The sequence below is a fragment of the Diadema antillarum genome, unplaced genomic scaffold, assembly GCF_040938485.1.
Source record: "Diadema antillarum isolate AM-2024a unplaced genomic scaffold, OU_Dant_1.0 scf00000136, whole genome shotgun sequence".
NCBI lineage: Eukaryota > Metazoa > Echinodermata > Echinoidea > Diadematoida > Diadematidae > Diadema > Diadema antillarum.
The window spans coordinates 1,848,323-1,990,603 of record NW_027271025.1 but is presented as its reverse complement, the minus strand read 5'-3'; the positions used below and the strand labels follow the sequence as shown (position 1 = coordinate 1,990,603).

The 142,281-nt window shown below is 37.9% G+C and overlaps 1 protein-coding gene across 1 annotated transcript; it reads right to left on the bottom strand.

The window, feature by feature from the left end:
* Nucleotides 1-51,751: 51,751 nt before the first annotated feature.
* On the bottom strand, nucleotides 51,752-117,740 carry LOC139720985 (uncharacterized). The gene is made up of 2 exons (XM_071632317.1): nucleotides 117,382-117,740; nucleotides 51,752-54,002 (listed from the first exon to the last, which is right to left on the bottom strand). The coding sequence occupies exons 1-2, from the start codon at nucleotides 117,454-117,456 to the stop codon at nucleotides 53,502-53,504; spliced, it is 576 nt and encodes a 191-aa protein (XP_071488418.1). The 5' UTR covers nucleotides 117,457-117,740; the 3' UTR covers nucleotides 51,752-53,501.
* Nucleotides 117,741-142,281: the final 24,541 nt, after the last annotated feature.

Below are 142,281 nucleotides of genomic sequence, written 5' to 3'. Positions count from 1 at the left end.
TGGGTAGACCATGGAGCTACTAACAGAGCAAACTGTTAGTAGCTCCATGGGTAGACCTTGCATGTACATTGTATAGGATAACGTTTATCGTACATCAGTTTACAATAAAAATGTGAATTTTATTCAGAAAATATTTCTATACAAGCTTCTTTCGAACACCAGGTATCTTTTCTGAGATAGTCCTGCTTCATTGCAACTATAACTCCAATTAACTATCAAAAGTATAAATATTTGATTCATATATTACAGAAGTTAAAACACTAATTCTCAGCTAACATGCATCAAAGAAAAACAAATAACAAAATGAAACTTCCGCATGTCCGATTTTGCTGAATATCTTCTATTTTGTTCGTCTAATCTTTCCTGAAATGATGAAAGTCAACTGGAATACTTTGTGTTATGGCATGTTTAATAACATTTGAGTTAATGCAATTGTTACCTATCAGAGCTCCAGTATACTATATACTAGCTACCAACCAAAGTAGTTTTCCACAGTGCGAGGTTCTGTCCATCTCCGAATGACTGTAGTTGTTTTTTATGACTTGCTTTGTCTGCTTTACATATTTTTGCGATCAATAAATTCTTTTGTTACAGACGAATATTTTAGCGGGTTGTCGTTTTACATAAGTTTGGTGTCAAGTAAGTCAGAATCATTTCCACTCTAGCTATATAGACCTATATAAGTCATTTTCTTTTGTGAATTAGAATTGATATAAGAGAGGAAAAAAAATAGGACTCTTAAAGCCTTTATACGTGACTCTCCTAGCCAAATGGGTGACTGATCCTAATACTGACATTGGCAGACGAACAGCTTGGCATACATAAAAAAAAAAGTTACGAGAAACAAGGAAATTACATGAAGATACAAGCGAAAAAAAATAAAAGAAATTAAAATATAGAAGGATGCACTGAGAACGCCAGAGAGGAAGAGAGGCCGGGTACGGAAAGGGATAAGGGAAAAAAAAAAGAATCGAGACTAATTTCAACAAACTGTTTTGAAAGGGTCGAATAAGCCGAAATAATCGACTTAAAAATAGGCCTAACACACCAAACGAAAAACAGAACGGCAAAGAAGAACATCACAGTGACATGAAGTGAATGTGTAAATCATTTGCCAGGTGATATGTATTGCTTATGACATGCAAGGAATGACCATTTTCTTCGTATTTTATTTTGTAGGTATATTTAGAGAATACGCTGGCGTGAAAAGCGCATGCCAGAGCAAGCATAGTGGACAAGAAATCTGAAGAAACATCGCGACATGAGACTGTAGGTGGCGCTGTTTCATGTCTCAAACTGATCACCATTGAATATCTGACTGCTTCACTTTCCCCTCTCATTTTCTCTGTTCAAAGTGTTAATTGCCGACATGGATATCATTGCACATCCCAGCTAACACTTTGACGTTTTATGAACGTTCTTGAAACGTTTCAAGTTCGTTATTTGGAAGTTTCGTCAAAACGTTTTCAGAACGTCTTTTTGTGGAAGGTTTTCGATGTATTTAAAACGTTTCAAATGGACGTTTTAAAAACGTTTTTTAAACGTTAAAAAAACCAATAAACTAACCTTTCGGAATTTTTCAGGACCTGCAGAAAACCTTTTGGACGTTATAGACGTCAGTAAAACCTTTTAAGAATATTCAAAACATTCTGTGGACGTTCTGCGGACGTCCAGAAAACCTTTGAAAACAGTCAAGAACGTTCAAAAACGTTTTAAGAACGTCTAAAAAGTCTTATGACCAGTTCCAGAACGTTTAGAGAACATTTTATATCCATCTCGAACGTCCAGAAACCTTTTTAAGAACGTCTAATGTTTATTTTTTATTGGGTATTTTAAAAAATATACATTGTTATGAGATTATACAGACACAATCTGATATTAATGTACCCTAATCCTAATCCTATATAATCCTAACCTAACCTGTTCCTAATGTCCTACCACCTATACCTATACTACATCCTATTTCCAATTGATGAATCTGTATCACATTTTTTTTTATATACCAGCAAATGCTGTAATGCATGAAGACATGGAAATATCTCTTTATAACACAATTTGAATTTGTTAACAACTGAACAATAACGTATATAGGTAAGTTTGTTTTTAACACAGAAAGTTTGAACCCAGCATAAATCTTTAGATTTCAATGTCTTTTATCTATTTCCACTAGTTGTCAAATCTTATAGTTTCTTATTTGAATATTCATAAATAGACATGAATATTCATGAAAAAAGAAACAACTAGAGAGGGGCCGTCAAAGGCGGCAGACCCACGCCTAAGTACAAAGTCGGGGTAAACATAATGTGCATTCGGTCATCTACCAGAATTCGGCCACTTAATTGCCAGTGTGCTTTATCACCAGCCAGTGAGTTCTACCAAAGATCGTACACTGAAGTGTACGATCTTTGGTTCTACAGTCACATCACACGCAAATCACATCATTACACATACGGTATTAACACTCATTCACGTACAGGAAAGTCCTTAAGTCTCCTCCAAAAATCCATCGAAAATCCCAAATTCCACCGTCAAAAGTGCAGAATCGGAACTTTTCCAAGCGCGCGCGAATTAAGTCCAGTTTTAAGAGTATTGTCTACGCGACGGGTCGCGGAAAAAGCGCTAAAAATCGAGAAATACGCCGTTTTCTTGCGGGATATTTTGATTATAGCAAGCCGAGAGTGTGATGATATCAAGGGTCGTATGAGTGTACGATCTTTGATGGTATCCACAAAAGCAAAAAAGAAAAACAAAATTTACGTACCCCCTAGGCAATTACCCCTATGATTAGTGTCTACGGGAATTATTCAATGCAAGGGTTGAATGCAAATGTCTACTGCACCAGTATTCGGCCACCAACGAGCGCCGCAACGTCCGCGGTGCAATTTTGCACCAACAGTGTAGAGCGCGATGCATTTTCAGCGGCCTTGCACACGCATTGACATTGAGCACGCATATCGTGCAGTGTGACTGCGACCGAGCAAAATGCTCCTCCAACGAAAAAAACAATCAATGTTAATTTGAAAAATCATCAAATATCAAAGGTCGTATGAGTGTACGATCTTTGATGGTATCCACAAAAGCAAAAAAGAAAAACAAAATCTACGTACCCCCTAGGCAATTACCCCTATGATTAGTGTCTACGGGAATTATTCAATGCAAGGGTTGAATGCAAATGTCTACTGCACCAGTATTCGGCCACCAACGAGCGCCGCAACGTCCCCGGTGCAATTTTGCACCAACAGTGTAGAGCGCGATGCATTTTCAGCGGCCTTGCACACGCATTGACATTGAGCACGCATATCGTGCAGTGTGACTGCGACCGAGCAAAATGCTCCTCCAACGAAAAAAACAATCAATGTTAATTTGAAAAATCATCAAAATACGGGCCAGTTTGTGATGACGGAGAACGAACTTTCATAAATCTAGAAGGACATAGTCCCTCAAATAGGCCTAAACGTAAATTTCGGAATTCTTACGAACATTTGAGCAGCGAAGTCGGATCGTTGGGGAGTTTATGTTTTCGTATGGTAGCGGAAAATCGCAAAGTGAGAAACGGGAAATTTTCGGAATGGTCACTATACCATGGGGTCAAAACTTCAAGGTCACACAGAATTTGCAAGGGTCAACCGATTATCACCAAAATCTAATCGATTCTTTCCTGTCATTATCCAAACATTCCCTGAACATTTCGTGCAAATCCGTTTACCCGTTCTCTTGTTATCTTGTACACAAACAAACAAACAAACAAACAAACAAACAAACAAACATACAAACAAACAAACAAACAAACAAACAAACAAACAAACAAACAAACAAACAAACAAACAAACAAACAAACATACGGAACCCTTTACATAACCCCCTGCCGATTTTCATCGGCGCGGGTAATGACGAACACGTAGCGGCTCGACCAAATAGAAACATTTTTTAAACGTTCATCAAAGACGAAGTCGACGTAGCAGACCTAATAAAACGTTTTGTGGGCGTTTATAAAGGATTAAGACGTAGCAGACATAATAAAAACGTTTTGTAAAGTCCATTGACGTTTTTAAAACGTTTTCCAAAACACACCTGTGCTTTGCAGTAAATGCGAAGTCCCAACTTTGACGTTGTATGTACGTTTTAGAAACGTACATTTTATACGAAGACGTACGGAACCTCAAAAAAAAAAAACGTTTAGGAAACGTTCTGAAAACGTTATGTGTTTACTGGGATGTACCACAAGACGAAAGCTGCACTTTTACTACCATGGCATAGACATTACATAATACAGGCTACTACACAGGAACATTTATCACTCGTTCATTAATTCATGTACCTGTTTCTGTCAAAAACGTCACAATCACATTTAAAACATACTTTCCTACTTTGATCTTATCATCACCTCCAACAGCCAGCCTGAATAAACACAGGACGACGGCTTGAAAAATCTATAGACTACACATGCAGAACTGAGATGATGTTGTCTCTCTTAAATCAAGAAAAATGCATGTGTAGTTGTGGTGTATGCTGCATGGGAAATCATCGCTTAAAGGTATAATTTACCATTTGCAAATGAAACAAAAACCTAACATTAGTGCTTCAAAATAATCATAAAATGTGAGTTAGGGATAGAAACAACCAATGTAAAAATTTGAACCAGTATAATCTATGTTAAGTATTGTTAAATATACAAAATGTGAACAATAATTATGATAAGATATTTCCAGACTAAACTGTCTACAGTTATGGTTGAATGAGAAAAATAGAGATATCTCCTTATATTTTAGGCTTTATGGCAATTTTTTTTAATGGTAGGATGTTTTGTGATACGACTGACCTACACATATGCATCAAAAGTGATATCTTGAACATTTTTTAAATCACTGCTTCCAAAGGTAAACAGGACCTTTAAGGAATTTCATTTGCAAAATGCACGTAGTTTTCAAAAGAAAGAAAACATTTTGGCTGATTGATTATAATTTGTAATCTAATTTTCACATTTTTTTGCACTTTGTTTCAGAGTAAACATGGACAGTAACGACAGACGACATGACTGTATAGGGGCCTGATACATTTCTACCATTAAGACAAGTGACAGGCGTGTCCACAAGTGTTCACTTCAGTAATCACCCACTCCGTTTTGTCACACAAACTCGATTGTCATGTTTTGAGATTTCGTTGCTCCCTGTCGTTGTGGCAGCAATTGGTGTTTATTCAATGGCATTGAGTGTGAAAAGGCACTTCAGCCAAAGACAGAAGTGAGGGATACGGTTCTTTCGTCAGTGACGATGAACGATTAAACAACCGTCACTGCCCAAACATCTGAATGTACTCACGAAGATGCCTGTAATCAGGTGGAATCAAAGAAAGACCTCGGTTCATAGTCCATGATTGTATGTCCATGCTTCAACAAACTTAAAACACACGGGACTATGAAAGCTTGTACATGTACTAAGAGAATCAGGCCCTATTTGCTTACAGGATGTAATCTGAATTAATGAAATACTTCCTCGCAGTCCTATCATGTTGCCATCAATGATTTAATGACTGTGATAAAACCAACGGCTATTTCAGATTCTGCTTCTACTCCATTCTAAAACGAGTGCTTTTTATGTCCTTGATAAGTGATAAATTAAGTTATTGTTGTTGTTGTATGATATACGTGTGTTTGTGTGTGTGTACTGAATAGCTTCGGTGGTGTAATAATTTTGATCAACCTATATGTAACTTGACTTGAGGTACAGTAATGCAAGTGATTATTGTAATATTTTATCTTTTCCTCTTTTTACCTCCCTGCTTACTGAATATTAAAGCAGAATACTTTTGTTGGATTATTCCCCCATTTCAAGCATAGAGCATGTTATCTTAGGCGATGAAAAACCAAAAAGAAATAAAGAATGGTAGCAGCTGTCAAAGGACTCTTAAAATATCTAAACTTGCAGTTCAACAATGACAAGTTATAATCCTGAACAATATCCCAGTAAAACGTATCTTTGGTCCCATAGAATTAAAGAAGTTGGTCACAAACGAGCTGACTTCCTTTTTGTTAATTCGAAATATTTGAGATTAAAGCTGCCTTAAACAACGAAACTAAAAATGAAATACTGCATAATTTGATTTGATTTGATTTGATTTGATTTGATTTATTGGTTTCTGTATCATCATTGTACATATACACATTCATGTACAAACATAAATATCACAATATATATAAGTATTTTCTTGTTCATTGCCTGTGTACAATGTACAGCAAAAGTACAAAAAAACATACTACAATGAATAATACAGAGGGGCTACAGCATAAGCGTAGCTTGATTTGCGTGCAGCCCCCGTAGCATAACATAATATATAATTTACATCGGAAGGAGAATAGGATGGAGGGATGACTTGCATAGAGATAGGATAGTTGAAAGGAGAAAAGGAAGGGAGAGGCTTGTCTGCTTTCACTAAAGGTTTATACAAAATAAAATCACCTGTATCACTGATTTAGCAAGACATGACAAAATATTTCTTCAACGAGGTACAGGTGGACAGTTGATACAGGTCATGGTCGGTTACATAATCATTATTACATAATAGATTAATTGTGTCGATATTTGTACGAAAGAATTTCGTGTATATAACAATGACAATGGAATTACTGATATTCAGATAACAACATCGTTTTTACAGCCTTCCTAAAAGAATACGTGGACTTTAAACTTCGAATTTCAGAAGGAAGAGAATTCCAAACATCGGGTCCGGTATGTCTGACAGATTTCAGAGCCATCACTGTTTTGGGATTGTACAAGTGAAACTTATCAGATTGTCTTGTTGGATAAGAATGTATTTCCTTATTTAATTGAAATAATGAGTAAAAAGAAGATGGCAACTGACCATTATGTAAGCGAAACATAAAGAGTGAGTTTTGCAAAAAGTTAATGTCATTTACCTTAAGTGTTCTTAATTCTGCGAATAAAGGATCTGAATGGTCTCGATAACCTGAGTTGGTGCATATACGTATTGCTTTCTTTTGCAAAAGTAATATACTATCAATGTGGCTTTTTGATGTTGCCCATACAATGTTGCAATAAGAAATATGCGATAATATCAGTGAATTATATAACATAAATAAAATATTCTGAGGGACATAATACTTTAACTTTTGAAGTATACCAACATTACGAGATACTTTATCAGAGATATATTGTACATGAACATTCCATTTCATATTTTCATTTATATATATTCCGAGGAATTTAATACTCTGTTTTTGTTCCAATAATACACCATCCACTATAATATTTAAATGTTGAATTTCATTGTTGTGCTTCTTGTTATAGAAATACATAAAATTTGTCTTTTTCAGATTAAGTGATAATCTATTACTCTTAAACCACATAGATAATTTCGGTAATTCAGTGTTAAGAGTTCTTAGTAGCGAATGAAAATCAGAATTGGAACAAAATACATTGGTGTCATCAGCAAACATAATATATTGCAGTGACTTAGATGAGTTTGAAATATCATTTACATACACTAGAAATAATAACGGTCCCAATATGGATCCTTGTGGGACTCCACATTGTATAGGTAATACTTCAGAGTTAACAGATTCATAGTACACATATTGCTTTCTATTTAACAAGTAGTCTTTAAACCATTCAAGTGGAATGCCACGAACACCATAAGACTGCAATTTACGTATGAGGATAGTGTGGTCAAGAGTGTCGAATGCCTTGCTTAGGTCCATGAAAACACCGATGACATGTTTTTGTTCAGCTAAGGCAGTCGACACTCTATCGTATAATTCGGCTAGTGCCATATCTGTTGAATGAAATTTCCTGAAACCATACTGGTCTTGGTTAAATATATCATATTGTGTCAAAAAATCATACAATCTGTTATATACAAGCCTTTCTATTACCTTAGATATACTAGGAAGAATAGAAATAGGACGATAATTTGATACAAAAGAAGAGTCATCTTTTTTATATACTGGAATAACTTTAGCAATTTTACATGCATTCGGAAATATGCCAGTTGAGAGTGACAAATTACAAATGTACACTAAGGGTGTCAGTATACTACCAATAATCTGTTTTAAAAAATACGTACTCATTTCATCATGACCAGTTGCATAACTTGATTTTAATGAGTGAACAATGTCAAGAATCTCACCATAATCTGTTGGTTTAAAAAATAGTGAATTATCATTTGACGCACCTAAATACTGCGAAAAATCAGTTTGTGTGGGATCTATTTTTGAAGCTTGACTTGGACCTATAGCAACAAAATACTCATTGAAACAACATGCTACATCCCTAGGGTTACAGAGTGTTTGACCGTCACGCATAATTTGAAATGTTGACATATTCTTTTGCTTACCAATAACATTATTAATAACTTTCCAAGTGGCTGACATATTTCCAGTAGCATTTTGAAAAGCTTCTGTATAAAACATCCTACGGGAAAGCCTTATAATTTGTGTCAATTTATTTCTATATAATTTATATCGATTAACATTATCATTATTAGGATACCGTAAACTGCATTTATATAACATATTTCTTTTCTTTATTGATCGGAAAATTCCTTTTGTTATCCATGGATTTTTAATTTTTCTATTACTTTTCCTTTCAATTGCGGGGATATGTTTGTTAAAATAAGAAAGAAATATATTCCAAAACGTATCATAAGCAATATTTGGGTCTGCGCAAAGCAATACATCATCCCATGTCTCCGAGATTAAATCGTCGTTGAGTAATGATATATTTTCTGATGTGAATTTGCGCTTCTTCTTACTTTCTGTTTGCTTGACATGGGAATGTTGTATCTCGTCACAGATAAAAAATATAGGTAAATGATCAGATATATCACTATACAAAAGACCAGATTTCGAATGATCTGTGTCAATATTAGTAACAATATTATCAATCAATGTTGATGAGTTAACCGTCATTCTCGAGGGCTTATCTATAGTGACATTACAGAAATTTGCTTGCAAAATATTGCAAAACTTATTCTTAGCATTACTTCCTTGATTCAAAAGATCAATATTGAAATCACCCATCAAGTAAACATCTTTGTTTTCTTGATTGATCAGCTCTAATAAAACATCCAAATTTTCCAAAAATAAATTACTGTCTGTATGAGGGGGCCTGTATACAACACAAAGTATTATATTTCTTCTATTACATATATTGATTTCAACACACATGCAATCAAATTCATTTCCGTTATATATCAAATCAGGTCTTACTTTAAACGATAACGAGTGTGATAAGAACAAAGCAACTCCGCCCCCTCGTCCGCATTTTCTATCAGACCGGACAACAGAATATCCATCAATGTTATATAAAGGGGGAGATTTGTCGTTAAGCCATGTTTCTGTAACACCAATAACTGAAAATTTCATATTTATCGCAGACAACAATAATTGCATATTTTCAAAATTTCTTTGAAGACTGCGAGCATTAACGTGTAATATACTGAGAGAATGTTCGTTACTAGAAAATTCTGAATTAAACTCGTCAGGTAAATAATACCGACATTGGACATTTTTATGTGTACATAGATTTAATTCATCCATATTTTATATAGGAACAACATATTGACCATAACATGATCATAAATACTTGCTTACAAATTACTGAAAGCAGACAAGAAGGGAAGGAAGGAATAGGGCAAGTCATACAGAATGTGCGTGTGAAGGTATGTGTGCTGATAGATGAGTGCGAGGTGCGACATGGTATATCATCATGACACCTCATTAAATTACGAACTACAAAATTAGCGATTGTTTTGCACATCTCAACTGAATTACAAAGTATTTCCAATGAAACATAAGGACGCTCCACAGCGATCAAAAGTACATACTAAAAAAAAAAAGCTCAATTTCGAATCGAGCTCTGTTTGTCGAAAAGACTATAACAAACAAAGTCATTATTATTATGGTGTAACAAACTTGTCATTATAGCTGACAACTCGCAGCAGCAATGACAGCAAAATATCAATTACTTAATATCGTTTAACATTTATCCAATCTCAACAGATTCATTTAATTTTTTAATTATTCATATTGTTTATATTCATCCAATCTCACCAATGATCTTTTAATTGTATAAAAACATTCAGAATATATTTATTTTTATGTAGGTATATGAAATTCATATCAAATACGGAAAAAGAAGAAAAACAACAAGAAAAATCACAACCTCAAGAATATTCCTTGTAACGTAACAAATGAAATATAGCTGGAAATGTTTCATTTTGCTCTAGAAACCTATCTAATAATGGACTTACTTCCAAATGTTTAAAAATGGCGCCTTAACCCGTCTTACGATCAAACTGTTCTATTCTTTCGCAATTACAAGGAGTAATGTTAACGGATTAGATCAACTATAGGCCTACGAATGGACAAGACAGTTACACATAAGAAAAAACAAGAATGAAAAGCACATTCTGGTGTTTAAAAAAAAAAATAAGACAGGACCAAAATTAGTCTGCATACCGCCAGCACCATGAATATTATTTCCATATAGATGTTTTCATACAACTGATTGACAAAATGCCAAATTGCCCTACATCGACGTTTATGTCGTTGGGCAATTTGTCTATCAGTTGCATGAAAACATCTCGACGGAAGAATTTCATGAATTTGAATAATTGCGCAGTACCCGCTGCATACTATAAGGATTAGAAATAACACTTACTGTCGGGCAGAAGCTCGGTGGTCTAGTGGAGATGCCTGTCCGGAGATAAGGAGGTCGTAGGTTCGAATCCTGCTCGAGTATGTATACGCCCATGACTTTTTACCGTGGCTATACCTACTGATCAGTTCAATGCGTATGTACGTCGATGTAGGGTAACGATTATTTGTCAGTCAGTTACCACAAATTTTGTTTTAAAAAAGGCCAATAGCAACAACTCTCACCCAATATCATTCGCTGTATAGTTACGACGACGTATAATGATACTCAGTGTTGTCATCACAGGCCAGAAGCGACAAGTAGAATGCTGCCATCTATTGACCACTCGCGCACCTACCTTCATCTGTTTCGCTCTCCTATAGTAGACTTGCTAAGGGGGTAAACGCTGCATTTTTTAGTACAAATGTCCTACTTGGCACAGATGTTCCCTAGGGCAAATTAAAAATTTTCATCTAAAGAGACAATCTGTATCTATGCAAATAAGCCTTAATTTGCATAATTTATGCAAAAATACATATAAAAATTATTAAAAAATATATGTGCATTCAGCAAAAATACCTAATTTGGTAGAAGTATTTTATAGAGTTGTGGAAACATTCCTGCAAGAAGTATTTCATACCTATGTAAATTAACATAAAATTTGCATAATTATGCAAGTTAATGTGCAAAAATTTGCATTTTTGAAAGAATTTCTTATCTATTAAGCACTGGATCTCGTAGGTACAAAGTTTGAACCTGATGGGATGGATGTTCCTTGGGTCAAAAGCAAATGATTCATCTAAAGAGACAAACTGTCTCTATGCAAACAACCTGTAATTTGCAAAATATGCATATTGATACCTATACATAGATAATCGGAACAAACAAAAAGCAATCATGTGACAATGTCTTAAATCGGTTGAACTTGATATCCCCAAAGCTAATAGAATAAGACAATAATATTCTCTCAACAACACACTTCTGTTGCTTGAATTGTTTCCATATTATTTAATTAACCTAGGCATTTTATGCATAAATTATGTAAATAAGTATACAAGACGTAAAGTTTCGGAATATATTGATCTTTAAAATCATTTTACTATCAATATTACCTCATTGCATAAATACTTTGCAGGTTGGGAAAAGTAGCACTCAATAGTGACACTCTTTAGATATGATTATAACTATAAATATAACAGTAGGTCCTACATAGGAATAGCACTGATATCATGAAAATCGGAACAATATTGCTTACAAAAGGAACTTTTTTTTTCTTCAAACAGTACACCACTGAGGTTATTGTCAGAAAATGATTACGAAAAAACCCTACCATAGTGAAAGTGTGAATTCTGATTTTAATTGTATTTTGTAGGCAACCAAGCGAATAAGAGGCTTTTTTTTTACATCAAACTAATTATAAACTTGTGCAAACTATGTGGATGCAAGGGTATCTGCACACATTGAGAACTTAGAAGCTTGAGTTAGAAACAAAGTATGTTTCTGAAAAAAAATCCCTCTGGCCTCAGTATACTAGAGCTGCTATGGCATGGAAACTGTTCTAGGAAATTTATATACAATAACATTGTGATAAAGCAATAATGTATGCAACAATTGTCATGTGAACAATATAGGAGATGTTTCAGTTCAGTTTCAGTTTAGTTTATTTTGCACCAAGCATTAAAAATATACAGAACAAACAATAAAAACATGAATGTACAAAATGAGATACATAAGAGAAAAATTCATAAGACATAGGACATACAATTAGAAATAATGTGGCGGTATGACTACATACAAAGACAATGCCATTGGTGGGGGAAGCAGCAAGAAAGGAAAAGCCCTTGTGAGTAGCTGACCCATTGTACTGTAACATACATATACCTTAGACAGATCTAAGGAAAAGAAATGTCAGTTAAGTTGACAAAACAGAACAAGTCAAAACAATGCAATCATTACAAAAGAAAACTACGGAGATATGGACGATAACAACACAGAAAAACAGCAACAACAAAAATAAAAATACGCCTTGAATTAACTACGTTTGTAATCTTCCAGTAAAAAGTGTTTATAGTTAATTTTGAAATTATTTATAAATTTTGATGCTTTAATTTCTCTAGGGATAGAATACCATATATGAGGGCCCTGATATATAACTGAATTTTTGAAAAATGAGGTGCACATAATGATAGTTTGCAGAATTTCTTGTTCCGTTATACTTTAAGTCATATAATCTTAGTCTCCGACTTAAAATCAGTCAATTTCAACAATAAATCAAAGGAAAATAATATGTTCATAGCCATGAAAGAGTAGATGGCCTCTACCATTACTAGGATGTGATTTATCAAGAGATTGTCACATGCTACTGTTTGCAAGGATCGTAAATGTCATATTCTCCCTGGTTGTGATTGTTTTCCCTTGGGATAATGTAACTCCCTGGCGGTCCTACAAACATTATATTCCACCACATACCAGCTGATGCATGTATAGATGATCATGACCTACATGATCTTGAAGCTTTTAAAAAAAGTAATTATGTTAACTGGTTTTGTGTAAAGACGTCAGAGGTTAAAAAAACACCACACAGTTAAAAATGTAAAAGGTAAGAATGTCAGAGGTTATTGCGTGCATCAAGATTAACTGTCATGCGACCCATACTAAATGCAATGAAATTGATGACTATACTATGTCATTGAATGCCATGTCCTTTCCTACTTATCAAGAGGAAATAAAAACACTTGAGAGGGAAGGGCTTAACATTTTTTCGATAATCAACAAGGGAATCACTGTCAGGTAGAACATGCACAAATATGTACTAAGTTTCATGATACCTTGATTCACAAGAAAAAGTGATATACATGTATAGCACTTTCATTAGAGCTTTGACCTTTTGCCAGGAAATTTCCGTGAGAATCTCCATTAGGTATAGCTAATACATGTATGTACATATTAAGTTTCATAAAAAAATCCTACAAGCATTGCATATAATATGAGGAAATAGTGAAATTTTAAGGGCCCAATTGACCTTGATCTTTGACCCCTGACCTTTGACAAATGACCCCTTAATCCCTAGAATATTCCTGCCCGTACCAAGTTCCATGAAGATACCTTGAACCATTTGCGAGATACGGAGAAAAAAGTGAAATTTTAACATTTTCACCTGACCTTTGACCTTTGATCTCTTGATCTAAAACTCTCTTGAGAATGTTACTTTGGTAGCGTATGCAGTCACTATAGTTTCAAGAAATTACCTTCAGACGTTGCATAGATATGGGGGAAATAATGAAATTTTGAGCATTTACCTTGAACTTTTTGACCTTTGACCTCTTTGCCGATTTTACTTAAAAACTGCTTAATTAATTGCCCCATCATACGTCATCCTTGGCCCAAGTTTGGTGAAATTTGCTTAATCCAGTCTGAGTTATCTCATAAACTGATACAATTTGTTAAGTCGACCTTCACCATTAACATCTGGTACATTCGCTTATTAATATGCGTAATATGCTAATTAGGTGGTATTTGCATAGAGAAATAGTGTTTTGATATTACAAACCATTTCCTTTTGACTAAAGGATATGCATGCTACTTTGGTGGTTTTATCATAAAATGCAGTTCTTAGACTGTGAGAAAAACGTTAAAAGTAATGTTTTTACTTTATTTTCTTCAGTAATTATGTAAATTAGGTGGTAATGATAGTTAAATTATTCAAATTCTTATCTCATTTTGTTTCACAGAGTGTTTACAACGGATAAGATATATCTATAGGAAGAGATTTAAGGGATTTTTAATTGTTTACAAATCAATTTGCATTTATCTTGCATAATTATGCAAATTTTATGTTTATTTACATAGGTATGAAATCAACTTTTGCAGGAATTGTTTCCACATACTCTATAGAATACTTCTACCAAATTAGGTATTTCTGCTGGATGCACATATATTTTTTGATAATTTTTATATGTATGTTGCATAAATTATGCAAATTAAGGCTAATTTGCATAGATACAGATTGTCTCTTTAGATGAAAATTTTTCATTTGCCCTAGGGAACATCTGTGCCAAGTAAGACATTTGTACTAAAAAATGCAGCGATCGCCCCTTTTTTCGCCCTTAGCAAGCCTACTACTATGCAACATGCACAAGCTATAGCTGTCTCCATTGGTTGCTATTCTGACCCAACTTCGCTGTTACCAGTTACGACAAAATTTGACGGAAAAGAGCCGTGCATTCTGAAGGTACTACTGATATTAGGTACAAGGAGCCCTTAGCTGCTCAGTGTCCACTAAAGTTGAGGGCTAATATCCGGCGACTTTTTCCCCCTGTTTATTTGCTTAACATCAATTACTCATCGTCCTTTTGAAATAGATGACAGACAGATATTATTGTTACAAGAAGGATGTATCGGGATCGCCTAACATTCGAGCATGTTACCTTCGGTATGTTACGTGGATAGATTAATGTCGTATATCTTCTGTCTGTTAATTAGTAATCTGTTTTATGTCCGTCGCCACGTAAGTCAAGGCCTTCAGCGATGATTAATCACTGTTTTGCTGCTGTTCTTGTCAGATGTCGACAAGGTATGAGAGGATGGGAGACTTCAATGAGATGGTTATAAATCAATCAACCAGAGATGGTATTACTAGATTAATGATTCCGAGTAAACGCACTCACTGGCAAAAAAAAAGGATCAGGAAAAATCAGATTGGACAATGACACTATACAATAGTATATCTGTCCATCGTCTAGTTTGATATTCTTTTTCCGTTGATGACCTTATTATTGACTGTGCATGTAGGATTAATTCCTGCAAACTAAGATGAATAGGTAGATACTATACGATAAGGAAACATATACATGGAAGACAATGTAATGTAATGCATCGTATATAAGTGGACTGCATGATGCAAGTTCGCTTCCGAGCTGCCTCTAAATTTTCATTTCCAGTTTCTAATGAAACAAGACGTGTTTCTATATGCAATGCTATGTTACATGAAATGTACTATTATTCTGACGTTTGTAATATTTATGTATACAGTTTAGAAATGAAAATAAAAAAGAATGTATGAATGAAAAGACATCACTATAATCATAAGATAATGTTTCAATAACACGACTCTCCCCTCTATCATATTATTTTCTGACGAAGTACCAAGAATATTAGTTTAACTTTCGAGCAACCCAATAAGTCAGTTTTCAAATTATGTTCTTCGCCGGTCTTGTTGTGAGTGCGGTTCGTCTCCTGTGTTTGGTAGTTTGTCTGCTGTTACAAACTCAAGAAAGAGAGGGTGGCAACCAGCAGCATAGACGTCACTATTCTGTGACGCTCAGAATAATAATCAAGATACACGATTAGAAAGCAGCGACAAGAACTGACTTTATTCCTCGAACGCCATATTAATGTGTCTTCTATGTCTCTCCATTAACTTTTCATCGGCGTGGTTTTTCTCGCATGTATCAATTTGAATATACATATTCATGACACCGCTGAGACTGAGTATATGGTACAGTCTAGCCTCATTCTGTCGGTAAGCACTATTTGGGCACCCGTCCCGCTTCATCATGAATATTCATTATCTACATGTATCCGTAATACCGTGGAAATACATGATTTTTACATTTCCCGGCAGCGTTTTTACATTTCCCGGCAAAATTGAGCATTTTTTTTCCATCTCCCGGCGAGACGTTTTAACATTCCCCGTTGATGCAATTTTTCGAGATTTTTATATTTGCCGGCGATACGGTTTTACATTCTATGGCACGTATCCAGCGTTCTGCCATTTACTAGTATAGTATCTTACTGCCTGATGAATATTCATGATGAAGCGGGACGGGTGCCCAAATAGTGCTTACCCATTCTGTCTTGTCTCTTAGTCTCCCTTTAATGTTCGTTTAATGTTCATTCGCGTGTGTAAGTGTGTCTGTTATATAGTTACTCTGTCTTTTTAGTGGGCTTCCAGACTTTTTCCCAGTCATTTTTTTTTCTTTGTGCAATCACTTATTTTTCTATTTGACATTCTGTACCTGAGGAACCCACATTCTACAAGTTTTTTCTTTTTAGTGGGTCCTTCTATTTTTCGAAGTTTGCGTTTCTTATTTCATCTTTATCACTACCATTTCTCATGACAATGTACTAATACTACACGGTACTCTTGCTTATATATATATAACCTTATTCTCTGTTACCAAGAAAAGTGAAATGTCTATGTTCTTTTCGCAAAATGAAATACAATTTGAAATTGAAATTGAACAGTTAAACATTCGTCAGCAGGTGAGTAAACCTATACAGTATACATGCCGCAAAGGGAATGAATATACATCAATGTCGATAGCATCACTTTTACGCGCCAACGAAGTGTCATCCAGGATCAATATTATACTTGGACAGCCGGCGTGTGATCCCACGTGACAGGGGGCTTGTACGTTGATCTTCAGGCATTGGAAATCGTCACTTGGTTGTCAGTCGATTGTAATTTAAGTTTTGACTCTTTTTATGCCCCTCTCTGTATACACGTGGGGTTAATCTCGTTTAAGTGTTTTTCAAGGATCCGCGTCATTAATACCGTCAGAAACTTACATTCATAATGCTTCACTTACGGTCGACGTGAATTTTAGATTAATGGCATAATGTGCCCTGCTGATAATCGTCCTCTTAGTGGTATCTCTCACTTTGTGAGACCAAACAATGGAGTAATTTATTGATACATTCGCTCATGTTTTAGGTGAGATGGTGGAAAGCGATAGTCTGCATATACAGTATAATTGATAGAATTTACAAAGAAAATGGGGAGGGACAAAAACAATAAGAATCAACAATCGTAATTCAGAAGGATGTAGTCCTCTCTTTCAAGCACGTGAAATTTCTCAAAGCTGTCATTATATTTTATTCATGATTTATGATTATCCTTGTATAGCATGTGTCACTTTGTTTGACGTGATCGACCTATATGGATTACACAGTATTCTTGGATTGCTATCTCAATTTCTGTTAATTGCTAAAGCGATATCACGTCGTATTATGTAGCAAATATTACATAATGGATGTGGATTTAACGCATGCTTTAAAATATTTTTGAATTCACAGTAAGACAATTTCTTTTCCGTTGCTGTTAAGATAATGGAACTGAGAGCTTCAACCTTTAAGTGGAAACAACGTAATTGAAATGAATATTTCATTCATAGAGGTGTATGATACACACTTTTTCAAAGTGATAATTATATTCGAATTCGAGTTCTGTCCATTGCGCTCACACCTTACAAAATGCCAAGAGTATCCAAGTTGCTCAACTTGGAAGAACAGACCCGTAACATGCCTTACAACAATCCACATCTTCCACTTTATGGCATATCAGATCCACCAAAACAACAACACCAAAAACATCAACTTATACGACAACAACAACAACAACAACAACAATAACAACAACTTATACAGCAGCAGCAACAACAACAACTTATTAACAACAACAACATCTACTTATACAGCAACAACAACTTATACAGTAACAACAACTGACAACAACTTATACAACACATAGCCGTGAGAACTCTTTGGAGTTACGATACGAACAAAACAGTGAGCAATAGTACTGACGAAAGATTCGTACTAGCGTCGCACACTTTTTGTATTGCATCAGCATGAATAGATAATAACATAATTATGATATAAAAAAAACTTACACGAATTCAGTATGATTGTGAGATGAAAACACGTATAAGAGCATATGGCTTATACCAAGGGAGAGATTCATAGACATTTAAATCAATGGAAAACTTGTCAGTCATGATAGAACGATATTCAAATGTCTGCCCGATTTCACAAGTGGAAAAAAAAATCATGCAGAATTTCATAACGATTTTTTCATGGTTACTTGAATCTGTTTCGAGTGTCGATGTCTTTTTACGTATGCGTCAACGATATTTCTTATTCTAAACGTAATTTTCAATAGCGAAGAAAACCAATGAACAAATTACATTCTATTGTCATATCTTTTTTTAAATTTTCGCTTTACGCGCTCGACTTCTGCGCTCGATTATTTTTTTACTGCAAGTATTCTATATATACTCCCTTTGCGAATAGAAATAGACTGATGGAACTATTTCACGCAATCTTTATAGATTTCCTTCATTTCTTGTTAAAGCATGATCTCCATCGTATCTTTTTCCTATTTAATAGGACACCAGGGTTGATCGAAACAATCGTCACTTTTATTTTCGACTCAATGCAACAAGGACAACTATCAAAACTATTTTTTTCTTTACACGCTGATCGTTATAAAGTTCCCTTTATGATCAAAGACGTGATTAAAAAGAGGACCAGTCATAATTCATATCAGCACATAACAATCTGCACGTTTGCCCTTTCTAAGAAACCACATTGCAGTATTGAATGTCTCAAGGGTGATACACAGATCTTAAATCAATGACATTGCCAAAACCTTGACACCCTGGTGTGTGTGAGATTGTGTGTGAGAGTGTGTGCCTCATTTTTTTTTTTTTTGGACGTCTTAACTGGGCCGACAGTTTGACGTGTGGAATTGCGGGACAAAAGGGGGAAAAAGTGTCGGAGCTGTTAATATTTCAGTGTGGCGTATCGCACTCAAACCGCGACGAATAGATGTATGGGAAGCCATAAATTTAATTCCGTACTTGGGTTGCTCGCTCGTGGGGTGGGGTGCAATGCAGGGGAGAGGGTGGGGCATGAGTGAGGATGTGCGTCAAGATTACTTCGCATTCCAGCGCGTCCTGGATGTGTTGGTATTAATCGAATCAATTCGACGGTGTCGAAGATGAGGCTTTTATGCTGATAGTCCGGCGGTGTGCTTTTACCCACGTTTCGGTGAGCAGTCAAATACTTAATGCCATATTGTGACATTTGAACGTTTAATGAGTCGGCTTTTCTATCAAGAAGCAATATAAATCTCTGAAGTAGTTCGAGAGGAAGATAGAGAAAGCAAAACGAAGGAGGAAGGGGTAGAAAAAAGGGAAATACAGCTGTATGTCGAGGGAGGGGTAAGAGTAGTTTCTTTAACTAAGAGAATATGATGCTTTTTAGTTGTACATTATTTCAATGAATGATTCAGGTGTTCATCTAATTTAAGAGAGAAATATCATAACATTCCAGGTATACGGAAAATACACCGAGAGCTTGCCTCATTTTTCGTTTTCTAACATTTCCCTTGTATTCTCAAATGGAAACCGGTAATGATAAACTCATGTTGCAAATCACAATTATCATACCTCTGTCAAAACTCTGACGTCATAATAGCAACCGCTAACCTGTGTGCAGCATGTGGTTGTTTGTTCTCCTTTGTTTGTATTTGAGAAGAAACTTCCGTATCCCAAGTATTATTGGTCTTTTTTTGCTTAGTTTGGTCTTTAGTTGTACCCGTGCTCCTTATCCTGTTCTTCACACTATAGGCTTCTGTTGGGACCCACGCTCAACTAGCTTGCTTTCAAGTATAGGTCCTATCGTATTTCTCTAAAGCATTCCTTACTTTGATTAGAAACTGATACATCAACCCCTTTGTCCTATGTTTGTATTTTCTTCTTGTATATCCAAGCTGGAAATTATGAATTATCATATTTTCTTAAGCTTTATGTATTTTCCATCGAAAAATACGAAAATAAGTAACAAATGAAACTGAAGTGCAGTGTGTTTTATACAACTTTGCGTCTTTCGGGCTAACAGAGGGACTCGTTTTGTAAACGTGTTGTGAAACGTGTCTCATGTTAATAAATTCTTTATCAAGTTGATTTCATTTTGTAGGTCTGCCTGCAAACTTGAAATACATTTCTCCAAAACATGCAAAATTACGGTCTAGAACGATGCTTTCATCAAAGCTGGCATGGTATCTGAGGTGTTTTACCGGATATAAGCTCTGAAACGTTAGATTGTCCTTGTATTTACATCACAACAAGCTTTACGTGTGTAACACAAAACACAGTCATAGATGCACACACCTACACACACTCTTGTCAAAGTACATCTTAGGGAGATAAGAGAGACGGAAGAGGGAGTTGAGAGATGAGAGAGAGAGAGAGGGGGGGGGGGAGATGGAGAGAATAAGATGAGAGGTAGAGGAGTTAGAAGGGAAATGCTGATCGACTCATGAACCTTTCTCTTTTGTCACCAGTGATCATTTCTCTTGCCCCTGTCCGATACTGAATCCAATCCAATTTGTTAGTGCAAATTCAAAACATGGCCAACATCCTTTGTTGTCAGGGTAACGGTCCTCAGCGATGTGGAGCACCGTCCAAAATAGGGTTAATCGTGAACCTGTAAATGTGCAGGTGGAACAATGTAATGGCCCAATCACCACTTTTTCGAAGATTAGCACTTATCCCTCAATGGACTCTCCTCAGCCATCTTAAGCGCAACATTAACATCTCCAGGTCTCTCGAGAGATTGGTGCTCTTTTCCCCACAAACACTTTCAAATATCAACAAGGTGTCTTCTGAAGATGGCGTTTTTATTTCAGCTTCTTGTCGTCGTTGTAGTTGTAGTTTTGTGTGGGGGGAGGGGGGAAGGAAGGGGAGTTATTTACTGGATTACCTCAAAATATTAAGGGGGTGTCAGTTAGCCAAATTTGCTTCGAATGCTTGAATCGTTTGTACTTGTCGCATAAAGACAACAAGGCCTAGTGCCGAGATCACATAACTCCTATAGTCAAGAAGTGAATGGGCTGAACTACTACTAATTTTAACGGAAGAGAGAGGGGAGTCAGCAACACAGACACATGATGATGCAAGCATGATAGTAATGAGTATCGCAGTTCATCCATATTTCGGTATCCATTGCGTATTTTGTGCATTAATCTATATGAAAACAGAAGAAATGAAAATCGATATAAAAGGAGTTTCGTAAGAAAAATAGATTGACGACTACATGGCTTGACAATAAGATTATATGGCATTCTTTAAAGAGTTCATTAATTTGAAGATTACATCGAGTAAACAAAAGCAGATATGCATTAAAAAAAAAAACAATCCATGCTCTTTACTTCTCTGGTTTGATCTCCAATAGTAAATGAAAAAAAAGCACTTGGTAAGTGCGGGTAAGCTATGATCCTGCATCGAGCGCAAGAATTCATGAAATGAATACGTCTTCCTCTAATTGTCTTTCGCACGAGGCGATCTTGCTATATCGAGCCCGCGATGTTGGAGCCCTACTTTGATTTATGGAACCTATCACAAGGTGGCATCCTTTATAGAAAATGTCAGGGTAGGTCACTCGTCGGACACTTTGGAAACACGTGACTTATAGCTGCTGCTGCCAAAAAAAAAAAGAAAAGAAAAGAAAAAAGAAAGAAACAAAGGAAAAGCGTCCTTCGACGCAAACTAGAGTGTCGATGACGAAATGTACAAACATGCAATTTAGTGGCAGGCATTATACATGAAAAGAAAGATGAGATTGACTCTCGAAATGACGTCACAATAACGTCATCACTTAAATAGCCCATATGCCATCATCAGCTTCCGTCAGGACACCTTGCTGACTGAATTAAATGACATTAAAATGGTCATAATTCTTCTTGTCTGTCGAACAGCGCACTTGTCTTCCCTGATCTACCAACTTACTCTATTGATTTTAGTGAAGTAAGTTTGGAGTATACTAGGGAAAAGATTCTCTCACAAAGAACTAATATCCTTTTTAAGATGGATAATCATTTTTATAAGAAACCTGTCACTGTTACATAATAACAAGGATGTTCATGTTCATGGTTATGTTCATGTTCAGGAACTGATGGTATTTCACGTATGGTCAGTACGGTTACTGTAGTTACCCGCCATAACTTCTCTGTCCAAAGGCACCGCAAGATTGCACTTCAATAGATCGAATAATAGTTTGTGTTGGTAAAAAATAACTTGAATAAATTTTGAAAAGTGCTCTTGAGAAAGCAAGTGACCTCGTCATGTAAGATGTTTTCACCTGGGGGAAATTTTATTCTACTCAACACATGCTCAAGTACAGTCATGTGGCATCTCCTTTAACCGATAATGCTGGCTATGCGTTACCTTTTCCTTAATGGAAAGGCTTATGCAAGTCGATCGTCTTTATTGAACTTTGAAGAAGATCAACGCAACCGAATTTATTCAGGCATCGCATGCAAGGTGTCATTTCGTACCATAGAGTACCTATACGTTATGTGGAAAATGGACGTTAACTAAAATCGCTTCACACTTCCCTACTTCCGGCCGTGTGTCCTTCCTCCTGTTTTTTTATCTACTCTGTTTTCTCCTCGAATCTATCCTTTCCTTAGTCTTAGATTTCTTCTTCTTCATTTTCCATTGCTACTATTGCTAGTACTCTACTCCTGTTTCCCTCTTTTTCTGACTTTCCCGTGCACCTTCTCGTCCTTCGCTTCTTTCTTTCTTCTCTTTCTGTCCTTTTCATCTTCCTTCTTGCTTCTTACTATCTTAGTTTGATTCTTCCTCTTTCCTCTTTATTCACTTCTTTTCCTTCTTCTTTTTTGTTTGAGTTTCGTCTTTTTCAATTACCACCACCACCACCACTACCAATACAGTTACTGCTTAATAGTACATACTGCTACATTTAACCATTAACTACCAGGGCCTGATCCAGGAGTTTCGTAAAGGGGAGGCGGCCTTACAAAATTAAAAAGGGGCGCCAACGCCCCCCCCCCCCCCCCCATTTTTGCTTTTTATTTCTTTTGGTTAAACAAAAAATAAAGAGGGGGCGCTCGCTAGTGCGCCCCTCTGGATCAACCACTGACTACTATACTGCTACCACCACCACCACCACTACTACTACTACTACCATTAATATATACTGCTAGTACTTATCCTACTGCTGCTGCTACTAAAACTATCACTACTATCATACGACTACTTACTACTGCCGCAGTGCTGCTGCTGCTGCTGCTGCTCAAACTATACTTCTACTACTATAACTACTACTATAACTACTACTTCTGCTATTACTACTACTACTACTACTACTACTACTACTACTACTACTACTACTACTACTACTATACTACTGCTACTGCTACTACAACTACAACTACAACTACTACTATTACTACTTCTACAACGTTTGGTTCGTTATTCTCTCTTGCACAATTTCTTCACTTGTTTTGTTCATTATTCCTCCAGATTCTTGAATTATGGATATTCATTATCATACATCTCACGCTACACACCGACGATACTCATAATAATGCCACGGGTATTAGAGGTTTTCTTTTTTTAAAACTCGAGTTCAAGAGAGGGATTTTGAGGTGCTTAGGGCTCGCGCACTGCGGGGTGCTTAGCCTTCATAACTCCACTCTCTCTGAGTGGAGATCCATACATTTTGAATGAGGCAGGAACAGGATTTTAAGGCCAGATTTATAACGGCGGTATAGGGAGAGCAGAACACCCGTTTTCCACTGGCGTCCCGGCCGTCTCGCCTATATGTGGTTGTACCATCATCAGAGTTTGTTTCTGCAGTTGCGCAACTCGCAAGTTCGTGTCACCCAACTCTTTCGCTGTTGTAGATGGGTACGGTGTTATGATTACTTAAAATCTGAATGTGAAACAATTTCGTTTTTTATAACATTAAAAAAATCTACTGATTTATTTATTGTAAAAGCATTCCGAAAGTTCGTTAATGCACACCAGTTCATTTTCGGATCAAATATCCTCATTTCATATTGAATATTACTATAATTTTCTTTACTACTAGATCAATATTCTATGGATTGCCATGGCAAAGATGATATTCGTCATCTTCCTCTTCATGTCCCTCTCATCCTCCTAGCTTATCTCAATGTCATTTTTAGGATCCTCGTCCAGCACGTGATGGCCTTCCATGTGCACACTTGTTGATTTGTCTTCTCAGTAACTGTCTGTGGCGCCAACGCGACAACCACCCAATCATGGCTTCTAGCAATTACTATCATTACTCTGTACGACCTTCGACTTTGTACCGCCGAGACGCCTGCACATTCATGATGCTCCGTGATTGACAAATCTATCGCATTCTACGCTCATGGAAAGTACAGATGCACATTTACCCGAAGGAGGAAATATCAGTAGAAAAAGAAAAGAGGTGGTAATTCATCAGTCCCTTCGCCTATATTTGAAAGTGGTTCGTAAACTACAGATTGTCTGCAGACGGCTTTCAAATCACCAACTCAAGTCAGCTCTTGAAGTCGGCTCCCCTTGTTTGGCTGTAGACCCCACATTTTCGTTATAACTCACATCGCGCGAGCTATTCAATGCAGTATAATCAATCTCTCGTCTTTAATTATTTGCTTAAGCTTTCTGTCACAGTATAATACAATCTTGCACGATCAGCCTAGAACTCCGACAAATGTTATTTCATTTTTGCTTTCTTATATTTGTAGAGAGCAGCTGGTTGGCGGGGATCATCAGAAATGAATGGTTCGAACTGACTCTTTGATAATTTAAGCACACGACGAATGTTGCTTTTACAGCATTGTTCAAGACAAACTGAATTGGCGCGTGCAGGTTCCTGTTTGCCGATGTTATATGACAAACACTCTGTAGATTCGAGGGTTTCGTCATCATGCATTATGAATTTGTTCGGGAAAGTTTTATTTAATTTTAATAAACCGGATGTGCTTTTGACGTCCTCGAGTGTAGGAAATAATCCTTGCCCTGCAATCAAGAAGAGTCAGTCTGCCTAAATATCAAATTTTGTTGGTATGAAAGCAGCGAAATGATTTTGCTTCAAATTGCTAGGAGTTTTCCTTCAATTTGCTTTCAGTTGTATGCTCTCATCATCTATCATATGTCGTTGTTGTTGTTCATCAATCTCTTCCTTAATTCATAAGCATCTTTGTAAAGCTGAATATAAAAGAATCTAAAATGAAAATGAATCGTAAGAAAAATCTGATTTCTGAGGTTCTTGGGCGCATTTTAAGAATACGTGCGCATAATCATTTCTTTCGCTCCGCTCTCTCTTTCTCTCACTGTCTTTAGATGAATAATATAGGCTCTGAATATATGACTCCATATATTTTCAGTTTATTAACACACACACACACACACACACACAAAGATATACGTCTTTCATGTATAACACACTGTACATGCATATATAAGAAATTAACACACTTGCACGCATATTATATATATGAATTTCATGATAATATGAATAAATGGGATCGCAGGCGAACACGAGCGTTTGTGAATATTTACGTGTGTGTTCATGTCAAATGCTTGTACGTGTCTCTGTTTTTACACCGATAAAACGCCCGAAAATCAAAAGCAGAGATATTTTTGTACATACTTTTTGTAAAAATTAACGGGCATGAATTGAGAGAGGCCTTGAGTGGTATGCGAAGTGATTGGAAAACTGCAAATTGGCTACCTAGAAACCCGAAAACCTAATTACTCTTTTCATCAGCGGTAGAATCTCGCAATTGTTTGGCGAACGCAAGTCGAAAGGAAAAGCTATATATACGAACACTATACACGAAAAGCAAAGCAATTATACAGCGAACTGACGCGAGAGTGTCTTGGGAAGTAAATCAGTAATACTTGAGTTTCTATGTCACTGATTTCTTGCAACATCCCTTGGAGTTATATCAGCTGGGTTGATGGAGTTTACTTTAGAATCATTTGACTATGCGCTGTTATACGCTGGCGTCATTAACATAATTGTCAAAATATTGTGACGCAAATGTCCCCATCTACACATTACGACATACTTTTATGTATACTCTGAACTGGAAAAACCCTGATGCATATAATGCTTAAAGAACTGTAACTCAAAATAATAAGCATTTTTGCTTTGCAATTATACTCCGTGTAAAATACCTGAGGCCAATTCCATGACACCGTCTCCTTTCTCTTTTTTTTGGGGGGGGGGGGGGGGGGGAGGAGGAGTCGAATAGGTGGGGAGTTGTTACCCTTTCCTTCTATGTGTTCTTTTTCTCGCAGATGACAGGAAAAGCTCCATAATGAGTACCAGTAGTCCCTTAGGAAAATCAGACTAAGCCGATCCTTGTTCTTTGTCGTTGTTTTTTTTTTTTTTGCTGGAAAACTCGGGGATCTTGTCAATATGTAAATCTTTTGGAAAATACGAATCGAACCGTCGACACCTCGAGTTCTTATCAAAGACCCTTACCTATGCCGCGATGGGTGGCTTGAACTTATCAATATTTTCCAAGGCGAGCTTGTGCTAAAATAAATGATTACAGAATGAAGCACAGTATGTGTGTGTTTCTCAGTTACCATTAACACCCCTTCACTCCCATTTGTTAGGACTAACTTGCTTTAAGATCGCTTGAGTTCGTTAAATGAGGCAGTAATCACGGGTGCACGTCACGAGACCGACACCCACGAGTCATACAGCCCACGAGTCATAGAGTTCACGAGTCATACAGCCAATGAGTTCGACACTGAGCTATTAAACAAGGCCCACGAGAACGACACATTAAGCCCCGTGTTGTATCTGTCGAACCCATGGACTGTTTTTACCTAGTGTCGAACTCATGGGCTTTATTTGCCTAGTGTCAAATTCATGGGCTGTATGACTCTTGGACCTCTTTTCAGTGTCGAACTCGTGAGCTGTAAGACTCGTGGGTGTCGGTCTTGTGGGATGGTCGCAACGGACGCGCACACCCCCTTTAATTTTTCTAAAAATAACAGAAATAAAAAGAACAAAAAAATCAAAGGGGGCGCGTGCGCCTCCTTTAATGTTGATTGTAGTGGCACCAGAAAATTTGCTCTGAAGCAACTTTTTGTTGCTTGTCAGCTGGTTAAACCCCGAAATGGCACAAGTTTTTTTTTTTTTTTTTACAGTAATTGCTGGATCCGCCCTGAAATAGTGACAAAACATTAAAACAAAACTGAAAAAAACCGAGCAAACAAACAAGAAAACCAACAGCGATCAATAAAAAAAAAAAATCCTCCCCGAGCTATAGTGTAGGAAGACACCTCCCCTAAATTTAACAGAGCCATGAGCACAGAAAGACAGTAAGGGACAGTGATGTGAAGGAGCAAGAAAGTGGTCTCATTTTGAAAGACAGGAAAAGGAAAACAAGCAACTAAATAAACCCGAGTTGGACGACACATTCTGTGTTAAATGAGGGAAAAGCACGAGCCACCTTGGCTAAGTGCATAACTTGCGTGATCTTCCGCCATATTTATCTCTGTCAGAGCGATGTGTAGGAAGAGGAAGAACAGACCCATGGCTGCAGGCAATCAAGTCCCTCGGAAAGAATACACACCTAATGCGAGCTGTCACGTGATCTATTTCATTCACGTGACAAGTTTAGTCAGGATCTGTTAAAGCAGATAGTCAGATTTCGCGATCCCGTCCAACGTGCATGTGCGACACCAAAACATAACTCGATTAATTTGTTGTTGCTCAAGCTGTTGCTGGCATAAAATCCTTTATTTATTCTATATGTATGCCTAGCTTCCATGATTAATAGTATGACCCTTGACACTAGAAAGCTAGTCCCACACTCATAGAAGTGTTATAATAGAAATGTTATAATCACGCCTCTCTAATTCTGTAGCTGTACAACGCCAATTTTCAAGTACGTTCAATCTTGCATCTCTTGCTTTCACTTGATTTGAAACGACATGATATTGGCAAATCACCATTGTAATTATGCCTATTTGTTTATCTTTCTCTTCATGTTTAACCATAATCATTACTGTGTATGCGCAATGTATCAATTCATCGCAAAATCATTTGGGTTGAACACAATATGGCATACAATGTACAGTATATTGAATTGGATATCTACAAGTGGACGTATACAAAATGATTAATTCCACTTGTTCAGCTGTTAAAACGCTTCTTGTAAATGGGTGGGGACTGACTTTCAAGGAAACCAAAACCAAAATATGAATATGAATTGAGTGAAGGCAGCAATATTAGCAGAAAACACCAGCGAAATTTTGAGGAAATCGGCAATCGATTCAAAAGTTATGAATTTCTATAAAGATCCGTTGCGGTCATCCCTGAATGGGAAGACTACTACTCTTCATGACGTTATTATATGGACAGCAAATATCAAGAGAATTCGACATATTTTCACACTCTACCATAATGAAAGAGCACTTGACTTACACCTCTTTCAGAAAAGAGGGGAAGTAATATTACCCTTAACATAATATGTCAGTAACAAGTCGATAGAGTGTATACTTTCATGAAAAATGATATTTTGTGGATTTTATTATATTTTTCTTTATATTGTCCATAATGTCGTCATTACTGCAGTAGTCTTCTCATACAATAATGATGGCACCGAATCACTGAATAATTTTTGAATCGAATGTCCAATTTTTCTCACAATTTCACAGATGTGTTCTTCTAATTTGGCTGTTTTCACTCAATCCACATTTTGAGACTCATTATCCTTTAATCTCGATTAGATGTGAACTTGTAGCTCTTTCGTTTTGAGAGGGAAAACCGTACCAACTCAGCTAGGTCTTACGTCCAAATTTCATCAGTTTTCTGACGTTGGTTAAGACGAATTATGACGCCTATAGCGCGCCTTTCAAATCACTCGATGGTTCATTTGATACATTCCTTGGAATTTTGACTGCTTCAACTGATCAAAACATTATGGACGTCGGGAAGTGGGGTCGATATCCATTTTTACATCGTGTATTCATAAATCACATAACAGAGAAGGAAATAAAAGCATTTTGTAAGTGAGCAACCCCTGGAGTAGAATGTGCTGCCTACGCAAAAAGAAGGTGATAAACATGCACACCTATTTATTTGAAGGCAAAGATTGATTATCACGCCATTTTAACATAATGTGATTACGCAGTCGATTGAGAAATACAGTATAACAAAGCGAATGTAGATTTCCCTCCCAATTCCTCCTCAGATGTTTACTATGGCATGCATGGGAAACGTAGACGTAAATATGTTTCTGCTAAGATGAGTTTATTTCTACCTCGAAGGAATAAAAAAGAGAGTTCTTTGACATTACAAGCTAGCACGATGCAATTCCTGAGAGATCACTTAGCGAATAGTCTTCTTACATTATTTCTAACAGTGTCTAAGGCTATACGAGGAAGAATGGTCTGGAAGACTCTAGGGTCGTCTTAGCTGTCGACGTCAGACGAAGAAACTTTTTTTTGTTTTAATTCTTTTTCCCTTTTTTCGTGATTTACAAGGAGCTATCGATTGGTATCGGCTTACAACCTTCATGAGACGTGGCACTTTCTCGTTTGGAATGGTATCGAGTCCTTTTCTCGTGCGACTCCCTCGGTCGAATTGGGCGACTTCGTCCGTATCGAATTGCACTCTCGCCGTATCTGAGGTTTGACCTTAGACAGGCTTGACAGATGTTGATATTTCACTTTCATTTTCTCTCGCTCTTTCTTTCTCCTTCTCCCCTCTCTCACCTTCTATCTCTTTCTTTTTCTCTCCTTCCTCCCGTTCAGCCTTCAACAGTCTTTCACCTTCAGCCGCCAATCAATACCACCCCTATCTTATGAGTCAACTGCGCATTTTCGATTTTATGCCACTCTCGCACATCCATTATATACATACAAATCACATTCGACCTCGAACACACAAAATATATACAAACGTGTTTGGATGTAAAAGCCTAAGAGTGGTGTGGGAAAATAACGTTTTTCTTTTCTTCCATTTATTTTAGTTTAATCATAAGATATTACGATGTCTTGATTTGACCAATTCACTTTCGATGCACATGATCTCTAGATGCACACTTCGTATAGCCGATTTGCTCATTCGATTCGATTGAAAGAATTTTAGAGGAACATATATGTATGTAAATATATATATATATATATATATATATATATATATATATATATATGTGTGTGTGTGTGTGTGTGTGTGTGTGTGTATGTGTGTGTGTGTGTGTGTGTGAGTGAGTGTGTGTACGTCTGTGTCTGCGTCTGTGTCAGTACGTGTGTCACATTTATTTCCACATTCCTCATATGTGGAACGGAAGGAATTCATGCTGCTTTGAGACCTACCAAGCAACGAATATATTTCAACATACTTGCCAACAAGAGACACAATTAGCAACTAGCAGGGAGCACCGGTCGTGAGGTGAGCTAAAATTAAAACGTAATTGATACAGTTTGCAAGGTCATGACGTCAAATTAAGAGAAGTTGGGGATAATATAAAGCAAATTGAAGTATTCTTACACAGAATTTACAGGGACATTGTCAGGGGTACTCATCTTAAATCTGACATCATGTATAAAATAGATCTCTCAGGAGAGAAAATAAATAGATAGGAGAAGGCGGAATTGTGAGGAAGTACAATGAATATATATGTATAAAGAAAATGGCATAAATTTCCTCTACAATGTTTGTTAGTTTAGGACAAACACATGCACCGTATACATATTCAGGCGTCCAAATGAATATTTATGTATTTCTCATCTAAAATGGATGTTCTTAACCCATCGAAATCAAAGAGGAGGAAATTTCATCCTCTATACGGATGATAGGAAATTTACAGTGAGCAATGCTGCTTTGAATTAGTGGTGTATGATATGCCGTGGAATACTTCTTTTGTGCGGGGACAAAAATACAATTAAAAAACTGTAGCAGCCGCTATGTCATGTATATGAAGGATTGTGAGCTTATCGAACATTCGGCAAATTCGTTAGTCAAATTTCATTTTTTTTTTTTTGGATCATTTCAAAGCGTTTGCCAATCCTTTGTGCTATTAGGATTGGAGTTTTTGAAGGTTTTTCGTTCACACTGTGATGCGCAACATGGGTATCTATAGATAAGTTTTTTATACTAGATGTTATAATGAGAACAGAAACCAACATTTACAAGAAATAGAGGCTACGGCTTTGAGTCCAAACCTACAATTAGCTTGATATCATTTAGATCATTTTAATCGATCATTACTGCTGTTGTCTTTATAGATCAGTCTTATATTCCGAACACTAAATTTCCGCCTGACAGTATATGCAGTCATCAAGATGATTGTTATAAAGAAATCAAAAGCTCAAAAAAATTCATACCTACCTTTCTTAAACCTTCTAAAACCTATTAGAAATAAATGGTTCCGAAAACAGTAACATTCGCTTTTGTTTCTCGTTTCATTGTGTATCTTCCTCATTCAAGTCATAGAACATGTTTTAGACTTTCATCATATTGACGTACAGTTGATAAATGTTGAGTTTTATTGAAATAGAACTGAAGAAGCACACCAATTCCATATCCATGCATCGAATACTGATTATCTTGAGGCCATTGTAGGATGTCTTATACATCTTTAAAGCTTGAATTGATTGTGTTGTTGTTGATGTTGTTTCAAAATCAAGAAGTTGCCTCTAATTTGACTGTTTTTCTATGCGTCAACTTCCGTACATCTGCCTTATATTCCACGGTGTCGCCACGGAGCCGCCCAGCAGGTCAAGAGCCTTAAGATGTGTTATGTATATCACTAACACCTCCTCCCTTTGCCCATAGGAGGATCATGTGGAATGTCGGAGTCGTGGGTTTTCGAGGCACCGGACTGGGTGAAGTTTACGACAGTATCACGTGTATGGGAGAAGGAAGCGATTATGTCGTCACAACGAATCGATTTCTTCATCTTTTTGCTAGAGATGAGCAGCAGTCCTCTGAGGTAATGTCAGTCAAACCGCTGAAAACCTACGAAGAAGCTATACTTCGAAAGACGGGTCCTCTCTGGTACGCCTCCCCGAGGTGTTCCATATTAATCCAGTTGACAACAGAAATAGCCATACGGAAATCGACTTGATGCATTTTGGATGCATTCCAGCAAACATGAGGGACACGGTCTTTTACATTTTCTTTCTCTCTCCTACTCAACAGCAATCACATGAGAGTCAGATACAGACATATTATAGTTGCAGCTAGCGGTGCATGGAAGCTTTAATGTTGTGTTGTTTTTACTTGTGTCTTGTTCTCTAAATGGATGCGCTAACAAGAAAATACAGATGTCTTCCTGACGCGATTTAAACAAGAGTACATACGATTATAGTACGTAAAATCATTAACTTCCTCATACTTTTGCATTTTACGTACTCTATAATCATAATAATTATGTACTCTTGTTCAAGTGGAGTCAGGGAGACATCTTATAACAAAGTGCAACATGAATGAATGGAACATACGTGAATTTATCTAGAAAGACAAAGTTTCAGGTTTATAAGTAAACAACTTAAGTAAATAGCTTGAATTTGCAGTGGCCCGTTAGGTCCACCCGAAGTTCTTAACATGCTTGATAACATTGTTTGACAAATGAAGGCTGTGTAAAACAGTTTATGAAAATAAAAGCCAGAAGAATCAACCATAAACTCCAGCTTACAGCTTCTTCGTTTGATTGTTTAGACAATTTAGTGTTGGAGAAAATAATCTGAACATAAAGTAGTTCCGCACAAAAAAAAAAATACTGACTACATGAGAACAACCAACTTGAAAAAAATTACCGTTCTTGTCTTATAGATAACGATTTACACATTGTAACGAAGCCTAACGTAACTATATGCTATGTCACGTTTCCAGACAGAAATGATTCCATCATTAATACATTTATGTTCAAATCAACGAGAATCTATTTTCAAATACCCTCCAAGACAGAGTGAAAATCGTTTATTTTCTTGAGGAAATTCACAACTTCGATTTTCTCGGTATGAAACAGATGCACAGCTCTTACGTAAGCAACTCCTCTGTCTCGTGAGCAAGGCGCCTACCTTGAGGTGCCCCTGCGGCCCGCAGTAGCTTGCTCATTGATATTCCAGCGTCATCGTGCCTAGCAGCAGGGGGGTTCTGTTGAAACTTTTCTTCATATGGCGTTATATCTTTAAGTATTTATGTATGTATCATGGATAAAGTATGGATAAAGCATGTTCTTCCTTTCTGCACACCCTGGTCCCTAAATTCTTAGGTCTGGAATCTATAGGAGTGATAATCTTCTCTTAAGGCGCGAAGAACACTCTCAGTCGTAATGGTGATGCAATGTTTGGTTACAAGAAAAAAATAGAAGAAAGTAAAATGGTTTCAATTAAAACATGAATAGGGTTACAACGTGTATTTCTGTGCAGTGAAGACGTGTTTGGAAAGACGTTGAGGTTCGCGTGTCCCTTTTGCAAACCTGAAAATAAGATTCCTTCCATAAGCTGGCATATATTGCAGCGATAGATAATTCAGACCTTTCAAAGGAATAATAAAACTGGAAACTATGATAGGGAGGGAATACATTTTACAGATTTCAAATGAATATCTTCCGACCTCAAAGAAAATCCAACAACAAACAACAAAATTCTTTGTACAAAAGGGGACATTTTCTCGAGTGACAAAGGGTTAGCTTTCATTTATTTTTCTTTTTAAACTCTGAGGTCTATTATCGCAAGATTTCATACACCATTTTGGAAGACACTATTATCATTTTAAACCATGCAAAAGTTCGTGATGTTTAACAATAGGGATATACGACCTTTAAAAGATGCATGGTGACCTTGAACTGCACTGTGTTGATGAACAAGGGGCTGCCAGCATTGTACTTTCTTTCCACTGGGCGCGCCTGGTTTGGTAATTGGGGATTCCCCCGAATGACATACCCACCTGATGGCCCGTGAGTGCAGGCTAACGAGCTCATCCGCCGATTTCGCTCATCCACTGTTGTCGGGGGATGTGTGTGTGTGTGTGTGTGTGTGTGTGTGTGTGTGTGTGTGTGTGTGTGTGTGTGTGTGTGTGTGTGTGTGTGTGTGTGTGTGTGTGTGTGTGTGTGTGTGTTGGGTGCGCAAAGAGGCCAGACCGGACGCCTGATAGGCAAGGCGTTTACGGTAATGGACTCTGCAATGACAGTAGCATGTGAACGACATTTTTGGCGGGAATTAGCCATTGACATGACGCCCCTTTGCTCTAATTATATTTGATCATCTTGACATGGGTGGGTAAATGATTATATTGGGCTCTGTTAGCTTCCCTACTTTTCTCGCCGTTTTCCTTTTTTTTTTGTCTCAGTAAAAAGGCGAAAATGAGCAGATGAAGGCGGTCGGCTGCCGCAAATGTGTGAATGCCGTGATAACAGAAAGACTGAATGTGATATGATCGATCCGTTTATTGCCTAATATTGAAAGCAGGTGTTCTTTCCTGTTTATTGAAAACATAATGTTTGTTTGTGTTTGTGTTTTCTTTTTGTTTCGTTTTGTTTTTTGCTTAGCGGTAATGTAAAGATCTTATCCTCTTTCTAATATTCTTTGTTAGCCTGTTTAATGCGGTGTGACAGCGGCGTATTCATGCTGTCGTCATTAAACTAGTTCTCTAGAAAACCATTTAGGCTTCATTAGACGTGTTATAGCTTTAAAAAGGAACAAACAACTTTTTGGAGACAAGTCCTCGCACAGAATATGTTCATCTGGATAGATTTTAATGATTCAGGATCTTTAAGAATATTTGCTTTCCCGTTCTCATCCCACTTTAAGGCTGCGCCTGCTTAAGGATAAATACAGCATCCACACGACTGTATGATGTGTGCTTTGCCGTGTAAAATGTAGTAGTAAGTGGATCTACGGACAGCATGTACAGTGAGATAACCAATTCAGTAAGCCATTCTACAGAGCTAGTGGCCTTTCTAGCACAGCTAGTTAAGCTTTGCTCGTTGCAGAGAATTACATTTTATTTTCAGGGCAGTTGAAGTATTTCTTCAATCTCAATTCTCGTTTTTGGTGGTTATCATCTCAAAAACTCCGACAATTTCTCCGTTACAGAACACCCTGTCACTCTGTCTAAACTAAACCTCCTACATTCGTGTCTGTGCATCATACTAATGACAACTCTTTGGATATACTACAGTCATTCACTCGAATGACCGCTAGGAAAAGAGTCTTACCGAAAATGGACTTTTGGGCCTTGACCAAATACATCGTACATAATTATCATGTAAAGAGTTCATCTGATGTAAAAACTGCCTATCAGTAGGCAGTTTGAACTTAACTGCATAGAATACAGATAGCCGATTAAATCCGAATTGGATGAACATTGTTTAAACCAAACGAACTTACGCTTTGCACTGTTCAGCGTTTTGCTACAGTGTAAAAAATCAGTGTCAAAACTTTTCGTCATCTTCCAATGTTCAGGATCATTATGAACAGGAATAAATTGTGGATGATAATTTTGTATTTACATTTTTTTTTAATTTTGGACCAGATGCAAACTAAAAGTATTCGAACGTTTACACGCAATATGTTTTTGTTTGAATTCTTTCTATTTTTGATAGCAGGCATGACTATACCTCTGAACAAAAGGGAAGAGAAAATAATGACAGCTGTTCATATCATACATACCCAGTGGCGGATCCAGAGGGGGGCGCACCGGGTGCGCGCCAGCTCTTTATTTGTTGTTAAAACAAAAGAAAAAAAGAGAGATAAAACCCGGAAGTAGCACCAGAAAGATTGTTTGCGCCCCCCTTTACGGAATTCCTGGATCCGTCCCTGCGTACCCACTCACAAAAACGCATTTATGCCTACCTAATGTAGATGACGTGTGCTGTCATAACTCGTATAATGTCGTAAATGAAATTTGGGGAGCATATTCGACGTGTTCGAAGACATGGAGTAGCAAGATTTTGAGATTTATGACCTCAGGTTCAGCTATCATTCAATGGAAATCCACAGGCCCTTTTCTAACACTCCCTACAGTAAATGATGTCAGCAGACTTAATTGAGAGAAATAACATTCTTTATGTTCATTTCTTTTCTTTCACCAAAATGGAAGACAGATGTCTTATGCAAGGAGCGATTGATCATGCAAAATAGTCCGTGAATGTAACAAAATTTGAGGTACGCTACGTCACTACTGTGCTGACGTAAGAAACGATATTTACCGTTCCTTGTTTAATTCATATTGATGCTTGATCGAATCACGTCACTAGTAATTGATCTACCAGTAGTTATAATTCATGTTTTTTGCTTTCTTTCTAGTCGTATTTCATATTTTGTATCGTCTTTAAATGTTTTCCATGCTTTACATCGACCGCGTATATAGTATATCTAGGAAAATTTGATGCTTGCCTGAGAAGTCGTAAAGATTTCTGCAAAATTTAAGTGGTATACAAAAAAACCTGACTTTTGAGTTACATTCGACTTGAAGTGTCGGCATAAAAAGACATCTATCGATAACAAACTATAATGGTTTTTTTTTATATCTCATCACGTTTTGCATTATGTAATCATTATGAAGAATTCTGAAGACTGACAGACTGCCAATTATCACGATTGACATGAATCGTTTTAATGTTTGATCAAATCATCCCATTTTCTTTGTTTTTTCTCACTTCCCAGTCACAGTGTGTTGTATTTGAAGCCATCTACACGCGTGCCAATTTTCACATGATTACCATAAGTTTAATTGATTTGAATATTCATTGAATATTATGTTTAATGTTTGTCTCTTACATTTTCGGGCCACTGCATTTCATTGTTGGGCCACCAAAAAGAAAAAAAAAAGATATTTGTGGCCCGAACGGGGAACCAAGAAAAGATGCTATAATGCCAAGTCTTGTACATATATAAATAACACAATTTGGACGCATCCTTGTTAGAATACTTTGTATGTGCATAGAAAGGCAGCTTAATGTAGATCGTGACAATTACTTGCGAGTTGTGTTCATCCAACCTATTTGACTGAATTAGAATTTACACCCTTTGATCCATGCGAAATGTGGTCAACAAAATGAGATACTTTTTTCCCCCTTCAGAGACTTCCAAACAGAAAGAGGTCAAAGATCTGGCACAAAATGATGACATTTAACAGACTACTTCGTGTAGAGGTATATACACTGAAGTCAAGGCGTGTATAGAAAGGTTGATGTGTTCTTATACTATGTTCTTTCTAATGAATGGTTAACTCTATAAATAAGCAAGCTCAAATTGAGCTCAAGTTAAATAAGGCGATACAGTTATGGCACATCTCTTTTTTCTTTTTTTAACTAGGACTCAATTTTGTCTCAATTCATACATATAATTTGAAAATACGGTAATATAAGTATACATTTGATATGTAGTTAATTAGACGTAAAAATAGACATGATATGCATGTATATAATAAACAATGGGTCTGCAACCTAAAGATAATAGAGAAGAATATTAATCTAGACATACTACCACAACATGTACATCGCTTTAGTTTTGTCTTCTATCAGTTCATTTTGTCTTTCGATGTTGTTTTGTCACCCTCAGATATACATATTTGCTTGCAAATTTAATGGCCGAATCGTTTGAACAATTTCCCCGCTCATGTGTCACCAATTATTTCAAATGTCTTGAAGACTCGTATAAAAAACTTGGTAATTTTCATTTATACTAGTGTATCTAATTTCAATTGTTACTCTTGTTCTTGCTTTACATTGAAGTTGTACTTGATGTATCTTCAAACACACTTCGTACATCAAACTGTGTGATAAATACTGTTACTGTAAAAGTTGTCGAAGGTATTCATCTTGTGCATTGTACATTGATTCGTACGCAAGGCCTTTAGTATATTTAGCGGCTCTTTGACAGCGCAGAATACCCTGCTGAAATAAAACGAAAATAAGTTAAATGAATTAAAATCTGGTGACTGACACATAAACGCTAATACGAATCTACACACAGAAGTCGTTGCCCCTGGCGACATCATGGGGGCCCCGCCTAAAATTGGATTCCACCTAGCCACCCCGGAGTTTGTCACACACGTGCTTGTTCTTTATGTCACAATGTGGTCATGTCATATACTTCATCTATTCAATCGATATATTCCTCTAAAGGATTGAGAAATTATCCTTCCGTACCAGCCGGATATTGCGATGATATGATATCCGCGTCTTTTAATATCCGCTGTCAAATACGGCCTCTTCTTTTGTCCTCGACAGAACAAAATAAGACAAAGAAGAATAAACAGGACAGGAAAAACGATTGAAACATCAGTCTAAACCGGAGGTGTAACTAAATCCATTCGTCATGTGCACGCATAGACATTCGACACAGTCGACATATCACAATTCTTTCGAATTCTTCTTCTTTTTAATGTCACGTCCGCAACCATTGTTTTTCAGTTGGCGTGGTTGGTAAACATCATGGATATCTCTGATATTATATCAAATAAGGGAATCGATCAAAGTTAATTACAATCTTTCACACACACATTTTTTTTCTGTATACATATATTTATAATATAGATATCTTTATCTGTTTTTCTATCTGTATGTCAAAACAATCTATAAAAATAATCTTTCTATTTTTTGGATTATGTATACATATATATATATATATCACCATACGCAAATCTTCGAACATAAGTGAGGTGTCAGAGCTAGATAGTGGTGTACAAACTAGTTATACTTTTGCATTCACTTGCTAAGTTTCATTGCTAGGTGGTCAAGACTGGTCAATACTGGGACCTTTCCATTGTCCCGTGATGTCTGGTCAAGCAGAAATGTGCTCATTATACTTCAAATCACCAAATTTGCCGATTTCCAAATCTCAGTAGACCCAATTACAAGATTTTGAGGATTCGTTCGATGGTGTCCTCGAAATTCACAGGAGATCGTACTTCATCTAGATTGTGTTGCAAATGCTCACAGTGGCTAGAATCTCCAGTTTCTCCTCAAAACGCGACTTTTGTCCATTTGGTGGACTAGTGATTATCATACTTGCCAGTTATTATTAACGTGTTTCCAAACTCCATGTTCCTGTGGCAAAATATCTGGTGGGATATTCACAGCGTGAGATCTATAACTTTCGTTTTATGTTCTGATCTAGCAGAAATGATTTCGAAACCGTTTTGTTCTTCATCTCTCTCTGTCTGCTCCACTGCAAAAAGTCCGGTACTAAATACGAAACACCGTGCTGGTGTTAAATTTTCGGTGCTCATTTATGGTGTTAGATTAATACCTCCGGGTGTCATTTCAAAATACAAAATTGTTTTTTGAAGAGTTTCTTAGTAACTGCCTTGTTGATTTTGAACTTCAACAAGACGATCAAGAATTTTCCGATAAAGTACTTGATTTTTGAAAAAAAAAATATGTTAACACATTTACACCACAGTAACACCAGTTGGTGTGGTCTCCTATTGAAGCTGGACGGGTGTTATACCATTGACATTAACACCAGCAATATCAAATCAACACCATGCGGTGTCATTATTGAATTAACACCAGCACAGTGTCAAAAATATCACCAGATACAGTGTCAAATTAACACCACGAAGTGCCAGGTGAACATTTTTCAACACCATCACAGTGCATTTTCTACACCCGTGGGTGTGGTCCTCTATTAACACTTGATCGGTGTTAGATTTAACACCCATGGTATTAAATCTAACACCGATGTTTTTACAGTGTCGTATCAAAAATAGAGCAGACACCAATTTATATGAAGGTTGGGAACTCATAAAAATATCCAATATGATTTCGCATAAGCCAGTTTGGAGTTCCACTTTGCACATGAGCAGAAAAAAGATCATGATTACCATCAGCCATGTTGTTGTTTTTTTAGATTCACTGAGATAAGCATCTGTGATATAATGATTATTCAAGGAATCCTTATAAAAGGCGCTTGCAAGCACATATCTAACCTAACGGCAAGACTGGTATTTGTTAATATGCAGAATGATGACATGTACGCCACCCCAAATGAAGTTGACGACCCATTCTAATCATGAGTTTATCCTTCGTTCATGTGGTTGATTGATGGATTCCATACATTGTACGTCAGGCAAGCTTACACATTGCCATGTTCAAAACGAATGAATTACCTAACCAACTGGAAAATAAGAAAGCTCATTCGTACCAATGTGTACATAGGCAAAGTCCTAACTTGCTTATTGTCTACGAACCATTTGGTATATGAAAGAATCCCCTCATTAGCATGATTGACACGACTTTGATATTTAATTGTTTTCTCCTTCAAAAAAAGAAAGAAGAAAGAAAGAAAGAAGACATTCAATCTCATTCTGGGAAAAAGTCGAACCCAGACGATTTTCACGTACCTATTATGTTGCTGTCGTGGCAGTTTTCAAAATACAATCCGCTTTGTCCTTAATCTAGATCAGTCAGGGAGTGTTGTGACATGTGGCTCGTGGTGTGACACCTTCTCCCTGATTACGCAATGCCGTCACATCTTGTCAGGCACGCTGTATGTTCTGTGTCCTTCCTTCGTCTTATTGATGACGCAAGAGTAACTAGGCCTCGTGAGCACGTCAATCTATCTGTTTTGATCTGTCGAGAACATGCATAACACTCTAATGTGCCACATTCACACACACACACACACACACACACACACACACATACACACACACACACACACACACACACACACACACACAAGCACAAGCACACACACACACTATATGAACATTTCATAATAACATACAATTTTCTGTAAGCCCTACTTCTTTTCATCATCTATACGACAACGTGTTAAAACCATACATTGCGAGTTTATTATTACTTTTTTTTTGGGGGGGGGGGTGGGGGAATTGTGAGACCCGTAGACTAGCCAACCAACTTGAGGACGCATTGTAAGTGGTTCTGGAGAGTCGCTCGGCGAGATATCGTTATAATCATAACAAAACAGGGCCTATACAGTGTCTGTGGACACGCATGAATGTGGAGGAGTGGTCTGGCTTCCAGACCCTCTGCCCGTATCATTTCGCTATTCAGGATGTTGACGCCCTCAACGTCGAAAAACTAGTATAGTTTAAGGTGGTTTTGTCCTTCGGCAATGGCGACGAAGTCGCCGCAGAGTCCAGTTGGCAAAGGGTCTGCAAACCATACTAGTGGAGGAGGTGACCTAGTTATTAATTTGTTTGATGTTTCTCTTGACTACTTCAAACTGATGCGGATCCAGTCACTCGAAACGAGTTTCAAGCGTCTCTTTTGACAGAGAAGGAAAACAAATGACTTGGTTCGTGATCAACGAATCACTTTCCTGGGGAGGTCTCAGGAATTAACTCCTCCCCGTAATTTCTAAGGAGGAGGACACTGTCTTGGTTTAGCCATAATAACCCTTCACGACATTCTCTCCAATTCAAAGACAATCATTCAAGGAATGAGTCATGCGTCATAGCCCATTACAGCCCACAAGTTACACAGCCTGCATGCAAGTCATATAGCCCATGAGTTAGACACTAAGCAAACAAGGCCCAAGACGAGACAAACACATTCAGCCCCGTGTTGTCATGTCGAACTCGTGAGCTGGGTTTTTTTTTTTTTTTTTTTGGTTTTTTTTTTTTTTGGTTTTTTACCCAGTGTCGAACTCATGGACCTTCTTTGCCTATGAGTATCAAACTCATGTGCTTTGTGATTCCTGGGCTGTATAACTCGTGGGCTGTATGACTTATGGGCTGTATGACTCGTGGGCTGCATGACTCGTGGGTGTCGGTCTCGTGACGTGCACCCGCCCAAATGCTGGATGAACAACATCAAGGAATGGAAACGACTTGACAGCCCTACAATGAGAAGCAGCGCATAGGACGAGAACCGGTTGGAGACGACTGATCAAAGTAAGTTACATTATAATGTATGCTTATTCCTCTCTTCGTAATGTGATTTGGGGCGAAAATAATATCTCAAAGGGTTCATTGGAGAATGACTAGTGGTGGGAAAGGGATATTAATGTCTTAAAGCAGATAATCAGGCATGGAAAGTGTCCTACTGAGCAAGATGAGCTCCTCTCGTCAATAGTTTTTTTTTTTTATTTGAGGTGTCCATTAGATCTCAAACTTCAAGTACTGAATTCAAGGGATACGCAATTTCAACCGTGCTTTGGTGTATGGATGAGGTGTGACTCTTGTATTCTTTCAAAGCCAGTTCACAGTTCCAATCCGAGCATGTGCAGATAAAGGTCATTGCAGACCTTGTCTTGAAATGTATTTGCAACTGAGGTATTCAAAATCTAGATATGCCTTCATAGGGCTGTGTTATAGATGAACCAGGTGCAGGTGTGAATGTGCATACTTTTCATAAACAAAATTAACATTAACAAAACCATTCATGCAACACTTGCATGCAAACTACATCTTCCTGCATAGCTGTTTTCAACTGCTCTTCTTGAAGACTATTCCATGTTTTGTAAAAATCTATGGTTGGAGAGGTCATTGCAGACTAGTGGTAACTGTGAATTGGCTTATTGCGCCTATGCCAGCCCTGCCAAAGCGGAGCGAATGATTGCGTGAAGAAAGCCTCGACACCATAGTCTGAGTATTCTTAATCCGTATTGAAAACCAGGCTTATACTGTCCATTGTCCATGCCAGTCTTTTGAACTTCAGTCCTCGACTGAATATACCAAGAATACTTGGTATCAAAGTTCCTTTTCAGCTATAAAGTCTACTAACACGGTGTATTGAAACTGTCTGCACTATTCACAACCTGTCTTTATACAGAATCCTTGGATCTTTTGAAGCTACATCATGGACACTTGAGGATAATAAGGGTTTGGCCTTTTGGTCATTAGTCTTTTTCATGCACATCACTCTAGATAAAGTGATTGTGCTGTTGGACGCTGTCCTCTTTAGATTTTAGAGAAACGGCTGGCAAGAAAAGACTAGGTTACTCGAGCTTTTGTTTATTGTCCTCTTTGGGTTTAGAAGAAAGCGGCTGGTAAGAAAAGACTAGGCCACTTGAGAATCATTCATGCAGAACCCTGGGAGTCAATAAAAGAGATGCACCCCGGATGCATCTACTATAGAACAAACCAATTTAAATTGTTACGAATTTATGAACTCAATACATATCGCTACATCCCTCATTTCACCTAACAAACCATCCATCCTCATTAACAACTCATGATTTTATATAAAGAATACCCACATTGTGGGGAAAATTATCGATAGATAGGTCCCCATTAAATACAACAATAGAATAAAATAGAATAGAATACATGGTCGGGTGGAATTCTCCCTGGTGGCCGTCATGAACGGACGCGCATCACAAGCCCTCCACGCAATCGGCCATACACGCCACCACCATCCACGCCCAGCAACCACACGCCACCACTGAGCAAAACCAACAGGACGATAGGAAAACCACGCCCATCAACCACACATCCTTGAAGTGCAGAAACGTGCAAGAATATTCGTTGTAGACCCTATACCTATCACCACCAGTACCACGATTCATAACAGTCACTATCCTGACCAAAACCAACATCTAGCAACCCATAGCCAAAAGATAACGAAAATCATCAGTGTAGCCCCAAGAAGTAGGCCTCCAACAGACATACTCATAATACTCATTGTGGGCCCTATCCACCACGACCACGACCACTCGATCACTCATCACTTTTCATACACCCACCGCACATTCATCTCCATAAATAAAACTCTCCTCCAAATCCGAATTTTCGGGGGCCTCACCCTTCGTCAGGGATGAAAGTGGTAATTAGCACTTTTATCCCTGACGAAGGAACAAAAGGGAGGGAGCCCCCGAAAATTCGGATTTTCAATTAAAATCAAGGCAATTGGCATTTAATGCATTGATCTATTGTGACATTATTATTGCTATTATATATGTCTATATACATATATGTATATATATATATATATATGCTATTATATATATGTATATGTATATATATATATATATATATATATATATATATACATATTTATATATATATTTATGTATATATACAATATATAAATATGAGATTAAAACCTAAAATGGCATTAAAACGCTTTATCCTGGCGAGGAAAGCGCATGTTTTAGAAACGAGACACCAAACAGTTTAGTCATCGCATTCTTCATCAGCGACCAGGATGCGATGTGATGTTAGATTAAAAATCCGTTTCTGAAGCAGAACATACACACAAGGGTATACGTCTGCTCCTGGTCGAATTATATATATATATATATATATATATATATATATATATATATATATATATATATATATATATCATGTATTATTAGGCCATTCACTATGACAGCCTGATAAAGTCACCGGCCATCACTGGTCTCTGAATTTGTTTTATTTTTGCTTTTGTTTTTACATTTTGTAAACTCTCGATGTTTCCCGATGTTCCATGTTTGCTGAAAAACAAAGACGAACAAGCTAAAAGAAAGGTCGACACGATAGACCAAACAACTGAGCCTAAAATTTGAAAATGTCTTTACAGTTTAAAATTTTGTCACATGAAGGCTGATATCTAAACGCACGTAGTGTCCTTGAATAATGTAACAGCGTGTTTAAACTCAACGAGCCCAAAATGTGAGATGAATTTGTGGTTTAAAAAATTACATTTTTTTGTTTTTATACTTTTTTCGTGGCCAGAGTCTTTCTTTCAATATTATCGTGTTGAATGGTCGTATGATTTTTCAAGACCTATCTAGTGCCGATTTTCCCAAACCCAGACGCTTCCGTCTGTGAAGGCGAAATGGCGTCACGTGACTACATGAGGTCTCAGTATCAGTGCTGATTGGCTGATGCTTCTTGACCCTTCTTGACCTTTGCCATACGCATGCGTAACAACAATCAGTTAACTTTTCCTTAGTTTCCTTTGGATGTCCACCTTTTGATTGGTAATCCCTGAGAATTTAGGGGTTTTGGGACGAATACTGAACTAGGGCTTTCTATAGCTCAGTTTGTAGAGCACCGGGCTAGCTCCAGAGATCTCGGGTTCGAATCCCGATGGAATCCCATTTTCTTTGCACATTTCTCCACTCACAAATGATACTGATAACACTGTGTGTGGGTTATCCATTTTACTAAAGGGAACATGGTGCAGCGTGCATTACACATTGGATCAATAACCATATCTTGCGAGGTAAAGGTTGATTTTGACAATACATCTCTCCGATTTGTCTTCTTAGGATTATGGTTTTCAAAAAAAAAAATAAATAAATACTGACATTTGCTCCCTCCGTCACGTGTGAGGGTGTGTCACAAAGAATTTAAGTCGATCTTAACCCATTCTATGCTGAATTCTGAAATTCTGAAATCCCCATAGACTTTTACACAGGCCACCAGGTTCTCGTATGGAATGGGTTAAATCATAAGATCAACTTAAGGCTATGGTAGGCTGTGTGCGTCTTCAATAATATTCCTAAAGAATGACAATTTTGGAGACTCTTCACCCATGCATTAATTAACAAAGCAAAGTGAGCAACCAATGTTTTCTTTTCAGTATTTAATAATTATAACAATCTGAAGTGGATTCTGAAAACAGAGAGATGAAAAAACAAACCAACGGTATACCATAATTTGAAGTCGATCGCAACTTTTAATTTCGATTTTTAAACTCTTCGTGAAACACCCCCGGGTCTGTTATTGCCGCTGTTCTTGATCTTCTTGTGCTTTTTCTTTGTTTCTTATTGTTGTGTATGTACCCGCTGCTTGACAAGTCATTGTCAGTCAAGACTCTCCCGCCATTCAGAAGATGAAGACGCCATTGTACTTTCTCCCTGACCTGACTCAAGACTGCACTCAAGATACAACAGTGGCGGATCCAGGGGGAGGGGGTGCACCGGGTGAGCGCCCCCTTTAATTTTTCTAAAAATAAAAGAAATACAAAAGAAAACAAAAATCTGTTGTAGTGGCACCAGAAAATTGCGTTGAAGTTTTTTTTTTTCCTGCTTGTCAGCTGATTACAGTGGCACCAGAAATATTTTTGCGCCCCCCTCCCTTTTAGAAATTTCTGGATCCGCCCTGTACAATCTACGTGGTTTGACTTCGAGTTTTTGAGCTAAATCATCATGCCTCTTCGTCAAATGCAAAGAAATCACAGGGGATTTTCCGGTTAGTAAGAAAATCTACCCCGAAGAAACGAACTGGATCATTTTCTTATCATTATAGTCTCGCAAACCCATTGCGTATTTGATTCATACAATCTGAGAAATGGAAAAGATACGATACAGTAGACAGTGGTAGAACGTGACAGTATTGCAGTATTAGGATAATGTAAATTGAGCATCTCTTTATACTTCAAGGGATCGTACAGGTTTGGTTCAGACCTGTCTTCAGGTTTCAAACATTTTTCGTGAGATAATGAGAAACCTCTTATGAAATTTGAAAGAGCATGTAATTCCAAAAGGAATTCAACATTTCTTTAACGAAAATTGGTTTTGAAATGGCTGAGATATCCGAAGCAGAGCGATCCCAATAAAAGGTGGGACCAACCTTTTATTACGATTGCCTTCTTGTAATTTGCTTTTGGATGTCTCAGCTATAGCAAAACCGATTTTCGTCAAATAACCTTTGAATTCCCCTAAGAATGGATGCTCTGTACTATTTCACAAGTGGTTTCTTGGTATCTCACAAAAAATTAAAGACCCAATCCTCATCTCCACCAATACTATACCATCCCTTTAAAGTGAAAGAAACATCACCTACAGAACAATACTGACCTAACATATAATAATGGACTCTTTTTGATCTTCACAGGCAACATCAAAAGATGATTTTCGAATTTCGTATCTCACAAAAAATTAAAAACCCAATCCTCATCTCCACCAATACTATACCATCCCTTTAAAGTGAAAGAAACATCACCTAGAGAACAATACTGATCTAACATGTAATAATGGACTTTTTTTGGTCTTCACAGGCAACATCAAAAGATGATTTTCGAATTTAATCGTCTTCGGCGAATTTCATGTTTGAGAACGCTTGATGTCCTGACGCTCTCATGACTTCCAAATTAAATGAATACTTCTCGTATTTCAAGTACTTCTCGGTTTTCTACTTTAAAAAAGTGCATCGCAGTCTCATGACAAGGAAGGTCAAATTGATCGTCATCGGACTTATAATCAAACGTTATATAAATACCAAAACGTTCCTATGGTTTCTATAGTTGATTATTGGGGCATACATTTTTTTATTATGTTCTCTGGTTCTTGAAGTGTTTTCTCAATAAGTTAGTAGTAGTAGAAGTAGTAATAGTAGTAGTAGTTGTTGTTGATGTTGCAGCTGCTGCTGCTGCTGCTGTTGTTGTTGTTGTTGTTGTTGTTGTTGTTGTTGTTGTTGTTGTAGTTGTTGGAAATGTTAACTCTGAGGAAAAAAAGGATTTTATTATATAAAAAAAAACCAAAGAAAATAAAATCCACCACCAAAACAACAATATCAGTGGATCGTTGACAAAGTAATGGCAATTGATTATTGGTCATTTATATTACTAGAAAAGTGGATATCATGATTGGCCGCATGATGAAGGTGTTATGATTAAGAACTCGTACACTGTAACGTGATTTACTCTCATTTCAATGAAAGACGAAATTTTCCCCAGGGATGTACTGAAGACAGGTCAAGAATTCCATGTTTGTTCACGTCCTGTGAGATAAGTGACGTCAATGATTCTATGGAAAGTGATTCAAGGTCACTTGGATGACACTTGAAAGAAGATCTTTGTAAGAGAATAATAATAGGGGAATAATTATATACAAAACCACTTATCTGCATCATCCCAAGCCGTCATCATTCTAATTCCTCTCAAGTTCTTCTTCAAACTTCCCCGATTTTTCATCTTCATAGTTTAATGGGAATTTATTAATGTCCTTTAATGCAATTTCGTCGTTGCAGTAAAAATACCTTATGATAGGCTTACACCGAGGAAGGGAACTCAACTAGATGACAATGACAACGGGGTTTCGGAGATTATACCAGAGTGCAATGTACTTGCGCTTTGTACCTGTCTTAGGGTAGGAGGATGAGTATCGTGATTTTGTATTCTGCGAGAGAAATTCATAACCAATGTCTGGCCATCTCTCGTAGGTGTAAGTCCCTAATGTGCTTGTTAGTAAAACACGACGAATATGAGCCATGCTTTTCTTCGTGACAGGAATCGCCGTCAGCATTGGAGTTTGTGTGATTCTTTTTTCCCCTCCCTCTCTCTCTCTCATGCCTGCAGGAACAGACTTAGAGCGGGGATGTCGAAATCTTCTCAGTTGCCGGGGTTACAAGTCATCTCAGGGAAAGGGACCCCATGGGCAGCTTCCGTTCGACAGCGGGTGTTGCTGAGAATCAAACGGGCATCTTTTCCTCTACTCATTTCCCGCCTTTTTACTTTTCGCCACTGATAATTCTCACTAATACACGCGGTAAGAAGGTTGCCCTATAAAATGCCAACGGATACCGCAGGCTTTCATCCCTTGCTCCACGACATTCTGACATCCGGTGAAATACCTGGATTGCAAATGTTCAAAGAGGGCATGCACTTTCCCTTACGTTATAGCACACTCTATTTGTTATTGTCAATGACCATCCATGCACCCAGCTTCCCTTCACGTTAAACCTCTGCCGCATATTTCTGCGCCTGTGGTTAGAATTTAGAATTCATGTCAACTATACACGTACAAGTTTTTGTAGCCCAGGAGGGCACTTCATGAAGCATGTTGTCCGACAAAGCTGTCAGATAAATTTGCTCTCAGCCAATCAGATGCAAGGATTTCAGTAGCTTGTAACAGTTTGTCAGAAAAATATCCGACCAAAACGCTTCATGAAATGCCCCCCCCCCCCCCGAGTTTTTGATGTTCACCCTGTTATACTGAGGATATCCCCTAACTATTAATATTGTGTAACCAAACCATTAGGCCTGTGAGATGTACAGTGCGTGCGTGCGCGCGCGCGCATGTGTGTGTGTGTGTGTGTGTGTGTGTGTGTGTGTGTGTGTGTGTGTGTGTGAATGCGTGTGAGTGTGCGTGTGTGTAAGTTTGTGGGAGCGGCATGACATAAAGAATAATGACATGTCAAGGCGATGCATCTCTCTCAGTCTTTGCAAACATTTCAGTATCACACATATTTTTAACCGGGTGGTGTTCGTTATTCCGAAAATGAAATAAGTTTCGTTAATCATATTAATCCGAAAATGTTAAGACGGTGCGTACTAACGAATCTTCGGGACAATGGACCTCATTTTGTTTTCAGACTTACGAACCTTCGGAATAGCTGACTCTTTTCAGCTTCGGATCATGAACCTTCGGTATAAGGATCCTTATTTCATTTTCGAATCAACAAACTTTCGGATAAACGAACTTTTGGAAAAACAAACCTTCGGAATAAGGAACTTTCCGAATAACGAACCTTCCGAATAACGAAATACAATCTTTTTAACCACAAGACCGTCTCTGCCTGTGAGTCAATATTACTCTATAGACTATATCTTGGATTTTCTTTTTCTATATTAAAGTGTAGCAAGATCGCCACAGGTAATGATGTATTTTTTTAGAACCAAAACTCTATGAACTCAACAGGTTATCATGTGTATTTGCAATGCAACTGCAACAACAGAATAAATGCTTCATCAATATGCAGTCCAGTAACGGTATAATCAAATCATTTCGTGTTGTTTTATTTTGTTACTGTGTGTATTATGTACTTTTCTATCATCAATGTTCATCTTTCTTCTTTACGAATCTACGCTTCTTAATAATGCATTATAACATGTCCTATCTTAAAGGGATGGTACAGTATTGGTGGAGATGAGAATTGGGCTTTTAACTTTTTGCGAGATACCAAGAAAACACTTATGATATAGTACAGAGCATACGATTTTAAGAGGAATTCAAAGTTTATTTGATTAAAATCGGGTTTGGAATGACTGAAACATCCCAAAACAAAGTAAAACAAAGCAATCGTAATAAAGTGTGGGTCCCACACTTTATTAGAATCGCTCTTTTTTGGATATCTCAGCCATTTCAAAACCAATTTTCATCAAACAAACGTTCAATTCCTCATAGAATTACATGCTCTTTCATATTTCAGAAGAGGTTTCTCATTATTTGACCAAAAAAATGTTAGAAACCTGAAATTAGGTCTCAACCAAAACTGTACGATCTCTTTAAAGGCAAACTGCTAGTATCTCAATATGTGTTATGAGAGCCTCAGCAAGATGTACATATTAGCTTTAAAATAAAGCTTTTGTCAAGCTTAGAACAGTATAGAAATAATCAAGGAAATCGCCGAAAGTAAGCAAAAATATTTGCGTTTTTCAAGTAGCCAATATATATATATACATATATATATATATATATATATATATATATATATATTACCTCTGAAAATAACTTTCTGATATCATCTGCAAAGACATGAATTAATATCCTCTTAAGTATATGCTGACTTTTTTATTTGAAAGGAATCAAACAATCTTTCATGATTCTCATTTGAACGATCAGCCCTTTTGGAATGTGTATTTTATTTGTGTGTTTTTTTTTTTCATTTGGACAGGAAGTCAAGTAGTTTTACATTAAAACTATGGATTTTTCGTCATTACTTCGTATGATTTCACGGTTGCAGTGATTGCAACTTATATATCATGTCAATGTACGTGGAGACAAGTCACACACACACACACACACACACACACACACACACACACACATTCACACATGTCTGTCCGTTATCATATGTACATAAACATACACATTTCAATATAATGTATAAATATCATAAAATTATATGCTTATATATATAAATATAATATAAACATAATTCATATATATTTAAGGATAAATGTACATAGATATATAGAAAGATAGATAGATAACAGGCATAAGTTCAATGTATGCAGCTTTGTGCAAGGGCGTTAGTCTGTTTCATGGGATGATAGTGGTATTTATGGTGTAGGCCTTATATGGAAGAATTTTATTGAATTAATTATTTTCTTGCATTTACTGAAATGTAACTAACTTTATTCGTATTCCTGTGTTGTTGTCCCCGTTGGGAACTCGTGTAAAAAAAACCGATTGTTTCAGTTTCAATTTTTTGTTTGCAGTACCCACCGCAAACTTACCATTTCCATCATAATTGTGTTTGAAAGTTCAAAACAATTAATTTTGTAGTATATTCCTGAAATTTCTGTAAAAAAACTTTGAACAAAGAAGACACAAATATCATGTGTCATGTGTCCATTATGATCCCCAATCATGCTAATATGTATAGTGAATGAGGTCCACAATTTGAATGTATCTGTCCAAAAAATAAAAACAAATCTATTTACCATAACTTCACTAAGGTGAAGGCACCTCTCAACGTGCTCAATGCCGGTTTGAAGATAATCATGATAACCCCCCCCCCCCCCCCCCCCAACAGCAGATAAAGCTGCTTCCCTGGATTTATGATCAGGCCGTGATTATTGCTTTAGATGTTGTGGAAACACGAGTGCAACTGTAGAATGCAATGATCGTAGATAGACACAGTGAAGATGTGAACTGAAAACGATTGCTTGATTTATTCCGATATGACAAACAATGCAAACATGAGTACACAAAGCGTCGATTCTTTTGACCTGGTGCCGAAAAGTGGTAGCTAACCCTGGACAAGGATCATCTCTCATCCTAGCTGCAGGGCGTGCCCCCCTTGAACAGAAAACCTGAATGTGCCGCTCCTGATGTGGTTAAACCAGAATAAACTCTCCTACCTGGTGTTGATGCATGCATGATATACGGAAACTAGCCAGAGTTTGTCTACTACCAAATGTTTTAAGATTGCCTGACTTACCAAGAAAACACAATCTTCTTTTTCTCTATTTACTCTATAACAGTGTTCTGTGCTTCCCCAAGCTGGTTTCTAGATCAGTAAAACAATTCGCAGTCGCCTCACGCTCTTCGCCCGGTGGGGAAATACAACTTAAGAAAATAGACCTTTCGTGATAAAACGTCTAAGTTGTTTAAGAGCAAAGCAAAAGAATGATAAAGATATCAATGAAAATATAACATATATATTTTTTATCTGCGATTAGGTATTTACATTTGGTGCCGCAGTGGACGTTCCTAAAAGTAGCTATTTACTCTAGCATTAGGGAGCACTAGAAATAAGTGAGCGTTACTTTTTTTGTCACCTCTCACGTGAAATTGAAAATAAAGAATCGATTCAAGTTACCCGGATAGCAAGAACGAACCTGAAGCACCGCACCTGACAACCATAAACAATGTCCTCTTTGAACGCAATAATTTCTAATACCGATGAGGATTCGCTAATTTTGGCATTATTTCGTTGAGGAATTGTCTTTCAAGTCAATTCCTTTTTTGTGTGTATGTGTTTTGTTTTAAGAACTCTGTTCTGGGAAAGATTAATGACGAAATCTAGAATAGCCGTCAACATGGCGTCTGGACCCAGTTTGTTCCTCTTTCATACCCCGCCTGGACAGATACCTCTTCAAGACTAGAACTGCTACAAAGTCCTCAAACATGGCATTTGTTTCTCTCTTAATCTATCTCTCTCTCCCTCTATGCCTTTATCAAGAGAGGCTTCAATAACCCCCATAGGAAATAACAAGTCTTGTTTCTTTCGAGTGGTGGAGCACCCCCACCTAACCATACTTCACAGTACTACGAAAGTTTCTATGCTGAAGCCTAATTCATGTTGACGGATGGAGAAAGACTAAGAAAGAATAGGAAAGAGAGAAACACATGCGTACCGTAGGTGGCAGTATTGGTATAGACAGATAAAATGGACACGAAATTTACATTCGGAATAACACATTTAACTCGTTATTCGTTATCCCAGTCTAATTTGTATTTGGTCACATAAATACGCCCCCTGTCCCTGTCATCGTTTCCTCCTAATCATAGGTGTGATTCGTATTTTTGTAAGAAACAGGGCATCCCATCATGAAGCGATCTGCTTCGAGAAACCACCATTGATGTTTAGAATAATCCAGCAGTATTATCTTCTGGGGATTTTGTCGTCCCAAGAATCAGAAGATACTACTCCTGGATCCTTATACACCACATGACAAAAAGGAATACTATTGATTCCACCAGTGTTGTGAACACGAATGTCTTGCTCTGTTTTATTTTTTATACGTCAATTTATTTGAATTTTAAGATCTCTCCGACAAGAGCTTCTTAAAAATAGGATTAGAATTCAATTAGGACAAATTCCAGTCGGGTGAATAGGGGGAAATTGCACGGACAAGAGTTATTGTTTGAATTATATCTTTGTAGTGAAGTATGCGGTTATTATTCAGTCTGATTCGTCAGCTTGCCTCTTGAAAAATCCGCTTTGCATTGGTTCCATGTTCATGCTTGCTCCGAACCGCTTGAAGAATCCGCTCTGCATTGGTTCCATATTCGCGCTTGCTCCGAACCGCTTGAAGAATCCGCTCTGCATTGGCTCCATGTTCATGCTTCCTCCGAACCGCTTGAAGAATCCGCTCTGCATTGGTTCCATGTTCGCACTTGCTCCGAATCGCTTGAAGAATCCGCTCTGCATTGGTTCCATGTTCGCGCTAGCTCCGAATCGCTTGAAGAATCCGCTCTGCATGGGTTCCATGTTTGCGCTTGCACCGAACCTCTTGAAGAATCCGCTCTGCATGGGTTCCATGTTCGCGCTGGCTCCGAACCGCTTGAAGAATCCGCTCTGCATCGGTTCCATGTTCATGCTTCCTCCGAATCGTTTGAGAAGTCCGGATGAGAGCGGTCTGAAGTCTAGAGCCTCACCCCCCTCTTCTTGATCTACAGCATCCTATAAGGGAACAAGAAAAGGAAAAATAACACAACGACTTTGTTAGACACAATGGAAACAACGATTGCACGTGTATCAAGGAAAGAACCTGCCCCAAATGGAATACTGAATAATTGGATATTGGAAATGACATGATTGAAAAGACTAAAGTGCTTGAAGTTTATTTTGAAGCACAATAACGTTGATTGTACGTGACTGCTAAAACGTGAAAGGACTGCTACGCAGTAGTTCACAGACAAGGTGGCACGTGCACAAAAAGAGAAGACAAAAACAAAATCTGAACAACAGGCACTGAGGGATAATTCGTTAGTATGTATCTTATCCCTCCGACAACATTATGAGACCAAAGTGTGCTTCGGGACTCGTGAGAACGCCATTAGCTCAATTACATTTTGTGCAGACAAACACAGAGATTTCTGCTGTCTCGGGAGCCTGAACCCAGATTGAAGATTGGGATCACGTTCCAAATTAGCTTCGACTCTCGTGCGTCAAGGATGGAGCACGTCCTTTCGACTGGGGGAGCCTCCTGCGTCGCTAAAGCTAAAACACAGTAAGACCTGTACTCGGAAAAGCTCATCTTCCACCATTTGGCATTCGCAATAATATCGAAAGGCTTTACCGTGAAACCTCTCTGGCCGATGCGATTTGCTGGGATAACGAGTTGTTTCGAAGTATTTAGAGATCAAAAGTGTGAAATGATAAAACCTTGAGCGTCCTCCCCGTTCAGTAGTAGGTATGTAGAGAGCTGCTAAAGCTAACAAGTGATGATGGAATCGTGCCCAAACATTATTAAATGTGAAACGAGCTACATGCATTTCACTCGCGCAATGGGTAACACAAAGGCCCGATATATTGCAATCGGTGTAATCGAACATAAAACATGACGTAGCAACCACGATCGGGTAAGCTCTGAGATAGTAGTACTTCAGGTGAAGCTTTTTGGCTGATATTTCTCATTTTCGTCGTTACCCAACTGAAATCGTGTTACTACGGCGTAGTTTCACACATTTCTTATGCAATTTGTGTACATTTTAGAGCAACTGAAATCGACAGTTCTGCAAGCATGATTATGAAAATGCACGGCCATCGGGCGATGCCGGGCGAAGGGCGCCACCAATTACTAGAATCAGTTAGCCCTTCTAGTTCAAAGGCCACCAAACTTTTTTTCAAAACCTCTCTATTGAAAGTGATTTGAAGAATCTTTCTTAACGGCGAGTATTGATAGGAATATATGCATTTCACTCTGCAGTATATATACCCGACTTATCTTTACAAATTATATCAATTTTCCTTGTTTGACTGATATCGTTCTTATCTCTTGTTGAAGCTTTAACCAGATAAAGCTGAGGGTACAACCTCGAATCTTGTCATTTCTTGATATACCTACAGAAAATGAAAACTTCAAGATAGAATAAAGAATCGGCGTGACTCTTATGGTTTCTTTCTCTCTTTTGTTTTGTTTTCGTCAATCGCTGATTTTATTGTGGCATATAGGTTCTTCGAAATCGAAGATTTTCGAATTCATAAAGATTGACAATCGCGCGGATCAAAACTGTCATCAATTTGCGACGAATCTAGCGGCCTTGATGTCGCATTTATGGACGAAACAATCAAAACAAGATGAGCAATGGAAAAAGCTCCGCGTCTGCGAAAAGGAGAACGTAGACAAAACAAAACAAACAAACAAACAAAGAAACAAATCAAACTGGCAAAATGTTGTTGTTGTTCCTCGAGAATGGAAACCATGATAGAATGTTTTGTTTTGTTTTGTTTTTTGTCCATATTCAGCACCATTCTTCAAGATTTACTTCCGAAAAACCGGCCGTTCCCGGTTACAATCTGTTATATAAAGGCTGTCCACTCGAAAGCCTCTCCCAGGGTGACACAACGTTCGGAGAGACTAAAAGTGCCATGAGGGCACGCAGAGATTATTCTTTATATCGAAATCACCAAACAGGCAAAGTGCAATTTCCTCTTTTTTTTCCAACTGCGTGATCTGCGGGTAAACTTCAGCAGAGAGAGAAAAAAAAAGAAGCTCTTCTGCCGATTAGAGCACACAGCCGCGGCCGACTGCGCGTTGATGAATGTCACAGAAACGTTTTGCCAGAATGAATGAACATTCCGTGGATGTGACAGGCGCCTGATTGAACCTCTAAATTTGAGGTGCAGATGATGCGGAAAAAAAAAGCAAAGATCGTGACTATCGTCAGACTGACATTACACAGTTGGCAAATGAGAAATGACTAATATGCCTACTCGTATTTCTTTTCTCTCTCTCTCTCTCTTTTTTATTTTTTTTTTTTGGGGGGGGGGTATATCAACATGAGAAATGATTGAATATCACAGTCGTTCAATCAATATTGAAGTACATTCCGTGGCTACTTTGTGTACCTTTATGTTTTCATTCACACTTTTTGTGCAACTTCGTCATGGCAGATGATAAACGTGTATGTTGTTTTTTTTTTACAACGGTCGATTTTCATTTTATTTATTAAGCATTCGTTACATGCACCTACATATCAAACGATAATAATATACATTTGAAAACCTCGTTTATGCAGAATGAACTTACAGGTTACAAAGTACTGGTACATTAGACATCAGTCTAGAATCTGTCGCCTGAAAAAACATTAAATTTGCCGATGAAGAGATAACGCAACTTTACAAAACGCCTGATGTGAAGTATAGACCAGGTGTACAAATATTTGCAAGAAGCCTGACATCGCGCTTAAGCCCTTATTCACTCCTCCACTGTATTCTTGTCTTATAATACTTGGGGTTTACGGTCCTATCTATAGATCCCCAGTCCCCACCCCTCCCAGTATCCCCGTTTCCTTACCGCGACCCATTTTCAAGTCGAGACCGCACGCTCTCTAGCCAGTCTTTGCAACATGATACGAAATCGATCACCACCTTAACACCCTACATTCTGGCGGTGATACGCCGCCGTTGAGCGCGTCGTCGATATCCGCTGGGTCCATTTGTCGCTCTCTCAACGGCCGACGCTCTTCAAGTGGACGGAAGGCGGGTGAGATCATTCTACTAACCACCCCCTTTCAATATTCTCAACCATGCCCATCAGATGGCATACTACCCGACTCTAAGTGGTCATTCCCATTTTCTACCTCTCTTTTTCGTTCTTTAGTGCAATTTCATTCTCATTTGTTTCCCTGTCCTAGCTGACCGTTCGAAAGAAGGTTGTTTGACCTGCAGGTTCATGACAGGCGTTCATGACAGACATGGACGTCTTACGGGGTCCCGTCATCATTCTGTAATGAGCTGACAGAGCTAATGAAAAAGGAAAAATGGGGGGAAAAAACTCAGAAAGACAGGTCGTCAAGTTACATAAACCTATATTATAATGCAAACTCAGAATAAAACAACTTGCAGCGCAGGGGAAAAATTGAAGATTGACATTACATAAGGGATAAGATTTAATATCAAGACAAAATGCATGCATTATCACAGCCAAAGGGAATAAAAACTAGACTCAATTTCCTGGCAAGATATCATGAGCAAACGGCGGGACAGTGTTCAATCATTGTTTTATTCAGTCAGATACTTTTTATGGATTTACATAATCATGGTGATACAAAGGTTCCAGCAAGTCAGCTACTCCCATTAAAATGTAGAAAATTATCCCTGCATCATCAGCAAACTGAGCTTCAGAACGAAAACAATAACAAATCATAGCGCACTCTTACTGATTGTTTATTGGCGGCATATAGTTATTTTTTTTTTTTATCAAAGCGGGTACAGTGTTAATCCTAATCATGGCTCGAGGTTATGACTCGATGTGAGGAAAATAAATATCCTTGAATCTATCTTTCCTCTTTTCTCTCTATTCAGGTGTGTTTTCAGAGTTACAAATCTCCCACGAGAAAAATTGTGTTCCATATACATGTTAATCCCAGATTCAGAGTATGGTTTTATTCATGGCAAATTTATCACTTTCTTGTCTTTGCGTAAACGCAGTAACATTCCTTCCTCCACATCTCTTCAATATTTCATGGATATATTGTTCTTTTTTCTTACTAGAGAAAACGCTGATATCATATATTTTCGAAGTGATAATTAAAAAAACAGTAACACCGTAGTAATAACACAGATACGATTCTGCAAATCCAACTGCATGCCATGATTTATGTTTTTACTAACTTGGCAGAAGAGTTCATTATTTTCCCCAACTCTATTCAGTTGGTAAAACTACTTGAAGTATCGACACTCCTTTGTCCCTTACCAGGAAGTTTGAACCTTTAAAAAGTTAGGTGTTGTGTCTGATCGGGACGACGCTCAAAGAAAAATTTAGCGCCCCCAAACTGATAAATGAAATCGCGCACACAAAAAAAAAATAATCAGCGAGTACATGAAAAGGTTAAGAGGTATTATAAAGACTACGGACGATTTCCGAGAAATATCCGGGAAAGAGGGATGATACAAGAGACAAGTCCAGGGACTTTGAGAGAGGAGGCGAATAAATGATAGCAGTTTAGTTTTAAAAGATCCATTCTTTAAATCATGGGCATCTACTTGCAGTACCTAGGTGCACCAAACCTTGTAAAATAAAGAAAAATTAAGCAAACATACAGCTGAAAGATGAAAATGCTGCTCGACAATTTTCTTTCCCCGATCCCTGGCAGCCCATCAAACCTCCACCTCGTATAGCCGGTGATATTTTTTTTTTAGTGAAGTCTGTATCTGTTGACATGCAATGTGGATTCTATGTATTTTGTGACACTGCATGCAATGTGGTCATCAAAGAAATGAACACATTTAGAATGCTCACAGGATGAGGTAACGCGTCCTCAAAGAGAAAAAAAAAATCAAACCTCCGCATTTGATGGGATTGGGGAGAATTTGTTCGCGAGGTCCAAATCAAAACGTATTTACTTTCCGGGTTTGACATGGAGGGCTTTAAGGCATGATTTTCCTTACATCAAGTCATTTTTTGAAAGATGAGGGAGTGAGTATGAGTGTGTGTGAGAGATTGGGAGAAAAAAAGGAGATAAAAAGTTGAAGTTTCTGAAGTGCAAATGTGTTTAAGGTCAATATTGACTCCTATGGCAAGCATGTCAATGTTACCTTACCAATTTTGTATACTTCGACGTCGGTAATAAAATGTGGAGAGTCTCTTAAGAGCAGTGAGAATTTTTGCTGTGTTGACGGAGACGTTGGTATCTTCAGCAGCATTCAGTCATCACTTACAAGTATGCAATCTCTCGAATCATCCTCAAAAGAGGATCAACTGCAATGAACTACCAGAATGATAATAATAACAAAATCCAACAATTTCATTCATTCCGCATCTTGTGTCACAGTTACGCAACTTGGGTCTAGTTCAACACGGTACAACGATCAATTCATATAAGAATATGTATTTTTTTCCCTATCTTTACAGTTGCAACAATGATTCGTAACAACTAAAAGTTATTTATCGAAATACGTTTAAGCACCTCATCGCAATGCGTGACACTTTTATTTTGCCCCGTTCAGAACGATCTCGGTAAAAGTATAACAAAGTAGACCAAGCGTTGGTTTATTCTTGTGACGTCACTTCCGATCGTCACTCATGTCTGCAATAGCACGTACCTGGCTCTCGGTAATTACACTGACCAGAGTGGTATCTGGATGGATAAGGGGAAGCATGCGTGACTTAACCTGTTGACTCCGAAACAGGTCAATTCTCCCTAGAGTAAGAGCATCGGTAGATCCTATAGCCGTAAACAATGGCTTAACTCGATCTTACGCTCGGTCACGATGTCAATTTTTTCGTTGCACTTGTCACGTCTACTAAATGCAGCATAGAGGAAACGAGAGGAGGACAGAGTGCCTTTTTCATGTTTGTTTTGGGTTTGCTCTACTCGATCCTTGAAGAGTAAGGAGGGAAAAAACCCGAGTGAGAATGGTAAGTGCTTCGAAGTGATTGTTTTGCTGGAAAGACACGTTGGTGACATTTTGGTTAATGGTTCGTTCCTTTTTCAGATTATTGTGTATCAGTTGTTTTTTTTTTTTTTTTTTTGTCAGTCTGTTCGTAAAAATTGATTGTGTAACACGGTTTCCACATCCGACGCTTTCCTTCTTTTCTCAAAGAATTAAACAGAATACCCGCTTTTGCGCGCGCGCGAGTGTGTGTGAATATTGGTAGATATGTGCAGAATCGTTCACGAAAACTGGAAAAAAAATACGCTTGTTTGTTTGCTTTTTTTTTCCCCAGGAACTTTTGAAACCACTTGTCAAGGAACATGACAGCATCACAAATGTTCGTTCCTGACTCCCCGGGCAGCTAAACATAAAGCACGTAACAATATCTTGCACCAAAATCCCAACGTTTGTCTGAACTATACCCAAAACATTACGCTGCTATAAAACGCATTAAGGAAGCACAATGTCTGCTATTGCCACTTATAACGGGGAATGTATATCTCTCAGCTCCATTAGTCATAGTACGATCAAACATTAGTTCACTCTTTTTCACTTTTCATTTTCACGTCTTGAAAAGGAATTAGGAAAGGCAATTGCCATCATAATGGTCGTTTGTATGCTTTATAATCCATATAGAGGGTATTCCGTAACGCAATATTTTTTATGTAACGGAAGGTAGTGAGGCGTCAAATGGCTTTGATTCCTCTTAATGATCGACCAACTCTGAGAACTCAACGTGTATAATATTCATCACTCCGAAACATTACGGTATTTTATTCCTCTGTCAAAACATTTTTCATCATCCATTTAATTCTCGACATTGCCAGTCATTGAACACACACATACACACGCCATCCACCTCCCCCCCCCAAAAAAAAAAAAACAAAAAACAAAAAAAAAAAAGAGAAAACAAAGAAACCAATCAAAAACTCTAGAAGATGCCAATGAGAAGCAAGTTTTCACATGGTTTCAGCTATATATATCAAACAAAATTGCAAAGAACTCTTTATGAGTATTTTTTGAGATACCGTCTGTAAGTATTGATCAGCCCCCCTCTTTACAACAACAGTAAAAAGATACAAGGTCGGGTCGACACATGAATCGCCAAATAGATTTTCCCCATCACTCCAAAAGTGTGTCTGAAGGCATAGATATCCTACATCATTTACCGCAAGTCCACAGCCTTGACCTGTGTCGATACACCATACAGATAATGGTGGTCATTATTATACGAGACGATCTCGACCCGTTCGCCTCATGCATACAAAAGTGGTAGATCAAAGCGCTTGAGAGCCGCTGTGGTGTGTCTCGTCGCGATGTTGGAACTCGCGCAGAATGGCTAACAACTTGTGAGTATATGTGATCCCTTCGCTTCCATTATCCAAGAAAATGTACAAAACTTTACTGGTTGGGAATACACAAAATTTATGATCGTGTTATTTTCTTTTTCTCGATCTCAAGGTCGTTCCCTTCTGTTACCGTTTTTTTTTTCCGATGGAAGTGTCTAATTAAACTTCCTAAATCTTTTATCAGATTTGTAAGCATACCTTTAAGTTATACCCTGAAGTTTTGTTGTTGTTTTTGGTTTTTCAGGTTATTACTTATTACCTACCTTACCTATATCCTTTTGTTTTTTTGTTTTTTGTTTTTTTGATAGGATTCCTCCTCAGGCTCTGTCACCTTAAAGGTACAGTTTACCATTGGGAGCAGTGATTTAAAAATGTTCGAAATATCACATTTGATGCAAATGTGTACACAGATCAGTTGTACCACAAAACATCCTATTATACCATGTAAACATTTTGCAGTAAAGCCAAAAATATAAGGAGATATCACTATTTTTTTCAATAAACCATAACTGTATACGGTTTAGTCTAGAAACATTGTTATTATGACTATGTTCACATTGTGTATATTTAACAATACTCAACGTTAATTATACTGATTCAAATTTTTACATTGGTTGTTTCTATCCCTAACTCACATTTTAAAACTATTTCCAAGCACTATAAAGCTGCTTTTTTTTTTCATCTGCAAATGGCAAATTACGTCTTTAAAGTATCCCCCTCTATATACAGCCCCTCAGTCCACACCCGCTTGCGTGGAATTTAGGTAAGGAAAATATAATTGCTGACAATATTGGCAAAATGATATTGCACGACACAGCAATATCATTCAGTGTTTTCCCCCTTAAATTATTATGATATGGTTATTAGTCATTAGGGCTTCTGAAAAAGGAGGCAAGAGAAAACAAATATAACAGCGCTTGCGATTGATGTCCATGTGCCCCCGAAACCGACAAAAGGCCGCAGAGATTTAATTTCAAAAATTAAGATTTGAAAATTTGGGGTCAAGAACTTTCTTCAAAGCAACCATCAAAGTTGTTGAATAATAAATGCGAAATTGCAAGTTTCTGAAGAGGCCACTAATATACCATCTAAAGCTAAAGTTTTGAAGCATTACATTGCGTAAAAGTAACGGTTCTAGCTTTTGACATATAAACTAATGTGTTTTCGGCCTGACATTAATTTTTCTCCTCCATTTTCCATCGATGAGGCCCATAAAAGTCACCAGCGACATTGATACTTTGCATTATCATGGATAGAACGTCCTGAATGTGGCATTAATTTTCTGGATAAACATGATTATAGCAAAGTGGCTGCTAGGGAGCATTAAATTGCTTTATTGCGTGCACAAAGTATAAAGTAGACCTAAGCTTACCTTTTGCGTATGTGTGTTTGCGTGTGTGTGTGTGTGTGTGTGTGTGTGTTGAAAGAGATGTTGTTATAGAGTATGTAGAGGGATATAGTGTTTTCAAGGAACGTCCAATTCAAATAAATCATATATCATATCAAAATTGAGAATCTTATCACTTACAATCTGACCCGAACATATAAAAAGATACACTTATCTGGTAATTTTTCGTGCACTTTGTGATGCTCCATCTATAATATAATTCTTGAGTAGGGGGAAAAACGAAGATCTTTCCCGAGCTGCCATGCTCTTCGGTGAACCTTCCGGTATGAGTCATAACGACCTTTTAACATGCTTAATATGTTTATTTCTCTTCCAGCTTGTTCATGCTAGACACGCGTCGATGCATACGCGTCGTTTGCAAGCAAACTTAATAGATCGTTTAGCGCAGTGGTTGTGACGTAACAATATTAATTGTCCAAAAAAAAGTGAGCCTTAATTGTTTTTCATGGAAAGAGTTATTACCAAGGATGCGCCTTCAAATAAGAAGGAACGTCTACCCTTAATGTACTCTTCGAGAATTACCAGAATTAAAACGAGTCATAAATCGGTGCCCCAAAAGAGATGTGCATTTCGTCTTTAAGCAAATTTAATGTCACGTGACGTCAAAGGCTTTTCAGTGGACATGTTGTCAAACAAAATCGCATTTCCCCCAATATTTTGACCTGCACTTTATTATTCTTTTTTCTTTGGTATGACGGCCCTCGTGTTTGGTCTACTGCCCTCACAGGACTTACAGCAACCAATCCCAAACCCGGATATTCATGGGCAGTTGCAGATATCTTAATGACTTTCTAACTCTGATACTTTTGCTAAACTGTTTGGCCGACATTTCACATTTTCGTCGTTACCCAACTGAAATCGTTTTATTTCTTTCAAGTCATTACAGCGTTGCAATTATCACACATTTCTTATGCAATAAGCGTACATTTTGGAGCAAAAATCGACAGTTCTGAAGAGATAGGAGAACTCGGTTTTCACTTTAATGTACTTCCTCCTTTCATGGGCCGACATGTTGACCGATTTCCGAGCAGAAGCCGTATAGAGGTAAATGCAAAGATGGTGAACTTGCTTCCCTGCAGAACGTACACCAAGCCTGTTTTCTTTCGCACAAACCAAACCGAGCCAGTATTTTCGCCTCGGTGAAAGTGTATCCATTTTTCTCGGACAAGGAGGCGTCGCTAAAGAGGAAGGGATAGTAAGGAAATCTGCTATAGATGCTGCCTGGCCACTTGAGTTCGCCAGAGATGCCCTTCTCGGAAGGCTATCGCGCACTATTACCTGCGACTGCGATTCGACAATAGAAAGAAGAAATCCACCTTTTGGACCAGGTCAGGTAGACTTTAATATTAGCCTAAAATTGAATGAACGGAGCAATAGCTGTTTCCTTACAAAAGCAAAAGAAAGTAATATAGATATAAAAATGATGGAAATTTGAATCTTTCTTATGTTTTCATTAAATAGCAGTTTAGCGATCACAGTCACATACGTTTTCTACATAAGAAGACTATATATCTCATAGCTTCACAATGCGATTACCTATTTTGAAAACTGCACTAAATTTGCTACTCGTTAAAACAGGATTGTTCTAATATTTTCATCGATGCCAAATGAAAGGGTTATTAGGTGCTGATTCATTGACAGAAAGAGTCTGATTGTGTTATGATACGTTTACGTTTACAAAATTAATCCAAGTTTGAAGCTGTGATAAAATCTCTTATTTTTGTAAAATGGTGTTTTGCGTACATCAATCATGTTAATTCCCGTATCCATATGAGTGTGTAATGGCTGTATTTAAATACCGTTTCACGAAAGCATGTTAAACTTCGATATTTCCCCGCTTTCAGGCTAAACTTAATGTAGCTCTAAAGCTGGTATCTCACTGAGCGGCGAACGTTTGCCAACGTAGCGAATTTGAGATTCGCCAACTTTTCTGACGAATGTTTGCGAAAAATCAAGGTTCACTTCTGCCATTAGCGACAGTTAGCGACTTCTATCGATGTTTAGCGACAATTAGCAACACTTGAGCGAATGTTTGCGAAAGTGTTTGCGAAACACAGGTGGCGACTATTAGCGACTGTTGGCAAATGCTAGCGACACTTTTGAAAATGTTAGCGACACTTTCTCAAATATTAGCAACTGTTTGCAAATTCCTTGCGACAATTTGCGAATGTTTTGGGACCTGGAAAAGTACCCGGCAATTATGTAAAGTTAGAACCATAAAACGAACGTACAACCTTCCACTGCATTCAGATCTCTTGTAACCACCGTTCAAGATGGATTTCCAAAATATGGAAATGAATTTCTTCCAAGAAGAGGCTCAACGTGCTACAATCCTTGAAGAGTTGCTTTGCCTGGCTGCTGCTACAGCTATCGTGCAGCTTAAGAGAAAGAAGATGAAGAAAAACAAGAAAGGAAGAAGAAAAGAAAGACTGTTTGGGTCAGAGAGTGGTTGTTGAGGACAGACTTTGGTCAATATGAAAAGCTTTCGCAGCAATTATATGATGGAGATGTCAAGAACTTCAAGAACTCTCTTAGAGTGGAACCTTTCCTATTTCAGGAACTTTTATATACACGTAGGCACTCTATGGTTACTTATTCGCTAGCAGTGGCGAATCAAATAAATATGTTAGCGACACCGTATTACGACCGTTTGCGAATTCTTACGAGTGTATTGCGAATATTTGCCACTGTTAGCGAAAATAGAAATTCGCAAAGAAATTTTGAACATGTTCAAAATTTCTTTGAGACAAGAAAAACTGCTTGCGACAATAAAAACCGTTTGCGAATATTCTTGCAACTGTTAACGAACCTTTTGCAACCCTTTACTAACCCTGGCGAAATCTCAAATTCGCTACGTTCGCAAACGTTCGCCGCTCAGTGCGATACCCCTTTAACTGTTTCGATTGTTTGAGTTTACTCTTATTCATCAGGCTCTTCTTGGCAATGTCGTGAATCTACAGATAGCATTTCTATCCAATCATCAGGGCGAGCCAATAAGATGGGTTAGCAAACCCACGAACAAAGAGAAAAGAGGATCGTAAAATCGAAGTCGGGTTGAACAGTGAGCGGCTATAATATCGCCTTGACATTCTTGGTAGCCTCTGGTGTGAATAGCTGTCCCCGTTGCTGCACGCCCGCAGGGCCTGGCAGATTGGAAATCGGGGTGATTAAAATGTGTAGCCTTCTCAAAGTCAGTTGAAAAAAAAAAGGATACAAAAGTTGATTCCGGGAAAGGGTATCGGCGGGTTCGGATGGGAACAGGTTGTCGAAAACAACAACAACAACAACAACAGACCCAATACAAAAAATAAGAAAACTAAAGAAAGCAGCTCTTACTTGCATTTTCCCACTTTTCTTCTTTTTGCTCGGTGTCTGCAGGGGGAGGGGGAAGGGGGACGGGGTTGGGCTGGGCTCACGTTCGCTTCAAACATAGGACCGGACCGTTCCAGAGGTTGAGTCGAAGGTAACTTTCATCACAGCAATATTTCCTAGGCTCTGATAGAGCTGAAAGATGCTACTTGTACAATCATTCAGTGGACATTAAAATGAACTCAGTGAATACTTTCAATTTCAGCGGGAAGTTATTGTGAGATAAAGATTTGGATTGCCAAAGTATCGTGCCACAAGTCATCTGCAACGGTAACAGGGCACCTTTCAGTGATGAAAAGTTCCAGCAAATTATTCATTTTTGTTAATTGATATACTCGACGTTTTCAAGAGACTATTTTTCCCAGAAAATAGTGACCGTATGCCCCACTGAAGACCGCCCTTTAGATCTGTGACGAACCAGGAGAGTCATCGTATGCTTTGCTCAATTACTCACGTGGAACATCGAGAAAAAACAAATGAAGATGAGCATGAGGGTGAAGACTTCATCTCCCTGTTGTCAAGCGCGTTTTGGACAGAGAATGCTGATATTGACCATTAAGAAATATACCAACACTAGAGGACTAATCTACACGAATCTACACAGATTTATCTCGAGAGTATCATTGGATATGAATGATATTCTCGAGATAAATCTGTAACAGGCTCTCTCTCTATTATTCTCACTCTCTCTTTCTCTATTCATCTATCTATCTATCTGTATGTCTATCTATCTATCTATCTATCTATCTATCTATCTATCTATCTATCTATCTATCTATCTTTAAAGATCAAAATTGACGTCATGAATACGAATCAACCCGTTAGATTATCGCGGATAGGACACACTACCATCTCTCTTCCATTCTTAATCTACGTGTATATACCTGTCTCTTTCTCTTCTCATATTCTCTTTTCAACATTGACTCCATTGATTGCAGAGATTCGTATATTCCCAGTGAATCATATCAGAGAGAGAGAAAAAAAAAAAGAGAGAAAGAGAGAGAATGGGGATGGACAGCAGCGCGCTCAAACATGCCAAATCAACGGGCAGTGACGGACGAGCAGCGCCGACGTTAAGTAACGCAATCCGTCAAGCGGCTAACTAACCTCAATGAACTGACGCTTTTTAATTTCACAATTTTCACGGCTTATCGCCTGGTTGCAGTGCATTTTTCTTCATTTCCTTTTCCATCTCTCTCTCTCTCTCTCTCTCTCTCTCTTTGCTTATCCTCCGGGCATATAATTCCATTTGTTTAGCTAACGCAATTATACGTTCTGAGGAGGGAACATCACCTGCTGTCCTGTACTATTAATGGAAACTTATAACCCTCATGGTAGAATATGGATACGTGAGTAGTATAACTAGAACAGAATTTCATAAAATAATGTATTCAGTTTATGGTCTTTCTTTACTAAAATACACACAAAAAATATATCATGCTCTAATTATCTCCACAATCAGCACAAATAGACGTGTTTCGCATGCTGAGTATCATGAATGTTTTTTCATGAACCTTTTCTCTCTCTTAAAAGCGATCCTTGAGTTCAGGTTCGGTGTTCTCCTGCACGAGGGCCGAAAAACGCGTCGGAACGTCGAGTCATGATGAATCTGGGTCTACGCATGATTGACGTCGGGAAATGATTAACAGTACAGGAAGGCTTTTGCGTGACATATCATGCGAGACTAATATTCGAAATTCAATCTTCCAGAGCTCCTGGGAGACAAGAGAGAGAGAGAGAGTCAAGAGCTGGATCTCACACAACTTTGCTACTTTAAACTATGAGAGTTGAAAAGAGAGGAAGAGGGAGAAAGATAGGGAGATTCCACTGCACGTGGTTCGCTTGTTCGCTATTCAAGTGTGGGGGCAAAAAGACCAGAGAAAGAAAGAAAAATAGGTAGAAAAAACACCTATGTATCGTTGCATTTAATTCAGAGTCAAATAATTCTCTGTGATCTATGCCGACCGCGGTTGAGGGCGTGCTTTGTCGAGGTGGCAACGATGGTGACGAGTAAAAATCTAAACTATGAAAACTGAGCTTACACAAATTATTACTACACGTGAGCTTATATAGCGCGGATTCTCGCAGTCGGCATTGAGAAAAATAAGGAGCGGATTCTCGGTTTTATTTTTGTTTGTTTCTTCTTCTTTTTTTCTCGCGAGTAAATCCGCAATTCCGACCTGAGTTTATGGCGGGTTGCTAGCACTTAGAAGAGAGTAAAGAAATCGGCTCCCGAGATGCGAATATGCGACTCGATTTGAGGTTAACAACGGCATCTGACTCGCATCTGCACCCGCTCTCTCTCCCCCTCTCTTTCGGAACGTGTTGAAATCAGAACACGAACGATAATGAGATTTTGCGACAGACATTTCTCCATTACTACCTGATGGAGGCAAACTATAAATTGAAGATGAACCGCTTTGATTTTCTCTCATCCTTGATTGTCGCTAATTCAACTCTAACCTGATAGTGCTTAACAACATCCAAGTGTCAATTCGTGACCTTCTTCTATGCATGCGGGGTATTTTTCTGTCTTATGCTGTCCTACAAAAATAAATTATTTTCTGAGTTTACAAGTGAAATCAATTACTACGTCAACTTAGAATTTGTCATTTGATTATCATTATCATATGAGAAAGTTAACTTTAAGATTACCCAAAATGTTCTCGTCCAATTATAAAAGTCATCTCTCGTTGCATTGTGCTAGGTTTATGGGGGAGTGAATGTAACATGAAAAAAGGTTTCTTTTTCACAAAGTTCACACTGTCATATAAAAGGATACAAATCTTAATTCAGTGGCAGAAGTGATCATGTAACCAAGTTCTTTTCGGCGTTATCTTTCGGTATTCGGCATCGTGAGGCTTTATATGCAGAAATTTGTAAATGTATTTTGTTCGTTTTGATCTATTTGGACTCGTTTTGGTTTTCTTATAATGGATTTGAATCTGTTCTCCTACGCTGGGATTTAACAGCAAAAATTGCCATGAAAGTAACTAATGAGCAGTTAAGCGCATTCAATATCAAAAGCTCTTTTTATGGGGAAGATACTAGTACAAAAGAAGTATTATCATAGTCCTTTGCAGACGGACAAAGACAACAGCATTATAGTGGGGAAAGCCTTATGCAAATATTAAACATGAACGTGTATACTGATTGTAATAGACGAAAGGATGTATGGGTATGATCACAGAAGGGGCATGTATTGTAGGGACTTTAAGTTTCCTCCTAATCGTGATCACATGCAAAATGAACGTACCGCTTCGTTTTTATTAAAAAAAATCCAGTGGCAAGTAATTTTTTGTTTCCCGTAGACGTTTATTTCACATGGTACTTCGTACGGGATCATCCCACTAGACCGACACCCACGAGTCATATAGCCCACGAGTCCGACATTAAAAACAGGTCCATGAGTCATACAGCTCACGAGTCATACGGCCCATGAGTTCGACACTATAGGCAAATAAAGCCGATGAGACCGACACTAAGTGAAAACAGCCCATGAGTTCGACAGATACAACACGGCGCGTAATGTGTCGGTCTCGTGGGCCTTGTTGGCTTAGTGTCGAACTGATGGGCTGTATGACTCGTGAGCTGTATAACTCATGGACTGTACTAACACTTGTGAGCTGTATGACTCGTGGGCTGTATGACTCGTGGGTGTCGGTCTCGTGACGTGCACCCCTTCGTACGCGTAAAGAATCGCACACGTTTGTGTAGGCGTTCGCTGGTGGCACATGAATACAGGACTCGGATGTTTGGTAATCTCGTCATGTGCTTTGGGTGATTAGCAAGAGGTATGGGATGTGGCACACGACAATTTAGTTGTTAGTTCGGCCACAGAATATGGATGCGCTGCCGGGGAGTTCTCGTCAAAACTCTGATTACGGCTCTTTACAAACGTGAAATGCAAATGCTGTATATACACCTTTTGGAATTAAGATACTGCATGGCTGAACGACATTGACAATTGACTCACTTAATATGCAGAGTAACCAATCATGGTAAATGGTAAAATAACATGCTATACAATGAAATGAGCACGGGCACTGTGCTATATTGTAATTAAAAGGGCATGTATGCATGAATAAAAAAAACTTTGATGACAAAAGACTAGTATATGTCAGACTATTGAATGACATATTGGCTGCCATTTCCATTGTCGAAATTTTCTTAAGGCATCCATGCATGACTAGACTATTAACCTAACACATACTTGTAGTAGTTGTACTTAATAATGTGGAAAGCCAGTATAATTATCATGTCGTGTTTGCTGACAGAGTTAAACGTTTTATGTCATGCATATACGTTGTACACATAATATCAAAAATGGCGCCATGTGGGCCATTTACCTCCCTATACGATATACGTTGGAAAAAAAACTTTTACGGCTAACACATTTCCGGGGTCTGCACATTTTTCCACTATCCTAGAAATAATATGATATACATTTCACTCAAAAAAAGAATTCTGTAGACAACGTCAAACAAAGATTTCATCAAATTTTACAAGTCTAGGGCACAAGTCTGACCCTTGCTCCCTCTGCTGGTGTTGTTGGTATCGCTGCCATTGCTCTTCTTGTTTTGTCGCCGTTTCCATGGTAACAGCGGCATAGGGGCTTGACTGGATGCAGCGATACGCTATCGAAACGCTAACTGCATTACCAAGCGTTGAGCACCCTCGGCGAGCTCTCCCCTCGCATCTCGAGTGGCCGGCGGTGTAAATACACACCGCCACCTAAGTGGGGGCATTTCGCCTCGATGGCATTGATTGAAAAACAGGAAAGAAAGAGGCAGAGAGAGAGAAAGAGAAAGAGAGAGAGAGAGAGAGAGAGAGAGAGAGAGGGTGAGAGGGACAGAAGTGGGACAGTTTATTTCGTCTCGTACAGGAACGGACGCAACTTTCAGGACCTTTCGTGGGTTCACGTAGACTGAAATGACTGATGTGCGTCCGTGTGAACTTGTAGGCATTCTTGTTAAACATCTAGAAAGTTCTTTGACTAGCCACTGCACATCAATTTATATGAATTCATGAAGAAGCTATTTATAATGACTGCAAATGGAACGATAAGGTTAGTCTGTATATAACGTGTTAAACACATTACGTAATTTAGGCATATGGCCTTTTCCAGAATGTAACGAGCACATTAGCATATTGGAAACGATTTCTACCTCTTTAAACAAAAATAAATCTCGAGTTCGAATTCTTGTAAAAATCGTCAAGTCTACTTTGCGAGAATTTTGTATTATTTGGATATGGAAATAGATGAAATAAACTGAAAATGAAAATGAAAATGTTTTTATTCATATTATCCTCTTAACCCAGGTGAATCAATGGTTATTTTGTCAATATTGAAATAGCATTAATTGAAACAAAAATCTCTGGGAAAACAGTAATACAAGAACTGGAGATAGAGTTACTTACAATAGTATTGATAGAAGCCAAAATAGTCTTCTTTAAATCTTAACAGGATATCATTCCGCAAAGTAAGCACGTACAATGTACATCAAACATATGAAACTGCATATTATCGATTAGGAATTTTACATTTTTTGAGTATATTATACTTTAGCAGCCCTCGCAATAGTTTCCTAATAGTATTGGTACGGTATCACGCTTGTTCAATATTGCTTGCCAACTCACAATTCAGGTCTTGAAAGGGTGTCATAATAGCATGTATATAAAGACTTTTTTCTCGATATTTTGTTGGCGTAATTCTCTTTAACACTTAATGAGCACGTTCTATCAAAAAGTGCGCTCGTAAATCCATAACATCAAAGTGTTTCAGTGTTTCAGGACAACAATTTTGTTGAGTTTTGTTTGTCCAATCCTCTTTTATTTACCTCGTCTTGATTTACTCTACTTATATTACTTTTTTTCAACAATTATTATGTCAAGAACACTTCACCACGAAACATATACCTATGATCTTATTACTTTGCTTTTATCAATATTTTATGGCTGCATTTGACACTTCGTCACACTGTACCTTTTTAGTTGTGATTGCCTTAGTGTTGTCTGTCAACTGGCAAATGCTGTACACGTTACAATATCAATAAGAAAGCTCTTTATGAGGAACTTGTTCTTCATGAGCATTTCATTAAAACATTGTCTATTTTTATGTGTACCACTGGTACTGTTTTGATTTGGTTAAACAGAAAAGAAAAAAAATCAGTCGAGCTTGACTGTAATGTGGAACGAATGAAGTGTCGTACAGTACTACGTAATTACCGCACATTATACGACGTTAATAAGCGGCGCGATTTAGACTGATTTTTGTGCACTTCTGTTCCAGGACTAGTCTCTTCTGTTCTTTCTTTCTTAACATTTAACTTTAGAGTGTGTGAGTGGTTTTGTTGTTGTTGCTGTTTTTGTTGTCTTTGTTTTTGTTTGTTTGTTTGTTTGCTTTTTGCTTTTCGTTGCCATGAGTGCAATTGCTGTTTAAGGTTTAAGGGAACCAGCAAGCAGATTTAGACCATGCTTTCCTCTAAGACGCATCCTTCTAAGTATTCCCCGCCGGATCTCTGGCCGCAAGAAATGTGTCTTCAGCATACCACTTCGGCAGATCTTCCGAGAGACCGAGTTCTTTATTCTTTAAATTAATTTTTACGATATGAAATCTCAACTTATAGTTGGTGTTCAGTTTCAAACTGGAAAAAGAGCCATTCCTCGATAATATGATTGTCACCGTCTCTACAATGGTATTCACACCACCTTAAGGGGGGGGGGGGGGGGGGGGTGGCGGCACCCTCTGGTCCGGCAGGGGAATTTCATCGAGACAATCTGATTTTATTTGATTGTATTTCCCACTTCTTTTTCTTCTCCTCCTTCGCAGCACAGGGGATCACTTCACACCAATCTGCGACAATTCTCGATGAGGATTTGCTTTCCACACTTTTTCGCTTGTTTGTTTGTTTGTTTGTTTATTTACACTGTTTTTCGGGATTCCATATTCATACCTAAATTTCACCATTCTATCACAGGGATCGCTTGTCTTTCTGCCAAGCAGGAGACTATATTGCCTGGCATCCTCTCAGGCCAACCTCATTACGTTACACCCGAGCAGACGATCAGTAATCGTTGTAATTAATTGTGGTGGGTTTCCCGCGGCTGTGCGCTACTCTGCAGTGATGTTTGCTCTTATGACGCTTCTCTGTTACCCACAGGATTACAGAATAATAGCAAAAAAAAAAGAAGAAAACCCAAAGTCGATCAGAGTCTGTCTCAAATGCAAAAGAAGAAGAAAAAGAAAAAGAAAAAAAAAACAAATTCACAACTTCGGTTTTCCCTGATTCATTCGAACGAAGATCATATACCTTGCACAGGTTACCAAGATTTGCATTCGATTCCCATGACAAAGCCGCAGAGCACTTTAAGTCTCTTCTATAGTTGATATCATTAGTCTTTGTCAACAACATCCTCTCATTCACGTTATTCATTATATTTGACAAAAGGCTGTAATCCATACGGCCATTAGAAATAGCCCACGACATTTTCTGCCCATTGAACTTCCTCGAGTATTGCTTTTTTTTTACTTTTTTTATATTTGTGGAAGCAAGTTCTCGTCATCCCTGTATGAGGTTGTTATCACCATGAATTGGAAAAGAGAAATCAGTAATTCCTCCGCTCAAACAGACTTTTACAGCGTAGGTGGAGGCATATGATCGCCAAGATGTCCTCGTTCTATTGAAATAAGTGAGATGTACATCGTGAATATATATGTGGAAATTGACTCATTATGTCTTTAAGTATAAAGTTGGTTGCTCTTTATTGGGAACTGAAGCAAAGTTTTGCTGTATTCCACAGTTTCATAGTACTCTTCCAGTGCAAAAGGTATTGGTGATTTTTTTTCATCAAGATGGTAACCAGGGCATCAACACAAACATGATAGATAAAGAACTGGATTCTTGCTTGGAATAGTCACGTTTTTTTTTAATATAGATCCACTGGTCCGCCATATCCTTTGATACACAGTGAGAAAGAAGTTAAAATGTCACGGAAAATGTTCTAAAGCTGCCAAGTTCAAGTTCAAGTTCAAGTTCAAGTTCAAGTTATCAGTTATCATTGCATCATCATCAATGTTGTTTCGTCTCATCATCATCATCATTTAATCTGAAAAGGACGCTTAGTCTAAGGAGACAAAAACCTTATAGTCTTAATAGTCTTGTACATAGTAACGTTGGTGTAAAGGCCACGATTACATTCTAAACACTATAAGTACCGCAATGTGGTAAAACGAAAATAGATGGGGGAAACGGGTATGGATCATAGACTATTTCCAATTTACCTTTACTAATTTACTCAGCAAACGTATGCCTTTGTCAAAATAATGTTCCTCGATCAGTGATTTTTTTTTTCTTCACTTGCATGGGTGATTTTCATCTCCGATTTCACAGCTCGCCTGGCCGCCATTGCTACACTGCTCCTGATTAGGCACGTACAGATCATCCCTAATTTCTATGAGGCGAGAATTTGGTCCATCGTACAGACAAACAAAGATCAAACTCTTACTCCTTCACTTTTTTGTTTTGGTTTTGTGTATACGGCTGGAAATATACCGTTGTATGAAAAGCAGAAATTGAAAAGTCGCATCGCCTCTCACGGAAAGCCGTGCTTCCCGGCTGATCGGACACGGCGATTGCACAATCACACACGACATTCTCATTAAACAAATTTCGCAGCGCAAGACTCGTTAATAGACAACGTCGATATCTCAGGTGCACGTTGTGCACGTTGTTTGAAATGGACGATTCTCACGTATGAGTATAGGACAGTTCCTTATTGCACCTAGATGCGGTGGTGTGTAAGTGAATTAAGCGTGTGTTACATCAGAAAGGAATAATATTACAGTCGCACATGAGAAGACGATGTTACGCTCATGGTTGTGTTTACTCCTAGCAAACAGGGACGCACACTAATTCTAAGCACAAGTTCCGTTGAGAGATATCGAATCAAATTCAATGATCAGAAATGCTATATTTTTGACGTGCTGATATACAATGTTAGTAATACCAAATGCATATACTTATATTAATTCAAACATGTCTCTCATCGCTGTCGTTATAAACGTGCGAAGAGAAGAAGAGTTGGAGAGTGTTTGATTCTGACAAACTCGTCTTTCCTGCAAGAAGGCTCTTCTCCAAACAAGTTTCGAATTAAAAAGTATAAGTGTAGCTGCAATCTTGTATCACTAAAAATTCTCAAGGTTTGTGCACTTGAGTTTCCAACAAGGGTACCAAGGGTCAGATATGTTGCACAACTGTCCGTTTACCGACACACTTGCTATATTTGGAATGAAACGAGCAAAAGTATATTCTTTCTGTAATGCCTATACGAAATATTGAACCACATATAGTATGAATGGAGGCTGCGAAATTTCTAACAATTTCAATCAATCAATTTTTCCTTCCTTGACTTGCTTTTTAACAGGTCATCACGCTACGTTTGTTTCTTCAAGGTGATGCACAGTAATTTTGTCTGCATGAAGGAAATGTATAGCAAAATATTTCGTCGTCGCGTGGTAGAAGTGATATGTTCACGTTTTATTGCACACCGTCAAGAGGTCTTTTTTTTTCATCTTTCTCTCCCCTTTGTAATTGATGGGGTGTTTTTGGACGACCTGCGTCAATAGTTTCGTGTTGAATCATGGTTTTGAGGCAGAAGCTTTGGCGAGTACAGTGGGAACATCGCCTGCTGCCTCACATTAAAATATTTGATTAGTCATTTCCCACAATTGTTCTAGGGAACCATCAAGGGCGAATGTAGGACAAATTGTTTCGATAAGGCGCGCTGGAAGCAGCATATAGTTGTAAAAACTGATGTTTTTACACTTCATTGATATTTTACTTTTAAAAATGAAAATCCGTTACTTTACGAAAGAAATGCTTTCAAGTCCATCATTCTGAATACAAATATTAGAGAAGGAATAGTCAAAGGAGAATTCCAGCTCAGTTTTAAGTTAGTCTGAATAGAGATATTAGAGTTTCATAAGAACAGCAGAGAAAATTTGATCAAAGTAATGGAAGACTGAAATTGTGAAGTGTAGCTTCTTTCTAGAGTTCTCTAAGAGTTGATATGAAAATGCATAGGCGTGAGCTGATGATGTCTTCATCATTGATCATGTGCATACAATTGACAAAAATTCAATTTTTCTGTTACAAAAGTGTAAAACGCAATATTTTTCCTTGTTGAATAACTTCAGAATAATGATTAGTCAGATATTACTAGGATTTGGGACCAGAGCAAAAGTAAATGCATTTGAACAAAAAATTTCAAATTCCAAGAGTTTGTATACGAACTATATGGTAATATGTTGTAAGGGGATGACATCAGCAATTCACCCATTAGCATACTTATACTGCGTGTTCGACAAATGTTTATGAACATGAGCGAAACATCACAATTTCATAACTTCCTTAATTCTTGTACAAATTTTGATCAAATTTTCACATTTGTGCTTTTCAATTTTACTCTATCTTAACTTTTAACAGGAAGGGAATCTCCCTTAAACAAATCAAGTTCGAGAAACTACTCTTTCGTTGCTTCATGATGTATATGTCTTTATTATATTTCTGCTATTCATTTTTGTGTGGTCTGCAACCTTTCAAATATTATTACTTGGCTTAGTTGCAGAATTTTCAAAAGACTTTAATTGCTAAATTCATAAAGCAAACGTTAATTGGAATCCTTTTGTTTCCATAGGTTTTTGTGATGTTAACTTTGACCTCTTCTATGGAATCGTCCTATAATAAAAGATATGAAGTAGAATTCCGAGGTGCCAATTAAATGATTATGATATACCTTCTGCCGCAAAATCTTCCCCCAGGACTCTAAAAAATAACGGGTTCATGTTGAAGAGAGGATGGTCACTTAGATTTAAGTGTGCTTGTCCACATGAATTCACATCCATCGGGCGGGTAGACTGTGAGCGCCTAGTACATTCATATCTACCTGAGATAACAATATTGAACAACAGTGGCAGTAGATGTTACTAGTGATAACTTAACACTATGGATACAGATTCCTCAATTTAAACATATACTTCAACACACACACACACACACACACACACACACACACACATATATATATATATATATATATATATATATATATGATACACACACACACACACCCACCTACCTACATAAATTAATGTATATATTATACATATCTTATACATTGTTATATGTATCATACACATATTTTATATGTATATCATCGAAACACGATGATTCATCTTTAATTAATCACTGTTTTTAATTTTGAATGTTTCATTTTTCCTAACAAAGATGAAATGTGATTTAAAATTCGTCTTCATGTGTATATAAATTTGGCGCGCGAAGCACTACAGAAACAATACTTACTGGAGCTTTGCTTGAGGGCTGATAGTTATGATCAACAGGGGCAGCCACTTGCTCATACAAATTCAAAGGCGTGCCGATTTGGAAGCTGTATACAACTCTCCGTAAAATCACTTTACACCCCCACTTCGCCGTACTTGCAGTGGGAAAACGGCGCGTCCCCCCGTGGCTATTTTGGCAGTCATTCTTCGCGGCTCACATTTCTCGTCTCGTTGGCAGTGAGTCGTTTTCAAGAGGAGAGCGGCAAAAAAAAAAAAGTTCCGGGAGGGAAGAGTGCAGTGGAGTTGTTTGCGCCCACGGCACTCAGCCGGAGCGATCCGTGCGCCATCTTCACTTTTCTCCCGAAACACCGGTAGCAGCACAGCGCTTCAAACAGGTTGGAATTATCCCACCATAATACACAATACAATGCCTTCCTGATAGAAATCTTTTCAATGTTGTATGCTACTCTCTCCACCCCCACACCTGCTGACGACTATAGGACTTCAATGTACGGTGAGGTTTCATTCCTAAAATTTATGAACTGCGCGCCAATCCATAGACACCAGAGCCTTGCTACAAAATTGCCCTCAGCAAAACATGATAATGGTATTACAGTTAAGAGACACTACCATTCGGCGTGCTCGTTATGTCTTAGAATGAGCGTTCCAGTAAATCCGTGGTCGTATACTATATTTACACTATCCAGGCAAAGATGTCCTACCGTCTGATACATGCATAATCATGATCACAGTGTATACTTCAAGCAACAACTAAGATTGTGCATCACTGGAAAATGATGAGTGCTTTAGTGGTAAAAGTGAAAAGGCTACCCTGGTTATTCTTAGAAGACCATATTGCTATTGTATATCCTTATCATCATCACTCATATACCTTCGTACTGCTTAGACCTGATTTTGACCCGATTTTGGCGATTTTGCGTTATAGTATCTCATCGAATGCGAAATCCCCAGAGCTCTGTAGAACGCGGGCCCGTTGCTGTAGCCGGGCATTGTGGCTTAGTGGATAGGATTTTGACTCTCTATCGGCGGTCCTGGGTTCGAATTCCGTCAAATGCCTACGTCCTTGGAAAAGATGTTTTACCCACCGTGTCCTTGTCGACTCATGTGGCTACCTGGCAACACTGGATGGCTATTGGCAGGGCCCTCTGGTAGAGCCGTAGCATCACTTATGAGTCTTCCCTGGATAATTATGAGACCATAATTGTACAACTATCATTTGTTATTCCTCCACAAGGCTTGGACCTGATTCTGACAAATGCACTTTAGTTCCTTGTCGGATGTAAAATGCATAGAACCTCATAAAATGCGGGGTCGTAGCTCCATGCCGCAGTTAATTAATCTAAACACGACGTTCGTCTATATTAAGTATTTTATCTATTAAATCACTCTCTATGTGTTTTTATTTCCTCACGCTAAGACTTTTTCTATCGCTCATTTGTTTCTCTTGTTCTCCCAGCTATTTATCTCTCTCCCATTCCCTCCCTCGTCTTCTTTCCTCTCTTTCTTATTACCCTCCCACCTCTCCTGCCCCCCTCTCTCACACACTATTTCTCTTTCCATCCCCCTCTCTCTATTTCTATTTTCTCTCGAGTATAACTCTCAGATATTTTCTTCTTTTCCCTCTTTGCGTACATTCCCGCCATATACTTGATGGTTATTATGACAAGCCGACGGATTGAATATTGGTCATGGTCGACGTATAAGGAGTCGCGACACTAATGCCAGTGAAAAGCAGGGTGAGAGAGAGAGAGAGAGAGATAAAGAGGTAGAGGTGAAAGAAGAGAAAGGGGGAGAGAGATGGAGAGAAAGCGACAGAAGGGTCGGCAGAAGAGAAGTGATATTACCAAGCCGACGGCCAAGCAGAGCAAAGATTGAGTGACTGTTAACCGAGGCAACACTGGATCCCATTCTAACGCGGGAGAAAACAAAGAGCTCATAAACTGAGATGAGTTTTCGTGGCAGTACACGAGAGAAGTGAAAAGGAGGGAGAAAAAAACCGGGATAATAAAGACTTAACAGCGTGCTTGTTACTGGGTCTGTTTTATGAATGTTTCCATGCAGTGCTTGGGCAACCGTGTGAGTACGTTGACTCAGGGCGCTTTAAAGCGGTTGGCAATATTTTGACACACGGTGCGCGCTTGAGGGGGCTAAAACCGCCACAAGAAATTGACTCCTTTTCCCTATCAGTTTATATTCTAGTTTATTGGACAGTTTTTGCCGCTCTCCCTATAGTCATCTTCCGTGAAATGACCTTCCTCTTGTTCAATATTGTGTTGGCCTATTTGTTTTGTTGTTGTTTTGTTTCTTCGTCTTCTGATTGAAAAAAAAAATATATATATATGGGTGAGTGGGGATCCGGATCACAGACCAGGTCGTAAATGATCCATGCGGCCTTATCCGCAGCAAAGTGCAAGCCGAGAATGTCTCCACTGCTGGGAGACAGAGAACTCGTACTTTGCATCAATAGTGTAGACAGTCTTGTTAGTTCATCTTCTCAAATGTCAAGTTCTTTGGTTAACATGTGATATATATATATATATATATATATATATATATATATATGCATATTTGTGAGAGAGCAAAGTTCCGGAATGGTATGAGAAGAAAACTATATCACAGACAAACTGACTTGGTATTGATTTTCTTTGTTCTTTGTCTGATAAAAAAGTATAAAATGCCATTGCTTGGCCCACTGGGAAATAAAAGATATTGAGTATTTATGGGTCAGAAGATGCCCCTAACGTAATTTAGAGGAGGATGTGTAAACAAACCTTGTCAGGAACCTGACCTTCATAATATAGGTCTACGCCATATTGACAGTAATAAAGTAAAAGCCTTTTGATAATACAACTAGTTGGTACCCGCTGGTTTCGACGTCCATGCGTCTCAGGTACGTCGCTTCTGACACTTCCGGCTTCTATTACAAGATTTTTTTTCACCTGCTGAAACTACCTGGAGTCAAAAGCTTTTTTTTCCACAGAGGGGGACTTAACGCACCCATTTACGCAAAGCCCTTTCCAATCAGCATATCAACAGTGATGTAATCTGTCATGTATGTACCCAGGCAGGTGGTATCATACGACAGGCCGGTGAGCGAAAATACTCTGACGCAAGTTACGGTACACATGCTCAATTACTTTCATATTGTTTTCCATTACTTATTTCCATGTCCTATAAACCTCTTTATGACATCCAAAACAATCTCAAGATCCAAACTTAAACACAACGCTATGATTCTTCGCTGTCATGACTTATGTTTCCGCTTTCAATCTCGATCTGTGTACAATTAAATTAAACAATGAGGCTGAACTTGCAAGATGGAAATTGATCAACAAATGAATGAGGTACCAGCTCCCCATTGTAGTCCATTTTGTTCAAGTCAATCTCTGTTTTGTGGTTTTCAAATATCACAGGTCTTGTCCGGCAATATGAAAAAAAAAAAAACCTGCATAAGCTCTTCATAAGTATAATGTGTACTAGTAGGATTCTATTAGCATTGGATACCGATTATTGTTGCATTTTTCCTTCTTTTCTGGGGAAATTGTCCTGAAAAGAAAATGATGAGCCTGCCAAGAAAAAGGTTGACAATCTTTCTTAGCGTTAAGACATTTAGATATGTCAAGTCCCTTTCACCAATTGATTAATCACATCCGATCTTTCGTACTGACGACAGAATCTAATCAAACTTTTGAACGTTCCATCCCTTGTTTCTCAAGTACAACGAAAATTCCAGCGGTGTGACTCGGTCATAGGCCCTAAAAGCAAAGCCATTATCTTAGTGAACTTTGGCACCCTTTTGAAAAGGGGGGGGGGTTTGAAGAAAAAGACACAGAGTATGCAGAAATGGAATTAAATTCCATAAGAAAATTACAACGGGGACTAACCACAACCCAAATCGGCTTAGTACCGCGCAATCAAAGCTTATTTTTTCCTACTAGAGGTTGCACATACATAATTCTATACAACTGAAAATGACTCGACCAAAGGTCATCTTATTATCAACGTTAGCAAATTCGAAAGTCACAAAAGTATGCTGAAAAAAACCCCGCCATTCTTAATGCACTTAGAGATACCGTAGCTACTCAGCACACTTTGTTTGTCATTGTTTGTAACATGTTGAAATGTTGCGACTGTGATTGGTTGGCTATGCGCAGACAGCGTGAAAGCGGCCTGATTACGCAGAGTGTACGCCAGGCGGAAAAGCACCTGCTTTTAATAAGCTGCACCTCTATCTGAATTTCGTCAGAGAAGCAAGGCCCCTACTGTGTCGATTTTAAGCCCAGACTGGTGTGATGTTGTTCCGCCACGATGCATGCTACTGAGAGCATAATCCAATGTTATATTAGAACGTGTGAGGAGAGGGTTCACTGCTTTAAAGGCGCTATAGAACTTTCGTAAAAATATCTAACACTGTGCATTAAAAGAAGTCGCTCAAGGTCTAGTCAAACCGTCTTCATCTTCGAAAACAGCCTAAGTTTTGGCAACTTCCAGAAAATGAATCTTAGTAGCTGTCTGTCTGCCAATGAAACACACATGATCATCATGTAATCCACTCAAAATTTTCTAATCAATCAGGGTAACCATTTATCCGTTTTTCAGATAAGATACATCGTAGATACGACGCCAGTGAGAATCCATGTAACATAATATGCGGCGTCATTTCTCGCGTCTTGTAAATTTCAGATAATGATGAAGCCTTCATAGTACAAAGGCACGTATATCGAATCAAAGGATCATAATTGGGGGTACTATAGAGTTGAAAACTGTTGTTGTAATCCATGATGACACTGAGTACCAACTCTATTTGCCGCCAAAAGTATCACTTGACACCTCCGGTCACTTAGGGGCATTCATGACCGACCATCTACTTAAGCGCGTAATGCTTGTATGCTCTAACAATCCATTTTGACGTGACTTAAGTTGACCTGGCGTGCAAATGTCTTTCCAGATCTTGTGGGTGGTATACCACTTGCATGCGGGTCTATCCACCTCGCCGTTTTATTCATGCGTTTCCCAAACGACCTTGTTTCATCCCCAGCCTTTTCCTAAACCTCATCCGACTCCCACTCCTTCCCATCATACCTTGCAGTCATTGTCGGGGAGGGGGGGGGGGATGGGGGTGAGGCGACGTCGGAAAACGCAGGCTGCAATCCGCATCAGACGTTTGTCGGAAAACGACACCTCTAAAAAGTGGGATCGGGTTACGCAATCAATTGGCCGAGTCTCGCGAGATTGCGTTCTCCTGGACGATCGAGTGCCATAAAACACTCCGTCGGAAAGATAGCCCAGGAGGGGAGGGAGAAGTAGAGCTAAAGTAAGAGAGTCAGAGTTTGAGAAAGAGAGAGAGAGGGAGAGGGAGGGAGAGAGAAACACGACAGATAAAAGTGACAAGGAGAGTGGAAGAGCCAAGGACATGAAGAGAGGAAGAGAGGCATAAGAGAGAGAGAGGGGGGGGAACAAGAGGGGTGAGATAGGATAGAAAAGACTAGAGAGAGAGAGAGAGAGAGAGAGTTGATGAGATCTCTAGAGAGAGATAGAGAGAGAGAGAGAGACCAACAGAGAACTCGACTGAACAGTGGAGGAAAAGGTGGGAAAGGTATAAGTTTGAGTTGAGTCTGAGTTTATTTTATTTACCATGGGTCACTCACTATGAGAATAACTACTTCTATGAAAATAAAATAACCACTTATGATAGTTATGGTATGAAGAGTAAATTCTTCTTCCCTCTCATACAAGAGAGAGAGAAAAAACATATATATAAAAGAAAGGGAACATAAAGACATAAAGATGGTCAATGAGAGTCAGAAAGAAATGAAAGAGAAACACTGAAAAGTAGGGCATGACGAAATGGATCTATCAATTTCATTAGATAACCTAGTTTTTAAAAGTTTCCAGTTGGAACAATCCAAACTGCTCACAGCGTCCCTGGCTTTGTGTAAGGAATGAACGATTTTTTTTTTTATGCGAAACAAAATAACCATTGCAATGCATTCCTCTTCCTTGGAAAAAAAAACAAAAACAATTAAAACAAGATAGAGGTCTGTTAATGAACGATCTCAACTTACTCAATGTTTCACGGAAACAGTCATGTTACTTCCACAGATATTGATATACGTCCGGTAGTATGGTGGTATATGAAGACTTTAATTGCCAACGAATTAAGCGCCATTCATGAACAACTTTACATAAAGTTATCCATCATCAGTGAAATCAATCCTTTCCAATGATACATCACTTGAAAAAAAAAGAGATATTCTTGAAGTGATGGTTAAAAATATTCCATAGTTACTGATTATTTTCGTCGTTTTTCAGCAGCTTTTTGAGATCAAATCCTTTATTTGTAAAAAATATATATCAATAGTGACGATATTACATGTATTTTCATTCATTTCAACGTCATACAGCTCTGTCAGCCAAGCTCGGTACCTTTTCCTTTTCTTTTTGTTATAGACTGACCAACCACAAAGTTGAACAGTGATTCCGAGATTTTGTAATTCAACATGGAGTTGAAACAACACAGAATCGGGTCCCGCCGTCGATGGGTTTAATGTTTGGGAAAATGTCGAGTTATCACAATGAGAAAATGAATAAAGTCAAGCGAAAAAGAGAGAAATTGAAACGAGAATGGCACAGGCCAAATGTATCGCACATGGAGGGGAAAAGCAAAGAATGAAATTATGATAATTATGCAGCAGACAGATTGAGCATTTCATGAAGGAAACCTTGGCAAACATAAACTAATTTATGGAAGAATGTCAGGGTCCCAAAGACAACAAAACATGATAAGCTTTTACCCTTCCGGAAAATAATTTGACCTTGCTTGACTTTCTAACGGAACGTTCTATCTGACATTCTGTACATGCAGCTAGCTGTCTGAAGAAAAGGAAACGGAAATTGTATCCAATGGAAATTAATTTTGTCTTTGAAGAGCGCGGAGGAGGCAGAAAGAGAATGATGGGAGAGCTGGGGGAAATACAGAGTAAAATAAATAAAAAAGAAATCAGGGGAGACTAATACATACTGATTTTCTCATTTCATTACCGATAGCAAGTTTAAAAGTCCGATATGAATATGGAAAGAGGTGAAACGGCTCTACATCATTCCAGAGACACGAAAACATTCAGTACCGTGTCCGGAAATGCACCCGAACATATCCCCATACTTGTCGGGCCATCAAAAACATCTATTTTGAAAAGGTCATGGTTGTCTTAAAGGCAGCGTTTAACAATGTTTCCAGTGTAGATATCCTAGATGAACGCAGCCTATGTGAAAGCCATATGACGCAATTGTGGTTAAAAATTGACAGAAATGCAGCAAAAACATTAAATATTTGAGCATGAAGTTAGTCTTTTCTACCTCCATGATTTGAGTGACCTGGGCCCCATTTCATAAAACTTGTTATTAATAACACGTTACGATAGCTGTTATAAGCTACTGAAATCCTTGCATCTGACTGGCTGAGAGCAAATTTGTCATATAAATGTAGCAGTTGTCAGTGATAACAAGTTTTATGAAACGGAACCCGGATTTACCATACTAAAGATCTTTCCTCGACATTTATGTGGAGCTACGACTTCTTTACATTGAGAGATTATTTATTACATTAACGATTTTATACATCTAAATTTACTCGCATTTCGGCAAGACCAGCACGATAAAACATCAATCAGCATTATCACGCAAATGCTCAATGAATTTTAAACTTTTAATTCCTTCCACAGAGTCTTGACTCATCACTTTGGAGATACAGGCAGACAGCAGACTCGGGGAAAAAACAACAACAAGCCTTTAAATAGAGCATTAAACCCTGCCACCCCCCCCCCCCCCCGCCTCAAAAAAAAAAAAAAAAATACCAGCAGTCAAGCACCTGGATGCAACCCAGCAAGTTTGTTATTATATGCAGCTTATAGCTAGAACAGCTGGTCTACTGGGAAAAAAATATGATTGCAGTTATGATATCCTTACAATTCTTTTCGGGTTTACCTTGCAGGACACAACATTACATTATGAAATTATTCACACTTGAATCGTGTTTTATAGGCAGAGTTTATGTTAATATAAGGACTGCTATACATCTCTATACCTATACAACGCATGAAATATTTATTATATACACAGATACACTGACTTTGGACGTTAATAATTTGTTAAATAACGCAGTGATTGTCATAAGGAACACATCTCTCGAACTCTTTGAGAGCACTTTAAACTGCTTAAGCTTGATCACCTAAACCCATTTATTTTCTACAACTGATCATAAGATAACCTCGCAGTGAGATGCATTTATATAAGTTGACCTTTTTGTCGAGGGTTATGTAAGTCACCTAATTTTCACTTAAAGAACCCTCTCATATTTACATGATTCCTGACTGAAAGTAATAATCAGTATCTCTGCCAAGGCGGTGTTGGTTTGTTTGTTTGTTTGTCTGATTGTTTATTTGTTTGTTTGTTTGTTTGTTTGCAGAAGTTTTGAACGGATTTGGATGGAAATTTCAGGAACAGCTGATAATGAGACACACACGAAAAAAGAGATGATTAAATTTTGGTAATGATCAGGATCACCGAATGGATCCCAGAAGGGTTTGTGAGGGTGGACGTCGCAATATGGGTGGATTTGAGCTGCTTGGAGGAGGTCTGGGATGATAAATCGCAAATCCTTGACTTTTTGGAGCGCCCTGCTTCTGATTCTACCCCACCCCCTTTCTCTCATTCTTTTGCGCATGCGCATAAATTTCAGCAATGCAGGATTACGTTATATACCATAATTATAGAATAGTTGTGTTAATGTTACAATGTATTCGTCTTCATCAGCGATTGCACCTAGCCCGTGTGATTCACGAATATGCGTATGTTTTTAAGTGCACGTATGTAATACGAACTCATAAATTTCCACTCTTGTCTTTCTCACTCATGATTTTCTCTGTTAACAGATCTGAATTACTGAGCCAGCCTCAGCATTTAGTAATAGTGGGGCATGTTGATTTTATCATGTACCGATTTTGCTTTTACTCGTGTTAACCGACCTCATAATCTGGTTATGATGTAAAAAGCAGACACCATTACTGTCTGCATTTGTGTTTACTAAAGTGAAATTAAATGGAAATGCCAAGTGCAACAAAGACAACAGCGAAGAACAACAAAAACAACAAAAACAACAATAACAACAAGAAGAATTCAATACAGTCATAGCGTCCACCTAGTCTTGTTGCATGCCACTTTTGCATATCCGGAAAGAGGTATGGACTCACGGGTAAACTCTTTCGGCTTCAAATTTAACGTCCCATTGTCGGCAAAGAATAATTAATTCAGTCTGATTTATCAAATAAGGCAAGTGGGTTGACTCTGATGAATATCTGCTTCTTTCTATGTTTTGTTTTAAAATATAGTGTGTTTTTTTTTCTTACCAGTTTAGATTGATTCCATTGCTGAGGCATGTGAGGAGAATATAACAAATCAGTCCGTATGCTCTGAAAGCCGGACGCGAGGCAATGTGCGGACCAGTCCCCCATTAATGATTAATCATTTCCAATAATACCCAAATCACCGTGCGAGCAAATGTAAGTCACGTTCATTTCCCTGTGCCCGCCAGTGCCGGCCGACCTTCCCCCTATGCCACGCTTCACCGATTGCCAGACCCTCTTACGTTCATTTTGGGAACTTAGCTGATTTGTCAACAGGAAAAAAAATGCGTAGATATCGTCAGCAATTGGCAACGCATTTACCATAAATTTGATTAATTATTTTGTGTCTCTTTGTGCTTGGATAATGATTATATAATCATCATTTGCACTTTTAATCAAAATATTAACATTTTCACATTACGTCCATATCAAGTGCGTCATGCCAGCATCACTTTTATGTCTGCCATGCCCCTCCCTGTCCTACTATCACAATGTATTTCAATGTGATTTAAGGTTTAAAGGTATTGTTTACCATATGGAGCAGTGATTTGAAAAAAAAAAATGTTCGATTAATCATATTTGATGCATATGTGTAGGTCAGTTGTATCTCAAAACATCCGACCATATACAAATTTTGCAATAAAGCTTAAAATATAAGGAGATATCACTATTTTTCTCAATAAACCATAAAAGTAGACGGTTTATTCTAGAACACTTTTATTACAACTACTGTTCACATTTTATTTAACAATACTTAGCATTGATTATACTGATTGATAGTTTTACATTGGTTATTTCTGTCCCTAGCTCACATTTTAGAACTATTTTGTAGCACTAAAGCCGATTTTTTTTGTTTCATCTGCGAATGGTTAATAATGCCTTAAATAGCTGATTTCATGCAAGCTCGCTGTGACTCCTACAGAATGTTTTGTGATTAGCGGCTTTGTAAAACATGACTATACCAGAGACAACGTCAGAACGATTTGCCACAAAACGTGTCGTCATAGCATTGTATATACGCTGGCAGGAAATCAGTCAAAAGTGCGTGCGTATGTATACATAAGAATCGAGGTGACATGATTTTCGAACTGTTGGCCTTATCGGCTTCACTAACGTGACATTCTGAATTTCTCATACTTATTTCAAATTGAAGTGAGCTAGAGGAGATAAATCCATAGTATGAATAGGTAAAAATCGTTGATGCGCCTATGGAGTATTGGGTACACTTGTCAAATGCGATTACAAAGCAAAAACACAAAGAAGGAAAAAAAAAGTGGTTACAACACACACGAAAAGACACGTGTCTCATTAAAAGTGAAGAAAGGAGAGCGGTGAAATACGAAGAAAGCTTTTGAGGAGAGAGAAGGAGCTAAACATATACACGAGTATACGAGTATACTAAGGACAATTGAGATGGAAATATGTGACCAAACAGGAGTAAAACAAGAAGGAAAATATAACTTGAAATATTCTCTATAATATCTGAAATATTGTGCTCTGATTGGAAGTCAATCACGCTTCTCCCCTCTCTCCTTTTGTCTTTCTCGTTCTCCAAGAAGGCGTGAGGAAAACGGTTTAATCCTCCCATGGAATTGTCAATATGATATTACATTCTCTCAGACCATTATTCAATGTGATTTTACGTTGATTGAATATTGACAATCATGAGAAACGAAAGCTGTAATCGGGTTCTCTCTTTAGTCAAACTTTCTTTGCATGTATGCTCTTTGTTCTCATTCTTAACATCCCCCCCCCCTTTGTCCAAGGGAATGATTTTTCTTTAATGCAAACTATGATAAGTAGAGCCCGGCAGAGACTTTAATACATCCAACCACTTCAAGGAGTAAGCCTCGTAATATATTCTGTTCATGTTTGCCTCAACCATCAACTGTAATTTATAAGCTATTTCCATCAAAACGTAACCAATAAATTCTTAACATGGTAAATGTGAAAGGACAAATTTTGTTAGCTTTTTTGTGTATTGTTTGTATTTGTGTCTTCTCTATTGAGTTCTATTAGTATTATGAATGTGAAGTGAAACATAAATTCGAATCATATCACTATATCAACAGTCCTACAGCACGTGTGTCATAATTCCTTCAAAAGGAATTATCTCTCCCTCTCCCTTTACGGCTTAAGTCAGTGTAAGTTCGCTAAATAAACGAACAAACTTTGATTCTTACAGTGATTGTGAACGCGCTAGTGTATAGGCTGCACTGAGTATCGAAAGGCTGCCAAATGTCAATTGCCATCTGAAACCGGAAATAACTATTATAACAACGAATATCTGCCTGCCTCTTAATCATAAAAATGAATGAAAAAAATCATCATTTACCATTTTAGGTTTTCATCAGCAAGATATTCATAGTACTTTCAAATCCCAATCATAACAAGAACTCAACCTACATACATGAGACATCCTCCCTGTATAAAATCACATTTTTCAGTCTATCACTCCCAAGAAAAACAAAGCGAATAAAACAGAACGGACCAAAGAGAGAAAACGGATGACGCTTGCAGAAGCAAAATTATCAAGGCTCTGTGACAACAACATAGCGATTTTTTTGGTCTCCTAGGCATAGGGGCTTTTTCATCATGGTTATAGAATATGACTGAATTATTTCTTTCACAACAATGAAGGAAGAAGGATGATAAGAGCGAGAGATAGAATGAAAGAGAGAGTCAGAGATGGAGGTATAGAGGAAGAGAGAGAACGAGAGAAGAAGACCATATATGTTGCTAGGTAACCAGACAAAGCACTGATCACAATACGCCATGCTTGTCGTCCGTGAAAAGATTGTTAGACGATAGTTATGGATAATGAAGACAAAGAACAAAACAAAACACAGAAAGTCTAGTTCGTCCAGCTACTGTGTTGTGTCTGACGAGACAGCAACTGAATAACATCGTGTGTATGTGTGGGTAGGGGGGGGGGTAGACAGGTTATGAGTAGCCGTTGTTTGGTGGTTTGGTGGTTTGGTGGAATTATTAATATCTAATATTAAGTAAGTTAGGATTGCAGCAGATGAAATGCATGAAAGGACGGTTTCCTATATCATAGAGAGCTGGGATTCGACGAATTGTTCACAAAGGTAGCCGAGGACCTAAACATATTTTTTTTGCTTCGTTTATCATTTGCAATATCCAGTTTTAAGTACAAGGAAATAAGGAGAAATCTGCGCAGCAGCAAACTTTTACTAAACTACTAGTACTAAGGAGGGTTCCTGAAGATGTCACATTGGGACATGTCATGGCCCAAATTTCAACTAAAGCACACACTTCAGGGCGAAAAAACAAACACGTGCATGACGGTATGCTTTATGATGTGACCCTAAATCAACTCATCGTTTTGAGAATAAGACTTTTCATCTCACATTATTCAAACAAATAATTAATTACACTTTGATAAGGGATCACATCGACGCGAGTTGAAAAAGAAAAGGAGAAAAGGAGAAAAAAGGCAGGTGCACGCCACTGTACTTCTGCTGGAAGCGCAGGTGCCTCAATATACGGCTCACTAGCGCCGAATCGTGTCTCCCTCAATGAATTCGGCGGTTGCGGTGGGACGCCCACCTTAACGGAACCGACCTCATTTCCGAAGGATTCTAATGATGAACAGAAATACAGACACACATACGCACAAAAACAAACAAAGCAAGAAACAAAAAGATGCGCGCATACATACTTACTTACAGACACAACTACCAAGTCGATAGAGTGTCATCACCCCCCATTCCGGAGAGCCGAAAATCGTTACAACTTCCCGTCGTCGGGACGTAACGCCGAACCAAAAGGGATAGAAGCAATGCATGCCACAATGAGTTTTTTCTATTAAATTTCATCAACCAGGCTGTTGGCAGCACACCAGTATGAAAAGAAAAGCGACTTTGGGATATTTGCCCAAATGACACGTTGGCATACGCAGAGGTGGTTGAATGTATTTTTGAACGCATCTTGACTTTACGTGGAAGGATTGAGATGACTTGGTATAGGCCCGTACTGATCGAGCTCTCAGGAATTTGAGTCAGCGAAATAAATGAAGAGACAATAAGCAAAATAAAAACAAACAAACAGACAAACAAACAGAAAAGTCCAGATGTATACGTTATTCTCTTCATCAATACAAACAAGTAACAACTACAAGGAATGACATCACCATAGATGGAATAACGACCCGCCTCCCGGACGCACTATTCGTGTTCGGTAACCATCGTTACCACTTCCAACGTGTGCCATGCCTAACATGTATACAATCGTAAGGTTTGTTCTGTTTCTCTTCTTCTTCTTTTCTTTTTGTGGGGGATTATCTACGTAAGTCAACGAGATAAGATCTTGTCGAAACTCCTTTCCTCAAGTGAATGTGGCTGCTATCTTTTTTTCTCATTTTACTGTTTGTTTGGGTTTTTTCGGGGGGGGGGTTCTGAGGATGTCTTCAGATATATCTTCAAGTGCTTCCAGTATCACTCGGTTATCTTCATCCAAATCGTATCTAAATCATTCAATGTGGAATCAAGCGAGTAAATCAGACGGGAAAAAGTATAGAGTTTCATCAATCGGATGAGAAATAATAGAAGTTAAAATTGCAGAGTAGTAATTCTGGTCGGACCCCGTGTGTACAAAAAAAAGAGAAAAATCTATATATCAACTGAGTTTGTGGTGTCATCATCTCGCAACACACTCCAAATCATAAGTTATTGTGTGTTGTAGTCCACAGTTAAAGAGCCACAACCTCTTTTCCCAGGAAGCCATATTTGCTGGGTTATAATGCAACACAAGAGAAATGCGATACGATACTTAAAACTTTCGAGACTTTTTTATTGCATACAGTTGGTGCGAGATTGATAGACTATTTTGTATATACTCAAATGCGAAGTTTGAACTGTCGTTATTGATAAGGAAAAAATGGGAGAGGGTTGAAAAATTATGCAAGAAGTTGGCCAGGGATTGATTAGGCAATGCAACTGTTTGTTTATTTGTTTGTTTGTTGTTGTTGTTGTTTTTGTTGTTGTAATGATCCTACTCGATTTTAATTGATCTTAATGATCTTAATTACTAATTGCGTTTGATATTGTTGGACGAAATTCAATCCACAAAACCACGTAAGTCATGATACGGGCAAGAGACATTGGAGGTTATCCTCACTCACCGTTTTCCAGGTGGAAAAAAGACAGAAACACTTTAACAGACGAAACAATAGAGAATGTTAAAGAGAGCAAATGGGATGAGGAGGGGAGGGGAACCCTTTAAAGTCTTTTTTTATGCAGAACATACTAGCTGAAGACATAAATTCCCTTTCGAAGAACTGGTGCAAACTATTACTTAACGCATGTACATATATATGCATATTATGTATTCAATGACGTGGTTTTTAGTGGCCCTAACCTGAATTCACATTGCCCTATACTAATCGCTTCCTCCTTCGTTCTCTTCTCGTCCCCGCTTTGCGAAATACGATGTAAATTATCGCCTATTTCGGGTCAAATTCTAGGTTTCTGGACGATATCGTTACACTTTTGACGACTGGACGAGATGATCTCCAGGGGGATATAGAAGTCAATCTACACCGGGTAATTCTTGGATCAGCAGAAAGATGAACGCCCCCAAGGGTGTCTTACACTCTGTGCTTAACTGAATGGTTATAATGGGATAAAGTACGGGTACTTATCCCCGGGATCCCCGAGGAGGGAGGCTGATATTCCGCTAACTCGTGATACCGGCCATCAGTAGGGAAGATTTGATTGCGTCGTATAGAAGGGATAGTGGAGGTGGTGGTAGTAGTGGTGGAGGTGGTTGGAAGGGAGAGGGGGGGGGGGTAGGGCACAATGGGAAACTATTCTCTTTGAGCGTTTGCGCGTGCGTATGTGTGTGTGTGTGTGTGTGTGTGTGTGTGTGTGTGTGTGTGTGTGTGTGTGCGTGCGTGTGTGTGCATACATTTGTATACACCTTCGTATACACGACATTTTTGAAAAAAAAAGAGAAAAGTTGTATTTTATGTTTAAAAATGTGATTCAGCAGCACAAGTATTACTGATTTGAAGCAGATATTGATTAGTTTGATCAGGTTCATCAAGATGGATTTTTCTGAGATTTATGCAGAGTTGTATATCATTTTTACATACATGGTTTGATTTGTAAAAAAAAAAGAAACCCAAACAAATATTGTATTGTATGTTAAAAAAAGAATGTGATTTAGCAGTACAAGTGAGAAGAACAGCTGCTTTTCGAATTAGTATGATTGTGAAAAAGAATCAGATATTAAAAGTGTGTGTGTATGTGTGTGTGTAGGTGGGTGGGTGGGAGAGAGGAACTGCATGTATTTTTCGCTTCAACTGTGAAACATTTTGCACGAGTACTTTTTTCCCTAAGACGTGCAGAGCATCAAAACTAATCGCCAGGGAGCCATTATCATACGTTCCATAATGTATGCGATTACGTATGTTTGAGAGTTAGGGACTTCGAGCAAAATAAGTCGTAGTCTAGGAACATTCAACATTACTTTGATAGTAGTAACGGCAGTAGTACTATAGTAGCTCTTCAGCAGCAGCAGCAGCGGTAATAGTGGTAGCAGTAGTAAATATGGTAGTAGGGCGCTAGTACTGTACTTATATAAGTTTGTCTCTAGTTTATAGGCACATGACCTTTGCACTTTGATCCATGACATAGGCAGGCATTGTGTCTTGTCTTCAAAATGCGCACGTCCTACACCATCAATGACGGAGTTCATCACAATCATTCTCCTCTTCATCAAAGACTTCAAGACTTAACTGTTCGTGATTTCTTTGCGGTCGAGAAAGAGTGTAAGAAAAAAAAAGTAGGAGAAAACAGAAAACAAGAAAATATCCTCCAGCAACGTGATGGTACATCGGAGTGGAAGTGCATTTGCATTATTATTTAATCAAATTTCAAAACAAAAACAAGGAAAATATTGACGCGGGTGTACAGTTCACTTCATCAGTATGCTTACCGTACGTGGAAAAAATCAATTTCACGGAATTGCTTATTACGATGCAGGGACACTGAAAATACATGCTAATTGGCACGTAGTCATTGAGGGTTTTGTAGGTCTTTATCACTTCCGGTGCAAACTCAGGGTGATATTAAAACGTGATAATTCAGGACACAAAAGCTAATGTCACGGAGAGACACAGGCACATGATTACGCGGATCAATGTATCCTTGACTACCGTCTTGAGCACACCACAGCTCCATCACGATCGCCTGCCCCTATCTTCTCCTTTTTTTTATATATACCCTTCCAATTTTTCGTCGCCCTGTGCTCATTAAGTTTTCATGAATTGTTTTCTCCCTTTTCAAAAAGTATCGGTTTACCAACCCTGACATTGATAAACAGCAATGAGTTTCCGATCGTTCCAAGCGCGTGCATAATGGACGGTATCGTAACGCCTCCGGAAGACCGCAGCCAAATCGCTTGAACGAGGTGAGATAAAAGACAGCATCGCGGAATCGTCTGCTGAAAATGAAATATTCTGATCATGGATGTGTGTATATCGCTCTCTTCCACGGCAGGGTCTAGTTTGATATCGACAAAGATTGCTCAAATAGCGGGGTGTGCATCACATTGAGGAGAAAGCAAACGGGAAGGTGCTATTAGTGCGCCCATGCAACGAAGGCAATCGTACAGTGCTACATTTCGGGTTCCTTTGTGTGGGTGTGCGTGTGGGTGTGGGGGGGGGGTGGGTGCAAAGATACGAGCTACTTTGAAGGGGAGTTTGCCCAACATTTTAGTGTGAATTCAGTTAGTTCAAACGATTAGTGGGTGATGAAGCACTCCGTGACAGACTTGAAGAACTAGCGGCTAATCGAAACATTTAAGTGCTTCAATAATATCTCTGCATTAACTGAATCCCCATTCCATATTTTTGGGGGAAACCTCCTTTTCAATGTATGTATTGACGCGTGTCTTGTAGAAGTCTCACTAGATGCAATAATGAAACAAGACAATAGGTGTTGAGGAACTGTATGTGTATGAGTGTATTGTTTGACTCGCATCAAAAAGTTCAGATTATTGGGTTAAACAGTCTGCCCGTATATTGCATTCAGTACAAAAATGATAAGTGAACGAATGAAATAAATCTATCTAGTCTTCCATGAGCTTTAAAAAATGACGTAGAAAGAAAATCTGTGATCTTGAAAATGATGTATAATACATCTTATATGCATTTAGTATGCTGGAGGCTGTTTCCGCAATAATTGTCCAGCAGTAATCTTCTCATCAATGTGCGCCATCAAGAGGCGAATTTGGCATGTAATATCCAGTGCAACAGCACGAGACATCGGTTCTACTCATAGAGGCTATTAAACATTCATGCTGAGAACTCGAGGTGGGTTCCTAATGGCCATATAATCTTCCCCTCGACACACGAGCAGTGCGTGGGGCGTGTGGTAATTCCATAGGACAATAGTTTGCAATACTGAGGGCGCCTCACATTACCTCACCGCACGGAACAACAGCCATACAAGAGCAGAAGGGTGCCAATGCATGGGTTTTCAGGGGGCAACCGAGGTGGAATGAACGACAGAGTAAATGAGAAAAGCATGGAAGTTCTTGACTCCTGAGACTGGGGGACAGGGCCAAGAGGAGGGGATCAGAAGGACAGTGGGGCCATGATGTCAGTGTCAGGTAAAGGATTTGTCATTGGACATTGACTCAACACAGAGAAAAAACAAGATGACCGTCGACTTTGTCGTTTGGACTTCGTAATGGCCTAATGGTTTATCATATCAGATAGATCTATGTCACGCAGCCTGTAGTGACATCATGGTACACGTAGGCCTAGCTGATATCTGAATTCGGTTAGAAATAAATAACGTCCTACAAATTATCTATAAACACAAGGAAATTAGGTTCGTCCGATTTAGTCATGATACATTGTATGCACCAGTTGATTTACCATGTCTGGGTGTAAGAAATCAAACGTTTTACACTCTCTTCATAATCTCGCCCTAAACTTGAATTCATCCCCCCCCCCCAATCTTCTGTAACGGTTTCAACAAGAGGAAAAATCGCTCGAAATTTGATACTCCAATGGATGAGCGAAGACTTAAAGTCTTTTCAGATGAGTCAAACACCATTTTAGCAAAGCGTCGGTTTAGGGCTTCTCTTCTTGTATAGGCATGTTGCTGGAGGGGAAAAACCGAAACGAAACGAAATCCTGTGGTTGCATTTGAGCGCAGTACTGATTTGTGTCATTGGAAATTTCTTCGATTGGTAAACCATACATTGTTCGTAGGCGCGACCTACATTTTGCATGAACAGGTTGAAAATTGTCCTCCTTTTCTTTCTGTTCCCTTTTACGTAATAGAAATTACATTGTAATCTCTTAAAACATGGCGAATGTACCTAAACATTTAACACAGTGGTTTAAGGGACAGGGATATTTCAAACAAGAGGTCCTGAATTCGAATCCTACCCGGCAATTACGTCGCTAGAAGACATCTTTTTAATCGTCCTCTCAACCTTGGTGTATAAATGGATGACAATACGGAGCCCATCTTTAATCATAATAGCAGGGCCAGCTGTGGGGTCTGTGAGATAGCACTGAGGAGGTCACCCCGGATAATTAAGACCACTATGCTACACCAGTGACAGCCCTTTGGAGTTTCCCTTTGGACATAACAACTGTGCAAAATATGAGATGTGCAACTCTCTATACGCACTTGCTTTTCCTATAAACAACTTGATTATTAAAAATAACACTGGAATCAACGAGGACGGTGAATCTAAATTTCCAAATAACATATTTTATTACACATGACCAAAGAATAAAAGAACCAATCTTGCCCACCCCCTCCCCCCCCCAAAAAAAATGTGTCAATCAGGCGGTTAGCAAAGTCTTTCAGTGTTAACTCTTTAATCAGTCCAAGGACCATTGAAGACGGACGCGTTTCCAATCTAATCTCCACTTTCGAAAATTACAACGAGGTTTTTCAGAAAAATATTCGCAAGCTCGAGTAACATTCTGCGTCAGCCGAGGATGAAACGAAGATACCCGACAGGATTTGCGTCTTATAGTCTCAGGGGTTGTTATTCTTTCCGAGATCTTCGACCGGCGGTATCATCTCATTGTTACCAGAAACTCGTCACGTTCTCCATCAACAATGGACCTTAAAAACCAGAGCAACGTGTGGTCAGTATAAAAGGGTAAATGAAACTTGATTATGATATCGAAACGCTCGGTCGTTGGCCGAACGATTTCCCTTGGCGATAATGGATATTCTCTGAGAAGATTATTGGATGTGGAAAATATCTCTATTAGTGCGTTTGTTGGTTTTCTTCCTACCGACCACGCTCTTTCTTTCTTTCTTTGCTGCTGATCGTACCGGAAACTGTACAAGTGTGATAACGTCAAAACTACAAGTCAATGGTTTTATGAAGTATTGTAGCCATTCATGGTATCATAACTTATGTAGCCGGCGACAGCTTTTTATAGAATGAAAAACAAGAACTAAAATGTCACAATTCCATATCAACATTCCCATTTTGATCAACTTTTGTTAACAAAGATGTCATGCAACCACCTCGCGACATCCTAAATGACGCTTTTCGTGGTCTGGTGCTACTGATATTTTTCAAAGAAGTTTATTTTTAACCCAGGTGGATTAGAAAAGAATGTTCTGGTGTTGTTCGGCTCACCGATATGTTTTTCTCGCTGTCCTGTGTGGATCAAATGACACCAATTTCCATATCAGTCAGAGTTTTGAAGCGATTGTTGTGAAACATGTATAACGATATAACGTAAAGGAAGTCAATTGTTAATACAAAAATAGGTCTTGAATAAACCAGGCAAACATTGGAAGTTTGCGAAATGTGGTGAAATAAACAAAAAAAAACACACACACAGGCACATTGTTATGATAATGTAATGTTTATGAGTCTAAAGAATAAAAAGAAAAGTTCTTTTTAATTCTCTTTCACGACCTACCTATTTCTGTTCTGTTTGTAACTGAAATTACTATTTCTGTGAGATTCGATTTAAACATGAAATGGTTCTGTTCTAGCCTACATTCCATTCTTTTGCACACACTTTATATAAAAAAAACCTGATCTAGACTATTCAACTATGATTAACTCGGTATTTGGGGTCCGTTGCGGCAATGGCGGCTCTTTGCTGAATGCGGGATCGCCTTCTGATCATCAAAGCTGTAAACGAAATAGTAGCTGTTTAATGGACGTGTGAATGTACAGATAACGATCGCAGTGCTTTCCATCAAGATTGCTCATTAGATGATTAAAAACATAAAATAATAATTTATCTCCGTTCTCAGATTGTTGCGGTTGATCTTGATGTATATTTTAGTGATGTTAGCTTAGGCCGTAATCAAATCCTGCAATGGCCAAATGATGAGAAACCAGGGTGAGGAAGCCTAGTGCGTTTGCTTAAAAGAGAGACTCAGAGAAATACAGTAAAAGAAGGGGAAAGAGAGTGGACAGTCAGACAGATAAAGAGATTTGTTGTATGTAGATAGATAGAAAGATAGATAGATAAAGAGATAGAGTGAGTATAGTGAGGAACGAAGACATAATTCTTTTCTTTTCTTTTTTTTTTCAGTGGAAGCACAAAAAAAAAAGACAAAAGAAAAACCATAGTCGTCCCCTTCGATGTACCCGTAGATACTGTTTCTCATGCCACTGGAGTCATATATAGGTCCTATCACATCACCAATCAGAGAGAAAACAGGCAACGGCAATGGTATAAAAGCAGACAACCGTTCAAACGCATTCGCGCCAAATCAGCAGGGACGATGTAAAGGTATGAGCCACAATCAGTGTGGTTCATGGTAGAAAAATACCCTGCCGGTATAAGCAAGTGAGATTAGTTGCTTAAAGTAAGAGAGAGAACAAAAGGAAAAAAAAGGAGAGAGGACTGTCTATATTCGAGTAAATGGTAACTTGTTTCAATATCGGCAACGCATTTTGACAGGATGTTGTTTGATTACAATATGTCATATACATGCTGATTCTCTTTGTTTGTTTGTTTGTTTATTTAATTCTAGACACAATAACATGTTTGAGGCCGACCTTGCAGGATTTCTCATCTCTGAAATGCCTGATTGAGTCAGCTATACCCAAAATATATATTCATCAGTGGATGATGGGTGCATATGGTTTGACGTGAGGAGTGAGTATAGTTTTCTTTCAGCCTTTCTTATATGATATCGCGGTGTTTTTGTTTTTTTTTTTGTTTGTTTTTTTGAAGCCGTCAGGCATCCGGCAGCGTCTTTGTTGAAAAGTGGTGGAAGAAACCGTTCCATTTTGGGGACAAAATGCTCCATGGTTCAAACTATTACATCCACGTGCAGGAAGGAATAGGATGGGTTCACGTGTTTCACCAAATATTATCTAACATACAGGGAGTGAGAACGCGTGTAATCCGTTCAAGGGATATGGTATAGTTTTGGTGAAGATGGGGATTCAGATTTTATCTTTTTTTTGTGTGTGTGTGAAACAATTAGAAAACACTAATACGGAAAATTAAGGAGCATACAATTTTAAGAGGAATTAAAAGTTTATTTGATGAAAAGAGGTTTGAAAATCGCTGCGATATCCAAAAACAAAGTTGTCTGAATAAAAGGTGGGACTCAACTTTTACTCAGACATCTTTTTTCTTTTTTCTTTTATTTAGATATCTCAGCCATTCTAAAACCAATTTTCATCAAATAAACTTTGAATTCCTCTTGGAATTGTGTGCTTTTTAAAATCTTATATAAGTGATTTTAAAATCAAAACCTGAATTCTCATCTCAAGCAAAATCTATACCTTTCCTTTAAGAAGAGGATGGTCAGAGAATAAAGAAGTAGAAAGAGCAAGAGGTGAAGGTAAATATCTCCTTCCCCTCCAGAATTCAGTGGTCACATTATCTTTTGCAGGTGCATCGACATTGCTTCGCCAAAGTGCAAATTTTGCAAGAGCATACTTCTTGCATCTTGCTTTGAGATGACAATTGAACGTTACATGACGTACATAATTATACCTATCTGGTAAAACAGGGAGAACTGATATCAGAAGTGCCAAAAATACTCGGTTTGAAATATTCATGACGGGACGGAGCAGGGTCGTCTGACAGAGCAATGTCGTTAGAGTGGATCAACCAGGAACTTTCTATTTGAGGTGCCATTTTTTTTTCGCATTTCCCTTTTCTCATTTCTATTATTCTTTTCACTCGATCTGGCAATTTTCATAATGCATCCATGCATTTGAAAAGCAATTATTTAGCCATGTGAATAATTAGATAGGAAATTGAGAAAATGACGGGATGGAAATATTCTGTTCATAAGAGAGAGAGAGAGAGAGAGAGAGAGAGAGAGAGAGAGAGGAAGAGAGTAATATGGTTTCGAGCGAGTTACGACAGCATATCTATTTACAACCACAGTATGTGTACGATGTAAAGGTTTTTTCGAAACTTATTAAGTTCTGTAGTCAGAATGACTTAAACCAAAACAGGTTTTTTTTTTTTATGTTTTTGTTTTTTGTTTTTTTTTGCTTTTCATCTGAAGAAACCCGGAAGTGGAATGGAATGATAGAGTTGCGCTGAAAACCTTTTTTGTTTTTTTGCTTGTTTGCTGATGAAACCCGGAAGTGGCACGAGAAGTATAAACTAGCTCCCACCCCCCCCCCCCCCCCCACTTTTAAAAACGTGGCGCCGGCTGTGTTAAAAAAAGTAATAATAATCATTATTAATCACACAACCTATAGCAACATAAACCTCTAAAATATCGTAGTCTGCGCGTTTAAAGAGGATAAAAGAAGTTAAGTAATTATCCTTAATCACACAACATAGTTCAATTATCCTAAACCACCCTTAATCTACTCAAAGCTCCGATAAACACACAAAAAAAATGTAATCATAAAACACACATTAGATATCCTTCATCGGGAGGGGTGTCTATATTCAAGACAGTGCATGTGTTACGCTTGATAATAACTCTACTTGATGGAACACATGCAGTAAACTTTCGGTGACACCTGACTCCCTTTACATAAGGACAAAATGGCGTATCGGTGAAAGGACAGTTGAGAGTATAATTGTCATTGCTAGTGACACACTTGTATAAAGTGTGATTGGCGTCATGCGGGAATGGGGGTCCTTACCTCTGTTGAAAGTATGTTAGCCAGGAGTTCGCACGGCCCTCCCTCCAAAAATAAACCAATTCAATCGCGACGTCCCGCTAATACAATTACGGCGGCGATACCGAAGACGAAGCTTGAATATGATAGCCCAGAAAGCGAAGAGAGTTAGTTGACCATCGTGTCACCGGACCAATACAACACGCCCATGTTGAGTTTACCTATTGACTGTGCTTCAAACAGCATTATCAAATCACGAGTCAGCCAGCTTTCGCCGACAAGATATTAGAACCCGTGCTATGTCTTCAGAAATCATCCCCATTTTCTTATTCTTTATGTAAAGTTCCCTCTTATTTAAGAATAGTCTGAAAGGAGATATTATTGAGGCACAATCAAATTTGTGAAGGGAACGCTACCACGAGTTGAGCTGGTTATGCTGGTCCCCGAAGTTTATATAGATTAAGTAATCAAATGATAAAAAATACGTCATATTTCGTGGACGGACAGGAATTTCTTCATAATGATGTCTACCTTTTCTAGAGAAACTTGCACTACACAAGCCTGTTTTCATCGTTTTTTCTAACCTTATCAAGTCAGTTGTCCATGATAAGTACATCATATCACACATTTCAAGAGAATGTGCATCTATTTTTATGGTATATTTTTAAACAAACAAAAGTCTATACTAGCTCTTCGTTCATATCAAAGACACAAGGGGAAAATTGATGTTGTATACTTCACGTATAATTGGTTAATAGATTATGTCGATGAGTTTTGTTGTCTGCTTTTGTGGCAGCACAAAACATTTGGCAGAAATATCTCATTCTGTGCCACTGACTTTGGACAGTGTCTACAATGCCATGGGTGTGTTTCTCTTTTGCTTTGCTTTGCTTTTTTTATGCAGCCAATCGGCACTGATACAAAGGGTTAACAGGTAGTACGCTTTAAATCCTTTTACTTTTTCATTGAACAAAATCAGTACTCTTGTTGGCTTGGTTAGTGAACTCGAGGTTCTCTGCTGTGTAATTCGTCAGGTACGCCGCAGCTCCCGGTGTGTATATACGGCCAGTTTTGATAAAAACGATAACTCGATTGTAGATGCTACAGGCACGCGTGTGTCATTTATCGAAATAAAAAAAAGTAAGGCAATATCCAAACGTGAGACGTAGCTGTAGCAGCTACATCAGAGAAGGTGCTATCATGTAACACCCTTAATAACTCGGCACACTCGAAAGTGAGCAAATGTTGTGATGACCCCAAATGTCGCCACGGCCTCGGCAGCAACTACGCATATCTAGTTTCTCACGCCTGCTAAATGCCCCGGTCAAAACCCACCTCGATTCCGATATCTAGGTGCTAATGTCTAGGAGACTGTTATAATTTTGCTCTTTTTGATCATTTTGCTTCACATCCCCCACATGGGAGGGGGGGGGGGGGGGAGAAGAAGGTGAAACGACAGTGAGGTGTTCTCCCGGCCCTCTCTTCCGAGGCATGGGGGAGGGGGGATGATGGGAAGTTCTGTCGGAAAGAGAGGTTAATGAGCAGAATTGTTTGTCTTATAAACTTATCCTCAATTTTCGAATGGGAAAATAGTTTAACGGATTTTTTCAATAATCATACACTGGTCGTACATGCTACTATCGGTAGCATTTTTATTTACGAACAAACAACATAGAAACAGAGTGGAATAGAGAGAAAAGATAGCAAAGAAAACGAAATACTCGGTATCTTCGAGTGGTAATAGGCCCCAGGTGAGTTTTTCGTTGGACACCAGATAATCCAGATACCAAATAAGAGGTGACTAATGAGACCCGTAGGGGGGCAAATTAGCGGTAACGTAACTCCCGTGTACCGACCACTCCGGGTCCCAATACTACTTACCGTGCTATATAGCTCCGGGAACTTCCTGCTCACCAGCGACAATTAAAAACGAAAATCCTAGGTAGGTATCGATATACCTATGGCGGAGCGGAATAAATCAAGCGAATTACTTCCTCATACTCCAATTTTCCTCTACGAGCGCCTAGTTTCATGTCCAAATTGTAACATAGCATCAGATAAGAGCAATCATCCTATAAGTCCTAGCTTTTCCACGCATTTATTTTTCTTTTTTAAAGACTTTATATATATGGGTATGAAAAAGTAAGAATTCTAACAGTGCTTTTGGAACGCGAAGTCGCAGAAGATAAACTGTAGACTAAAGTGTATCTATTTTGCCAAACACAGAAACTGAGCGGTGCTGAGATTTGTCGGTCTCACTGCGTTTATCATGAGTTGATGGTCACGGCAGTTGTTGCTATTGTTTATCCTCTCATCCAAAATATTACCTTCCTTTGTATCGGTAGGGGAAAAATTAGATTCTATGGAAGAGAGGAGATAAAGGACCATTTGAGGGGAAAAACCCGTATGCATATACCATTTTACCAACTAGCAGCAACACTCGTTGAAAAGTTTCATCGGCGAGTGTAGCATCTTTTCATCGTGAGACAAATCACAGGTACAAGCGAGGGAGAAGTCTTAAAACGGAAATATTTGGTATATATATATATATATATATATATATATATAAATATATAAGAATACACATAACAGTGAGTCCTGCCTGCAACACATTGATTTATATCACTCTATTTTTTTGTCCTATTTGGTTTATGCGTTGGAAAACGTATCAATGAAAGTTAATTGGCTTAAATAACGAGATATAACCTTTACGCTCCTTTAAACTGCTTTTTAGGTGAAATTAATTCAAGTAAGACAATGACAGTTCTGCTCTATAGGCCTACCACCTAATAGCTAGTAAAAATAAAAGGCGTTTAATGATGCCCTTAGTTTTTAGTCATTCGACCTTACAAAAAGAAAGAAAAAAAATCGCATAAAGGAACATTGTTTTGCCGAATTATATTTCCATTCGATGGAAATGAATACAGTTAATTCTATTTACCCATCCTGTACGACATTATTTGAGAAACGTACTGAAATTGATACATCAGACATATCAAGCTTGTAGAACATCTCATAGTATGAGTTTATCCAAACAGTTGTCATTTTGTTATACTTTCTTCTATATATTACTTTTTATCATCAAATTTTCCTTGTCATTATTGATTTATTAATGTGTTTATTCATTCACTTATCAATCCGTTCATTGTTGTAAGTACTTATCTATATTATGATCTCCTTAATTCAATAACACCAATGATTATATCTCAACAGCAAAAAAACTTGTTTTCATGTTGAGTCCCATTACATTTCGTGTTTCGTTTGGAACGTACAAAATATAACTGTGTCATTGAACATTTTGTCGCCCTGTATCAATAATGCTCATTAAGTCAGTCAGTTTTATTTGTGATTTTGTTATATTTTCAATCGAAAGAATATGAATATATATGCGAAATTAAAAAGAATAACACAAACCGCATGAGGAAGGGTACCAATTTTGCAACAATATGACTCAGAAAAGTGGAAAGATTGTGTGTCCCCGAGTAGTGAACGTAGCGCGGTAATTTCCATGATGTAAAGAAGAGGAGACATAAAAATGATATAATTTAAATTTCCTTCCGAGATGAGTTCATGATGCACAAACACTATTTCATTTAGACCACACATATCCTTCTTTCTTATTTAACTCGTCCGCCTCAAGCGCTAATAGGCCAAGTTGCAAGAGCGTATAAGCACCTGCATTCTAAGACAGAGGTTAGCTCACCCGTGGTCATTTCGCTTATTCGATGTTCGTTTATTGGCGGAAATGATTTGATGTAGCATGAAGGAGTGCCCTAAAATGGGCAAAATGAAATTACACGTCATCATATTTATATTTGTCTGTGTTTATTTGCTTGTCTTGTAATACATGGGAGTCCAGGTGTCGTCACAACAGCTGATTAAGAGAGACGCATTTCTACCAAGTTTAATTGCAGTACTGGTATTTGTCAAAACTGCATCATTCACTGTTCATGTGTTTGCCGGTGTACGTTGAACTTTCAAGACAAAAGTTTATTGACTTCACTTGGGAAACAAATTACTTAGGTCGATTTTTTTTTGTTGCTCCAACAAAAGATACTATTTTGTTTTATGTCTACGCACATATCATGTAACTTGTCTGAATAACTCATGCATAGCTCATTTACGTGTGCGTGCGTTTGCGCGCACGTGTACGTGTGCACGTATAGTTATAATCCAGTCTCTGCATTTTTCTCACCGTCAAACCTTACAATTTTTCTCTCTTGAGTGACTTTTCCAATACAAGCTACTATCTACCTAGCATGTGCCCTCCATCAAAAAAAAAAAGTGTTTAGTTTGATCAAAGAATCGACGTTTATTCAACTTCGCACTCAAGGGGAATTTATCCAAAGCAGTTAGAGGTCGCTTTTCCGAAGGTTCGTCATACCGAAGGTTCATTAATCCCAATAAACAAGGTTCGCTATTATGAAAGTTCGCTATTTATAGCATGTACCTTAATTTTCATTTTCGGATGAAAGAACCTCATTTCATTTTTGGTTAAACGAAATCCCGAATAACGAACCTCGTAGTATTTTCGGATTAACGACTCTTCAGAATGTCAAACCTTATTTTGATTTCGGATGAGTGAACATTAGCAACGAATAATCCAATTTCATTTTCAGATTAACGAACCGTCGGAATAACAGCAAACATGTTCGCATTAGCCAACCCTTTTTCATTATTAGGATTGACCGACATCAAGGCACAGGGAATTTGTGTATTTTCGGAATAACGAACCATCGGAATAACGGACATGTTCGCATTAGTCAACCCTATTTCATTATTAGGATTAGCCGACATCAAGGCACAGGGAATTTGTGTATTTTCGGAATAACGAACCTTCGGAATAACGGACCCTCGGAATAGCGAACCTTATTTCATTTTCTGATTAACAAACCTTAACAGGCATCATCCACCCAAAACATGTGTGTGAATCCTGTGAATGCAGACATATAATAAGAACACATTTTGCGTTCCAAGTTTTCCAAGTTTTTGGAAAATTGGTCAATCCGTTAAAAAATTAGGAAGTTTTTCAATGAATTCAATCCATGTTCCACGAAGAAGGAGGCTATACAAGAATTTTCTGATGTCGTAGTAGTTAAAATTGACATGAGGAACGAAGAGAATAATCATACCACTTGATTTTTCCTTTCTAACATAATGACAGGCCCTTGACTTACGCCGCTTTTGGAAGGGAGGGGTGTGTCCGACATGTTATCCATGTTATTTTAGTAACTTGGTAACAAGTCAAGGGGATACTGTACTCTATGTAAAAACATGGGTTTTTTCTTCACTAAACACATTATGTTTGCTGTAAATTTCTGTTTTTAAGTATTTCACCATCGTCGTATCAAATGATACGCAGGCAATCACACACACACACACACACACACACACACACACACACACACAAATGCACAGCACAAGGAGTTAGAAAAAGTCGAGCTATATAAACATGAATTTCTCGCAATTTTTCCCGCCAAATTCCTTTCTCTTTGACGGTTTCCCGTGTCACCAGAGAATATCGAAGGCGTGCAAAGTCAAACTACGTCAAACGCAAAGAATTGCTGCTGAACAACAACTATTTAGGAAATGAAGTTCCATATTCGGGCTTCCCAAGTAGGAAGCGACCTTGTGAAACAATAGCCATTGCCTTTCTTGTGGAAAGCACTTAGCTATTTCAGCCTTTCTGATTAATGTCAAATATTTGATTGAAAAACAACACAGTTCACTCACTGTTTTGTTTAGGTTTCAGAACGATTCACAACACTGGTGCTTTGAGGGATACTGCAATTTACCTCTTCTTTATATTCTTGCAGCATTTGGCCTTTAACTCGTACTCGTCTTCAATCAATTGCGAACGTCAGGACTGTATTTAAGTCATTGTTGTTCAACTGCTTCTCTCCTCTTAAAGACTGGATACCCTGATGAAAATCTTCGCGCACTCAGGCAACCCCTTTTTGAGTGGATGGGGTAAGGTTTATCTTTCTTTCTTTTTTAGAACACCTACCATGATTTCTGCATTAACTGAATGCGTCTCATAAATCATATTGATTGTCAATATCATTGATTGATGTGTGAAAATTGCGTGATTTACAATATTGATAAATTGTCATTACATTTTAATGTCATTATTATCTATTTATCTTATTTTACGTATTATTCATTTCTATTTTTGATTAATCAATTCGCCTAGTTTCTCTATCTATTTAGTTTTATTTATTTATTTATTTATGCTGCTGACAAATCGACCAATGATTTAAGATTTTGAAGAATAACACTTATGATCAGTCAGAGGTCGGAATTTTAGGTTGTATCAACTGGCAATAATTTGTCTATTTACAAAATCATCAATAATGTGAATCTTTCGTCTATCAAAGATGAACCTCGGAAGATTCGACTGCGTGAGGCGTGAGCTACGTAACGTGTCATCGAAATGAGGACATTTACAGCTAGGAAAGGACTGTAATTGTCTTCATGGCCATTCACCTTTGCGAAGCCTATTGGCGTGAAAAGTCATTTAATGCAGGCAATTTCAGATCGCTTAAAGTGTTCATGATCAGGAGAGCCCCCTCCGGCGACGACAAACTATCATGCATTTCCACCCATTAGCTGGAACAATACTTTGAATATTACGGAAAAAACAAAGGGCGAAGAAGGAAACAACACAAAAATGTTTACACTTCCTGAGGATACAATCAAGTCGACTCAATGTGGGTTAGGCATGAAGCGAAATGAGCACCAGCTGCGCCACACCGGGTATGGTGTTACGAGGCGCCGTTCTGTGTCGATTACATCCCGAACCCGCAACTCGATCAGGCGTAATGTCTTTTCCCCGCGGCTGCGATCAAGACTAATTGTCACGGGATCAGTCAAAAGACATGACGGCCTAAAATGTCCAAGGGGGGCATAAATACACGAATTAGCACAGGCAGCTAGGCGCGAGCAGGAAATACAGGTACGTGGTCTCCTGTGTAGCAAAATCTCTAGTGGCCAGAAAGAGCAAATAAGAATGGCATCGGCGCACTATTCTCAATTTTTTTGCCAGAGAGGTGCTTACCTCCTTCGCTAAATTGAGTGAAATTGCTTGTAGAGATTGTTAACCAAGTTCTGTTGTCCATGTTGCAAAGAACATGACAATTTACCCTCTCCCTTAACTTGATTGAAGGTTGGCGGGCTGTAAGTATATATAGAGACGGTGTATACCTTGTAAACTATGCAAAGTAACTGACACTATTCCGTCTATATCCTCGCTACTTTTCTGATTTATTATGGACAAGTTGTTTCAAAAGATTGACAATCAAGTTGATTTTATTTTGGCTTCTTTAGTAGCTTGTTTGTTTGTTTGTTTGTTTGTTTGTTATTGTTCCATATTCCACAAACAACAAATCTTAATGGGTGAATTGTCGGACACAGCAATTAAAACAATTGGACATGTGAATATGAGGAATCTACATAGGAGCACAATTTTAGGAGCTAGATTCCCAGATGCTGATATCATAATTTAAGATGATAAGTATCATATTTGATGGTTATATTATGATAAATGATGCGAATTGATATGAACAACATTCATTCATCCCATCGCTTGATAGGCGTTGGGGCAAACCTCAATTGTTTTGGACGCTACTAGATAAACTGATTCCGAAAACAGTTGTATAATCATCTATCATTTATGTTATTTAACTATATTATTTATTTTCCATTCAGCCTCTATAAAGACGAGGAGACAACATGTCCAATTTTAGAATGTATAGTGAACTCATTTCCAATAAGATTCTTATATCATTGTAGAATTTTGTATTGAAGCCGTCATGCTCCCCTGGCCATACCAGTTGGTTAACTCGAGAAGTTTATAATTTCTGGTATATATGTATATATATATATATATATATATATATATATATATATATCTACATATATGATAGAGAGAAAGAGAGAGAGAGAGAGAGAGAGAGAGAGTCTTATCGCAAAGCTATCGAACTGCATTCTTATCAATTTGAGATATTTGCGATTAAATCTGCTAAAAACAAGTAAAAATGTTATGTTACCAATGAGATATCACTTGAAAGGTTTTATTTTGCTCTATCTGATGATGGACTTACTTTAAAATGATTAAAAATGACACTTATCCCATTTTGCGATGAAATGTGTGTATGTATACATACATGTAATACATATTACATCCAGAGAGAGAGAGGAGGGGGGGGGGGTATAAGAGGCCTGACACAAAATGTTCGTAGGTTTGATCTTAAGTAATGACGTTCACAATCGCTCGGCATTTACGAACATGGTGGGCGTTTCTGCATGCATGAGTGCACAATGATGATGAGTTTTAAGCATGAGGGGGCAGTAGTCACGTTGTTGGACCTAAACACACATTAACTGTCCATCTCGAAACGCGTTAACAGTCACTCAGGCGGAGATAGATTTCGTCAAGTCGTGCTTCTTTTGCCAACTCTTAAAATCACGCAGATAAAATTATTCAAGCACCGGAGCGCAGCAGGGCGGGAACATCAAAGCTCATCCTTGGAAAGTGTTTCTGAGATTAGCGACTGGCTTTAATGAACACCAACGAATTAAGACCATGTTCTCGATGCGACAAGTATACAACGTCTATCAGAGACGTCCCAGAAAGTGCATGACTTCAAATGAGTATTTTGTTTATCACACATTACTGAACTTTAACATGTTCTCACAAAATTAATAAGGAATTTCTTGAAAGCTCACCTTGTGTTTGTGTATTTCTCTGTGTGTGTATGTGCGTGTATGTATGTACGTGTGTTTCTGGTCGCAGACTTGATAAAATTCATTGTACAATAATATCTCCACTTTGAGTCCAACTTGCAAGAACTATTCTCCCGAATTTTAAAGATCCCTCCTTGTTTAATATACGCGCTCAGCGAACCTGCGGGTTTACTTCGCGATCTAAAACATACATACTACATGCAATAGTAAATTAGCAAACCTGCCGTGAATTTTTTGGCCCCAAATCGTGGCGATTCTCCCGGACGGTTCCGTTGAAAAATTTAAACGAAAACGCAATAGATCTCTGCATCTTGGCCCCGACAGCATCAACTCGCCCATAATCACACATCATTAAAATACAACTCACCTTGAGACGAAAGCGGGAGATACAGAATTAAACACATGTTAAACACAGTCAACCTAACACTCGGTCCTTACAAATATCAGCTGCACAGCAAGTCTTATCTTGCCTCACTGAGCGGGTTTATAGCTTTCCTTGATTTATTTCTTTAGCAATGTGTAAATGTGTCCGACTTTCCTCAGCCTAGTTTACACAAGAAATAAATTGATTTGCAAGTGATTATAAAGGACCCCTTTCTTAGGAATTTGCGATTTAATAAACAGCAAGTGAATTCAGTACAACTAGCACTTGTAAAGGGTAAGGTCAAGGTGTTTTCGGAACAATACAATGAAGAAAACGAAAAACAGATTTGAAGTTATCAAACATGCACTTTATCATAATCTAGATATTTTTGCCCATGTAGAAGAAAAAGTAAAGTTAATTGATAAACAAACCCTTGCAATGCAAAGTCATAACTTCAACGTTGTCGGTGGTTGTAGAACGTTGACTGCTGATTGATAATTTATTGTGTTGTCTATCATACGGCCAGATAAAACTAATCAAATTATGAGTGATCATTCATATACAATGACGCACTCGGGGATAGTGGAACAATGAATCAAATTGGTTATGCACACTGGCAGTTTTTTTTTTTTTCGGTAATTCATGGTCGCAGTGTGACTGTGGTTCACGGCAGAGCGATGCTCATGGATCAACCCGCTGGCAGTAGATGGTGGAGGAGTCAAGCCGCTCAATCGCGGGCATTATTGGGAGAGCCGCCGCTAAGAAAATGATTGGTAGCAACAAAACTATTGCACAGCTTGTAGAGCTGATTTGATCATTTTAATCTCACGTCGACTGTAGAAGTATAATGCAGGTAGAAGAGAATCAGAAAATTACACGAATATTTTAAAATACTCATTGATCCATGATCCAAAACTTGAAAGTATACTAACTGGAGTCAAACCACACGTGGCTAGCAGCTGGCACTGCTGTGAATTGCTTGGATTTGAATTTCTGATGTAAGACGCCTTTACATGAATTGATCATTAATCCTTGCCGAGATCGAAGCGAACTCACGAAGCTGAAAATGTCAGCCACGTTTGCCAATATCTTATCTCGTGTGCCTTCGACGTCTGCCGGGAGAGATTCTAATATAGGGCGAGTTGATTTATCTGTTTTTGCCAGGGCGCTCAAACAGCTAGCAATATTGTCGCTCTGAGACCGTCTTTATGCAATTGTTTCTACGAACCATATACCATCTAGACTATTTTAGTTAGCTGCAAATACCGTGAAACACTGAAACCAATCCAAGCATGTTTAGACGAAAAACATTAATCAAGTGCCGACCTCTCACATATTTGTGTTTATATTCGATATTTAGCATTTGGAAATTTATGGCTACGAGTTTTTAATCACTTCTTTCTCTTGGGTATATATGTAGGACCGAAGAATTCTTCTTTCTCGTACAATGTCCAAAGGTTGTACATTAGTGTCAGAAACTAGGCTAATTAAACTTAGCAAAATTATAAAATAGTATAACCAATCAACAGTAAAGATTGCAGATTCCATATAAGAATGTTATTATCAGCTCTTTAGAGACAATGAAGGAGGCACAAAAAGTCGAAAAGCAAACACTAATAAGTATTTTGCAATGTTGATACGTCACTAACTGACTAAGAAGTATATAATTGGGATGCAATATAAGACGAAATGAATAAAAGACAGGTATTTATGAAATTAAATTGACATAAAACGTATCATTAGGCGGAAATACTGTTCACATGTCAAGCGTTGAGTCGGAACAAACATTCGAATGAAAACGATTGTAAATCTTTTGTTAACTTTAATGGTTTCTTGACTATTAGACACTGCTTGGAGCAAATTGACATTATAACTAACAGCTTAAGATTATTGAAAACATCACACACAAAAAAGAACATAGATGAACTGAATTACGATGGTTTAATTACTAGCAGCCAGGGTTTATTGCAAGTGCTGCTGCAATTTTCCTTTACAAACTTTCATGCGGGAAATCATATATTGATTGTTTCATTTGCTTGAATAACACTGGAAGTTTTTTTTTTCATTTCCTAATGGATTGATATGTTTACGTTGGATAAGAAGTTTACAGTGTACGGTGATAAGCATTTAGTTTTCACATTCAAACATAACTTATGAACAAGAAAATACTTAATTAATGACGAACTTTACCCGATAACAACGATAAAAGTACTGGCGGTGCAACATGTACTCTCGAAAAATCAAGAAAAAAAAACTTTCAAAATTGCTTGTGTTCTTTACCGGTTGCCGGATTTTACCGGTTATATGATAAAGGCATTGCTATAGCCAAGAAAATAATTAGGCCGCATCATCCTTCACCGACGGAACTGACATCAAAAGGGATTAACCACGAGTTTGATATTAATTTCGGTGTCAACAATTATTAGGTCAATAATTTCATTGCAGAATAATTTCGTTTTATCTTATAGCGTCTCTTCACCAAGCCTGTCTTAAATTAGGTCAAGCCATTCCTTCTTCTTCTTTCCATTTGTCTTGTCTCAATTTAGTTTCCGAAGTAATTAGACAAAACAGTTTATGTAATTAGTCATTATTTTAGAATGCTGTGCAGAATATTAGCACAAAAACATGTCTTTGAATATATCCACATACACACATACACAAATATATCGCTAAAATACAACAGACCGCACTACGATCAGCTGTATTATGGCAGAAAACCAATAAATTCATGATATAGCACAGTTCCATTGTTGGATTCTGATAATGGTTCCTTCGTAGGTACGGGAGGGTGGGTGAAAGGGGACAGAATATGCTGTGACAAGTATTACCACGACTAAACTGGACGAGTATACAATAAGATCGTCTTGTTTCTGCGCGCCCGAGCGCCAACATACACACGTGATCAATATAAACGTCCAATTCCCAAATAAATCTCCCTTCAGACGGTAATTGATTCGTGTTTTGATATTGGAATTAAGGCCTCTGTACGGATTGAAAAACTTTGGGACCTTGACATGCCTTCCCGAGATCAAACCTTTGTATTCATTTGCTTAGCAAAACAGCTCGAACTTTACGAGAGAAGAACAAAAACGACAACACATCGAATCACTGTACTTTGACAGTAATGCTTCTTCATCTAGACAAGACGCAACAGTGACAGCGCAGACTTACAAATCGAAATCCCGCCTTCATGGAGATTTATTGGCCGGGTGAATATCCCACGATGCCCACACTTCACTATGTACTTGAATCTTTGTTACGTATCAAAGCTCCGTTTAATCCCTGTCATCGGCAGATCAAGTACACAATTTCTTCGACTTCCCTCCCCCCCCCCCGTCACAAAACACAGCGTAAGGATTGTGATAAGTGATTTCTTTCATATTTTCGCCTTTACTGAGGCTGCTTCTTGTCGTCATGTCGAGCTGATGAATAAATATGGAATATCTGGTCGGTAGAATGTCAGATTTGAAATACTGCTGACATAAATCACAGCGCATGCGGAAACTATCAGTCCGGCAAAATGTTAGGCCAAAATATCTTTTCCAATTAAGCGGATTGAGTGTGCAGTAATCGAGATAAATCGTCTTGCATCGTGACCAGCTTCAACTCAACCTATATTATACTCTATTTTTAAAGACTGTAATGCTTAGAACTCTGGATACAACGTGTGCTTGATTAAAAGAGAAGAGAGAAAACTCGAAAGCACTTTTCTACAATTTAGCGTTCATGATTCAGTGCGACTTTCACAATTAACACGAACACACACACGCATAAAACCGTCTTACTCTCTCTCCCCCATTCTCTCCGTCCCTCTCTTTCCCCTATTTTAGCTGCCCTCCCCCCCCCCCATCTCTCCCTCCATTCTTTTCATTCATCTTTGCACGACACAATCAAAATCCTAGATGTGTCAGTTGTTTTAACTTCTAGAGAACCCCCCCCCCCAAAAAAAAAAAAAAAAAAACCTTTTGGCGCGTGCAGGTGTAGACAAAATTGTCTCCGCCCCTACGCAAACGAAGACACATGCATTATTTCTCCGAAAAAAACGGCAAGCCATCAAATGTAACAAAATGTCTATATGATCATAAGAAACTGATTATCTTTGGTTCTCAAAAAAAAAAGAGAAAAATGACATCACTGGTGGTAGTATGATGTCTTTAGTGGATCCGTGATGAAAGGTGGACATTGCAGACATAAAGTCGAGGAAAGCTAAACGACAACATCCTCAACATGGCATATCTTGTCAAGGTGTAAGTTCGTCGCAGCAACAAGTCGAATATACGAATCGAATATTGCGTTCTCTGCATTTCTCGCCAAAAAGTTTCGATCAATATTAAAGTCTATAACCAACCCTTTACCGAAGTAGCTGTTGGCTCTTTGCGTGTTCAATTTGACGGGACACAAAAAGTTGTATTGTCGGTTTGGGGATCAATACAAACAGGTACTGACGGTAAAAAGAAAAAAAAAGCTTTATACACTCTATACGAAATAAGTCACGAATATGAATATCAACTTGATTTACTTGATTTCAGTGTGTTAATGCGTTAATCTAGAACGCGTTCAAGATTACCTCGTCGGTTTTAACTACTGATATAGTAACTACGCACATAAAGAGAAAATAAGATCACAAAATTGGTCGAAGAAAGAATAGCGTTTCGTTTTTAAAAGACGGTAAAATGGCTTCTTCACAGGTGGCGTCTATTTTAATTCTCATCCATCTACTCGCTAGATCAGAATGTATGATTTTTTTTTTTAATGACGGTATCAAATGCTTGAAAGTGACTACGAGTGTCAAAAGACTAGTAACAATGGTCCCTCCTTTTCAGAATTATTGAAGGTTTATACCATCACCGTCAAAAATAGATTCAGTCCAGGTTCCTGGAAAATGAATTCCCAAGAATCCTGTAGTCAATATTGCAGCTCACTGAGACGTGCAATATGAAGCAAAAAGACAAAGTTTGAGCTTTGATCTAGCGTCTGTATTAACAACATTCAGGAATATTGAATTATTGAGCTTTGCTTATATTTCTACTGATATGAACGAGTCGTAACTATTATATAAGAAAACCCTTCTTTTGACAATACTGTTGTAAACACATATTTCATATTGTTAAAGGTGATTGTGTAAGACGCTGTTTGCAAGTCATTGTCTTATAGTATAATACAGTAAAATACGAGACCACCACTTTGTAACAATGTTAAAGGATAAAATATAGCTTCCGCTTTCTCGTGGCGAATGGAGGTTTGCATCTCTTGAGTTCGAAATTTAAGTACTTGATTTTTCTACCGTCAGTCTACAAGGATTATACGAAGGTCGAATTTGAAATTACCTCACTCATATACACTTTCCTTTCATAATCATTTCCTTCGATAAACAAAGTTACATTCCTTTACGAAAATGACGTTGACTAAATCACCAGACCACCATCCGAGCAGCGCATCAGATATTGATGCGAAGAAATGATCAAAATAGTGTCATTACAGTAAACTCTAGAGTCCGATTGCACCTTATGCAGACAGTAATGAAGATTGGAGCAACCATTACCTGCTCTTTCAAACACAGAGAAGAACCAACAGCACTTAGCATCTCCTTTTCCTGACGCGTTCGTAGATGATGTAACATTAAACGCGCAGTTATGGAGTGAGTATCCTGATCGATTAAAGTATACGTACAATACACATTTAATTACAAATGTGTCTTTTGCATTAATCAATATAATATATGTGCTACACACAGGGAGTGCTGCTTTTTGGCGGAGAAAGTCGACTGCCATATTGTCCGTTGGAGCCAAAATCTACTCTCAAACATTTGTTGTTGCTAGGCGCTCGAGACGCAAGCGCACTTTCATGTACTGTGCATTTTTCCAACAACACTTTTATTTCCATCTCTTTTTTATGAGCGCCTGAAAAAGGTCAAGAAGATGATTTCTCATTTGGGATTATGTTTTTCTTAACTGAAATCTATCATACCATCATTGTTTTTCACTTCTAGGAGGCATATGAACTTTAATAGGGGTATGAACTTTCCCTCCTGCAATCATCATTTCGCCGGTAATGGCTCGTTTGCTGGGCGAAATGGCCTGGTAAATCACGCGGGCTGGAGACCTAGGTATGGCGTCCTCTTCACTCTCGCTGCTTTCTTAAAGCAATTATATCTTTTTTCTTTTCCTGTATAAAACGGAGTAATCATGTTTCCCAACTTCACACTATAAGCACTTCCTGTAGTATGCATTCGTTGCACTGGGCTAGCTAACCTTTTTTGTTAAAAGTATAAACTTTGTATCGAATATATCTAACATTCGTGTAAGTCCTGAAATACTATGAGTACTGTAAATCCATTATACATAATGTTATTTTAAACCAAAATTCACTCGATTTCTGTCACTGCAGCGACATCTTATCCCAGTCAAACATTAGCAGATGCAATCCTGATGACTGAGACGACTAGATAAATTCTAACTTGCATTGCAAGAAAGAATATACATTCTAGAGCTATTCTGGCTCGTGCACATGCATAGTGTTCGAAATTCTCAGATCACAAAACTTCAGCGATCCTCGAAAAGATAAGAAGACGACTATTAAAGACGAGTCGTGTCATATTGTATGGTCCCGACGAGCAATTGCCCAGTAAATCACGCCGACAGAGGTCAGAACCCACGTGATTATTTATATCGACAAATCCTGGCTGAATCAAAACTTCCATTAATCTGATGTCAGATGCAGATTCAGTTGCTGATTCATTACACTGTCGGGCAACCGCGACCTCATCCATCCCCGCCATGATATGTAGGCGACCAAAAATAAGACCAATAACGTTTGAATTCCTCCTATCTTAGGGTCTAAACCAACAGCATTTGAATTCAAACAGACAGGTACTCATACATGACGCTGTAAAAAGGAAGATATCGCAGTTGAAAACGCAATACAAAGAGCATCGAGTTATTCGTACTTCTGATCAAAAAATCAAACAGAACGAACTACCCCATCCTTCAGTTCCAATTCCGCTGAAATGGAAATGTGCGAGTTTCGTTTTTTATCCTCCGGACAATAAATTGACACTAATGTGATTGCTTAGTATGGATCTGTTTCCCATTGCCTTTCATTGCGAACATTAACTATGCAGATCGTTTAAGTACTGTTAAGGACATTTTCATGAGTGCTAATTGCATTGGCATTCGGATTCTTTCAACAGAGACTACAGTACATTGCCATTGGTAAGTCGCTCTATATTGTGTACGAAAGGCCGTAAGTAATGCCTCGCGTTTGTGTTTGGTTTTATTGATTATTATCCAATCACGAGAATACCATTTTATCATTCTCCTTAAATATGAAATCATTTTGAAGCCCCGAGTAAATGAGACAAAAGATTGGGTTTACCTTGCTGTCGACTGGTAGAGTCCACACCTGCCCAACGGCACAGACCAAGCAAAATAATACAGCGTAGCTATTCATGGTTCTGGCTTGTTTAATTCAATAAGGACCTTGAGAAAGTGGAAACAAACTGCCGGAGGGAAGTAGAGATAGCACCCAAGACGAGGCTTCCGATATGAATCAGCAGATTGTTGCTATGCCCAACTTGTCGGGTTTGTTATCTTATGTAGATGTTAAATGCGTGGTGGTTGATACGTTGCCTTCTCGGGAACACAGGTGATACTGTAGGTGGTGGAGAAAAAACGGGGCTGATAACGAAGTAGCGCGTGGAGGTTGAGTAACAAATCTGCCGCCAAGTGACGCTCGCCGTCTGGTCTTATGTACGCCTCGAGTGACGGCGTGCTCGCGTGGCGTCGCCGGAGTCGTCGTGATGACCCACTCTTGTCTGTCAGCGCGATGACGTCACAAACATCAAAGTTGTTTCGGCCAATCAGGAGAGTGACCAGCGTGTACGTGTGTGAGGCGGTGTTACAAGTTACCCGCCCATGCAGCCTGACTTAGAAGGAAAACGGGAATGCCCTCAAGTTCGGCTTGGTGTGCTCTTCACGCAAGATAGACAATTCAAAGTTGGCGAATTTTTCCTTCTGGAAGCAAATACTTCCTCCACATTGCAATTTTTGTTGATAATGACCTTCGGTGGATCAAATTCTCTCGGAGGCCATTTGTCTATAAAAGACAAACTGGGGAAGGATAAATCTGGCATTATTGAGTGAAAATACTCAGAGCAGCTCAGAGCAATATCACATTCAGTACCATGAAACGGTTCATTCATGGCTAGTGCTTTGGCGGTAAATTGGACCCTGACTAACGGCTCGAGGTAATGTTATAAATCTGTCGCTATGGAGACTGTTTACCTTGTAGGGATTGTTTAGCGATGCACTCTCCATGGAAAAGGGGGAGAGAGAGAGAGAGAGTGATGGCGGATGGGGGTGGGGAGTTTGCTGGTCAATATACAAAACAGAAACATACTGAGAAACGATTCGGCGGAATCATAGACCTACGACTTTAATACGTAATCATAATTGTAATAATGATCGTGACAATAATGAAAAACAACAACAAATGTATAAGTTACATGTAAATTGATAATAATATTGATAGTACTGCTACTGACAAGAATAGTCGGTTCCGAAGAATATTTATGATACTAAATTGTTATTTAGTATAGAGTTTTCTACCACCTCTAAGTGCTCAGAGCTTTTAGCAACATTATTGTATAATGGCCCCAGTGTCTGAAATTAAACTTGCACCCCTACAGTGCGCTCACCCCACCCTCTGGAAGAACATTCTATCCGTGCGGCCTCTTAACTCTGCCACCACCAGCTCCGAATTTTTAACGTACAGTATCAATGACATTTTGAGATTGGTGGTTATAAAGGGGGCATGGCACACACATGCATAATATAGACTAACCACAGATAGCACACCCCTCCCCCAGGTACCGATTCACTCACTCAGAGAGGGGGGGGGGGGCATTGTGGATATTAAAGGTGCCTCGGCGCAAGGACATGTACGTACCATGGCGCGCCTTAAACTAAGGATCTTTATTTTCACTTAGAGTGCAGCGCGTGCTCCACTGAACCACTTCATCTCCACATTAACTATATTGTGTTGATTTTCTTGATGATGATGATGATGATGATGGTGATGATGATGACAATAATGATAATCATAATAATATTATCAATAACAATAATAATTTTAATAATAATAACAAAAAGAATAGCAATAATGATTATTATTGTAATATAGAAGATTTCCATCATCATTATCGCATAACATTATCCTTTGTGTTCATAACGGAGGTAACTTAAAGGACAATTTCACCTTCATAAACATAAGGATTGAGAGAATGCAGCAATATTAGTAGAACACATCAGTGAAAGTTTGAGGAAAATTGGACAATCGATGCAAAAGTTATGAATTTTTAAAATTTCTGTGTTGGAACTGCTGGATGAGGAGACTACTACAGCTTGTGAGTCATATGCGTACAACAGTATAAAGAAAATGTAAAGAAAATTCAACATATTTTTACTTTTTTCGCATAATAAAAGAGCACTTGACTTGCCTCTTTCTAAAGGCAGGGGGAATGATATTACCCCTAACATATGTCGGTAACGAGTCAAGGGAATGTGTACTTTTTTCAAAAGATGAAATTTTGTGAAATTCTCTTTGTATTTTCCTTATATTGTTGTACGCATGTGACATCTAAGTTAGTCATACAATGCAGTAGTCTTCTCATCCAGTGGTTTCTGCATTAAAACTTCAAAAATTCATAACTTTTGAACGGATTGTCCGATTTTCCTCAAACTTTCAATGATGTGTTCTGCTAATATTGCTACATTCTCTCAATCCTTATGTTTATGAAGGTGAACTTGTCCTTTAACATCATTAATGCCTCAGATGCAAAAGTTTTCGACTGTAACACACAGAATAACAGCTGGTGGAATTTCAAACAAACACCTGAGATATATCTTTGTCGTAATGGTACAGGATACATGAATGAAAAGCTTTGATTTCATCGACAGCTGAATCGAGGCCTTGCTTTTATAGCAAAGAAGATTTGATTAATATATCACCAAACATTCACTTTCTGCCCTATCACGGAACCTTCACATCATAGAAGATGCATTTGGCGACTGCAAAGATTCAGCTCATGGCCACAGAGAAATATTTTGGATGAGCCATTACACTTGACTTTCACAAATGCAGAAAACGATATTTTTCCAAACTCGTTAACTCACTGGTAATGCGTGATTTTCCATGAGTCCGATTGAAGGATACGATAATACAGGCAGAGAAATTGATATTTCCCCATTTCATGAAACATAAACAAAAAGAGAACAATAGACAAACATATTCGAATCCTAGGCATACCTTCATAAACCAATGATAGCAGGGATTGTTCCTATAAGGCCCTATCCCGAGAGTTCACCATATGTTTACTCGACATGGCAATCAAGTGCAATACAGAGTGTGGAGGAAGAAGGAAATGTCATTGACCTGTCAAGGCTTTTCCCCTAGTAAAAGGTAACAATTATAATATTATATCGCTTATACATGATTTTACAACATAATTATATATGTTATCTGTTGAATGAAGACAAAGAAGGAAACTACTTGATAACATCATATTTGTGAAAGTATTTCACATTTTAGGGCAAAAATATGTCATTGTGTATCACGACAGCTCACTGTACTTTAAATTGGGCAGTCTATAATTTTACGCCCGTCTTGTACAGTATGCATTTACCTCCTTTCTTTTTTAATTAAGAGCATGGCTTTATATCACTTCTAAACACATGAAGCAAACAGTTTGAGTTTTGTTAATATCAGATATTTTCAAGAAATTCAAATAGATGGGGACATTCCGAATGGAGTTTTTAGTTTGTCAAAATTCTTATTGCACGCTTCTGAAGATTTAGGATTCTATTCAAATGCCGTGACCCAGTATTTCCTCAAATAAAATTGCTGCAGGTAACGTGTGGCAAGATCAAGGTTTGATCAAATATAACGCGAATATCAAAAGGTAAAATATGCTTCAGTCTATTCAAACACCAATGAAATAAACATGCAAACGGGAACTGAGTACGAAAATATATTTTCGTATAAGCGTATAGACACAAATGAATGGTATAGTTTATGACTGGTACTCGAATGAATTTTCATTGGCTTGAAATGTACTAACCCGGCCCATTCTGGCAACAGTACAGATATCAATAGCGCGGCGCGGAAGATTTTGGGTACGCATACAAACGTATCACACACACACACACACACACACACACACCATACACAACTAGGAATTATGTTCACGTCATTGCGACTACTAGATTAGCCGTTTAAGAGCGCCCGAAGGACCGCCCACAGTTTCGTTGGTTGCATTTTAATTACACATTGAGGGTTTTCATACTTTCTAAGAACTCGTTGGTAAACATGTATCGGAGCACGTTCCATGACGAATCGGATGTATAATTATTAACTTAAATATGCTAAGTTGAATCACATAAAAAAAAAAGGGAAGAGAAAAATCATCTCATTTTACGACGGGGTGCACCATTTGGGGTGCTGTTCGTTATTCCTAAGGTTCGCTATTCCGAAGGTTCGTTATTCCGAAGGGTCGTTAATCTGAAACACGCAAATTCCCTATACCTACAGGTTCGTTAATCCGAAAATTTGTGGCGTTATTCCAAAGGTTCGTTTTTCCGAAGATTGGTTAATCCGAAAATGAAATTCGGAACAATGAACCTTCGGAATAACGAATCTTAAGAATAAAGGGCCTTCGGAATAACGAACCTTCGGAATAACGAGATGTAACCCCTCATTTGCTCTCCTTATTGTCATCTTTTTTAACCAAATCACTGCTTGCTTGGACATGATTTATCATTTTTATGTCAGGTGTATGTGTTGCGATGGATCAGGATGTCATTTTCTAACATCCGTTTGCAGCTTGTGTCCTGCCAACAGAAAAGCATCGTAAAGCAATCATTCAACAATTATTTATCCAAGCAATAATGAAATCACATTCATTCCCTATATCTCAAGGCCAACAAAAATACACACTATAGTGTGTGGCGATTTGATCCAAGTATATTCACATCGTAATTAATTTTATATTATTAATGATTTGCATTTGCGTGAAGGCTATGTCGATCGAAAAAAACAAACAAATCTTCAAATCGCAGTTTATGGACTTCTAATCATTATATACCATGAAACTTCCCCCGGTTGAAGGGTGCTCTGGTAGCATCATTTTGTTTTCTCTGGAATGAAATTGATCAACTACAATTAAACATCATGTTTTATTAGCAGATTCGTGTTTGTGCACGTCAATATGAATGTATCACCAAACGTCGCTAAATATGTACATATGTGCGTATGTATGATTATTCGTGTATTGAATCATTTTGCTAAAAACATATTATTTGTTCAGAAGTTATGCCATTTTGATTTAGGAAGGGGTTACTTGTTTGTTGTGCGTATACAATCAAACATTAACGAAATGGAAAATGAATGCAATCTCTTTAAAACAGCAGTGCTAGATTTCATTAATGGTCATCATGTCATTGAGGCGTAAAATACATTTCATTGTAATGACTGGAAGTAACGTGAAATTTTAATATAGTTTGACGTTTACCTTCGGAGCCATGGTTCCGCTACATCAGTTTACATACTAATCAGGTGTGTGCTGTATACAAGCACTGGCTCACTCCTGCCTATTCTCTGAACTTTCGCGAAAAAAAGTTGTAAAATAACCACATCATTGTAATCGCGAATGACCACGAGGACATTTCATGGATCATTTTGTCACTTTGTCATTTTGTCACTGAAATTCTCGCTTCTGATTGGCTAAGAGCAAACTTTTCCGACAAATTTGTCCGACGAAACACTTCATGAAATGCCCCTCTAATTAAGGTATAAATAATATATATATATATATATATATATATATATATATATATGTATATATATATATATATATATATATATATAGAGAGAGAGAGAGAGAGAGAGAGAGAGAGAGATGGGAGGTAGGGGAGGGGTGAGCAAGGTAAAGAGCTACATGTCAATGAACGCAAGCCTGAATAAAAGGTCAAAAAATGAATAATCGAAATAAAAAATACACGCCCCACTCAAAACCTTCATTGAAAAACAAATACAAAAACAAAAACAAAGGGTATCCGTGATTTTCATGAAATTGAACCTGCATGGCATTGGCGACATGAATAGGCGTGCGTCCCAGCCTCTTGTTAAACCGCATGGTGTCACGGGTATCATGAAAGGCTAGATTAATTACAACCGCTTTTTCCGAATCGGAGAAAATGATACTGCCACTTGCTAACCGTACACCGTCAATGATGTGAGCTGCTTAAAGGCGAAATACATTTTCATGAATAAGAGAATATTGTATCTCCCACTTGTACCTTTCTCTCATCTCTTGTGTTTTTTTTTCTATTTTTCAATCAGGTGGTAACTTCAGAATTCTCACAGGTACTAACCGCTGAGAACGTGCTCGCAGTGCACCGTTGTTACACTGGCCATTCCGCGCACACGGCGGATAATGATTTTATTTGATTGGTTTGGTACGTGGCTTTTTGAGAAAGGAGTCCTTGAATGGAATTGTAAATCAAACCCCACAGCCGACGCCGAGGTAGATATCGATTAAGAGCGTAGAACGTCACGAACAACATGAGATGGAGTCTAGGCATTGTGAAGGTAGGCAGGAGAGAAGGAGGGAGAACGAAAGGAAAGGAAAGAGGGGAAAGAGCTTGACGGAGGGGTAAAGGGGAACGCAACGAAGGGGTAAAACATGCCGAGTTTTCTGAAACAAAAGCAAGTAAAAAATGGTCATCAGCCAAACGTGAAGACAGGATGCCACTCAGTGGTCGGTCATGGCATGGCGACATCAAACCGAAGTACGTGCCGCGTCATCGATTGCATTCTCTAAAGGTAGAAGCCATTTCAGTCTTCCACCAGCCCCACCCCTCCTTCACCCCTCCCCCACCCTACCCCTCCCATCAGTTTTCCGAATTCAGGATTCAGAATGGCGTCAACATGAAATCATTACTTAAAGGGGAAATCTAAATATAAGTTAGTCTGATAAAAAAGAGTAAAAGCTCAACGGTTAAAATTTGACTGAAATCGGATAAAAAATAGTAAAGTTATGACATTTTGAAGCTTTGCTAATTTCTGCGAAACAGATCTTGTACAGAGGATATGAATATGCAAATTTGTGAGCCAACCATGTCATAACCTCATAATTTTTCATTGATCGTGTACAAAAAATGATGAAAATTCAGTGTTTCTGCCATAGAAGTCTGAAACATTATGTTATTCCTGATTGAATAACTTCAGAATAGTGATAAGTTGGGTGTACCAGGATTTGAGCCTCGGGCATAATTGCGTTTGAATGAAAATCTGGAAATGTCAAAATTGTATGTACAAATTATGTACAAGTTGTGAGGGTTAGATATGCCCGCTTTGCCATTTGCATATTCATATTGACCGTTCAAGAACTGTTTCCTGAAAAATTAGCAAAACTTCAAAATGTAATAACTTCCTTATTTTTCAACCAATTTTAATCAAAATGTTGCTGTTGAACTTGTATTATTTTACTCTTACTTATCAAATTTACTGCCAATATATTTGGACTGGATCTACCTCTTTAAGAAACGGTCTCTTACTCTTTATAACATGTTATATAATAGAATGAAATAGTAAGAGTAGAATATTTTCCTTACAGCTGCCCGTCCCCTCTTTGTATATATATATTACTCTTTCGATTGGCCTTCGGGGGAAAAAAAAAAGTTGTAATTCTTGGAAGATTTTAAACAACACTTCACATGGGTGTCAAAGTTTGTAGACCTCTCTCGACGGGAATTCTAATTGTGTTTCATGCCACTTTCGGGGCTTTTCTTCGAAGTTGGAGTGACTGGAATCAATGGCGGAAAGTCTCCAGGCGAAAAAAAAATCTATTTGCTTTCACAAAAACTATGTCCAGTTAGCACTCTGTCTGCATTTCCGCACCTCGCCAATGTTCTGGCACCAATGCTCTGCACCCATCAGCGCAATACTGGACCGAATACTGCCGAATTTCTGAGAAGATGTTTTGAGGTAACTCGGCAATTGGTTTCCACATCGAATACGAAATGGGTTTGTAACTGATACTGCACCTTCCTGAGTAAGTTCAAGTGCAAATCAAGCGTCAGTCCGGTCGGCTCAAGTTCAGCTAAGCTGATGTGACAAGCAACCAAATTTATGTCCCGCAGTTTCGCTCGGTCGACCTTTCATGAAATCTACTTTTTTTATAGATTGCAAAAGAAACATACCTATACATTGCATTCTTTTATCTTATTTTGTTACTGTTACTTTGGTTTTGCATTGTCCTGATGTTACCATGATTACTATATCTCTCACAGATAGCACACGTGCGCTTGGCGCCATCATAAATCCAATTCTTCTTATTATTATCATTATTATTATTATCATTATTATCATTATTATTATTATTACATTATCTGATGAGCTTATAGGAATTGATAACATGTGCGGCGTGTTAGTGTTTGTATGTTTGTGTCCGTGTGTGAGTGTATGTGTGTGTCTACGTATGCGTGTGTGTACTAACTTGTCCTTGCTTTGGTGAAGTCATAATTTGCAGAAATATTTATGTCTGAGAAAACTCCACCTCCTCATTTCCTAGTTATGTTGTTCATTTATCAGCATACTCTCCGCCAGTTTCCATAATATATGGATAATAATATATGTCAGTGTTGCGTCAGCGCGAACGGAATACAATGGAAGTCCCAACATTACACGTGGCTGCCTAATTGGTTTGACATGAAAAGTCTACTGCAAAGAAAGTGATGAATTGGTATGAAAGAAATAATAAATCTTTACCTTCAACGCAATGACAGGCAGAAGCATGTTTCTTTCTTTTTTCCTTTATCACCCTCGCTGCTCCTGATTCAATATTTTGTAAGCTCATTGAAATATTTGATATGACTGGTTTGAAATACTGAAAAGATTTGTCTCTGAGTGAACATTAAAGTAGCATTCACAGTTTGAAAATAACGCCATCACAATAAAGATATGTGCTGCATACATCACCAGTCTCTATTCCCCCCCCCCCCGAAATTTTACATTTCAAAACCACGTTATCCTGTCTGCTTCATCCACACTGTTGTCAGATGTAATTTCACCAGCAATTTCTAAAGCTCCACTTTTGTATGACATCAGTGACACCGGTAATAATATGCAGCTCAGCTTTTCCACTTGGGTATAACTGCTAACTAATGCCTTTAAGATAAGTGAATATCTCTCATTTGATATGTATATCATATATTCGATTGCAGCATTGTCAAAATCCCCTGCTAAATTGGTAAATTCATGATTAATCCTCAAATACAACTTTCAGAAGATCAATGTTCATGTTTTCCTCTTAAATAAGCAGAATTTTGTAAAGTTGTTCTCAATTTTTCCACATTTTGTGCATATTTATGAAATTTTACAATTCCATCCAATCTTTATCATTATTCAACTTCATTTCATTTCATCTCATTTCATTTATTTTTCATTTCCAACAATGAGTATCAGTATACAGAACATAGCTTGAAAAAGGCAACGAACATGTTCTATATACATCGAAACATGATATAGGCACAACCAATTAAGTAGGCAATGGATGTATCATAATAGTATTAACTAAATAATGATAAAAATGTTGAAAATGGAGGGAAGCTAAAAGCAGTGGTTGTAAAATGCATTCCCCTCAAAACCACTATTAATAAGGTGAAATAAATGTAACAATGTAGGTGCAAAGCAACTTATATATACATATATATATATATATATGTATATATATATCTATATATATATTGGCAACAATATATCAAACATTGACGACAAAACTAAAACCCTACAAAGCCCTTTGGAAGGTCACATTCTTGCAATAAGGAATGGGGGGGGGGGGTAGGTGAGAAGGAGTCATGAGTGAGTTTGAAACTGATCTTTTTGGACTGGGTATAAGGCATGCAGAAACTATGTACTTCCCAATTCAATGATGCAATATGTTAATTTTTGCAGCAACGTTCCCCGAAGATGTGAGAGGGGTTAATATAATACACAGCGCCATCAACACGCTCACTATACTCATTGCCACTTCACGGAACCCAATTACCAAAGGACAGGTGTATAATGCAACGATATCATACAAGTATACATCGCGCCCTGTCTTGATGCGTTCATTATAGAGCAGCGTAAAGCGAAACGCACTTGATCCAATTTACCAATTAAGGTAGCGAAGAGAGTATTGTCCTTTGCCAGTCGTTTGTTGTACGGGTTGGCTTTCATCACCTGATTACGCCGTCAGTGTTGCCACGAATTATGTCATAATAATATACAAATTTCAATTAGAATAGGGATTTTTTTTTTTTTTTTTTTTGGGCTACAAGTCGTCTGATGATCCCCTATCACTCAGACACTAACAGAAACATGATTAAACTTTGTTGTAAAGTTAGCTGAAAATAATGTGTAAATCTCTGTGCATATGTGTGTATGGTATAAAGACATTGAATCTTGAATATATGTTTTTTTATGTGTTTATTACGAAATTTTGTTGTGATAATTAGTTATCATTCTCAGAATGTTGTGTTACATGAACGAAACAGTAATTTCTTATGTTGTCTGACTTTTTTTTTACCTTTTCCACTTTGTGGCCTTAAGTTCCCAGTGGTAAGGAAGACGTAGTTATTCTTATGTTAAAATTTGTCCAAAACACCATGATGAAAGATAGGAGTAGATCAGTGCGCATTTGAACTTGTTTGCAGTTTACATTCCCGCCGAAATTCATCTGAACGACGTTTATCGTTATTGAAATTTAATGAAAATTGTTTACTCGGGTTTCCTTGCTGTATTATTAATTTTCTGGGAAGAACAGACGCTGCTGGGAACTCGATGTAAACAATCGAAATACGAGTAAGTTAATGTCCCACTGCTCACGAAATGCATCGTTCTTTCATCTACAAGCAAAGAGAGAAAGAAAAAAGAAAGAAAGAAATAAAAAGTGCGTTGTGCGCTGGACGCAAGACTATATAGTTTCTTGCTAACAACACGGACAGTCTAGCTGCTGTACAGGCGTGCATCGCTCTACCGCCATGCTTTTAACAAAGTGTCAAAATTATACACCGCTCACTCGGCGTATCATTACCAAACGTCAACTTCTCTACAGAGCACCGATGAATGTTGTTAAGTGCATTTCGGCAAATAGGAGACCAAGAAAGAGACAGTTCGTGGGGGAAAAAAAGGAAGATATCCTTTACATGTTGTGTGTTCAAATTGACCTCGACGCGAAAATGGCATGACTGTATTTATACGGCAATTGGACTCTGCAGTGCACACTTTACCGGCTGAACGGGGAATTCACGTTAACACCCTCGATGACATCTGGCCGACACGGAGGATTTTAGATATCACCCCGGAGATCCATCGGTGTCGCCTGCCCGGGATCGTGGTTTTCGCTCGGGCGCGCTGAAAGTCGAGGGAGACCCATCACCTCCGCCAGCCAGCTTTCATTCACGGATCATTCCCCCTCTGTACCGTCATTGTTACAATGACATGGTTGTCGATGATACGCATATAGATAGATACATACATACATAGAGATAGATGAATAGATAGGAATATAAATAGATAGAAAATATATTCAGAGAGAGAAAGGGGAGAGAAAGATATATATTAGATGTTCAGTGACTCTTGTTTACAAAGACCTTTTGAGAGACTAAAAAAAAAGCAATCTTAATGGGCAAGCGGTATTTCAAGATTTCATTAACATGCAACGTATACTGTGAAAAGAAATAAACACAAACTAATATATATATATATACAATGTATATATATGTATATGTGTATATAATGTATATACATACATGAATGCATATATATATATATATATATATATATATATACAATTAAAGGCAAGTGAACATACTGCAACGTCTACCAGCAGTCATTCCTCCGTCACACCTATATATATAAATATATATATACATATATTATCATATATATGTATTTATGTATATATATAGAGAGAGAGAGAGAGAGAGAGATACCTATACATAATTATACATATGCATAATTATACATATATGATAAAACTGACTTATTACGATTAATTGCATTGGATTCAAGAAATATCAGTTTATCAAAAACTTGTATTCTATGGCAGCAGGAATAGAAGGCGACATAAAAACCAAAGCCGAGGAATTGGGTTTAGCAGTTGAACAGTCAGTAGTTTTTAGAGTTTGGAATGACTTGCTATTTGAACATTCTTTTTAACTGTATGGCACAAAACTTTCCCCACAGCTGTACATACTGTAGCGTTTAGTTGCTTGTCCATCTACATGCCGTGCAGTAAGGGACATCGTATTAAAACCACAATCAATTTGTGGTTGTACAGATACGCCTGTGTGTAACATTCCCGCAGACAGCAATGTGCGCCTTACTGTCTGCGGGGAATTAAATTCTGTGATTGTTCAGTTATTTTACGGATATCACTATAATGGGACGTCAGTGTATACCACACCGCAGCCACTTTGTCTCTCCACCTCCTACCCCCACCAACTGATTGTAATGGTTGCTAATTTCCTTGCCGTAGGAACTTTATTCCTCTTTCCCTTTTGATTACGGGATAAACTAAACAATGTTGGTTTTGATCTTTGGCTGGCGTCATACGCAGTGGCGTCACTTTAATATATCAATAATGTAAAAGTCTTTTTTGTGGCTATCAGTTACTTGAGAATTAGTGGATCATTGACAACAATCAAAAAATGTTTTGAAACCAGAGTATTTCAGAGTTCTCAACATTTTAGTAAGTGTGTGCATTTTTAAAGATATGGGGATTCTTTACTCGTTTTTCCAGGAAGCGCGATGGAGTTTGGATCCTTGTCATCTTGACCAGACGGCGGCCTCTCACTGCAAAACTCTTCGAGTTGAGTTACGTTGGCAACAACTATTGCATAAAAATAACAACGCCAAAACAAATAACACGCACATTTCTTCATTTCAAGTGCAGTGAAACCAGGATTTACCCATGTGCCATTTATTTTTGGATTATTGATAGAGTATCCTTGCGTTATTATCAATGATGTTTTTGGAATATAATCGCTTGCATGGGGGTACACTCAGCAAAAAAAGAAAGAAAGAAAATAAACACTTTTGCAAGTTTATATTTTTTCATAGAATTTTTGGATAAATGTTAATGTATTATATACCATATGAAAGGTAATTTAATTGGCTATCAACTTGGTAAGTCAATATAAAGTGAAACTTTACGCATGACTGAACAACTTTGTTTCTCTCTTCCAAGGCACAAAAGTGAAAATCGCAAAAATGAGCAAGTTGTCATCATGCGTAAATGCTCTTCCACGTAACAATAAGAACAAAAGACAAATTCAACACAATAAAAAAAAACATGAATTAAGTTGCAAAAATATACCTTTGATATATCACTCTATGATATTTTTGAAGCCCAAAAGATTGATAAAGGCTAAAAATAATGGAGGAAAATGAAGAATTTTCTGTCAAATACAAATTCAAATGAAATGAGCGAAGAAGCAATATTAACAAAACTGATAGGATTTGGAATTGATTTCTCAAATAAGGAAAATTTGTCTTACGAATTCTTGAATTACTGAATCGAATGAAAGAAATAACGATATTCTGTTCATTTAATCATCTTTGTGCCTTAACTGCCTACGTCATTTGAAGTTTGAGTTGACAGAAAATTCATATTTCCCCCTTAAGCTTCCCACTTTGATTCTGTTTGAGGTTATAAACTGATAAAGAGAACGAAAACTTATTTTTGCTATTTCATTCATGTCTTTCATTGTGTTAAACTGGTCTTTTGTTATCATTGTTATCTTAAAGGGCATTTGTAAATGAAAGACAATATGCCATCTTTTACTTTTGTGCCTTGGAGGACAAAAACGAATGTGTTCACTCATGCGTAAAGTTTCGCTTTACATTGACTTACTGAGTTTAAAGTCGATTAAATAACGTTCAATATAGTATATATATATGGTATATTTTTTCGGATTAATGCGGCTAGAAACACCAGTATTAAGTGCTATATAAGTATTATTCATTATCATTATCATTATCATTATATAACACATTAATTTTCATCACTCATACACTCATACTGAGTGTATATTATGTTTATGATACACATAAATGACTGTACATACATACATACCATGTTTGAGTATGAGTGGAATTCGCCATTGTGGCGTCTAGTTGTCCATCAGGTAAGAAAGTTGTTATAGTGACATATTACAGTGATTTTCATTCTTGTATATTTGCATGTGGAAATGAGAATGTGTTACTGATTCGTCAAAATCTTGGAAAAGCGGGAACGTAAAGATGCGCTAAACAAACTCAAACTGTACTCAACGTCGAGCAATTCACGAAAACATACACACATTTCGATGCAGGTAAATATGATGTAGTATAGCTTGGTAGGAGTGATTCTAAGAGTAAAATTAATCATCTGTAATCTTGTCATGAAGACAGCATTCAACTATTGCAGTGCCAATCTTGTGTTAGAAGGTAGTTACAAGGGACATCAGCCTTGTGTTAAAATGGCCACACAGAAGATACACATATAGATAGAGAGATAGATACATATAAAAAGGGGGATATTGGATTGGATACCGTACTAGATCTTTACTGGATGTTACCTTAAAGAGAGTAAATGAGCATGTTGTTGAACCCTTAACTTATATCTCTAATTTATCATTAAGTAATGGTGTTGTTGCCCGTTGCGAATGAAAATCCCCGACTACATGTCTTCCTGGACCTCTCCAAGGACTTCGATACCATTGATCATAAAATATTACTTCATAATTTGTGTCACTATGGTGTCCGTGGTAAAGCATTGGATTGGTTCAGGAGCTACCCTACCGGTCGCAAACAATACGTTTCGCTATCTGGTCAAAACTGTAGCAAATATTCTATCAACTGTGATGTTCCTTTAAAGGAAGTTTACTAGGTCGTCTTTTGTTCATTGCGTACATAAATGATATAAAAATGCCTTAAATTATACAAGAATATCATAATTGCAAATTGTACAAAATAGACCTTAAATTCTGCACTTTTAAATATTGTTTTGTTGAATATATAGGTAAACAATAATTTTTAAACTTGTTTCGTTCAATGTTTAATGTACATTGTAATGCAATTTTACATTCAACGTCTGCAAACAAGTTATATGTTTCTGTTGGAAATGGAAAAAAAAATGAATGGATAGATGAATAAATAAATCGGATACAATAGTACAAGAGCATGGGACGTAGAAGATTCATGACAAATGTTTCTATCATGATGGCAATACATGCAAAGTGTACGTGTGTGTGTATTTTGCCTGTTTGTTGTTGTTTTTTCTCAAGTGGCTCAAAATGGTTTAAAGATGTTAACTATATAGGGTTAACGGTGTGTAAATTGACAGGGTGTGCTTTAATGGTATCATAATTATTCACCTACTCCTCGAAACAAAAACACACAAACAAAAAGCATGCACAACGAGCGGGTTAATCGTCTTTTCTGTGCAGGACGTACGCACAGGAGCGAGGCAATACCTATTCTTCTCAACTTTCCATCCAACTCCCATGTACTCTAATAGGAAAAAAGAAATTGGCACTGTTTGTGCTGGCCGCAGGCAGCTGAGTACACAATGTGGGTAGCAATGCACATTCCCTTCGCCATGTCGGCCGACCAAACCTCGGCAGCTTTCTTTCTCTCCACACGAACGCCGCCACCTTCTTCGATAAAGGACGGACATTAGACATACAGAGCAATTGGCTGTTGCTTGCACGATTGACCACAATGGAATACAAGACACATGTCTAAACAGACTAGAGCAAAACGCTGTTCAAATTATTTGTGTCTCTGCCCAATCCAAAAAAAAAAAAGGTTGACTTTAATTTTGTACACATGTTTCTGTCCGCATACTTTATAGGTTGTACGCGCACGCATTTCCATTTTTATCTCTTTATTGATAAGTTCTATGTAATCCATTTTTGTTATTCACCTTTGACGTCAATCAAATCTTATTCTTTTCACATATTTTGTCTTTCAGTGTCGTCTCTGATATCACAATGTTGTGGTTGAAAAACCTCAGCACAGCAATTTACGCTTTGATGGATTTGTGCATCCTTCCTTTCAGTGATGGTCCTGACACGTTATGGACATCATAATACATGCATGTATACTGCTCTAAAAAGGTAGGGCAAATGCTACGGAAAGCTAAACAGACACTCATTAAATTCTTTTTTTTAATTCAATTCACATGTACTTTCACGTATAAACATGACACACAAACTGAACTCATTTGAATTTTGACCATAAGGATCAATTTGGTAATGAATAACACAATGATTATTGCTAATGAGACAATTATAAGTCTTAGCGGTTACCAATTTTTAATTAAGTGAATATACAAGCATAAGATGAGGACTGAATTTACATGATCATAATCCTTTATCCCATAGACACTTTAAGATATTAAAGTGTCTGCTCTATAAGCTAAATCTTACTAATAATCTCAGTGGAAGAAACCTAATGGAAACTAATGAGCTTGTATATAGAACAGGTTCTTCATATAAATACAAACATACGTGTACGTAATATAGTTAGCAATAGGTGCATATTAAAACGCAGTGCACACATAGACAGTCGGCAATACAGATACAAAATGATCTATCAGAACTTTGATACATGCAGACACGAAGTCTAGAGATTTGCAACTGATTAACTTGTAAGAGTATTTGCGATTATCTACACTGTGATTCCATAGCTTCCTGTATTACTTTTTAAAAGAATGAATTGACATTGAGTTTGAAAAAAAGAGCGCTTCATGAGTGATTGATATTGAGTAAAACAGCTCTTTTAAAATCGCATTATATCCTTATTAGACGTGGACAGTAACATGATTGTAGTGAACTACAATGTAGCTCTCATCTTAATTCCCAGTTATAAGCATCTAAGATCAGAAGACAATGGCAAGACGAGCTCAACATATTTCGACAGGTTGTCGATTAATCTTGAAGAGTTTTATAGGAGAACAGTATTCGACTCAACTCCACTGTCAGTCATCTCTCAGATTTCGTTTTTTTTTTTTCAACGGCATCTTTGTGATCTGCTTCTTCGAGTGAAAACAGAAAGAGAAGCCTTAAAGAAACATGGCGCCTGGTCGTATTCCTTCAGATAATAGCGCTTTATCGGAGTATTCCCAGCTCCTCGGAGATTTGATGGATCAAAAAAAAAAATCTTTAAGTCCAACTCGTCTGTTGATGAATTGGAAAAAGGCAAAGTAGTGACGCGCACGAATATGATGATGTTTGCAAAGCCTCCCTGTTTTGTTCTAATTTTTTTTTTTTTTTGGGGGGGGGGACATTCATTTGTGTGCCATATAATGAAGGCGTTTATTTACCAACGTTTGCAGTAACAGTAAACGTGTCAATACCTCATCACATGAAAGTGAGGAAGATTAATGATTAGTCGTGGCAGTGATGAACACTTTTATAGACATTTCAGACTAAAGAAAAAAAATAATGACGTAAAACGGAATATGAACAGCCATGGTTTCAGCAACAACCACCATTAAATATGAAAATGTTATGCACATTATTTACTTCTTGGATATGCAACTCACTTAATTGATTTCCGAATTTCTGTTTCCTTACTTCTGTTGTGATTACAGCTAATCAGCTGCTGATATTTTCATTTCCGAATGGAATGACTTTCATATTTAAATATCATTCAAATATAACCTTGCACTCATACATCATTTTGATTAATTTGTGTGTTTCTGATCGTAGTTTGATAATTTTTGGTTTTCTTGTTTTTGTCGATGATGTACATGTATTGGATTTTATTGTTGACTTTTTTTGTCATGAAAAACGAGAAAGAAGTCTAATTAAGTTCAAATCATAGGGTCATGACATCATAAGTTGACGATGCAATGTAAACCAATTAATTATAACATTTTTTTTTTTAGACCTGGCCACCACTACATCACACACACGTTTCTGCCTGAAGAAGGAGCAAATACAATATGCCAGCGTGTCGGCGTCATGAGTTTGACATATTATAGTCGGGTTTTCTGTTTAAGGAATATTTTTCTCTGAGGTGAATTGTGATGACCAAACCTCTTGATAAAAACATCTTCGCCATCTAGTCGACCACTTAGAACAAAGCTGCTGCACTGTTCATTCACTCTAATCTGCGACGACCAGTCCAAGCCAGACTGCCTCGCAGACAGGGCGCACATGCTGAATGTGTGGTTATAGTTCGTTATTTCGAAGGTTCGTTATTCTGAAAGCTCGTCATACCGAAGGTTCATCATTCCGATGGTTCTTCAATCCGAACACGATACAAGATTCTAACGTTAGTATAATACGCACTTTCTTGGCATTTTCGGGTTAACGAACCTTATTTCGGATTAATGAAAATCTAGGTACAGGGGTTTGCGTTTTAGGAATAACGAATTTTCGGAATAACGAAACTTCGGATTAATGAACCTTCGGAATAACGAATATCACCCGAATGAAAAAGCAAATTTATGGTCAGCTACATACTGGACATCCATGAATAACGCTGTAGCTGAGAACGGGGGGAGGGGGTGGTTACAAAGTGTCTTGATCGGGATTCAAACCCACACAAACAATCCAGCGCGATATACAGGCCTATATGTAATAAACTGACTACCTGACTACCACTTTAGAGGCCTTCATATCAACAAGTCGTTTTTGTTGTATTCATGCGGTTACTCTTTTTTTGTCAGTCTGAGAAGGATTTGGCAAATATCATTTTTAGTCCCATTGACTCGGCCAGTCCATGGGATCATTAAAATAGAAAAAATACACAGAGATGAATATGTCTAACAATCCTTTTGGGAAAGCAAACGTGTCGCCTCCTCCCCTCCAACTCACGCAAGAATGAAAAATTTCATGCAAGCACAATGATTTAGATGGTTTGGATGTGCATAAATCATATGCTGCTGATCACAATGGAGAGCATCGACCTTTCCTGCGAATATCCTTCTTTCCTTTTTTGTGTTTTGTTTAGATCATCATGTGATACTGAAAATACGATCACAGCGTTGAGAGTTCTACCACGATTGCATTCTACAAAAAGCAGGTAGAAAGTACGTGCAGACAAATTAATTTCAGTAGCACTGGACACCAAATAGTGGAAGGAAAAAAAAAACGAAGAGAAAGAGGGGAAAGAAGAAGGAGGGAGAAGAGAATGATAGATAGGTGACAGAGAGGGAGAGAGATAGAGAGATGGGTGTGGGGTAGAGGGAGAGAGATGAAGACTGGATATATACCCCAGCACAAGCTTTCATTTGATATCATAACAGTCCTCGCTTCAGGAAAAGCCGTTGCGAGGAAAACAATTCTGCGAGTTTTAATGCCCAAATTGACTCCGTGCATGCATCCACTCTTAAGGCACCAAAAAATGCAATTGTTGGTAAATGGGGATTATCATGATGCAGGTGCCTCAGAGCCAGAGCAATATGCCTCGTGGTGGCCTTTTAATGGGTGCATAACGACACCTCTTCTCTCATGGGTTCTTTTCAAAGAAAAAAAAAAGAAAAGAAGAAGAAGAAGAAGAAGCCTTGGATATGGTGTCATTTTGTGGGCCTTCCATGCAGTTGCCTCACAGTTGACGCTTTTAACACGAAACATAGGGAATAGAAATACCAGGGGAAAAAAATCCCAAACAAACAACAAATCTTCGTTTGTCCGTGATTGCACCTTTGACCTCGATTTCTTAATGTTAGTTGAACATCTTATTTTTGCCATATCAACGCAGTTCTACCATTAACCTCTTTTTTTTTTTCTTCTTGTGACTACGTCGCGAGAAAGAGATGAGATACGAACGAGCTCTACTGGCCCGCGTCAGCATTTAGTGATCATGATTTAGAGGCAGTCTGAAGTACGCTTTTCTTTATACGCAATCGCTCACCCTAGCCGATGATGTATCTTTCTTCTCATTCAGATAATACATGCATGACTTTGTCAAATTCGACAATATGCATTAAACTAAGAAAAAAATGATAATAAGAGGTTAGAAAAATAAGCAAATAATTCTCTACTGTTCCAGGCAGGAGACTAATTGAAGAATGTGACAGATGAATACCAAATACCAAACGAGGAAAGGATAGATGAAAGTATTAGTACATGTATGTACGATATGTATGCATGTATGTTATTTGTGTATATGTATGTATAGATTGTATGTATAGATTGTATGTATATGCATATGTATATGTATGTATATGTATATGTATATGTATAATGTATAATGTAAATGTATACGTATGTATATGTATGTATGTATATGTTTATGTGTATGTATTTGTATATGTATAAGTGTATGTATATTTATATGTGTGTGTATATGTGGCATATGGTATATAATGTCTGCGTATAACGGTGTACATGTGTGTGTATGTATGTATATGCCGTCAGGAGGGACACTATATCTCAACAATTCAATCAAATTCATAAATGAAAGTCTATAAACCTCATATTCACGTTGCCGATAGCCCTTCGTCGGAGGAATTTATGTGATAGATTATAGGGCGTTATGTACAGATTCAATCTGCGAGGGTGGAAAGGTGTACATGTATCGATACAGCTATATTTGACATAGCTGCATAGCGACCGTTGATGACACTATAACTTTTCACGAGTCCTTCACTCGGATATGAAGTGTGCGTGTAGGAGACTGTTTGCATTGCTAGCATGACTCCACAGGAATATATATACCAGTTCCCCTGGCTTTTATGGAAAACTACGTCACTTACTGTATGTGTTGAACAAGTGACAAGGGTGACGTTCGTTTCTGTAATTCGAAGGCTCGTTAATCAGAAATGAAATGAGGTTTGTTATTCCGACTCGTTTTCTGAAGCACACAAAGTCCATGTACGTATAGATGTTCGCTAATCAGAAAATGAACATTAATGTGGCGTTATTCCATAGGTTCGCTTTTCCGAAGATTCGCTGTTCCGAAAATGAAATATGATATAATACTGATTATTCCAAGGGAATATTAATCCAATAATATAAAAAAAGGAACATAAAAAAAAAAAATGCGTACTTCTGAACCTTCGGAATTACCAACCATTTTTCATATTCAGATTTAAATAACGAACCTTCGAAAAATGAACCTTATGGGATGTATCATTTTCGGATTAACAAACCTTCGGAAGAAGGAACTATAACCATTGTACGAGCTGCCTAAATTTGCTTATGATTAAAGCCCAACAATGGAATAAATGTGTCAGCTATAACCTGGAAAACAAGCTAAACCCATGTTGGCATATACAGTGATCATTTAATTGGAAGCTCATAGTGTATTGATTTCGCATTCACTGCATTAACAGTGAGTTTAAGGCCGTCGTATGTGACACGGCATGAGAACGTTGCTCTAATCTGGCACACTTTATTGTTACCATAAACTCTTCAACTCTTCAAAAAGAATTAACAGCAACGACATGCATCAAATCATTTTTTTTTCAAAACACTAGGCCTACTGTGCTAGAAAAAAAAAAATCTGCGGTATATACATTAAGATATCATTGTGTAATAAAAGCTAACGCGTTCGGCTCTACAGATGAAAAAGAGGAAAAGTTTAAACATCCTAAAATGCTCTCATTCGAAGGAGCAAGTCTCCATCTATTGACTGTTTTGCCATTTGCCTTCGAGAAGAAGACAAGATATTGGAAAAATTGCGAGTGGGCAGACTCGAAGGAGAAAAATCTAGAAATACAAGATCTGGTAGTCACCTTGTCTTTATATTCATTGTATCCATTCCCTATTTCCATTTTAAGTTACCATCCATTATAGGAACTGAAAATATGTTAACTAATGCAAATTTCAATCTGGCCCTAGTTTTGGAGGGGAAAAAAAAGTGGCTCACTCTGTTTGACTCATATCAGAAATAGCCGCGTTAGAAATGATTTGACCTTTCGAAAAAGGGAACAATAAGTGTGATATAGTAATGAACGAGAACAATTAATGCCATTTTCAACACTGAAGATTGCTCCTGTGTGTGTGTGTGTGTGTGTGCGTGTGTGTGTATTTTAGAGTCAATAATTATACACTGTGTGTACATATACCTGTTGTGCTTTTCGAAAAGAAGAAAAATAAAACGGTCGAATAGAAAGAATGAATAATTACAGACTCTACGTTAATGTACGCAGTGATATATACAACATTTCCATTCACACACACACACACACACACACACACACACACACACACACACACACACACACACACACACTCATATGGAAATAAATGTATTTCAATAATCACCATGAAAACTATAGTTCCAAATCTAACAGGAGTCAAACAAGAAACAAGTAGGGCCTAATGAGTAAAAGATTGCCAAATCTAAATGACCAACTATCATCTTTGGAATAACAACCATGACAACACGAAGTGTTACTGAAGATAAGAACAAATACAAAGGATCAACTTAAAGACACATCAGTATAACTTGTCATATGCACACACACACACACCCACCCACACACACACACACACACACACACACGCGCGCGCGCGCATTTGGGTTGTTTCCCTCCTAGCTCCACATTTTCTTTTTTGTTGCACACACATTATATGAAAATGTAATGTAGCCGTGGACATTTTCTCGTGTTGAGAAACATTTGGACAACTGGACGTATTCCCTCACGCCTCAACCCAGAATTTTTTACTCCATTTTATCTTCTTCTACTTGTGTGTGTGTGTGTGTGTGTGTGTGTGTGTGTGTGTGTGTTAGTACTGGAATAAGGTGAAAGACACGTCACTGCTGAAAACAGAATATCACTGTCTTAATTTATCAGGACGGTCATTTATCCCTATCCAAAAGAGCTGCTTGTGATGTCGGTATCCAGAAATAAAGCGTGCGGCGGACATTGTTACCATTTTTTTTTTTTTGCTTTACCGACCAACCTAGTCGATTCCCTTGATTAATCCCCTTAAAATCGAGGCCTAGACGTAATGACTTGAAACTCAAATACACTTCAAATGAGTGAAGCGATGACGGCTCAGAAGGAATGGGGGAGAGCGCGAGATATATGGGGAAAGTTCCGAATCGAAGATAAGTCTGCATATTCCTCTTTAAAGCTATTTCTGATTTAGACTCGTGTTATGTCTGCTATATGGAGCTTATATTTCAGAAACCCGAGGGAAGTTGAGTGTATGACATTCAAAAATTGCCGCAGAGTATGAAGATTCATCAGCACTGCCGTGTTCTATTTCAGTCAACCAAATTTTTATGGCAGTATACATGCATCAGAATTTAAACTAGTCGTGAGCCATATAAAGTCCAGCCTTCGCCATTTTTTGTAAACTTTCAGACTGGTCGTACATTGGATGGTGAATAACATGCGACGATCCTTGTCTTTTTATTTTAGGTAAGTTGAATGACATTGTCTTGCGCTATCACCATTCACTGAAAAAAAAAATGGGGGCAACTGAAACTCTTCGGAGAAGAAAATGTTTATTGCAGAATAATATCAAGCAGACTGTGCTAACTATTTGGTAATTCGTTCGATATCCTATTTTCCTAATCTTGTTTCATTTTGTTCTTTTCTATTTCAGAACATTCACTTAACGATTGCTTGCCTTTAAAGGAACTGTAAAATGCAAAGGCATGTTGACCCTCAACATCACTTAAAGATTACTTGGATGTGTCCACACACACACACACAAAGGAAAATAAAAAGCACAACTTCCAAACCAAGATGCTACCAGTGACACCACCGGGCAATCATTGCTTAAAGGGGATTCCTAGTAACTGATCAGTGGGAATCAACAGGAATGCGGGGATGATTGTTCCAATCCTTGTGGGATTCATTTAAGAATACATTATATATCTATTGTTGTGTGAAAATTATTTGCTTCAAAATGGTCTCATATTCAAATAATGTGCAGTTTAATGTTTCCAGGTTAATAGCATGCTTGTACAGTGTCGGGGAGATCGTTAACGGCCCGTTATACTAATATGACTAAGAAAAAATGAGGGAATGCTTCTTCCCCTTAGACTGAACAAAATTTGCGGTTTTTGTTTATATCACTAATATGATATATGATTGGCAAAAGGCATATGCTCTGTCTAGGGGAAGTTGCATTCGTCTTGTGAATTATTAGTACTCCAGCGATGATTGGGAGATGATATCAATTCAATTCAATTCAATTCAATTCAATTCAATTTAATTCAATACAATTCAATTTTATTCGGCACAAAATAAATCAAAAGTACATTATGTACAAAATAACAACAAAATCAATGCGTACATGCACATGTTAAGGAAATTAATTCCGGGACCCCTTTGAAGCATCTAGTGCTTGTTGTTGGTACAGTCGTTAAATGGCATATTGTGCAAAAATGAAAAGAAAGACAACACACACACACACACACACACACACACACACAAAAACTTATCAGCCCTACACTATACACACATACCATGTTCTTATCACACACGCAGCGCACACCCAACACACACATTCAGTAGCAATGTCAGGATCAGAGAAGTGAAGAGAAGAAGAAATTTGGTATCAAGCAGTCTACTCAGTCATGGATAACAGTTTCTTAAAAGTATGCTGTTTGAATAATGTTCTGAAGCGAGAAAGTGTAGTGCTGGACTTGAGATCTGGACTAACTGAATTCCATTCATTTACACCTGTAACATGAATTGAATGAGTCCTAACTGTTAAACGGGCTAATGGCATTCTCAGGCTATATCTTTCCCGAGTAGAATAATCATGAAAACACAAATTACATTTAAACATATCATGAAGCAAAATTGGGAGAAGACCTTTATAATACTTAAACATAAACACTAATATATTAAATCGAACAAGTTCATAAATGGGCAGAATTTTTAACTTGACAAAGATTGGTAAACTTGAACTGCGAGAATTACTCTTAGAAATCAGTCGTATCGCACGCTTTTGTAACATGCATAATTTCTCAACATGAGTTTTGTATGTCAAATAAGATTTTCTATGTACAAAATCTACCAATTTAGATAACACTCCAACACATTTTGATATTCTCGAAGATATGTTTTCTAAATGGCGCTTCCAATCAAGAGACTCATGAATAGAAATACCAAGAAAATTCATCATTTGAGCTCTTTCAATAATTACATTTTCAATCTTAATCAAATCAGAATTTAAAGAAATTTCCTTTCTCTTGGAGTGAAATAAAACATACTTTGTTTTCGTAAAATTCAAAAATAACTTATTGCATTTAAACCATTCATTC

Coding starts and splice junctions, on each gene's coding strand:
- LOC139720985 (XM_071632317.1), bottom strand. CDS start 117,456: ATGAATAGCTACGCTGTATTATTTTGCTTGGTCTGTGCCGTTGGGCAG. Junction 54,003..117,381: donor CTCTACCAGTCGACAGCAAG/GTAAACCCAATC, acceptor GTTCCCTTATAG/GATGCTGTAGATCAAGAAGA.